General features: G+C 47.9%; 5 protein-coding genes across 11 annotated transcripts in view; 1 reads left to right on the top strand and 4 right to left on the bottom strand.

The window, feature by feature from the left end:
- FAM222B (family with sequence similarity 222 member B) overlaps positions 1 to 33288 on the bottom strand; it is a 73256-nt gene extending 39968 nt beyond the window's left edge. Inside the window, exon 1 of one of the 2 annotated variants that reach the window (XM_081220327.1) lies at positions 33189 to 33288. The gene's annotated coding sequence lies outside the window, so the exon portion shown is untranslated. The remainder of the gene's footprint in view (positions 1 to 33188) is intronic. The other variant, XM_081220329.1, reaches the window with a different exon arrangement.
- A 5233-nt stretch (positions 33289 to 38521) lies between these two features.
- On the top strand, positions 38522 to 42823 carry ERAL1 (Era like 12S mitochondrial rRNA chaperone 1). 2 transcript variants are annotated; one of them, XM_081219347.1, is made up of 10 exons: positions 38522 to 38838; positions 39986 to 40113; positions 40227 to 40304; positions 40717 to 40763; positions 40927 to 40988; positions 41155 to 41267; positions 41353 to 41601; positions 41743 to 41892; positions 42015 to 42095; positions 42212 to 42823. In XM_081219347.1, exons 1-10 carry the CDS (start codon positions 38556 to 38558, stop codon positions 42332 to 42334), a joined length of 1314 nt encoding a protein of 437 aa, XP_081075473.1. In that variant the 5' UTR covers positions 38522 to 38555; the 3' UTR covers positions 42335 to 42823. The 2 variants fall into 2 exon arrangements, with proteins under 2 accessions (XP_081075473.1, XP_081075474.1); XM_081219348.1 differs by lacking the exon at positions 42015 to 42095.
- A 14350-nt stretch (positions 42824 to 57173) lies between these two features.
- On the bottom strand, positions 57174 to 72200 carry FLOT2 (flotillin 2). Of its 4 annotated transcripts, none has more exons than XM_081220239.1 (11): positions 72039 to 72200; positions 66575 to 66656; positions 63413 to 63503; positions 60226 to 60349; positions 59661 to 59779; positions 59428 to 59541; positions 59207 to 59326; positions 58903 to 59117; positions 58306 to 58489; positions 57847 to 57996; positions 57174 to 57731 (listed from the first exon to the last, which is right to left on the bottom strand). In XM_081220239.1, the coding sequence occupies exons 1-11, from the start codon at positions 72085 to 72087 to the stop codon at positions 57693 to 57695; spliced, it is 1287 nt and encodes a 428-aa protein (XP_081076365.1). In that variant the 5' UTR covers positions 72088 to 72200; the 3' UTR covers positions 57174 to 57692. The 4 variants fall into 4 exon arrangements, with proteins under 4 accessions (XP_081076365.1, XP_081076362.1, XP_081076364.1 ...); XM_081220236.1 differs by lacking the exon at positions 63413 to 63503 and adding an exon at positions 61281 to 61371 and having other exon boundaries at positions 72039 to 72198; XM_081220238.1 differs by lacking the exons at positions 63413 to 63503; positions 66575 to 66656 and adding an exon at positions 61281 to 61371 and having other exon boundaries at positions 72039 to 72198.
- Positions 72201 to 72772: 572 nt separating this feature from the next.
- On the bottom strand, positions 72773 to 77044 carry DHRS13 (dehydrogenase/reductase 13). The gene is made up of 5 exons (XM_081220235.1): positions 76677 to 77044; positions 76465 to 76583; positions 75339 to 75462; positions 74847 to 75158; positions 72773 to 73404 (listed from the first exon to the last, which is right to left on the bottom strand). Exons 1-5 carry the CDS (start codon positions 76801 to 76803, stop codon positions 72962 to 72964), a joined length of 1125 nt encoding a protein of 374 aa, XP_081076361.1. The 5' UTR covers positions 76804 to 77044; the 3' UTR covers positions 72773 to 72961.
- A 2073-nt stretch (positions 77045 to 79117) lies between these two features.
- On the bottom strand, positions 79118 to 119275 carry PHF12 (PHD finger protein 12; the record flags this gene model as incomplete). 2 transcript variants are annotated; one of them, XM_081218464.1, is made up of 15 exons in its annotated part: positions 79118 to 80341; positions 80707 to 80845; positions 81435 to 81517; positions 82241 to 82339; positions 83232 to 83375; positions 84094 to 84219; positions 85412 to 86207; positions 86826 to 86984; positions 89621 to 89785; positions 91832 to 91964; positions 93180 to 93300; positions 94468 to 94861; positions 97501 to 97573; positions 117746 to 117927; positions 118577 to 119275. In XM_081218464.1, 15 exons carry the CDS (start codon positions 118640 to 118642, stop codon positions 80007 to 80009), a joined length of 3015 nt encoding a protein of 1004 aa, XP_081074590.1. In that variant the 3' UTR covers positions 79118 to 80006. The 2 variants fall into 2 exon arrangements, with proteins under 2 accessions (XP_081074590.1, XP_081074589.1); XM_081218463.1 differs by lacking the exon at positions 118577 to 119275 and having other exon boundaries at positions 117746 to 118047.
- Between the last annotated feature and the right edge of the window lie 2621 nt (positions 119276 to 121896).

Consider the following 121896-nt stretch of genomic DNA (forward strand, 5'->3'; position numbering starts at 1 on the left):
CTCCTGCTTCCCGTGACGCAGAAATTAAGGGGGGAGGGGGGCGCATACTGGGAAGAGATTTATCTGGAAGTTGGTGCGCTGGGAGAAGGAATACATCAAATCATCTGCAACAAACAAAACACCAAAGACACACACACAGTTGGATCCAACCCAGCTCAGATACAAGCTATCTACATCCAATTAAACCCAAGCTAACCACTCCCTTAGCAGGTTTCAGTACAATTAGGAAACAAACATCTAAGTCTTGTTCAAGCCATACACCTAATATTAGAAAACACTCTCAGGAACTGCCAGGCCTCCGCGTAACTGGCAGGTTGCATCAACACTTCAATCACTAACGTCAATGTTAAGGGCCTAACACTGCTGGGATGCAATATGCTAAAGACTGTCGAATATTTTCTTAGGTATAGTGGTGAAGCAGTAGTAGGGGTTCATTTAAGAAAAACAAAGTGGGGATGGGGAAGGCAAGTTATTACCTACACTGTCATTTTTGTCCACAAAGTTCTTGCAACTAATGTTAAGTGTCTACCTCATACTACAATCCCGCTTAGTTCCCAAGTGCTACTACAATTTTTAAAAAACAACAACAAAACACTTTAAAATTAAGTAGCCTTTTCTTATGTGGAGCCCAAAGCATTTCATATATATATATATAACCTCAGTGTTCTGGGAAGATGGAAAAGGAACTGTGTGACATGCCCATTTAAAAGCCAGCTCTTTTTTCTAACCCAAATTAAAAGGCTTGGGCTTAAATAGATTTATGGAGGAACTTCATTGCTGTCTCACAGACTAGGTTCCAGATAAAAAGAACCAAACGTGAAAATTTTATTTTAAATACTGCCCACAAAAAGTCTCTCAAATTAGCTAACGAGTCCATTCCCTTTCCAAATACATCTGACCTAAACAAAAATCCTCAAAAGCACAAAAGCAGTTACAACTCTCCATATCATTTAGCAATTCTCTGGCATTTTCCATAGTAAAATAACTAAACAGTACTTCAAGAAACTATTTTAAATAGCTGACCTAAAAGCTACTCTTTTTTTTTTTTTTTTTTTTTTGCGGTACGTGAGCCTCTCACCGTTGTGGCCTCTCCCATTGCGGAGCACAGGCTCCCGACGCGCAGGCTCAGCGGCCATGGCTCACGGGCCTAGGCGCTCCGCGGCATGTGGGATCTTCCCGGACCGGGGCACAGACCCGCGTCCCCTGCATCGGCAGGCGGACTCTCAACCACTGCGCCACCAGGGAAGCCCTAAAAGCTACTCTTGATGACTAAGGTAAACAGCTACGTCAGTACTTTCCTTCAAATTCTAGCCTTCTTGAAAAAGGCAATTTTTCTCTCTTTAAGGATTAAATAGAAACTAAGATTTAGGGAATTCCCTGGCGGTCCAGTGGTTAGGACTCCACGCTCTCTCATTGCCAAGGGCCTGGGTTCAATCCCTGGTCAGAGAACTAAAATCCCACAAGCCGCACTGCGTGGCCAAAAAAAAAATCCTTCCAATATCACTCATAAGCCCATTAATTTGCCAAGACATCAAAAACAAACAAACAAACATGCCAGGCTCACCATTATCACAAATGTTCTTGACAATTAGATAATTCAGACAAAACTTCTAATATCCTCTTCTAAAATATAAATGAGGAGCTGAGGGTATTTTGAATACCTAAAATAAAATTAAAAAATCAAATTTATCTTCATCTACACAGTCCAAGAAAACAGAGAGGAATTACAACTGTTGAACACAAGATCACAGGGGAAGCCCAAAGCACTTCCTCCTAAAGAGGAACTCAAGTCCAATTTCTTTTCATGCCCCCAAATGTACTCTATCTTATTACCACTACCCTAACAGAGACCCTTACTACGCCTGTGGGGGAAACTATACCTTCTTTCTACCTCCCTAATTCCACGTAGCACTGCTTTCACATCCGTTTGCTCTTCTCCTTAAGAACTACAGAAACAGTTCAATTTACTGCACATTTACTAGGTGCAAGCCCCTGTGTCAAGGGGGAAAAAAATATATATATATATATATATATGTATACACACACACACACACGTAAAATAAATAACAAGGACTTACTGTACATCACAGAGAACTATATTCAATATATTGTATTAAGTTATAATGGAAAAGAATCTGAAAAAATATACATATAAATGAATCACTTTTCTGTACACCTGAAAAATACTGCAAGTCAACTATACTTCAGTTTTAAAAAATATACATAATAACTAATTATGATTTTATCATCATGGTAAACCTATGAAATAGATATTTCCCCCATTTTTACAGACAAAGAAACTGAGGTCCAGAGAGGCTGAACAATCTGCTCTAGGTTACAAAGGTGATAAATGGAAAAGCCAATTTTAGAAGTTGAGTATTCCTGGCTCCAAGTCTAATACTCCTATCCACTAAGCTCTACTGTGGCCCTCTGGTGCCTATGCCATCCAGCCAAGCTTCCACTCTATGGCTATTGTATGTTCCACAATCTGGTACTATCCTATGTTATCAAACTTACGCTCCACCTTTCCTCAGCAGTTTACCCCCATAGCAGACAGACCGATCTGCTTGCTCACTGTCTGTGTATCTTCCATTTCTACTTTCTTGCCATGACTTGTACTGTTATAACCATTCCATTTAAATCCTACCCATGCTTCAAGGCTCAGCTCAAATTCCACCTCCCTTGTGGAGCCTTCCTTAATGTCGTCAGCAATGATTCCTTTTCTGAATCACTACTACACAATTTAGTACCTAACTGTTCTGTTGTCTAATACGTGATTTGTCTTCCTAATTTAGACTGTAAGTCAAAGCTTATATTACACTTGTCTTTGTATCTTCTCCTTTCCCAATTTTACACAGTAAGTCATACACAGTAAAGTTCTCTATAAATATTTAGACCAGTAAACACTACAGCAAAAGAATGGTCCAAATCACGAAATGACCCAAGTTCTCATAACAGCCACCAAAGTTGAAATCATTAATAACTTCATTCATTTTCAAGACAGAACATATAACCAAATTTTAAGTCTTCCAGTACTGACCAAGGACTTATCCACTCTGTGCTTCAACAATATCATGGACAAATTGCCAGGAGGGGATTCAAGAGGGCCGGTAATGTTTCTTGATCTGAGAACTAGTTACGTAAGTATGTTCAATTTGTGAAAATTCACTGAGCTGTATGTACACTTAACGTGCACTTTCCTATACATATATTTTATCTCAATAAAAAGTTTTAAAACATCAAGTTTCAGATTGTATTATAAGATAAACACACCTATTTTTAAAGCACATATGAATATTATATATATGTCTGTAGGTCCAAGAAAATATCTGGAAGTATATACACCAATCTGTCAACAGTAGTAACCACTGAGAGGAGGAAAAGAGGGGTACGGAGGAATGAAGGAGAAAAAATTTTTATATTTGTTTTACTCAATCTTTTAAAAGATAAAAAACATGCATTAATTTTGTAATTTTAATAGATTAGCTGAGTAGCAGAATTACAAATGATTATTCTTGTAATTTTTAAACTTTGTGTTGAACATGCCTTACATTCATAATCAGCAAAAGATATTAAAACACAAAACAAACATACCATCTCTCAGAAACAGAAGGAAAAGATCAATGGGTTGGATTGAAAACTAGTTTAGGTAACATCCATCTATCTAGTCTGATCACTGTTTGCACTTCAATATTTCTTGAGTACTCTATTCTGCAAATTTCCCAAATGACATTTTTAACAAGCAAAAAAACCCAAAAAAGGTGCCTTTGATGCTTAATTTACTCAAATCAAAATAAATATACAGTTTTCAGCAGAACCAGATAACAAAAATAAAACAATAACAATGATCTATTCTGAACCTAAGCTAAACACTATTAAAAAGGCATTTTCCAAATCAAAACTACGAGGTACCACCTCACACCAGTCAGAATGGTCATCATTAAAAAGTCTACAAATAGGGCTTCCCTGGTGGCGCAGTGGTTGAGAGTCTGCCTGCCGATGCAGGGGACACAGGTTCGTGCCCCGGTCCGGGAAGATCCCACATGCCGCAGAGCGGCTGGGCCCGTGAGCCATGGCCGCTGAGCCTGCGCGTCTGGAGCCTGTGCTCCGCGACGGGAGAGGCCACAACAGTGAGAGGCCCGCGTACCGCAAAAAAAAAAAAAAAAAAAAAAAAAAAAGTCTACAAATAACAAATGCTGGAGAGGGTGTGGAGAAAAGGGAACCCTCCTACACTGTTGGTGGTAATGTAAATTGGTGCAGCCACTATTGAAAACAGTATGGAGGTTCCTCAGAAAACTAAAAATAGAGTTGCCATATGATCCAAAAATCCCACTCCTGCACACATATCCAGACAATAATTTGAAAAGATACCTGCACCCCACCCCCCATGTTCATAGCAGCACTATTTGCAATAGCGAAGACATGGAAGCAACCTAAATGTCCATCAACAGATAAATGGGAGGACTTCCGGGTAAGATGGCGGAAGAGTAAGACGCGGAGATCACCTTCCTCCCCACGGATACACCAGAAATACAGCTACACGTGGAACAACTCCTACAGAACACCTACTGAACGCTGGCAGAAGACCCCAGACCTCCCAAAAGGCAAGAAACTCCCCACATACCTGGGTAGGGCAAAGCGGAGAGATTCCCGCACAGAGGATCGGTGCCGAGCGGCACTCACCAGCCCGAGAGGCTTGTCTGCTCGCCCGCCGGGGCAGGCGGCGCTGGAAGCTGAGGCTCGGGCTTCGGGCAGAGCGCAGGGAGAGGACTGGGGCTGGCGGCGAGAACTCAGCCTGAAGGGGGCTAATGTGCCACAGCTAGCCGGCAGGGAGTCCGGGAAAACTTTGGAGCTGCCGAAGAGGCAAGAGACTTTTTCTTCCCTCTTGGTTTCCTGGTGCGCGAGGAGAGGGGATTAAGAGCGCTGCTTAAAGGGGCTCCACAGACGGGCGCGAGTCACGACTGAAAGCGCGGAGCCCAGTGACGGGCGTGGGACGCTGGGGCTGCTGCTGCCGCCGCCAAGAAGCCTGTGTGCGAGCGCAGGTCACTGTCCACACCGCCCTTCCGGGAGCCCGTGCAGCCCGCCACTGCCGGGGTCCCGGGATCCAGGGGCGGCTTCCCTGGGAGAACGCACGGTGCGCCTCGGGCTGGTGCAACGTCACGCCGACCTCTGCCGCTGCAGGCTCGCCCCGCACTCCGTGCCCCTCCCTCCCGCCCGGCCTGAGTGAGCCAGAGTCCCCGAAGAGGCTGATCCTTTAACCCTGTCCTGTCTGAGCGAAGAACAGACGCCCTCCGGCGACCTACACGCAGAGGCGGGGCCAAATCCAAAGCTGAGACCCAGGAGCTGTGAGAACAAAGAAGAGAAAGGGAAACCTTTCCCAGCAGCCTCAGAAGCAGCGGATTAAAGCTCCACAATCAACTTGATGTACCCTGCATCTGTGGAATACATGAATAGACAACAAATCATCCCAAATTGAGGAGCCAGGAGTCAGTGCTGGGCCTCTGAGGTGGGAGAGCCAACTTCAGGACACTGGTCCACAAGAGACCTCCCAGCTCCACATAATATCAAACGGCGAAAATCTTCCAGAGATCTCCATCTCAACACCAGCACCCAGCTTCACTCAACGACCAGCAAGCTACAGTGCTGGACACCCTATGCCAAACAACTAGCAGGACAGGAACACAACGCCACCCATTAGCAGAGAGGTGGCCTAAAATCATAAAAAGTCCGCAGACACCCCAAAACACACCACCAGACGTGGACCTGCCCACCAGAAAGACAAGATCCAGCCTCATCCACCAGAACACAGGCACTAGTCCCCTCCACCAGGAAGCCTACACAACCCACTAAACCAACCTTAGCCACTGGGGACAGACACCAAAAACAACGGGAACTACGAACATGCAGCCTGCAAAAAGGAGACCCCAAACACAGTAAGATAAGCAAAATGAGAAGACAGAAAAACACACAGCAGGAGAAGGAGCAAGATAAAAACCCACCAGACCTAACAAATGAAGAGGTAATAGGCAGTCTACCTGAAAAAGAATTCAGAATAATGATGGTAAAGATGATCCAAGATTCTATTTCCCAGATCCAAAATCCTGGAAATAGAATAGACAAAATGCAAGAAACAGTTAACAAGGACCTAGAAGAACTAAAGATGAATCAAGCATCAATTAAAAACACAATAAATGAAATAAAAAATACTCTAGATGGGATCAATAGCAGAATAACTGAGGCAGAAGAACGGATAAGTGAGGTGGAAGATAAAATAGTGGAAATAACTGCTGCAGAGCAAAATAAAGAAAAAAGAATGAAAAGAACAGAGGACAGTCTCAGAGACCTCTGGGACAACATTAAACGCACCAACATTCAAATTATAGGGGTTCCAGAAGAAGAAGAGAAAAAGAAAGGGACTGAGAAAATATTTGAAGAGATTATAGTTGAAAACTTCCCTAATATGGGAAAGGAAATAGTTAATCAAGTCCAAGAGGCACAGAGAGTCCCATACAGAATAAATCCAAGGAGAAATACGCCAAGACACATATTAATCAAACTGTCAAAAATTAAACACAAAGAAATCATATTAAAAGCAGCAAGGCAAAAACAAATAACACACAAGGGAATCCCCATCAGGATAACAGCTGATCTCTCAGCAGAAACTCTACAAGCCAGAAGGGAGTGGCAGGACATAATTAAAGTGATGAAGGAGAAAAACCTGCAACCAAGATTACTCTACCCAGCAAGGATCTCATTCAGATTTGATGGAGAAATTAAAACGTTTACAGACAAGCAAAAGCTGAGAGAGTTCAGCACCACCAAACCAGCTTTACAACAAATGCTAAAGGAACTTCTCTAGGCAAGAAACACAACAGAAGGAAAAGACCTACAATAACGAACCCAAAACAATTAAGAAAATGGGAATAGGAACATACATATCGATAATTACCTTAAATGTAAATGGACTAAATGCTCCCACCAAAAGACAAAGATTGGCTGAATGGATACAAAAACAAGACCCATATATATGCTGTCTACAAGAGACCCACTTCAGACCTAGAGACACATACAGACTGAAAGTAAGGGGATGGAAAAAGATATTCCATGCAAATGGAAATCAAAAGAAAGCTGGAGTAGCAATTCTCATATCAGACAAAATAGACTTTAAAATAAAGACTACTAGAAGAGACAAAGAAGGACACTACATAATGATCAAGGGATCGATCCAAGAAGAAGATATAACAATTGTAAATATTTATGCACCAAACATAGGAGCACCTCAATACATAAGGCAAATACTAACAGCCATAAAAGGAGAAATCGACAGTAACACAATCATAGTAGGGGACTTTAACACCCCACTTTCACCAATGGACAAATCATCCAAAATGAAAATAAATAAGGAAACACAAGCTTTAAATGATACATTAAACAAGATGGACTTAATTGATATTTATAGGACATTCCATCCAAAAACAACAGAATACACATTTTTCTCAAGTGCTCATGGAACATTCTCCAGGATAGAGCATATCTTGGGCCACAAATCAAGCCTTGGTAAATTTAAGAAAATTGAAATTGTATCAAGTATCTTTTCCGACCACAATGCTATGAGACTAGATATCAATTACAGGAAAAGAGCTGTAAAAAATACAAACACATGGAGGCTAAACAATACACTACTTAATAACAAAGTGATCACTGAAGAAATCAAAGAGGAAATTTAAAAATACCTAGAAACAAATGACAATGGAGACACGACAACCCAAAACCTATGGGATGCAGCAAAAGCAGTTCTAAGAGGGAAATTTATAGCAATACAATCCCACCTTAAGAAACAGGAAACATCTCGAATAAACAACCTAACCTTGCACCTAAAGCAATTAGAGAAAGAAGAACAAAAACATCCCAAAGTTAGCAGAAGGAAAGAAATCATAAAGATCAGATCAGAAATAAATGAAAAAGAAAAGAAGGAAACGATAGCAAAGATCAATAAAAATAAAAGCTGGTTCTTTGAGAAGATAAACAAAATGGATAAACCATTAGCCAGACTCATCAAGAAAAAAAGGGAGAAGACTCAAATCAATAGAATTAGAAATGAAAAAGGAGAAGTAACAACTGACACTGCAGAAATACAAAAGATCATGAGAGATTACTACAAGCAACTCTATGCCAATAAAATGGACAACCTGGAAGAAATGGACAAATTCTTAGAAATGCACAACCTGCCAAGACTGAATCAGGAAGAAACAGAAAATATGAACAGACCAATCACAAGCACTGAAATTGAAACTGTGATAAAAAATCTTCCAACAAACAAAAGCCCAGGACCAGATGGCTTCACAGGCGAATTCTATCAAGCATTTAGAGAAGAGCTAACACCTATCCTTCTCAAACTCTTCCAAAATATAGCAGAGGGAGGAACACTCCCAAACTCATTCTACGAGGCCACCATCACCTTGATACCAAAACCAGACAAGGATGTCACAAAGAAAGAAAACTACAGGCCAATATCACTGATGAACATAGATGCAAAAATCCTCAACAAAATACTAGCAAACAGAATCCAACAGCACATTAAAAGGATCATACACCATGATCAAGTGGGGTTTATTCCAGGAATGCAAGGATTCTTCAATATATGCAAATCAATCAACGTGATACACCATATTAACAAATTGAAGGAGAAAAACCATATGATCATCTCAATAGATGCAGAGAAAGCTTTCGACAAAATTCAACACCCATTTATGATAAAAACCCTGCAGAAAGTAGGCATAGAGGGAACTTTCCTCAACATAATAAAGGCCATATATGACAAACCCACAGCCAGCATCGTCCTCAATGGTGAAAAACTGAAACCATTTCCACTAAGATCAGGAACAAGACAAGGTTGCCCACTCTCACCACTCTTATTCAACATAGTTTTGGAAGTTTTAGCCACAGCAATCAGAGAAGAAAAGGAAATAAAAGGAATCCAAATTGGAAAAGAAGAAGTAAAGCTGTCACTGTTTGCAGATGACATGATACTATACATAGAGAATCCTAAAGATGCTACCAGAAAACTACTAGAGCTAATCAATGAATTTGGTAAAGTTGCAGGATACAAAATTAATGCACAGAAATCTCTGGCATTCCTATATACTAATGATGAAAAATCTGAAAGTGAAATCAAGGAAACACTCCCATTTACCATTGCAACAAAAAGAATAAAATATCTAGGAATAAACCTACCTAAGGAGACAAAAGACCTGTATGCAGAAAATTATAAGACACTGATGAAAGAAATTAAAGATGATACAAATAGATGGAGAGATGTACCATGTTCTTGGATTGGAAGAATCAACATTGTGAAAATGACTCTACTACCCAAAGCAATCTACAGATTCAATGCAATCCCTATCAAACTACCACTGGCATTTTTCACAGAACTAGAGCAAAAAATTTCACAATTTGTATGGAAACACAAAAGACCCCGAATAGCCAAAGCAATCTTGAGAACGAAAAATGGAGCTGGAGGAATCAGGCTCCCTGACTTTAGACTATACTACAAAGCTACAGTAATCAAGACAGTATGGTACTGGCACAAAAACAGAAAGATAGATCAATGGAACAGGATAGAAAGCCCAGAGATAAACCCACGGACATATGGTCACCTTATCTTTGATAAAGGAGGCAGGAATGTACAGTGGAGAAAGGACAGTCTCTTCAATAAGTGGTGCTGGGAAAACTGGATAGGGACATGTAAAAGTATGAGATTAGATCACTCCCTAACACCATACACAAAAATAAGCTCAAAATGGATTAAAGACCTAAATGTAAGGCCAGACACTATCTAACTCTTAGAGGAAAACATAGGCAGAACACTCTATGACATAAATCACAGCAAGATCCTTTTTGACCCACCTCCTAGAGAAATGGAAATAAAGACAAAAATAAACACATGGGACCTAATGAAACTTAAAAGCTTTTGCACAGCAAAGGAAACCATAAACAAGACCAAAAGACAACCCTCAGAATGGGAGAAAATATTTGCCAATGAAGCAACTGACAAAGGATTAATCTCCAAAATTTATAAGCAGCTCATGCAGCTCAATAACAAAAAAACAAACAACCCAATCCAAAAATGGGCAGAAGACCTAAATAGACATTTCTCCACAGAAGATATACAGACTGCCAACAAACACATGAAAGGATGCTCAACATCTTTACTCATTAGAGAAATGCAAATCAAAACTACAATGAGAGGGCCTCCCTGGTGGCGCAGTGGTTGAGAGTCCGCCTGCCGATGCAGGGGATACGGGTTCGTGCCCCGGTCTGGGAGGATCCCATATGCCGCGGAGCGGCTGGGCCCGTGAGCCATGGCCTCTGGGCCTGCGCGTCCGGAGCCTGTGCTCCGCAACGGGAGAGGCCACAACAGTGAGAGGCCCGCATACCGCAAAAAGAAAAAAAAAAAAAAAAAAAAAAACTACAATGAGATATCATCTCACACCAGTCAGAATGGCCATCATCAAAAAATCTAGAAACAATAAATGCTGGAGAGGGTGTGGAAAAAAGGGAACACTCTTGCACTGCTGGTGGGAATGTGAATTGGTACAGCCACTATGGAGAACGGTATGGAGGTTCCTTAAAAAACTACAAATAGAACTACCATATGACCCAGCAATCCCACTACTGGGCATATACCCTGAGAAAACCATAATTCAAAAAGAGACATGTACCAAAATGTTCATAGCAGCCCTATTTACAATAGCCCGGAGATGGAAACAACCTAAGTGTCCATCATCGGATGAATGGGTAAAGAAGATGTGGCACATGGAATATTACTCAGCCATAAAAAGAAATGAAATTGAGCTATTTGTAATGAGGTGGATGGACCTAGAGTCTGTCATACAGAGTGAAGTAAGTCAGAAAGAGAAAGACTAAATACTGTATGCTGACACATATATATGGAATTTAAGAAAAAAAAATGTCATGAAGAACATAGGGGTAAGACAGGAATAAAGACACAGACCTACTAGAGAATGGACTTGAGGATATGGGGAGGGGGAAGGGTAAGCTATGACAAAGTGAAAGAGCGGCATGGACATATATACACTACCAAACGTAAGGTAGATAGCTAGTGGGAAGCAGCCGCATAGCACAGGGAGATCAGCTTGGTGCTTTGTGACCGCCTGGAGGGGTGGGATAGGGAGGGTGGGAGGGAGACGCAAAAGGGAGGGGATATGGGAACATATGTATATGTATAAGTGATTAAATTTGTTATAAAGCAAAAAATAAAAAAAATAAAAAAATAAAAAAAAATAAAAATTAAAAAAAAACAGATAAATGAATAAAGAAGATGCGGTATATATAAACAATGGAATGCTACTCAGCCAGAAAAAAATGAAATAATGCCATTTGCAGCAATGAAGATGGACCTAGAGATTATCATACTAAGTGAAATAAATCAGAAGCAGGGGGAGGATGAATTCAGAGACTGGGATTGACATATACTGATACTATGTATAAAATAGATAACTAATGAGAACCTACTTTATAGCACAGGGAACTCTACTCAATGCTCTGTGGTGACCTAAACGGGAAGGAAATCCAAAAAAGAGGGGATATACATATAACTGATTCACTTTGCTCTACAGCAGAAACTAACAAAACATTGTAAAGCAACTGTACTCCAATAAAAATTAAAAAAACAAAAGCGACAAATACCACATGATGTGACTTATATGTGGAATCTAAAATATGCACAAATGAACTTATTTACAAAACAGAAACAGACTCACAGACATAGAGAACAAACTTGTGGTTACGAAGGGGAAGGGGGGTGGGGGAGGGGTGGGGAAGGGAGGGATTGGGAGTTTGGTATTAGCAGATAAAAACTATTATATAGAGACTGGATAAACCACAAGGTCCTACTGTATAGCACAGGGAACTATATCCAATATCCTGTAATAAAGCATAATGGCAAAGAAAAAAAATAAAACTTTAGTGTTAAAAAATAAGTAAATAAATAAATAAATAAATAAAACAAAAAGGCATTTTCCCCAAAAAGACCCACTAGTGACATTTTACAAAATTCAAACACCCAAGAGACAGAACACAGACTTTGATGAGGAAATGTATTATTCACTAGACTTAAAGAGAACAACAGGTCTGAAAAAACAAGTGTGAAAACTTGGGGGGAAAAAAGAAAAAAGGCAATGCCTTGACTATTATTTCAATGTAGCAAGGTATTCTTTTAACCTTTTTTTAACTGGCTGCACTTTCTCTTTCAGACACCAGAGGGAAGTATAAAATCCATTCACTGTATCTTTGGGAATTCAATTCATTCATTCATTCACTCACATCACCACGTATTTACTGCATTCCTACATACCAGGAACTTCATTAGACCCCAGAGACAAAAAGATGAATAAGCTACAAACTCTGTCTTTAAGGTGCTTAGTCTAGTGAAGGGAGACACCAGTTTGGAAAAAAAAGGCAAACTAGGGCTTCCCTGGTGGCGCAGTGGTTGAGAGTCCGCCTGCTGATGCAGGGGACATGGGTTCGTGCCCCAGTCGGGGAAGATCCCACATGCCGCGGAGCGGCTGGGCCCGTGAGCCATGGCCGCTGAGCCTGCGCGTCCGGAGCCTGTGCTCCGCAACGGGAGAGGCCACAACAGTGAGAGGCCCGCGTACCGCAAAAAAAAAAGGCAAACTACAACAAAGAATGCACATGAGAACCAAACCCCAACTTTTGCAAGACTGTGGGTTTGGGGCAGGACGGTTTGGCAGAGGGAGAAAAAAACATGTGTCCATATAAAAATTCATACTAGACAAACCAGCTTATCAAAACTGGCTTATTCTCCTATTTACAACTTTCCCACCTTAATCTAAATGGAAATAGCTTCACTTAGAAGGTATCTTTAGGCTTCCCTGGTGGCGCAGTGGTTGAGAATCCACCTGCCAATGCAGGGGACACGGGTCGAGCCCTGATCTGGGAAGATCCCACATGCCGCGGAGCAACTGGGCCCGTGAGCCACAATTACTGGGCCCGTGAGCCACAATTACTGAGCCTGCGCGTCTGGAGCCTGTGCTCCGCAACAACAGAGGCCGCGATAGTGAGAGGCCCACGCACCGCAATGAAGAGTGGCCCCCGCTTGCCACAACTAGAGAAAGCCCACCCCAGAAACGAAGACCCAACACAGCCATAAATAAATAAATAAATAAAAGATTCTTTAAAAAAAAAAAAAAGAAGGTATCTTTAAACTGTTATCTATAGAAAGTAGAGGAGTGAGGCATTAACGTGTGTGGAAGATTTGCTAAAATACCTAGTTGGCTAGGTTTCAAAATCAATTGTACACAGTTTAAAAAGCATGAAGGTAACAGATACAACTGGAGTTAAGACTGCTTACATGATAATAAAAATTCTCATTTGAGGGCTTCCCTAGTGGCGCAGTGGTTGAGAGTCCGCCTGCTGATGCGGGGGACGCGGGTTCGTGCCCTCGCCCAGGAAGATCCCACATGCCGCGGAGCGGCTGGGCCCGTGGGCCATGGCCGCTGAGCCTGTGCGTCCGGAGTCTGTGCTCCACAACGGGAGAGGCCATAGCAGTGAGAGGCCCGCGTACCGAAAAAAAAAAAAAATTCTCATTTGAGATCAGGATAAATTACACTACACCCCCCTGCAAAGAGCATGTCAAGGATAAATAAATAAGTAGAAGTTTCCTAAATGTGCTCTCTCTTATGCAAGTTAAGTTTCCCAAGTTAGGAAATAGAGTTCTCTGACAGTTCACTTCCACCGATGCCTTTGAAAAGCCTCTGTAAAGGGACATCTTGGTTGGCAAATCATTTCCCCACCTAAATAATTCAAGCTTACATAGGAAAGATGAAGACTTTAACTGATAAAGCAGAATTAAAACTCAGTCACCAAAAGGGCAATGGAAACATTCGTGTGGTGTATTTTGCCCTAATCCTCAAAATGACTGTTGCATCTTTTGCTATGGTTTGGGATGTTTGGATTGTGTGTGTTGGGGGTGGAGAGTTGGAGAGAAGGAACAAGTTGTTAATTTCTCATACTGATGGAGTAGCACATGGTAGAAAAAGTAAAAGCCAACATCCTGAAAAAGTTTCACACACACACACAAAATGAGACAGCAAACTTGTGAATCAAGCATGATTTGGCATCTTTAAATGAAGAGCCAATTCCCTTCTAGTGCCAAAGCCAATGGCTTCTCCTGTAGATAAAATGGCACAGTTCCTGAAAAAGCCCTGGACGCTGTTTCCCCACAATCCTATAATCTGTCAGAAGACAGAAAACAAAAAGAAGGCTCTGCCAGCCAGAAAAAGCAAATTATAACCAACACAGAGCCAACACTCTACTTCAGACAGAAGGAGCTTTTCTATGCATTTTTGGAAGGAAAGAGACAAAAGAAGCTTACCATTGCTCAAATAACCAAGGCAAACATTTTAACCAAATATCATCTTGGATAAGCATTTGATGCAATAGCCTGCTTTCTCATTTATACATAGCCTTAAAGAATATTTGCAACAATTGGCCACAAAATACGAAGAATTTTTACAAGTCAATAAGAAAAAGAAACAACCGAAGGGGAAATTTTCAAAGGGCATGAACTAGTTAGTAGTCACAGAAGAAATACATAAGATCAAGTATTACATATATTCCATATTGTTAGGAAGTAGTGGAAAGTGCCTTCTCCATACAGTCCCAAAGGTATTTTGGCTTGATAGTACTGCCAACTGCAAGCCTCCAGAATAAAAAGAAGAACAATAACAAAAGCTAAGGGTGCCTCAAATCATCCTGTTGTACACTTTAATATCTTACAATTTTATCAATTATACCTTAATAAAGCTGGAAAAAATATACATTCCTAAAAATATATGATAGAAGCTTTGTGAAATACCTACTCTGGAAAAGAAACAAGAAACAAGTAGAATGGATACAGGTCAACTGCAAATCAAACCCAAAGGAACTAAAATAAGAATTTAAGATGAACCTTTACCTATGAACTTGAAGCCAATCCCTGAGTCTACAATGAGCAAGGCAGATGATGGCAGCAAATAACAGAAAGCCTAAATACAACCACAAATGTAAAGCATCTCCAAGAAAGAAAGCTTACTCCACTGTCTTTGCTGTAGAAGCAGACCATTCAGGGACCCCCTTTCCAGTCACCAAATGCAAAAATAAAGCGAATAATGCCTGGGTGAGGCAAAAACAAGTACAGTCTTCCCATCAAAGAGGAAAAGAAACCAAAACCTTTCACTTGTCCTTGATACAAAGAGGTAATGGATTGTGGAACTGAAATTCCAGAAAAAAGATTCAATTCCAACCTATGTAAAGCTAAGAACTTCATGTCACTCTGTTCTAAAATTAGCAATACACAGGTCTCCACTGAAAAAAATAATACACAAGATCCCAACTGAGCTGTCAGCAGGGTAAAGTTCTGAGCACGTCAGCAGACTATTGCTTAACCATTTCCCTTATCGGTTTTAAACATCAAAAGAACCACATCCCAGTTTTACTCTATTGTTAATGCTACTTTAGAGGCTGAGAAAAATTTAGTTCATCAGATTCAAATTTCAGGCATTTTCTAAGTACATTATAGGTAATGATGCCACCAATTCTATATTTAGACTCATATAGGTGTGAAACAAGGAGTGCTAGTTTTGCCTGAAATGGCACTGTCTCTCTCTTTAAAGCCTAACTGCAACCATCACCTAAGCCTGCATTAAAATGTCTATATGGTGTTGCCTAAAATAAATTAAAATGCCTTTTCAATGCTTTTTCTGAGTGGTTCTATTGATTGGCTGTGACACTTTAAATATAGATAATAAATCACCACCACCAGTCCTTTAAACAGTCAGAATTTTAACTGCCATAGGATGGCACTCACACCCTCACTTGAACCAAAAAGCCAAGATGGTAAAACCCTTGTGATAAGAAACCTCTAAAGTGATATTATAATAAACCTTTAGGAAATACTCTCTTTAATAAAAAGTTGTCTCATTATGGTTCCATAATTGTTACACTCCAGAAATTAGGATAGCAGTCTTTTCCCAAATCTTGAGCTATTTTTTTCTGCAAATAGTATTTATAAAAATATATCACCGGGACTTCCCTAGTGGTGCAGTGGTTAAGAATCCACCTGCCAATGTAGAGGACACAGGTTCGAGCCCTGGTCCGGGAAGATCCCACATGCCGCGGAGCAACTAAGCCCGTGTGCCACAACTACTGAGCCTGAACTCTAGAGCCCGCGAGCCACAACTACTGAAGCCAGCTCTCCACAACTACTGAAGCCCGCACACCTAGAGCCGGTGCTCCGCAACAAGAGAAGCCCCTGCAATGAGAAGCCCACGCACCGCAACGAAGAGTAGCCCCCACTCGCCACAACTTGAGAAAGCCTGCGCGCAGCAATGAAGACTCAACGCAGCCAAAAATAAAATAAATAAATTTATTTAAAAAAAAAAAAATATATATATATATCACCTTTCTCAAAAGGAACTTAAGGGCTCTAAGAGACAGCATATTGCTAATTTTCACAACATCCCAATAAAGAACTATTATTTAGCATTTATATCACACTTTAACTTGCAAAAGTGTTTTACAATTATTTTCATTAGTAGTCATGCCTCACAACCACCCACTGAGCTAAACTGGTCCTGTTATCCTCATTTGACAGCTGAGAAAACTGATGTATCATAAAGCCAAGGTCAAGCCAGTCTGCTTTTCCAAGACCAGGGACCTGATCCTTAAATACAGTCTCATTCACTCACCAGTGTATATGTATTGTTCATAACCCTAGTTAAACTAGGGGGTTTTTTGGTTGTTGTTTTTTTAAACAAATTTATTTTATTTATTTTTGGCTGCATTAGTTGTGGCATGTGGGCTCAGGAGTTGTAGCTCGCGGGCTCCAGAGAGCAGGCTCAGTAGTTGTGGTGCACGGGCCCAGTTGCTCCGCGGCATGTGGGATCCTCCCAGACCGGGGCACGAACCCGTATCCCCTGCATCGGCAGGCGGACTCTCAACCACTGCGCCACCAGGGAGGCCCTAAGCTAGGTTTTGAGAGAACAGGAATCTACCTAAAATGATGGTACAAAAACATTAAGATTATAATGCTTTGACAAAAATATATAACCACATTGGAATACAAATAGGTAGGAATTTAGTGACAATGACACAGGAAGTTTTTAGAAATAGGCTTCCAAAACCTCGCTGTCATCATACAAAAATGAAATGCTTTTCATCTCACTTGCTCCCTCCAACCACTACAATCAGACATCTATCTCCACCAGTCCAATGAGTAGTTCTACTCAAGATCACCAATAATCTCTAGGTTGCCAAACCCCACAGGTACTTCCCTGCTCTTATCTGAGACAGCAATGCAATACAGTGGTCCACTCCCTTCTTTACATGTTCTCTACTTGCCTTCCATACCATCATTTTTCCTGGTTTTCCTCCTACCTCACTGGCTACTCCTGCTCTGTCAGACCTCTCTTCTCTAGACACAAACCATTCTAGGTGACCTCCTGACAGAATTCCATGATTTCAACTTCTGTCTACATGTTGATGATCTCCAAGTCTACAATTCCAGCCCAGACTTCCCCCTGGAATGCCAGGCTTTTCTACCCAACTATCTTACAGCTCCAGTTGGCTGTCGAACAAGCAGCTCGAACTCGACATGACCAAAACAGAATTCTTGATAAATATGTTCTGCCACAGTCTTACCCATCTCAATAAATATAATCACCATTTATACACAGTAACCAGAGTATCTTTCTAAAATTACAAATCAAGTCACATCATATCCCTGCTTAAAAGCCTCCAAAGGAAGCACACTACCCTAGCTTTCAAATCTCAACGTCATATGGCCTCTGTCCTCTTCTTGCATCACTCTCCCTCTCACCCACCATATTCAAGCCACATTGGTCTTATTCCTGTTCCTCCAACATACGGAGTTCATTCCTCCTTAGTTTTGCACTGGAATGTTTGATCTGCTAATCCTTGTATCCTCCTGGATCTTAAATGCCATACCCTCAGAGAGATATTCCCTATTCTCCCAATCTAAAGTAGCTATCCATTCATCCTCTAATACATCATTCTATTTTAATGCTCTGCAACTGATTTTTTTTTTTTTTGGGGGGGTACGCGGGCCTCTCACCGCTGTGGCCTCTCCCGTTGAGGAGCACAGGCTCCGGACGTGCAGGCTCAGCGGCCATGGCTCATGGGCCCAGCCGCTCCGAGGCATGTGGGATCTTCCCGGACCGGGGCACGAACCTGTGTCCCCTGCATCGGCAGGCGGACTCTCAACCACTGCGCCACCAGGGAAGCCCTCGCAACTGATTTTTTTAAAGTTGTTTGTTGTCTGTTTACCCTCACTAGAACATCAGCTCCATAAGAACAGGGACTTTGTTTACCAGAGAATTGTTAGTTCCCAACACATACTAGAAACTCAATAAATTTGGCAGGCTTAGTTGTTAGGTGCTGCTGAACTTAAAAGGGTAAAAAAGACATAACCCCTACCCACAAAGAGCTCACAATCCAGTTGAGGAAACAAAACATTAGAATAATAAGTGTAATGCTAACAGGATACTAAAATATCAGAGCAGCCCAGAGCAGGAGTGATTAATTCTGACTTGGAAACTAGGAAGACTTCACAGAAGAAATGAGCTATGAGCTAAATCCTAAAGATTAATCAGGAGATTCACTAGATTATTGGTTATGTCTGTCTGCCTGTTTTGGAAGTGTCCTTGGAGGGAAAGAAAACAGCCTGAGCAAAAACATAATGAGGAAAGGAGGAAGGAAGATGGAATCACGCATGTGCTATGTATCAGGCACTGTGGATAATGAAGGGTTTGAAAGGGAAAGTGCACAAGTAGTCTTAGAACTTGGGAAGATCACTCTTGTGGCAGTGTGGTGGATCAAGTGAAGGATGATAAGACCTGAGGCATACAGACCAGTTAGGAGGTTACTGCAACGGCCCAAGTGAGAAATGAAAACGGTCTAATCCAAGACTTCAGCAATATGGCTGGAAAGGAAATGGCAGGTTTAGGAGACCTTGAAGGTTAAAATCAGACCTAGGTATCAACCAGATATGAGTGATGAAGGAGAAGGAAGAAACAAGGTCAAGTCCAAAGTTTTTGATTTAGGTAACTGTGTGGCTGTTAATACCATTCAACTAGGCAGGAAATCTAGAATGTTTAGATTTTGTGGGGAAGACAATGAATTCTGTGATGCCTATGCAATGCCTAGGTGGGTTTTGGAAATATAGGCCTGGATTCTAGGAGGGAAGGAGGGATGGCGCAGGCGAGAGGGAAAGAGAGAGAAACAGAGAGATTTGAGTGAAACCTAGACATCTGGAGAATTTGTTTGTGTGTGCAGTGAATTACACCACCTGTGAAAAGAAAAAATAACGACAGAAGGACTAAAGATTCGGCTGAAAGAGAAACAGTGATACAAGGTCCCAGAGCATTAACAGTATAGTGAAGAAAGGAAAGGCCAACATGAATATAGTAAACTCTATAGGTGTGGAAGAAAGAAGTAAAGATAATTTCCACTTGATAGCCTCTGAGAGAAAGGTGGGGGAGAGAGTAACAAAGGACTAGAAATTAATGATTTACCAAGAACAGGCAAATATCTAGGTGAGATATAGAAGCCTAATTGGATACCCAACAATCCCCTACTAAGAGGAAAGATCTTACTTTATCTAAATAAAAGTCCTTACTTAGAAATTTGAGATCTGATGGAAAACCAGAATGTTTGTGGAAAAAAAGGGCAGAGTAGAGACATGATCCAGAAACACTAGCAAATAGTTCAAATTATCTCTCACCAAAAAAGCAGTAGCAAAGGGAAGAGGATGGATGCCCAGCAGAGGGGTGCACCAGGTCTTCATTTTGGCTGCTCCAGGTCTTTGTTGTGGCATACGGGATCTTCGTTGCGGCATGCGGGATATAGTTCCCTGACCAGCTGTCGAACCCAGGCCCCCCGCACTGGGAGCACCGGGTCTTACCCACTGGACCATGAGGGAAGTCCCCTCATTATGTATCTTTTAAATTATTTAAAATATATTCAAAAAAGAAATTAAGTTAAAAAATTCAAATATTTAAGAAGTTATACTTCTGGAATTCTTTAATGTCTTTAAAGACTTCTTTAAAATCTTCTTTAGAGTCTTCTACCCTCAGAATTTCTTTCTGAAAAATTTTACACAGGGACTTCCCTGGTGGCACAGTGGTTAAGAATCCGCCTGCCAATGCAGGGGACACGGGTTCGAGCCCTGGTCCGGGAAGATCCCACATGCTATGGAGCAACTAAGCCCGTGCGCCACAACTACTGAGCCTGCGCTCTAGAGCCCGCGAGCCACAACTACTGAGCCCACGTGCCACAACTACTGAAGCCTGTGTGCCTAGAGCCCGCGCTGGGCAACAAGAGAAGCCACCGCAATGAGAAGCCCGCGCACCACAACGAAGAGGAGATCCTGAGAAAGCCCGGGCACAGCAATGAAGACCCAATGCAGCCATAAACAAACAAACAAACAAATAAAAAATTTACACAGTAAAATTCATTTTGTAGTGTTCAGTTCTGAGTTCTCATAAATTCATAAATTCATAAATTCATAAATTCATAAATAACAACCATAACCACAAACAAGGTACAGAACAGTTCTATCACCTCAGCGAAATATCCTCATGCTACCCCTTTGTAGTCTAACACTTCACCTACCCTTAACCCAAGGCAATCACTGATCTGTTCTCCATTGTCCCTATAGTTTTGAGTTTTCCAGAATGTCATATAAATTCAATCATGTAGTGAGTATGTTGTTTAATTGAAGTCTAGTTGATTTACAAAGCTGTGCTGGTTTCAGGTGTACAACAAAGTGATTCAGTTCTATATATATGATATATACATATCACATATATATATACACACACACACACATATATACATTCTCTTTCAGATTATTTTCCATTATAGTTTATTATAAGATATTGAATATAGTTCCCTGTACTATACAGTAGGTCCTGGTTGTAGAGAGTAGCCTTTTGAGTATGGCGGCTTCTTTCACTGACCATGATGCACATGAGATTCATTCATGTTATTGCATATATGAATAGTTCCTTTTTGTTGCTGAGTAGTATTCCATTGTATGGATATATCACAGTTGGTTTTTCCATTCCAAAGTTGAGGGACATTCAGGTTGTTTCCAGTTTGGGATGATTACCAATAAAGCTGCTATAAATATTCACATACAGGTTTTTGTGTCAGAGGTTATCATTTCATTTGGGTAAACACCTGGGTCATATGGTTAAGTGTATGTTTTACTTTATAAGAAACCACCACAGTGTTTTCCAAAGTTCCAATTGTTCCACATCCTCATCAGTCCATAATCTAGACAGTTTCCTTTTGTTGTTTTTTAGTCATTCTAATGGCACATCTCATTATGATTTTAATTTGCGTTTTTCTAATGACTAAGATGTTGAGGACATTTTCATGAGCTTCTTTGCCATCCATATATCTTCTCTGCTGAAGTCATTCAAATCTCTCACCCATTTTTTTTTTTTTTTTTTTTTTTTTTTTTGTGGTACGCGGGCCTCTCACTGTTGTGGCCTCTCCCGTTGCAGAGCACAGGCTCCGGACGCACAGGCTCAGCGGCCATGGCTCACGGGCCCAGCTGCTCTGCGGCATGTGGGATCTTCCCGGACCGGGGCACGAACCCGTGTTCCCTGCATCGGCAGGCGGACTCTCAACCACTGTGCCACCAGGGAAGCCCTCACCCATTTTTTTAATGGTGTCATTTGCTTTTCTTCTTGATGAGTTTTGAGCTCTTTATACATTCTATATACAGTTCCTATCTTGATATGTGACTTGCAAATACTTTCTCCCAGTCTGTGTCTTGGCTTTTGCAGAGTAAAAGTTTTAAATTTTGATGAAGCCCAATTTACCAATTTTTTCTTTTATGGATCTTGCTTTTGGTACTGTATCTAAGAACTCTTTGCCTAACTCAAGGTAACAAGGATTTTCTCCAGTTTCATTCTAAATATTTTATAGTTTTCCATTTTACATTTAGGTCTGTGATTGATCTTGAGTTAATTTTTACATAAGGTGTGAAGTGTGGGTTGAGGTTCTTTTTTTCCTTTTTTGCATATAGATATCTAGTTGTTCCAATGACTAGCGGTTGAGAAAACTATCCTTTCTCTGTTGACTTGCCTTTGCACCTCCGTCAAAAATCAAACAGCCCTATTTAATAGTGTGGGTCTATTCCTCTATTCTGTTCATTGATCTATATATCTATCCTTTTGCCAATACCACACTGTCTTGGTTACCGTAGTTCTTCAGTAAGTCTTGAAATCAGGTAGTAAGAGTCTTCCAAATTTGTTAACCTTTTTCAAAATTGTTTTGGCTATTTTGGTCCCATATAAATTTTAGAATCAACTTGTCAAGGATTTTTTAAGCTTCCCCCAAAGTGTCTACTTAGAGATGGAAATTGGCTGCCTAGGTTAACCTTAAGAAAGACGATGGGGGTACGGGCTTCCCTGGTGGCCCAGTGGTTGAGAATCCACCTGCCAATGCAGGGTACATGGGTTCGAGCCCTGGTCTGGTAGGATCCCATATGCTGCAGAGCAACTAAGCCCGTGTGCCACAACTACTGAGCCTGCAAGCCACAATTACAGAGCCCGCAAGCCACAACTACTGAAGCCCACGCACCTAGAGCCTGTGCTCCGCAACAAGAGAAGCCACCGCAATGAGAAGCCCTCGCATCACAATGAAGAGTAGCCCCCACTCACCACAACTAGAGAAAGCCCACGTGCAGCAACGAAGACTCAACACAGCCATAAATAAATAAATAAACAAACAAACGATGGGGGCATTGTAAGGGTTGGAAATTCTAGGCTTATTTTTCAAGGTTCTGATTTTTCACTTGCACAGCTGTTTTGAGATTTCCTTGCAGTTGTGCAAAAGGGAAGAAAAATGCTTTGTATAAAGATATTTATTAATATTATTTGGTACAATAAAGTTGAAAACACAATTTTCCTAAGAAACATGCTATTTATTTCAAATAGTGAAAATTAAAATGTTAAACTTATTATTATACTTTACAAACAACAGTCCCTCTGCTGCCAGTAATCCTAACTCCAAGTCATCCTTCAGGTGTTACATTGAACATTCTTTCATCCATCCACATGCCTTTCTTGATCCCCCAAATATGCGTTAAGAGTTAACATGTTTCCATTGCACCCTGGGGTTCTCTACATCCCTCTTAACACGTTATATTCTATAACTGATAGCTAACTTTGTTTCTCCCATCAGGACATAAACTGGGTGGGCAGAACTAGCTACACTAGCTAATTCATTCTTAGCTCCTAGCACAGAGTAGGCAATGCATTAATCTTTGTTGTGAATGACCAACTGCTTTGAATGACAGGAAGAAACTGAAAAGAGAATGTCCTACCTTGTAGACATATTGTAAAAGGAAACCTCCAAAAGAGTAAAAGGGGATAACAGCTGTTAAAAAGGAGAGATCTTGGGGCTTCCCTGGTGGCGCAGTGGTTAAGAACCTGCCTGCCAACGCAGCAGACACAGGTTCGAGCGCTGGTCCAGGAAGATCTCACGTGCCGCGGAGCAACTAAGCCAGCGTGCCACAACTACTGAAGCTCCTAGAGCCTGTGCTCCGCAACAAGATAAGCCACTTCAATGAGAAGCCCACACACCGCAACGAAGAGTAGCCCTGCTCCCCCCAACTAGAGAAAGCCCACGTGCAGCAACGAAGACCCAACACAGCCAAAAATAAATAAATAAATTTTAAAAAAAAAGGAGAGATCTTCAATGAATACATGAAGAAATGGAGGGCAAACCTATAGGTTAAACGAAAAACAGTAGACATATGAAATCATTCTGTATGGACCTATTTGGATACTGTTCCAAACAAACAGTTGAAAAATTATTGAGATAATTGGGGAAATGTGAAAACTAACTGGATAACTGATGCTATTAAGAAATAAAATGGGCTACCCTGGTGGCGCAGCGGTTGAGGGTCCGCCTGCCGATGCAGGGGACACGGGTTTGTGTCCCGTTCCGGGAAGATCCCACATGCCGCGGAGCGGCTAGGCCCGTGAGCCATGGCCACTGAGCCTGCGCATCTGGAGCCTGTGCTCCACAACGGGAGAGGCCACAACAGTGAGAGGCCTGCATACCACAAAAAGAAAAAAAAAAAAGAAAAAAAAAGAAATAAAATGCTTGTTAATTTTTTGTGGGATTTCTTTTAGTCCTTATCTTTTAGAGATATATACTGAAATATTTATTCATGAAATTATGATATCCTGGATTTTTAAAAAATAATGTAGGTGGGTTAGTGGGTAGGGGGTACATAGATGAAACAAGACAGGCATGAGTTGACAATTATTATAACAGAATGATAGGGGTTCGTTATACTGTTCTGTCTACTCTTGCATATATTTGAAATTTTCCATAATAAAGGGGTAAAAAGATAACATATCTACAGATTAATTTTCTTTTTAACATTAAATCCCCAAGGAAAGGGAGAAAAAGAAAAGTATGGGAAGCTAAGCCTTGAACCAAGTCAAGACCTTAGGGATGTCTGTGATTCCCAGCATTTGATTCTCCAGTCAAAGCCAGATATCCTGTTCAATGTCAATATTAAAAATGCTTAGCTAAAATATACCAACAACTTTAAACACTCTTCAAATTCCTTCCTTTCATAAAACATGCCTTTGCTTATATTTCAAAATCATGAACTAAAAAAAAAGCACCTAAATTATACCAAATTGTCCTTCCAGAAAGCAACAACAGCATGTATATCTTTCACTTACCATCGGGCATATTTATTTCAGTGTTTTCAGTTATTATATAAATGGTGGAAAGCTGTGTGGTAGAGGAAGACTGCACAGAGTTAGTTGACTTGAGTTCCCAATCCCAACTCTGAACTAACCTGGTATCACTGATTCAAAATTATCCTGTGGTCTTCAAATGAAATCTTCTGAGGTTTTGGTTCATAAAAATCACCTAGCTTGGGACTTCCTTGGTGGCACAGTGGTTAAGAATCCACCTGCCAATGCAGGGGACACGGGTTCGAGCCCTGGGCCGGGAAGATCCCACATGCTGTGGAGCAACTAAGCCCGTGCGCCACAACTACTGAGTCTGTGTTCTAGAGCCTGCGAGCCACAACTACTGAAGCCCGCACGCCCAGAGCCTGTGCTCCGCAACAAGAGAAGCCACTGCAGTGAGAAGCCCGTGCACCGCAACGAAGAGTAGCCCCGCTGGTCAAAACTAGAGAAAGCCCGCGCACAGCAACGAAAACCCAACGCAGCCAAAAAAAAATCACCTAGCTTCTAATCTGAGGTACTCAGTGGAACAGATTCCTTTTTTCCCCCCCATATCTATAATGGAACTGATGTTAGAAAACGCAGTTTTGAGGATTTCCCTGGTGGTCCAGTGGTTAAGAATCCGCCTTCCAATGCAGGGGACGCGGGTTGGATCCCTGGTCGGGGAACCAAGATCCCACATGCTGCAGGGCAACTGAACCTGCGCGACACAACTAGAGAGCCCGTGTGCCTCAACTACAGAGCCCACACGCCACAACTAGAGAGGAGCCCGTGTGCCACAACAAAGACCCAACACAGCCAAAAATAAAAGAAGGAAGGAAGGAAGGAGAGAAAGAAAGAAAAAAGAAAGAAAGAAAAGGCAGTTTTCTAAGTCTGGTAAACCACTGAGAATAGGAAAAGAAAATGTACAGCTGATGTGCACACTAATTTCCTTTCACTGAAAAATTTACAAACATATATGCTTTTAAGCAGGAATGGTATCCTTATTTAATTAAGAGTAATACCATTCTTTCCACTAAGATGAGAAGTTTTGTGTTTTATTCTTGCTTGCAACCTAAAAGCTGCTAATTTAAGCCCAGTATGTAACACATTAAAAAATGTAAAAATAAGTATGAACTACTGTTGAGAAAGTACTGAGTGCCACATCTCCATTAAGCCAATCCCTCCAGATGATGTGAATGAACAACATATTAAGCAACTGGAACTTAGACTCACAGGGTCATCATGCTGGCTTTAACTATTACTTACACCCTAATGATTTCTAGATCTGCATCTCCATTCTAAACCTCTCTGCCGAACTCTAGACCCAAATATCCAGAAGCCTATTGGACATTTGCTTCTGGATTTCCCAGACACCTCAAACCTAACATACCAAAATCAAACTCATTTCCCCTCAAATGTAACACCCTCTTATTCCTGTATTCCCTATCTTGTTTAATGACATCACCATCTATTTAGTCACCCAAGCAAGGAATTTCAAATCCATCTTCAACAACTCCTTCTCCCTTACACACTCCGCAACATAAAGTCAATAAGATCCTTCTAGTCAGTCTCCTAAAAAGCTCTTTAATCTGTCTACAATTCCATCACTACCACTGTAATTGAGATCTTCAATATCTCTCAAGCAACCATCACACCAGTCTCATAACGAACTGTCTCCCTGCAGCCAATTTCTCCTTTTAAAATCTAACTTCCACACTGTCAACAGTGTTAGATTACTTTTCTTTTTTTCAAATTTATTATATTGAAGTATAGTAGATTTACAATGTTGTGTTAATTTCTGCTATACAGCAAAGTGATTCAGTTGTACATACACATTCTTTTTCATATTCTTTACCATTATGGTTTATCACAGGATATAGGACCTTGCTGTTGATCCATCAGTGTTACTTTTCTTAAATAGTGATCTGAACTCTTCCATAGCACCTACAAAATAAAATTCAGACCCCTCACCAAGGCCATCCACAATTGGGCTCCAACCCATCTTTCACCTCACGTCCTTCCACTTCTACCTCATACCCCATGATCTACGCACATTAAACCACTAGCCTGAGGGTCTATACTCTTATACCCTTGTGCAAGTTGTTCTTTGCACTTGAAACAGACCCCTCCAATCCTTCTCCAATCCTTTTCTGTTGAAGCAGCCAAATTGTATTCATTCCTCAAGACTCAATTGATTCTTCCTCCAGGAAGCCTTCTCCAACCTTCCTTTCCCACCACCAGGCAGAACCAGTGCTCCCATAGCTCTTAGTGCAGACCTCTATGACAGCACATACTGTATTGGTTCATAATTACATATTTGTCAGCCTCCAATTAAAATGTGAGCACCCTAGGGGACTTCCCTGGTGGCGCAGTGGTTAAGAATCCGCCTGCCAAGGCAGGGGATCCAGGTTCGAGCCCTGATCTGGGAAGATCCCACATGCTGCGGCGCAACTAAGCCCGTGAGCCACAACTACTGAGCCTGCTCTCTAGAGGCTGGGAGCCACAACTACTGAAGCCCGCACGCCTAGAGCCCATGCTCTGCAACAAGAGAAGTCACTGCAATGAGAAGCCCGCGCACCGCAGTGAAGAGTAGCCCCTTGGGCCTCCCTGGTGGCGCAGTGGTTGAGAGTCCGCCTGCCGATGCAGGGGATACGGGTTCGTGCCCCGGTCTGGGAGGATCCCATATGCCGCGGAGCGGCTGGGCCCGTGAGCCATGGCCGCTGGGCCTGCGCGTCCGGAGCCTGTGCTCTGCAACGGGAGAGGTCACAACAGTGAGAGGCCCGCGTACCGCAAAAAAAAAAAAAAAAAAAAAAGAGTAGCCCCCACTCGCCGCAACTAGAGAAAGCCAGCACAGCAACGAAGACCCGACACAGTCAAAAATAAATAAATAAATAAATATTTTTTTTTAAAAAGTGAGCACCCTAATGGACTTCCCTGGTGGTCCAGTGGTTAGTTAAGACTCCACGCTTCCAACGCAGGGGGCATGGGTTCAATCCCTGGTGGGAGAACCAAGATCCCACATGACGAGCAGCGTGGCCAAAAAATCAAAAAAAAAAAAAAATGTGAGCACCTTAAAAATGAGGATCATGTCATTCACATTTTAATTCTCAGTGCCTAGCATAATGCCTAACACACAGTAGGCACTTCAGTGTTTGCTGAATTTGACTGCTGAGGATCAACCCCAAAATTTTTCTATGAGACCAGAGTCCAAAAAGCTTAAGAGAGTCCAGTTTTGGGGATTTCCCTGGTGGCACAGAAGTTAAGACTCCACGCTCCCAATGCAGGGGGCCCGGGTTCGATCCCTGGTCAGGGAACTAGATCCCACATGCATGTCACAAATAAGGAGCCCATGTGCCATAACTAAGGAGCTGGTGAGCTGTAACTAAGGAGCCTGCCTGCTGCAACTAAGACCCGGCACAACCAAATAAATAAATAAATACTTTAAAAAAAAAAGAGAGAGAGAGTCAAGTTTTGGCTTACCGGTGAAAAGAAAAGACACTACAGAAATTCATGCTTATGCTATTTTTCGTTTTTCATAGTTTTCCCTACTAGCTTCAGGGTTAGTTACCAGAAAATTAATACCTGAGTCTTTTTCTTTTCTTTTCTTCTGAGTCTTTTAAGTCACTCCTTAAATGACCTATATTTTCCCATGAAAATGTACAATCCAGCACTGTACCAAACCACCATTTTATAACTGAGCTATGAAATCTGATAACTTATTACCCTCCTTGTATTAAATGCATCTTTAATAAAGAAAATTTAGCATTTTTCCTCTCAAGTTGTATTCCTTTTCACTCTGAGTTACAAAGCTCTAAAAGGGACACAATCAAGACCTTGATAGGCAGTGAAAAGACAGAAATAGATATTAAACACTTCTCTGCTGAGAAAGCATTCACCTCACACCAAGAGTACAGAGACTTCACACTTATCCCCTCTCTGGTCAGCTGTAAAGCTTCAGCCCTTCCCTTGGCCACTTCACTTCTCTCCCATACTCTCACTTCCCAATTTATTGTATTAGAATCATCTTTTTAGAGTTGTGATATTTTAGGAGTTTAAATCCAAGAATTAGGCTCATGTCTCTTCTGAAAATGTTCCAAGCTTCCTGTCCTGCTCTGCTGCATTATACAATGTTACTCTGCCAAAGCCTTAGCTCATTTCCTCCTCCTGCTTGTCCTGATATGGTGGTACACATCAATAATGCCCTCTCCCTTCCCATTTTCAGACTTTACTGTCTGTCTGGAATGCCCTATCTTCCATGTCCATCTGTGAGGGCCTATCATGCAGGTTCAATGCAGCAGAAGCCTTTACTGACGATATCTGAACCCACCCCTTCCATCAACTCTCATAACAAGCTGTACCTTTCTCTAGTAGAGAACCACTTACTATACTCCATCAATTCTTTTTTTTTTTTCTTTTGGCCATGTGGCATGCAGGATCTTAGTTCCCCGACCAGGGACCGTACCATCATCCCCTGCAGTGGAAGCATGGAGTCTTCACCACTGGACCCCAGGGAAGTCTCTCCATCAATTCTAAGACACCCTTTTTTCCGTCACATTTCTCTGAAAACAGGATACACCTTACAACTGATGGCATGCCAGTCTCATTAGCAGCATTTCTTCTTTCTTAGTGGTGTGCAAAATAACTGTGAGCCTTACAATCATTAGCACCACAGATTTGATGAAATAGATATTGCATTCTATACAATTACTTTGTATACTTCTGTTTCCTTCACTAGACTGTGAACTCCCAGAGGGCAAGGGCTATGTCATAATCATCTTTGACCAGTGATTTGGGCACAAAGAGAGTGTGTATCCAACAAACACTAGTAATAATTAGCATTCATTTAGCATTTACTAAGTATCAGGTACCATTCTAAACAGTTTACATGTATTACCACATTTAACCCTCACAACAACCCTATGAAATAAGTACAACTATTATCTTTGCTTTATATATGAGGAAACAGGTAAAGACACAAGGGTAAGCTTATTCAAAGATACACAGAGTTGCAGAAGATTTGAACCCATGTTTGCTGATTATGATTCATATTGCTATTATTTTTCCCTTCAGCAAGTATTTAATCAGCAATTACTCTATGCCAACAACTGTGCTAAACAAATAAACACTGGTAAGCAAACCCTGGTCCTCAGAAGGCTACTCTGAACCACAAGTCCATTCTTGAATCCTTTACCCTCCAAACATCAGAACCAACTTACAAATTCACTAAGTTAAATCCACTCTCCTCACAACATTGTAAATCAACTATACTTCAAATAAATAAATAAATAAATAAATAAATAAATCCACTCTACTTTTCCTTTTTAACATTTTCTCATATAGTATTCCTTTAAAGTTGTTAGCACTCTATCAAGAACCAAAACAAATGACAACCAAACCAAAAAAAAAAAAAAAAACCCCTTTGTGCTCTATTGTTAAGTGGCTATAAAAATATCACAAAAGTGACTTCAGCTAAGGAATGGGTGGCAAGATCACAAAGGCTCTGAAGAAACAAAGATTCTGTTTGCAAGCAAATATTCTCAGTGAAAAAAGAGAGGGAGGTAAAAACACCAACATTTTGTTTTTATACAGACTGCTTTAAAAAGGTTCCGCTGAGGGGCCTCCCTGGTGGCGCAGTGGTTGAGAATCCGCCTGCCAATGCAGGGGACACAGTTTCGAGCCCTGGTCTGGGAAGATCCACATGCCACAGAGCAACTAAGCCCATGCGCCACAATTACTGAGCCTGCGGCTGTAGAGCCTGCGAGCCACAACTACTGAGCCCGCGTGCCACAACTACTGAAGCCCGCGCGCCTAGAGCCCGTGCTCCGCAACAAGAGAAGCCACCGCAATGAGAAGCCCGCGCACCGCAACGAAGAGTAGCCCCCGCTTGCCCCAACTGGAGAAAGACCACGACGAGCAGCAACGAAGACCCAACGCAGCCAAAATACATTAAGTAGTTAATTAATTTTTTTAAAAATAAAAACATAAAAAGGTTCCCCCGAGGCATGAGATGCTTTTTGCTTTTTTTTTTTTTTGAAAAATGATTCATTTTATTAGAATAAAAATGAACTGGTAAACCTTATTCCTTTTATTTTAGCTCTTGCTATGTCAGGGATTCAGGGGAAGTCCTTACATCCCCACTTTAGACGGACTGCTCACACAACAAGGCAATCAAGGCACTGGCCATCCCCTTTCTTTCCCTCAGGGGAAGACTTTTCATTCTGTAACAGTAATCTACTACATAAAAGGAACCACAAATAGGAAAGAGAACAGAAGGAGAGGACAGGAAATTCTCATCACAGCTGAACAAACCTCTACCATTTTAACGTAATAAGGATAGCATTTATGGACTTGTTTGAACTGATGGAAATTTCCAATAGAGGGGAAAGTGCATTAGCAAAATTAAAAATAAATGTCCAACTATTAAAAATAAGATGGTTAGGTTAGTTCTAACATTTTATACCTCTACTTCATCTTCCATGTGGTGGTGAAAGGCAGAATAAATTTGTAGCCTGTAAATGACCTATGACAACAGTAACAAATGCTTTCTTTTTTAAACTATCCTCTAAATAAGAATAAAAACCTTACCTCTGTGTTATGGACAGAGATTTTATTGGGACAGCCAAGGAACTAAAGCAAAAAGTTAAAAATAATATATCACTGTGTATTTCCAGGAAAGAAGTAAAACACGTTTTACCAGATGGAGAAGTTAAAGACAACTAAGGTGCATTTCCCTATTCCTATAAAATAATTCATTCTCCTTATCTGTGAACCTTCAAGGACCTAATACAGCTACTCTCTACCTTTGGTCAGATGAAAGACAAATCACTCACTAATTTCCAAAAGACCTCACCATTTCAAGCTCTGCATCCTCAGAGCCAGCAAAGCTGAAGCATCGTCTCTTTCTGTCCTTTTGAAAGGAGTTTCATCTCTTTCAAAAGCTGTGACTAGAAAGCCATTTTCTCTCTCTCTCTAAGTACACAGTTTAACTCTGTCCTCTGCTTTGTCCACCCTAAACAGCAAGAACAACAACAAAGCCTCAGGAGCGCTCCTTCAGCCCCTCAGAAACAAACCAGCCACCTCTTGGGCTCCTGCACAGCTGCTTCTGTCTTTCTTTGAGAGGCACTCCAGCCTGGAGGTTCCACAGGCAGGGTAACAAAAAGTGGAGATGAAAAGTTGCTGTATGCTATCTAACCTCCAAAACAGAGACAGGGCCTTGGGGCAACCAGAGACTCTTGCAACGAAAAACTTTTTTACAATTAAAAGATAACAAATTGTATTTGCACATCCCTCATTGTGCACCCCTCCCAGTTTGTCTCAAACTAGTTTCTTCAATTCATCATAAAGCACGTTAGTACCAACTGTGGTTACAAGGGAACAAACCTAAACGGGCTGTGTTCAGAAAGCATTTAACAGATTGGCCTTCCATTCTCTATTGCCTCCCTCTTGAGTAAGGAGCTACATGCCATTTGTAAAAATGCCTGAGAGTATGGTATTTTTCCTACACAAGTCTGACGGTTAATCTGCCACATCACAGAAGAAACTGGTATTTCTGCACATGATCTGCTGTGCTGATGAAGAAAACACATCTGTGCCTATTGAGGTTTTACAAACAATATGTTTCGCCTTGACAAAGAAACCAGTCGTTCCATTAATAACGGTAAGATCTAAAATCCAGTGATACTGTTGGTGATATAGCAACCTCGGCACAGTACTCACAATTTACAATTTTTATAAACGATCTCAATCACATACGTGATGCTTGCAATAGTCCGTTGAAACCCATTACATCTTCCAGAGGTTCAGAAAGGTTAAGTGGGACCTGCCCAAGGTTACCTTTCAGCTTTAAACAGCGGTGGGCGTGGGTTCGAAACTGCCGGACTCTAAGCCCCTAGCTCTTTTCCTTAGACCCCTCCCAGCTTTAAACGACCCCCACCCTCTACCCAGAGCAGCCTATTACTCCGGGCGACCGGCTCTTCCCTGCCTGGACTAGAGTCGTCTTCTTCAGCCCCAGCAGGGCTTTCATCCTCCACGCACCCCCATCCCCCGAGACGATTCTCTGAAAGAAGCAGAAAGGGAGAGGCGACCGAAAGCTCCCGGGGGAAGGGACGATGACAAACGGAGGAGCGCGGGACACTGCCCCTGCGGCGGGCTCCTTCACTCTGCAGCGCGCACCCCGTTCCCTCCCCAAGCTGTCCAGCACTGACGCCGGGCCATCTGACCACCCCTGCCCCAAATTCCCGCATCATCATCTCAAACTGTCCCTCCCCCACGCCCCTTCGCCTCCGACAGGCAGAGCCCCCCCACCAAGTCGGAGTATCCCTCCAGCAGGTTACCCACTTCCCTCCCGTCGCCCACCCCGCTTCCACCACCACTCACTGTCGGTGACTGGGCCCGGCCCTCATGGCTGCTCCGTTGCCGCCCGCCGCCGCCACTGCTGCTCCACGCCCCGGCTCCTCAATCGCCGCCGCCGCCGTCGCCGCCGTGAAGACTCGCCGGCAGCCGCTCCTGCGCCTGCGCAGCCTGGAGCGCCGGGGCCCCCTCGGGCCTCCCGCGCCTGCGCAGCCCGCACCGGGGGTGTCTGCCTCAGTGCCTGATGCCCTGGACCCCCGGGTCTCGGATGGATATGGCTGCTGGCTTCGAGGACTTAAGCTTAGAGGCTTTGGCGGCTGCCCCGGGGTCTGAGGCTTCTGGAAGGTAGCGTAGGTTTCTAAACGCGGTGCCCATAGGGGCCGCAGACTTCATAGCACTTCCAGGATTCTGGATCCCACTTGCACTTAAAGGCCTGAATGCTCTGACGTGACTACTGATAAATTTAGGTTTCTTTCAAGAATACGATCACATCTAGAATGCACTGAGGGGTAATTGTGCAAGAGTCAACTTTGACAACCCTGAATACACTACTGGCCAGTAGGTGCTCAGAAGCCCTGGGGACCTTGTCAAGAAGGTGACTGCACCTAGAATGCACTGTTCAGTCTGTTTATCAAGCACTTACTGTTTATGGGACGAAAATGCTCTAGGCATCTCATATGTGCCATCGAGGGACTTGCAGGTTAATAGTCCCCTACTTTACAACTCTCGCTGTGGAGCCTGGCTCTTTTGCAAATTGGTAAACAAAAACCAGGCCTTTAGCCCAAGGAGGCCCAGCTATCACCCCTAGACCCCTACCTAGACTGCTGCCTTAGCATAACCCAACAAGAAACTAGGCTCAATTCAGTCCCAGGAATTCAACAATACAAACTTTTTTGTGTCGGGGGTGGGGGGGGGCAGCGTCTGTTGTCTTGTGGGATCTTAGTTCCGCAACCAGGGATGGAACCCTGGCCCTAGGTAGTGAAAGCATGGAGTCCTAACCACTGGACCACCAGGGAATTCACCTCAACAATGCAAACTTGAAAGCTGCAGGCGATGCACTGCAGTCAAAGGGAAGAGGAGGTACAGGACAAAACTCTCCTTATCACCGTGACTCTTCCATCCTACCTCCAGCCCAATCTCCTGTCTACAATTCAGAGTCTGGAGGGATAGAGACCAAGATATAATGTAAGTCCAGAGAGACAGAGAGAGAGAGAGAGAGAAAGAGAAGAAGTTCCATTCTTTTGTGAAGGGTCTTAAGTTCGCTTTACTTCTAGGGAAAGCAAAAGCTACTGTTGGATGCCTGGATCTGCTATGAATATTTGAACTCCTCATCTAATATTAAGGGTCTTCCTCATTTTGGAAAAAAGCAAAAATAGGTCCTAGAGTAAAGGTTGAAAAGGCTGTAAATGGAGTGTCACAGACATGCTGGAGGTAATAGAGCCTGCTCACATTCTTCTGGAAAAGGAGGCAGGAAGATATATACAGATGCATATAATGGAATTCTCAGGTCCCTAAGAAACTAAGGGTTACTCCCTGCAGCACCTAGGAAACTAAGAATTCTTTTTTCTCCTCAGATGCTTGTGACTTTTACATACATAGGCTTTTACATATATATATATGTTGCTGTAGAGAAAGTGTATAAATTGGCATAATCCTGTCCCTAGAAAAGCAAATCTACTCAAAGGTTCAGGCTTCATGTATGAATAGCCTCCCAGCTAGGGAGTTCCATCTGGACATACATAGAGAAAACTACAACAGCTGACAGAACAGGGTGGTGGGCAGTAAACAGGACATCCTGTAGGTGGGGCCCTACAGAGGCTAGCTCCAGGCTTAGAAGGGTTGTCATTACTTGCAAAAGTATTATCCTTTGGAACGAGAGCACATTTGGCACCACAGGGGAATTGCAGAACCAGAAAGGAGAAAGAATTAATATCGACACTACGTTCTGATGAATGGATGACTAAAAAGAAGGCCATAGCTGCCCCTGAAGCTTCTGGGACCTGTGACTTCCTAACCCCACCACCACACGCAGCCCCTGAGAAGGCCTGCTGGAATCTATGTGATGACAGCATATTTTCTTATATTTGAACCATAATAGTCTCCTGAGCCATTTCCCTATTTGAATATCTTACCAAGGGCAAAATTGTGATTTTTTTTTCCTGCCAAGCATTCACTCACTATATCCAATGATACTCATTTAGAGAGTCACCCCTACTCCAATTTCAGACCATGTGGATGAGCAAATAGCCTAGACCCCAAGTCAATCAACACATAACATTCCCTAAGTTACAATGACTGTTTCATGGATGGGCATGTAACCCAGTCAGAGCCAAAAATGCACAAGGAGTTCCTTCTGGGAAGATCTGTTGCTCTTTCCCACAAAAACTGTATGTAAGAAGATATAATATCTGGAACTGCTTCACATGTTGACACCACCAAGGGACCGCCAATCCAAAGAAAGATGTAATTTATTCAGTCACTGAACAACGTGCCAGACACTATGTGCCCACTATGTGCCAGACACTGCTCTAGATGCAGGAGACACCGTAGTGACATACATATAAAATATATATATATATATATTATTTGTCCTCTCACAACTTACAGTCTAGTAGAGGACATATAATAATAATAGCAGGGACTTCTATGGTGGCGCAGTGGTTAAGAATCCGCCTGCCAATGCAGGGGACACGGGTTCGAGCCCTGGTCCAGGAAGATCCCACATGCCGTGGAGTAACTAAACTCATGTGCCACAACTACTGAGCCCGCGTGCCACAACTACTGAAGCCCGTGCACCTAGAGCCCGTGCTCTGCAACGAGAATCCCGCAATGAGAAGCCCACGCACTGCAAGGAAGAATAGACCCTGCTCACCGCAACTAGAGAAAGCCCGCGTGCAACAGCGAAGACCCAACACAGCCAAAAATAAATAAAATAAATAAATTTTAAAAAAGAAAAGAATCTGCCTGCCAATGCAGGGGACATGGGTTCGAGCCCTGGTCCAGGAAGATCCCACATGCCGTGGAGTAACTAAGCCTGTGCGCCACAACTACTGAGCCTATGCTCTATAGTCCGTGAGCCACAACTACTGAGCCTGCGTGCCACAACTACTGAAGCCCGCGCGCCTAGAGCCCGTGCTCCGCAACAGGAGAAACCACTGCAATGAGAAGCCCACGCACCGCAACAAAGAGCGGCCCCCATTCGCCGCAACTAGAGAAAGCCCGCGCACAGCAACGAAGACCCAAGGCAGCCAAAAAATAAATAAATTAAATAAATAAATTTATTTTTTAAAAAAGAAAAAGGATAATTCATGGAACAAGGTTTCTGAGGGGGTAAAACAGCCTTAAGATAGGAACATTTATTAAGAGCCTACATTGTTCTAAACCCTAGATTCAAATGAACATATATTAGATAATGTTTATTATCATCTGCATTTTACAGATGAGGAAACTGACACGTGGAGAGTTTAAATAACTTGTCCAAACTCACACAGCTAATAAGTGGCAAGCTGAGATATGAACCCAGGCAGTCTGATTCATTTGATTAGTCTCTCCTAACCTCACAAAATACAAAATTCCCCCCACAATATGCTTTGAGAGAAAATCTCTGGGAAAGAAGAGAATTAACAAGACACTTTGACTCATTTCCCCTAAGTTTTTGTGTCATCCCTGGGATTCTTTCACTGCTATCTGTTACCACCACTGTAGTACTTAATATGTGTTCCTTGGGCGATGCATTTATGCAATTAAGCTCTTCAACTACTGTTTAACCTGAACTTTCCCTTCACCTAAATTGCAGTTGAAATGGTATTTCACCTAACTGTCCATGAAGGAAGATTTGTATTTTTCTGATTGTTGGCTGTCTCATATTTAGTAGCATCTTTTTCTTTGGACACCCATATGCCCAAAGAACATCCAGAATATCATGTTCCAAAAAGGTTGTTTCTTCTACTAACAGAGCAGGCAGCCTGAAAGCTGGAACCTGACACCATTTGCAAACCATCAGTGCATCTGGCTGCCCAAGGCTCTGTCAATCCATGTCACGAAGAGCTTCTCTGCACACTCAGCATCCACTCCGACAACAGCAGCCTGGCCAGTTGGTTCTTACCATCCTCCAACAATTCTCCCCTCTCTGTCCTATATCATCCATTTCTTCCTCTCTACTAGGTCACTACCATGAGCAAACAAAAACCTCCCATCGTAAAAAAAAGAAAAAGGAAACCCTCTCTTAACTCCACCCCTCTCTCCTCATCTTGTGTTACCATTCTCTTTTGCTCTGGTCCTCTGGGAAGAGTTGTATATATATTCTGGCCGCCCTCAGTTTCTTTCCCCTCATTCTCTCTTAAGCCCACTCCATTTAGGCTTTCACCCAGACCATCCTACCGAAACTATTCCTGTCAGGTCACAGGTCACTTAGGTATCTCTCTCTCTCTCTCTCTCTCTCTCTCTCTCTCTCTCTCTCATACACACATACACACACACGCACGCACACACACACGCACGGCCCCCAGGATACAAGTCCCGTGCTGGAGATTTCTGTCCGCTTTGTTCACTGCTGTATCCTCAGCACCTCCAAACCCGCGACATTTATCCCTCAATTCCAAAAGTCTGACTGAGGCTTCAAAGGATGAAGAGAGGGCTTAAGGCCACAGATCGGCCAAGGTATATCAGGTTCCTCAGGCCGCTAAGGCAGTCCGGGAGATCCTAGGTGACTAAGCCGCTTCTTCTCCCTTTGCAGACCCTCTGGTTTTTCTCCAGAAAGGAATGGCCTCAGAGAGGAGATAGTAGGCGAGTCTTACAGGAGGGAAATCCGGGTCTGCTGCTCATCGGGAACACCGACCCCTCCTTACAGGAGGCTCCCATAAAGTAAAGGTACAGACTGCCGGAGGCCGCTGCCGACGCTAGGCCAAGCCAGAGGGGCACTGGGAGGGGATCCTGCAAGCCTGAGGCTGGAAAGGACTAAAAAGACCCTCAGGGGGAGCAGTACACGGCCCCACGCGCCGGACCATCCCTCCTTCGTTGCGCGAGTTTCTCCCGCTTAGTGAGGTCAGGCGCTAAGAGAACGATTTTGCCGCTTGGCCTCGTGGGAGATGTAGTCTTTCATGAGGCAGGGCTAGAAGGGCCTTCTACAAAACTTTGTTAGGAGAAGAAGAAAACACGATACGTATGGGAATCCAAAACGATCTTCAAGCTCACACAAACTCTAAATACACTTTTTCCCCGTTCCTTAGCCTCGGGCAGTCTCCAGAGCCGGTCCAACCCCAGCCAACCTCCAATGTCCCATGTTCCTCCGCTCTGTTTGGGCCGATCTAGCTCTCTCCTGCTCGCTCGCCTCTCCGCAGCACTGTCCAATCATAGGTGCGTTCCTGGGAGTTCCCGGAGTGCCTTGCGGTTGCGATGGCTACCCATGGCAGGCGAGGGACTGTGCTCCTTCGAACCGTGTTAGGGGTTTGGCAGCCGGGTCCCGACGCCGCGAGGGAATGCGTGACCCGGATCCCCTCGCTCTTGGGCAGTCAGCAGAGGTGCGTCTCCTGTGTCTCGGGCCCGGCCTTCTCTGGTCCCCGCCTGGCCTCGGCTTCTCGCCCTAATGGCCAGAACTCAGCCCTGGACTGCTTCCTCGGACTCTCTCAGCCAGACAGCTCGTTGAATGTTCGCGTCCCCGCCGTGTCCATGCACAGAGGTAAAGAGCCCAGATAGATTTGTCTGGGACTGTCACGGTCTTAGCACTGAAAGCCCCGTGTCGGGGAAATCCCTCAGTCTCTGGGGATATCGTCTTTGGCTCTGTATTACAGAAAACGATCTTGAGGCCCCGAGAGATAGAAGCGAGCAGTGAAGGATCTCATCGGAAAGAGATACTAGGTGCTAAGAGTTTTCGAGCCAGAGGGAACCGATCTGGTCACAACCATAGAGCAGGAGATTGAAGGGCCACAGGCATGGAAGAGTTGTGGCTCTCTGTCCTAACATGGGGAGCACACTTGACCCATCTACTTATCAAGACACTGAGTTACAGTTGGCCCTTGAACAACTCGGGGTAAAGGTGTTAGGGGTGCAGAACCCAAGCCATCGAAAATCCTCATATAATTTATTGTGGGCCCTCCGTATATGCAGCTCCACCGTATCCACGATTCCCATCTGAGGATTCAACCAACTGCACCTCGCATAGTACACATTTAGTGAAGAATAAAAAAAACAAAAAAACCTGCGTATAAATGGACCAGTGCAGTTCAAACCCATGTTGCTCAAGGGTCAACTGTACACCTGGAAATAGCACCCTCTATTCTTCAAGTAGCATAGACTAAAGGCTGAACACAGAAACTGGTAATTACGATGCAGTGTCATAAGGAGCAATTACAGAAAGACTGAGAAAGCTTGCAGAGCCTTCATTGTACCCTTAGTAGGGTGAGATAGAGCTGGAGGGATTTCTGGCTTTATCTGGTATAGAGATACTTTCACACATGTACATACATTTACTGGGCACAACTACACAATACGATTCCACAAGGTTATTGAGTATTAAGTGCCAGGCATTGTGCTGAGTGGTTTTACACAATTGCCAACTGTCAAAAGGAGGTTATACAGTAAGTAGTTACCATCAATATCATTTCTGTTTTACATATGAGAAAACTAAGGGGATTAGAGAGGTTAGAGAACTTGATAAAGGCATATAAACAAAGTAATGGACAAACTGAATCTCAGAGCTAGGTCTCGGCTTCAACCTGATGCACTAATCTTGTATCCATATTCCCTTTGTGGATGGGTAGGACCAAGTACCTGACAGGGGATCCAGGTTGCACTACCTCTCACTCCCCTCCCATTCCCACACACAGATGAGCAGGATCTCCTCTTGGTCCATCGCCCGGACATGCCTGAGAACCCCCGAGTCCTACGAGTGGTCCTCCTGGGTGCCCCGAATGCAGGAAAGTCAACCCTCTCCAACCAGCTGCTGGGCCGAAAAGTATGCTGCATCCTTGACACCCCCCCACCCTTTCATTTCTCACTTCTTACTGTGCCTTCGTGGATTGTTCTGGAGGGATCTGGGACCTCACTTGGGACTTTTGTTCCTGGCAGGTGTTCCCTGTCTCCCAGAAGGTGCATACCACTCGCAGCCAAGCTCTGGGGGTCATCACAGAGAAAGAGACCCAGGTGGTGGGTACTTGCGATGGATGTCCAGCAAACAGGACAGAGGTTGAAGCTAAGAGGGTCTCCCTTACTGTTAGACCTGAAGAAAATGATGCTTAGGCTCACTTCTCTGAGGGAAGGGGGCTCCTCTTCCTTTAGGCCTATGCGGTTCTCTCTCTACCTTCCCCCTTTGGCATCTAGTCAGAAAGGTCTCACTGCCTCTTTACTGCTTCCTAATCTTCCAAATATTCACAGTTGTTCTCTTTCTCCTGGATTCTATCTAGAATTAAAGCAAGGCTGGAGGGTAAAAATTTGCAGTCAGCTTGGCCAAGAAGTGGGGGCAGGCTCCTGACATCAAGGGTGGGTGACCTTTCACTACCCGGCCATAATCTTTCCTCCTGGGGTCGGGGGTCTGGGCATCTCTCTTTCCTGATTTTAGATTCTACTCGACACACCTGGCCTCATCAGCCCTGCTAAACAGAAAAGGTAATAGCTGGGGAAACAGGGAGTTGTAGGGGGGAAAGGTGTTGAAGAGGGAGTGGGGAGATTCCATCATAGGGGCTGGAAAACCCCCTTATCACACCCCATCCCTCCTCAGGAGGGCATCACTCCCAAGACCCTTCCTGATCTATGTCTGTCTGTCCCTTAGGCACCATCTGGAGCTCTCTTTGTTAGAAGATCCATGGAAGAGCATGGAATCTGCTGATCTGGGTTAGGCTCAGGATGGGAATCTGAAGCCCAGTTGACATGGTCATGGCCTCTCATTGCTGGCAGTTTGGGGGGATGGGGGTTGGCCAGATCCCATACCCTGGAAATTTGGGGGGTTGGAGGGAAAGAGTGGTTGTAACCTTGTCCTCTCTACACTGCCAACTCCCAGTTGTGGTTCTTGTGGATGTCTCGGACAAGTGGACTCGGAACCAGCTCAGTCCCCAGGTGCTCCAGTGCTTGACCCAGTTCTCCCAAGTCCCCAGCGTCCTTGTCATGAACAAGGTGAGCACCCCCTACCTGAGGAAGGGGTCTACTTCAAGGGCCCCGTCTCACTGACCACAGTCCTCTGCCCGTCCGCCACCCCCAGGTTGATTGCCTGAAGCAGAAGTCAGTTCTCCTGGAGCTTACAGCAGCCCTCACTGAAGGTGTGGTCGATGGCAAGAAGCTCAAAACGAGGCAGGCCGTCCGCTCACAGCCGGGCAACCATTGCTCCAGCCCAGCAGCTAAGGGCCCAAACACACTGTCCGTGGGAGACCCTCAGCCGGTTGGCTGGCCCCACTTCCAGGAGATCTTCATGTTGTCAGCCCTCAGCCAGGAGGACGTGAAAACACTCAAGGTCAGTTAGCCTTGACCATGGCCTGGCCCTTGGTTTCCACCATGTGAAGACAAGCCTCAGAGTTCCTCCTCCTGGAAGTGAGAGCGAGGGGAAAGTCCTGCTTGGGACTGAGATGCCTACCTACTCCCTCTGTGCCCATAGCAATACCTCCTGGCACAGGCCCGGCCAGGGCCCTGGGAGTTCCACAGTGGAGTCCTCACCAGCCAGACGCCTGAGGAGATCTGCGCCAACATGATCCGAGAGAAACTCCTGGAGTACCTGCCCCAGGAGGTGCCCTACAACGTGCAGCAGGTGCAGGCACAGTTCGGGGTCATGGGGCTCTCCATCAGGCACACACCCGGAGCAGACAGCTGGGTCCCAAAGAGGGCGTGGGTCGGGGCCTGCCTGACCAGTCATGATGTCTCCCTGTGCAGAAGACGGTAATGTGGGAGGAAGGGCCAAACGGGAAGCTGATGATTGAGCAGAAGCTTCTGGTGCCCAAAGAATCTCACATGGTAAGCAGGGCCAGGCTTGGAGGAGGAACCGATACTCTGTTAGGCAGGGGTTCTCCCCTGACTGCTTGGGAGCTCTGAGAGCAGGCTCACGTCCCTGTCTTTTACCCCACCCTCAGAGGATCCTGATCGGTCCGAAGGGGCACCTGATCTCCCAGGTGGCACAGGAGGTGGGCCGCGACCTCATGAACATCTTCCTCTGTGAAGTTCAGCTCCGCCTGTCTGTGAAACTCCTGAAGTGACCACCCTCATATCTTTCCCAAGGCATCCCCGCCCAAGCTGCTGGCGGGAGCCACTGACCAGAACTGCCCCTACCTGGGGCCTGCAGGGCCTGGAGCCGGGCCTGGACAGTGACTGGCTGGCTGACCGCTGGGTGGCTGTCCAAGTCTGCACAGCCCCTGCCCGGCCGTGCCTCCTGCTGGAGGAAGGAATCTACCTTAGCCTGGTTCCCATGTAGTTCCTCTGCCTGGGCCTGTAGCTACTTAGGTCTTAGAAGCTGGCCCTTTGGTGTGGGAGCACTGTTGCCCCCTGGCATTGGGCCCAGAGTTTCTTCCTGAGTTGTTAGCGGGGAGATCTTTCCCCTCTCCCCTCAGTTCGTACACCTTGCATCTGTGTAAGGACCCACGTGTCCTGAGTGAGATAGTGCCTCCCACTGCTCCTCAAGTCCTTGATCCCTCCCACCACCCCCCTCTCCAATCTTGGATGCTAATAAAGTTAAAAGACAAGCAGCATTCTGGGTCTCATCTTTATTTCTTTACAACAGGAAAGAGAAAACATACCCATTCCCTCCACCCCTACCCCGTTGTCTGAGCTGGAGTCTCCCTCCCTTCAGTAGGCTGCTCCAGGGTCCCGAGCAATCTTCTTGGCACGTTTTCTGGGTGCAGCAAGAGAACCGTTACCATTACTAAACTCAGTAATGGTAACGGTTTCCTCGCCACCCCCAAGTGCCCTGGCGGTCGGCAGGCTGTGATAGGCTGAGCAGTGAGCACGGTGGGCTTGCAGCCACCCCTGGCCTCCTCATCAGCCTCCAGAGCTGGGAGTACCCGGACTAGTACATCATCTATACTGTAGTGTCTCATCACAAACTTACAGTATATGATGATATCCCAGCCAGGGCCCTGCAGGAGGCACAGGGAGCATGGCTTGGAGACCACTGTGGCAGAGAGAGCCAGGCACTGGGGGCACAGCAGGACAGGTCAGGGGTGGACACAGCTCCCCACTCCCTAGCTGGCATCTCCTTGGTTCTGTGGTCAAGGGCAGCCTGAAGGGGACTGATGCAAAGAGCCCGTCAGAGCTAGGGTCTGTTGAGATGTCCTTAGGGACCCAGTGCCGGAGTTTAACAAGCCAGAGATCACATAATTAAGCAGAAGATCTCCTCTGGTCATACCAACAAGCAGACCCAGAGGAGGACCACTTACCTGGGGCTGGAACTGCAGACTAAGGCCTTTGGAAGTAGAGAAACCCTGTCCCTCCTGCCTCTCCACTCAAGCTGCTCCCTTTTAATCCACCAGCTGGCCCCTCCCCCTGGGTGGGGCACTTTCCCGGGTTCTGGAAGGCCCTGCCTCTTAACCCTTTCCCTGCTAGACTCCTTGGACTGAAGGTCACTGGCCCTTCTCCATTAGGCCCTTTGTCACATACTCTTTCATGGACCTTGCTAAGCCTGCTGGGCCTGGGCCTGGCTGAAGAAAAAACAGCCTCACCCCAGCCATCCTGCAGGGCTTAATTGCTGGTCAGAGCCCTGGGGAGGTGGTGGTGGTTGTTTTTGGTGATGGGAATGTTTGAATCTCTATAAGGCAGGGAGGGTCCTGACAGCTGGATCTTGGGGCAAGCTCTGACCTAAATTTCAGTCCCCCGGCCCCTGTCTATGTTTATGCTGAACCCAAGGAGGCCGGACCCTTTGCCCACCTCTGCCAGGGCAAGGTCCTCTAGGGGGAGGGGTCCTCTGCCGGAACATTTGAGGGTGGCTGGCTGAGTCCCAAGCTCACGTGGGAGCCAGCTTAGGAAAGGGTAGGGGCTGTTCGTCAGAGCTCAAGGCCCCCAGAGTGAGAGCCCGGCTGTATTAGGTTCTCTGCCTCTGGGAAAGGTGAGACTTGGAGTAGAGACTCCTCAAAGCAGGGCCACTGCTCCTTGGACCCCCATTCTGGGGAACACGTCTGCTTCTCCGCTCCCTCCCCTTCCCCTCTCCTAGACCATCTGGTGTGTATGCTGGGAAGCAGTTACACCCGCCTCTGCAGGGGCAGATGAGGCCAGGATGGGGAGTGAGGGGAGAGACCCAAACTTCTTTCGGTTCCTTGGAGGTGTTTTACCTCCTGCTGTCGCAGAGGCTTGGCACATGCTCTGACTCTGTTTGGCATGATCTTCCCTCCTCTCTTGTCTAGTTAACTCTTATTCCCTCTTCAGATCTCTAAATGTCTCTTCTGCAGAGAAGTGTGTCCTGGCTAGTTAAATCCCCCTGTTATGGGCTCGTTTATTTGTGTGATTATTCATATTAAGCAAATAATCACGAGGGCCTGGTTTATTCACCAATGTATCTCTACCACAGAGTAGTGACTAAACAAGCATTCACGTCGGATGACTGATGTCATGTGGGGGAGGGGAGAGACTTTGACCTGGGGAGGCAGACTGACAAAGCTGTGGCTCTCTCAGGCAAGTCATTTTCTTGGACCATCCCTGTTCGCCTTTGTAAACAGGAGTAATAACAGTCCCCAGTTCGCAGAGCTGTGAGAGCTAGGTGATGAGCTGCTGGTAAAGCACTTAGCACAGTGCTAGTGCTGGTCCACAGAAGGGGTTAAACACATTAATGCCTACCTCACCCGCCTCCCACAGGGGCTCGCTGTTGAAGGCCACAGGTGAGGCCTGTTGCTTCTTTTTAATTAGTTTATTTATTTTTGGCTGCATTGGGTCTTCGTTGCTGCGCGTGGGCTTTCTCTAGTTGGGGCGAGCGGGGGCTACTCTTCGTTGCAGTGCGCGGGCTTCTCATCGCAGTGGCTTCTCTTGTTGCGGAGCCCGGGCTCTAGGCACACAGGTCCTAGAGCACAGGCTAAGCAGTTGTGACACACAGGCTTAGTTGCTCTGCGGCACGTGGGATCTTCCCGGACCAGGGTTTGAACCCGTGTCCCCTGCATTGGCAGGCGGATTCTTTTTTTTTTTTTTTTTTGCGGTACGCGGGCCTCTCACTGTTGTGGCCTCTCCCGTTGCGGAGCACCGGCTCCAGACGCGCAGGCTCAGTGGCCATGGCTCACCGGCCTAGCCCCTCCGCGGCATGTGGGATCTTCCCGGACCGGGGCACGAACCTGTATCTCAACCACTGCGCCACCAGGTAAGCCCAGCAGGCGGATTCTTAACCACTGCGCCACCAGGGTAGTCCCGAGACCTGTTGATGAACATCTGAAAATTCATAAAATACTCTTGAAAGCAGCTGGAGGCCATAGAGAAAGCCCAGGTTTAGAGGTAACAGGCCTGGAGTGACAGTCCCGACTCCATTGCATCCAGCTCCGTGCCTCTGGGCCAAGTGCTCTCTGCTTCAGTCTCCTCAAATGCAAAATGGGCGCCGTCCAACCTACCTCAAGCAGTGGTTACAAGGATTATGGGAGCACTCATGTCAAACACCCAGATCAGAGCCCAGCGTGCATGAACCAATGTCAGTTTCCTTCTCTCCTTTCCTGTTTCACTCTCTTGCTGTGTGACTGGGGGCAAATGCCACTGTTCTGAGCTTTGGTGATAATACGTATCTTACCAAGTTGTAAGAATTAAGTGAGAAATGTGGGTGAGAAGCCTTTATAGACCCAGGTGCTCCAACCCAGTGAGGAATTATCCTTGTCTACTCCTGCCTCCCTGCGACCCCCTTTCCTGTCCTGTGACCCCACAGATAGTCCAGGCTCCCTTCCCAGAGTAAAGCCTTCAGGCACTAGGGCCAAATTCATGCCACTCGCTGGCTAGGTTTCCACTTAGACCCTGGGGGCCAAGTCCAGGGGTGAGCATGGACAGCACTCAGGGGTCCTGGAGGTAGAGGAGAGATATCTCCACCAGCCAGAGATCTTGTGACTGTGGCCTCAAGTTGGGTGGAGGGGCCTGCGATCAGGGTGTGGGCTGAAGGAGAGTCTGAGCCTGGGCGGGGTAGTCTGCAGACCCTGATTAGCAGACTTGGGGCTATCAGGGCAGGGGCCCTTTTGCTTATCAGGAGCTTGCAGGGGCCACAGTAGAACCGGAGGACACTTCATGCTGAGGGCGGTCTCCTGGATGGTGGCTTTTCCATCCTTCTCCCTCCTTAGAACCCTGAGGGGAGTTAAGTTGGGAGTACTTCTCCCTTTCTGCAGGTCACATGGTCACAAGGTCACAAGGGGCAAGACTCTGCCCCTTGCCTGGCAGCCAGCCTGGGGTTGGGGGACACAATCCCAGTCCTTGGGAGAAGCCTTATATGCTCACAGCTTTTGCTTCAGACTAGGAGCTTCATGGCTCTCCTGAGACTGGGGTGGGCCTGTCTGGGACCTTATCCTTCCAAAGTCTGATTCCAGTCCCTGCCACTGCAGCTTTAAACATTTGACTCTTATTTTGTCCTTCTTTGGATGAAGTCCTTAAACCATATGCTGAGTGATGAAATTAAGGACAGAAAGATCTGCAAGATTCCTTCAAAATCATGAAGTTCAAGTCCCTCCTTTATATAAGAGAGGAAACTGAGGCCCAGAGGAGGGGAGGGTATCATCCAAAGCCTCAGGGTTCCCTCCACCTCTCAGAATCAGGGAACCCATGACCCTATGAGGAATAGGAAGGCAGCAGCAGGTACCCACAGGTACATAGACACACACAGAGTCACGCACAGATACACATACACAACACACATGTATGATGCCTGCATAGATCTACAACACACGGAGATACACATCAAAAAAATTGGACTCAGCTAGCAAAATTACTCTTAATTTTCTCTTGGTTGTTTTACTAAGTTTCACGAAGTTGGTAGTTTTGTACAAAGATAAAAGCAGGCCGAAAAATATGGTCTTTCAATGTCTCACTCACAGCACAGTTAGCAGCAAAACTCATCTTGGAACCAAGGACTTTAAGAAGTTCTGGGAAGTTCTTGCTCTCCTGTTTTGCTTTAGATTCAGGGGACTCAAAGGAAGAGCCTGGTGTGGTTCTAGGAGCTTAACAGGTGTGAGAAAGAAAGGCTGGAAAACTGATCTAATCCTTACTCTCCATGTGGTAGATTGGGGCTTGTGACCTGGGGCTTTGTCGGAGATTACTGCTGGCGATCGCCTTTTCTCCCAGCTTGGTTTCATCATGACTGGCCTGTGAAGCCTCTCCTAACCCTCCCTGACACTTGCCCTTGTGTCTAGGCTTGGACCTGCTCTGTTCTCCTTATCACACTGTGAGAATTCATCTGTTCCGTCATTTGTCCCCACTGGCTCCATGAGCAGGCACATTGTCTGATTCTTCTCTATGGCCCCAGCACCCTTCATGGGTCTTATCCTGGGAGATGTTCAGAGAAAGCCTTACGCTGAACAGATGCCTTGCAGACAGTGACCAGCGTGTACTCACGTTCTCAACACATCCCCTTCCACGCTCTATTCCTGTTGGCCCCATGAGCAAGTGCACGATTCGAGCAATGAACTCAGGTGCTGTGGGTCATAGCAATGGCTTCTCTGGGGGCTTTGCCAACGTCTATCAGTTTCCAGAAGATGACTGCATGCCAATTTTATAACAGAAACTGAAGCTCTGGGAGGAAACTCATGACCCTGGGTCACACAGTAATCAGGAGAAGAGGCAAGGCTACAACTCTACTCTCTAAACTCCAGATCCCAAGCTCTGTGCACAAAGCTGCTATGATTGAGGTTGATTTTGTGTGTGTCTCTGTGGGGCCTTATAAAGTTTCAGAGGCAACGGAATCAGACCTGAGCTTTGCCACCTACCAGTAATGTGATTCTGACCACATTGCTTGCTTCATCTCTCTGAGCCTTGGTCTCCTCGTCTCTAAAATGGGGCTGACCTTGGGAAGACTCAGTGAAAGTATGTGGGAAGCTCCCGAGTGGAGTCGGGATTCCCTCCTCGCTTCTGCTTCCTCAGAGACTCCCACCCGTCTCACCCCTTTTTAAGCCTCTTCCACACCTGCTCTTGGCCAACTCCAACCCAGCAACAATCCTCTCCATTCTCTGACCTCCTGCGGCTCACGAGCCAGGCCCTCGTATGGAGCTCACATGCCCTGGAGTCACAGGCCAGGCCATCTGAGGCTTGAACCAGAGCCTCAGCCTGTACAGTTCAGGAGTCATGCCTTAGAGTTCTTGCTTTTTTTCCAGACCACCGGCCCAGGATGAACTCAGAGCCAGAAGGGAAAGGCATGGCTTTGGATCTGTCAGAGCCTGGGCTCTATCACAGCTTGCCGAGTGAGCCTGGGCCCTGCCCTGCTCTTGGAGCCTCGGCTTCCTTATCAGTAAAATGGGCTTAAAATGCCATCTTTTTCATGATTGCGGTACAGATGAAATGAGACAGTAGAAGTGACAGTTTCTAACCTAGGGACTGGCTCATATGTAACAGGAGCTCAGCAAATGCCAGGCTCCTTCCCTTCTGGCTTTGCCATGGGCTTTTCCTACTCATCCTCCCGGGGCGGGGGGCATGCTCACTCAAATACCTGCCAGGTGTGCGTGGGAGCGCACACCTGCCCAGGCTCATATTGAGGCAGAAATAGAAACTTTCCAACCCACACCTCCCTAGATCTGTTTATCAGCTCCCAGTTCCTGTTCTCTTGGTCAGTGGGAGCCCCCATGTCCAGACTCGGGCCATGCCCACTCCCATCTCCTGGCACAGTCCTGAAGGTAGCTAGCTGTTAGGTGGGAAAGGATCTCCAGGGAGGCTGGGTGTCCCTCCCTCCTCAAATCCTTCCCGCCATCAGCTGGGCTTTACCTCCCTCCCTCCCTGCCAGGACAACCTGTCTGCTTCACAGCTGCTGTGAAAGAGATAGGCAGCCTGGATTATCAGGCCAGAAGAGGCTCCTCCAGACAGTCCTCTGCCTCCACCCCGACCCCAGGCAAAGGTTCCAGGGTGCTTAACCCGCTCTGTGCTGGGCCCTCAGCCCTTCCTGAGGCTGGTTCCAGGCTCAGGGAACGAGACCTTGTTCTCCCCACTCTCGGAGTCCATTGGCTTTAACACAGGTGCTGATGCCTCAGCCTCCCTCCAGATCATTGCCCCTTCCCCGCCTCCAGCATCCTTCAAGCCTCTTTAAGCAAGACGCTTGCCTTTTCCCAGGCCCCTCTGGTCGTCTCCTCTGGCTAGCCACTGTCCCTGACGCTAAGGCGAACCAGGACCATATCCTACTTAGGTCCTAGTGCGGCCACCCAGGCCTCCATTTCCTGAAAGTCAACAGGAAGTAGTGAAAAGAGCAGGAGCCTCAGAGTCTGGGCATCTGGCTTGCAGTCCTGGTTCTGGCTCAGACCCTGTGTGACCTCGGGCAAGTTTCTCCACTTCCGGTGAGCCTCAGTTATTTCATAAATGGAGGGCAGTAGCTCTTTTCACAGGGTTGGCTCAAGGATTAAATGAGTACAACATATACATCATTTTAGTAATCAGTTGGAAAATAAAATTAAAATCTGAAAAAAAGAAAAGAAATGCCTATATGTATATGTATAGCTGATTCACTTTGTTATAAAGCAGAAACTAACACACCATTGTAAAGCAATTATACTCCAATAAAGATGTTAAAAAAAAAAAAAAGAAATGCCTGCAAGAGGGCTTTATTAGCCAGCTACCAAGCAAATCATACCAGCTCCTACATGCTAAGTGCTCATGAAGTGCCACGTTTGATGCAAACATGAGCTATGTCATTTAGTCCTTATGATAACCCTCACTATAGACGGCCCCAGGCTCAATCCTTGAACCTCTTCTCTTTACACCTGCACTCATTCCTTCATTGATCTCATCTTGTCCCATGGCTTTAAATACTGTCTACACACTGGTGACTCCCTAATCCATGTGTCCAGGCCAGACTTCTCCCCAAAACTAACTTGTAAAGTGAGCCTCCTAGTTGGCAAATTTCTCTAATAGGCACCTTAGACTTAACATGTCCAAAACCGAGGTCCCTGATCCCACCTCAAATCTGCTCCTTCAACTGTTTTTCCCATTTCAGCAAATAGCAGCTCCATTCTTCCAGATCAGCCAAAAAGCCTTGGAAACAATTTATTCTTTTTTTTTTCAACTTTTAAAAATACTTTATTGAGGTATGATTGACCATAAACTGCACGTATTAAAAATGCACAATTTGATAAGTTTGGAATATATATACACCCACTAAGACAATTTATTATTTTTTTCGCTTTTTAAAATTTATTTATTTGTTTTTATTTTTGGCTGTGTTGGGTCTTCGTTGCTGTTCGTGGGCTTTAGTTGCGGCGAGTGGGGTCTACTCTTTGTTGTGGTGCGTGGGCTTCTCACTGTCATGGCTTCTCTTGTTGCAGAGCAAGGGCTCTAGGCGCACGGGCTTCAGTAGTCGTGGCTAGTGGGCTCTAGAGCGCGGACTCAGTAGTTATGGCGCACGGGCTTAATTGCTCTGTGGCATGTGGGATGTTCCCGGGCCAGGGCTCGAACCTGTGTCCCCTGCATTGGCAGGAGGATTCTTAACCACTGCGCCACCAGGGAAGCCCGACAATTTATTCTTGAATTAACTTTTTACCGAAGTACAATATATGTGTGTGTGTATATATATATATATATATATATATATATATATATATATATATATATATATATATTCCAAAAATGGGGAATTCCCTGGTGGTCCCGTAGTTAGGACTCTGAGCTTCCACTGCAAGGGGCCTGGGTTTGATCCCTGGTCGGGGAACTAAGATCCCGCAAGCTGCATGGTGCCAAAAAAAAAAGAAAAGAAAGAAAAAAGAAAAAACCCCCGCCAAATTCATAAGTGAATTATCACAAAGTGAACACACCCCAGTAACAACCACCCAGGTCAAGAAACACCACCTTCCCAGGTGCGTCCTCTCTCTGTTACCCACCTCTTTCTCTCCAAAGGTGACTTCTATCCTGCCTTCTAATGCCATAGATTAGCTTTGCCTGCTTTTTTGGATGTTCTTTAATGGAATGATGTACTATGTATCATTTTAGCTCAACATTATGTTTGCAAGACTCATTCAAGTTGTTGTATGGATCAGTAATTGGTTTATTTCCATTACTGCACAGTATTCAATTTCGTGAAAACACTACACTTTATTCATTCTACCATTAGTAAACATTTGGATTGTTTGAGTTTGGGGGCCGTTATTCATAACGCTGCCATGAATATTCCTTTTTTTACCACGTTGCCACGAGCCATGGCGGTGAAAGCCCGGAATCCCAACCACTAGGCCACCAGGGAACTCCCATTATTCTTGTACATACATGTGTGTGTATTTCTGCTGGGCGTGGAATGGTTGGGTCAAGGGGCATGCTTACGTTCAGGTGTAGGTACTATATTCCGTCAAACAGGTTTTCAAAGTGGTTGTACTGACATTTCTTCCAGCCATGTGTGAAATTTCCAGTTGCTCCACATCCTCCCCTACACTTGGTATTGTTACTCTTTTCCATTTTAGTCATTCTGGTGGATGTGCAGTGATATCTGTTCTGGTCAGAATTTGGACTTCCCTGATGATTAATGAAGTTATGCATGCTATTCCCATTATCCATTGCTGTGTAGCAAATCATCCCCAAACTTAGAAGCTTAAACAACAGTCCTTTTCCTACTTTGCACAGTTTTGGAAGTCAGGATTTCAGGAAGTCTGCTGGGCAGAACTGGCTTGGGGTTTCTCATGCAGATGAAGTCAGATGGGGGCTGGGAGAGCTGGGAGCTAGCCGGGCATCCCTCTCTCTTCATGTAGCTCAGGGCCTATCCATGTGGTCTGCCTGCTTGGGCTTCCTCACAGCACAGTCAGACTGCTTACACAGTGGCTGAAGACTTAAAGACAGAATATTCCAGCAAATAAAGTGGAAGATGCATTGTCTTTTATGAGCTAGCCTTGGAAGTCATATAATATCACTTCTGCCGTATTCTATTGACCTAAATAGTCACAAAAGTCCACTCAGTTTCAAGGGAAAGGGGGCATAGTCTCCACCTCTAATTGGAAGGACTGTCAAAGTCACACTGTTGTAAGAGGGAACATGTAGAATGGAAAATATTGTTGCCACTGTCTTTGCCACTATCTTTGCCATACATGTTTTCGTGCATCTATTGGCCATTCTGTGTAGTGCTTGAGCCATCATTTCTCTTTTTCTGTTGGGTTATCTGTCTTTTTCCTTCTTGATTTGCAAAGTATATTCTGAGTGCTACTTTTTTCGCCCAGATATATGTATTATAAATATCTTTTCCCATTATTCTGAGGCTTGCCTTCTCATATTCTCAATGGGTCCTTGTGTGTGAGTGTGTGTGTGTGCTTATTAATTGAAAATTTTATTGAGATGATTGTAGATTCACATGCAGTTGTCAGTAATAATATGGAGAGGTCCCTTCCACACTTTGCCCAGTTTCTCCACTGGTGACGTTTTGCAAAACTGCAGAGTAATATCATAACCACAGCCAAATATCACAGGATGTTGACATTGACATAATTTACCAATTTTATTCAGATTTCCTGTTTTGCTTGTGCTCACTTACGTAAGTGTATTAAGTTCTACACAGTTTCATGACTTGTGTATGTACATGTATCCACCACGATAAAGTTACTGAACAGTTCTAGTACAAGGATCCCTAATGTTTATAACCACACCCACACCTGTTCCTACCACTGCAGCCGCTAATCTGTTCTCCATTTCTAAATTATTGTCATTTCAAAAATGTTATATATACCTCACACCCATTAGGATGGCTACTACCAAAAAAAAAAAAAAAAAGAGAGAGAGAGAGAGAAAGAAAGAAAAGAACAAGTGTTGGTGAGAATGTGGAGAAATTGGAACACTTGTACACTGTTGGTAGGTGGCGGGTATATAAAATCGTGCAGCTGCTGTGGAAAAAAATATAGTTCCTCAAAAAATTAGAAATAGGGATTCCCTGGTAGTCCAGTGGTTAGGACTCGGAGCTTTCACTGCTGAGGGCCCAGGTTCAGTCCCTGGTCGGGGGGAAAAAAACAAAACAAAACAAAACAAAAGCAATAGCTAAAACATGGAAGCAATCCAAGTGTCCATTAACAGATGAATGGATAAGCAAAATGTGGTGTATATATACAATGGGATGTTATTCAGGGTTGAGGATGTTATACTAAGTGAAAGGAGCCAGTCACAAAAAGGCAAATATTTTATGGTTTCACTTATGTAAGGTATGTATAGTAGTGAAATTCATAGAAACAGAAAGTAGGTCGATGGTTGCCAGGGGCCAGGGACAAGGAGGAATGGGGAGTTATTACTGAATGGGTATAGAATTTCAGTTTTACAAAATACAAAGAGTTCTGGGAGATGGATGGTGGTGATGGTTACATAATAATATAAATGTACTTAATACCACTGAAATGTAGGCTTCAAATTGGTTAAGATGGTAAATTTTATGTTATGTGTACTTTACCACAATTAAATATAAAAGTTATATAATTGGAATCATATATGTAGTATGTAACATTTTGGTACTGATCTTTTTTGCTCAGTATAATTCCCTGGAGATTAGTATATCTTTTGATAAACAGATATTCTTGATTATTTTTATTATTTTTGGCCACACCTCGAGACTTGCGGGATCTTAGTTCCCTGACCAGGGATTGAACCCAGGCCACTGCAGTGAAAATGCCAAGTCCTAACCACTGGACAGCCAGGGACTTTATTCTTACAGTTATTGAGTTTTGACTTGTTTAAAAAACTTTTTTGATTATCCTAAGGTCATGAAGATACTCTGTTATTTTCTATATGTTTTACAGTTTTACTTTTCACATTTAGATCTACAACCCATCTGGAACTGATTTCATGTACAGTGTGAGGTTCAAGGTCAAGAACCATTCCCCACCCCCCCAGATATCCAGTATCGTTTATTGAAAAGACTGTCTTTTCCCCACAGTTCTGCATTGCCACTTTTGTCATAAAACAAGTGTGGGTCTTTTTCTGGACTTTCTGTTCTATTCCATTGGTCTACTAAGTGCCAGTATCACACTGTCTTGATTACTAAAACTTTAAAAGTCTTGACATCTGATAGTTCGAATCTTCTGACTTTACTCTTTTTCAAGCTTGTCTTGCTTATTCTTGGTCCTTTGGCATTTCCCCATAACCAGAATTAGTCTGTCAATTAAAAATCTCTTGGGGTTTTGATTGGTATTATATTGAACCTATAGACCAATTTGGGAGAAATGATATCTTTGCAATACTGAATCTGTTTTTTTTTTTTTTTGGCCGCACTGTGCAGTATGCAGGATCTTAGTTCCCCGACCAGAGATCAAACCCGTGCCCCCTGCAGTGGAAGTGCTGGACCACCAGGTAAGTCCCTGTGATACTGTCTTTACATTCATGAACATGGCTTACTGAGAGGGCATTTTCTTTCCCCTCTTTTTCTCTTATACTCAATGTCAGCAACTCTGGTTAATTCAAAATAGATCCAGAATCTGAGTGCTTCTCACCAGCCCCCATTGGTCCATCATATTTCACCTGTATTATTGCAACACAGGTAAGAAGCAACTGTCCCTCTCCATTCTATTTTCAGCAGAGCATTCAGAGTGACGTTCGTATTGTGCTGTCTTTCTATTATTGATTTGTGGGAGCTCTTTTTATTTAGTTAGTTATTTATTGCCACACCAGCAGCTTGTGGGATCTTAGTTCCCTGACTAGGGACCGAACCTGGGCCCACGACACTGGAATCACAGAGTCCTAACCACTGGACTGCCAGGGAAGTCCCTGGGAGTTCTTTTTAAATGAGATGCAAGCCCTTTGTTAGAAACGCATACTGTAAATGTTTTTTTCTGACTATGCTTGCCTTTTCATTTTGTTTCTTTTGATGAACAGAGCCTTATTTTGATGGTCCAATTTATTTTTTTATGGTTAGTGCTTTGTTTTTTTCGTTTTTGTCCTAAGAAATCTTGCCTGTGCGAAGGTCACAGAAACATTTCCCTCTTGTTTTATAAGCTTTATGGTTCGATTTTTTACATTAGATCTATGATCCATCTCAAACTAGTTTTTCTATCAATATATGGAATGAGGTAGGAATTGTGACTCAATATTTTTCTCATTTATTTATGTATCTTTGCTGCACAGCAGGTGGGATCTTAGTTCCCCAACCAGGGATCGAATCCTTGCCCCCTGCTTTGGAAGCTCGGAGACTTAATCACTGGACCACCAGGGAAGTCCCAGTCTTTTTCTCATTTAGACTCAGTTGTTCCACCATTTCTGGAAAAGATTTTCCTGTCTCCCTTGGATTGTCTCAGTGCCTAGAATGATCTTCTTACATGTGTCAGATCACATCACTTCTCTTTCGAAGCCCTTCAGTGGTTTCCCATCTCGGAGCAAAGGCAAAAATAGGCCCCATTAAGATTCTACGTGAACCAGGAACAGGTTTCCATGCTGACCTCCTCTCCCACCACTCGCCCCACTGCTCATTCATTCGCTCACTTCCAAATACACTGACCTCCTTGCTGGTTTTTCAGTCATGCCAGACACACTTCCATGTCAGGGGCTCTGGACAGAAAGCTCTTCTCTGGTACCTGCATGACTCACTCCTTTGCTTTCCTCACTGCTACCTTCTCAGTGAGGCCTTCCTCACACTGAAGTTCCAACACCCTCCCGAACGTCCTATTCCTTTCCCTGTTTATTTTCCTCCTTAGCACATACCATTATCTAACATACTATATATTTAATTTTTCTTACTTTGTTCCCCCCACCTGAATGTAAGCTCTAAAAGCTAGGGATTGGTTGTATTCACTGCAGTCTCCCCTGCATCTAGGACAATTCCTGTCACGTAGGAAGCATTAAATTTGTAAAATGAATACAAATACTGAAGCCCAGAAAGATGAAGCTACCTGCCCAAGATTACACAGGTGATGAACAACAGAACTAAAATTTAAACCCAAGCAGTCTGACTCCAGCGTTCACGCTCTTGAGACACAGTCTCCATTACCGAGTGGGGCTCAGGATGGGCAGGGTGCAGTGAACCTGGCAGCCCCTTCCGTCTTCTGTCTGCAGTGGACTCAGGTCGGGACTCAGGTCTGGCTTCAGCACCTGGGCGATGGCGGCCCTGCTCTAGGATGCTAAGGGGGCATGGCCTGGGTGCTGGTGCCCCCCAGTGGCTAGGGTGGGGAAGAACAGGCAAAGTGCCGCTTTCAGGCTGAAGGGGTGTAGGGCTGGAGGACCTGGTTGGTTCTTGCTTCCCAGTCTCTCCCCTCACAAAAGACCCAATACAGGGTGTGGGCATAACCAGATCTTTATTTTACCAGAAGGGACAGGCAGCGGGGCAGTGCAGCATCCAAGCCCCAGACCACACATGCAGCATCCACATGCAGGAACAGCTACACAGGCTGGGGCAGGGCAAGGGGTGGGGGACTGGGACCACAGGACACCCACAGCACCCCTGCCAGAATGCTTGGGTCCTGGGCTCCTCTGCTTCCACTGGAGCAAGGACACAGAGGACTGGGCTGCTTCCCCATGGCTGAAACCTAATCACTCTGGCCAGGAAGAAAGCTGGCACAAGGAGTGTGGAGTCTGGCCAGTCTACAGCACTGGGTTCTGTATAGGGTGGCATAGCTTTGCCCACTGGAAGGGCCCAGCCCGACACCCAGGACAGTACAGCCCTAGTAGGAAGAGGGTCTCTACACTTTCTAGTCTCCAGAAGGGCTAGATCCTGATCCCAGAAGGGCTTAGCAGAGTTGGGACCAAGCCCCACTCCACCTAGTAGGGACATGTCCATGAAGGGGACTTCCCTGAGCACAAGCAGGGGCCTCCTAAGGCAGTAGTAAACTGAGGGAGCTGCTCTACACAGGAGGCCTTCCCTCCGTGCCCCTGGGCGGGGGAGAAAGAGGTAAGGTAGGAGAGCAGGCCTGGGGCTGGGCGCAGGGTTAGTGAATGGCGCTGGCCCTGGGCCTGCAGCCACAGATAATCTGGGCCGAGAAGGGCCAGAGTGCGTGAGGCTGGGGGCTGCCTGGGGGCTGCCTGGGGGCTGCCTGGGGGCAGGGACCAGGCCAGGAGAGGAGAGGGCAGGGTGGCCGTCCTACCCAGAATCCCTGCACCCATGCTGAAGCTCTGGCTGGGGCCACAGGGGAAATGGACAGCTGCGCAGAAAACTTCAAGGCACCAGGATTCTGAGGAGCAGCAGGGCCGCCCCCCAGCAGACAGACAGTGACTATACTCAACATCTTCAGCTTAAACTACATGACGTGTGTAGAGGATGGCAGGAGAGGGGAGAGAAAAAGACAGACAGACAAAGGAAGAAACGTACAGGGAGATAAGGGCGGAAGAGACAAACCAGACAAATGTGGCAGTGAAAATGAGGGTGTGGGGTAGAGGACAGGAGGACAGGGGAGAAGGGAAGACAGCCAGAGGCCTGAACACGCAGCACTCCTGGTCCCTACAAAATAAGGCACCAGAGTCAGTAACGTTCCCGTTGTCCCTGTGGTACTAAAACGGGTGCTGAAGAGGGGGCGGTGGCTGCTGAACGTGTGAGCCTTCGGGACCTCACACCTGTGCACCAGTGGCCTTCTTGATCAGTGGTATCTGCAAGGATGGGAGATGCCATGAGGCCTTGGTTCCAGGGCCCCCAACCGACCGCTCCGCCTGGGCCAGTCCACTGGGCTGCCCAGCAACCCACCGCAGATGGCTAGACACCCACCTTAGACAGGTCCACGCCCGTGAGGGCATGCACAGAGGCAGGCAGCTCGGCCAGCAGTCGGTTCACCTCTGAGGTCACCTTGCTGTTGTCCCCACTGAGGACCACAATCTCATCGACTTTGGTCAGGGGGGCGGAGATTTTGGCAGCAATCTAGGAGGGGGGGCGGGGGGAGGAGAGCTGGTTGGTACTCAGACTCCATGCACTTGCCCTGTCCAGCATCTCTCCCTCCTGTCTCTACCTCACCCAATCCCAGTGTAGCCTGGCTGGGCTTCATTTGCAATTCATGGTCGGATGGTCCAGTGGGTTAGGGATGAGCTTATGCCTGTTGTGGGGTTCTCTCCCCACTGCTGAGTACTCCCCAATTTAACCCTCCCAGCCAGCCTGTCGCTGTGTTACTGACAAGGCCCAGAGAAGCCCAGCACTTGCCCAGCCAGTCCCAGCCTGGGGTGGGAGCCTCACCCGGGGCAGGGCCTCCAGCACCAAGGCCATCTTGGCTGCGTCCCCATATTTCTGGTAGGCCTCAGCCTTGAGTTTCATCCGCTCAGCCTCTGCCTTGCCCATCGCCTCGATGACGGCTGCCTCCGCCTCCCCGATTCTGCGGATCTTCTCAGCCTCTGCCTGTGCCAAGAGGACCTGCTTCACCCTGGGGGAGCCCAGGTGGGAAGGATCAGTGGGAAGTGCCAGCGGCGCCTCCAGCCTTGCCTGGGGGCCAACAAACCTCGAGCCTCTGCTTTGGCAGGTGTCAGGGGTGGGGGACCCATGAGAGGGGGGGGTGCCCTGGCCTTCTGGCTCTGGCCAAGGAGAGGGCACTGGCTCCCAGATGCAAATGAGAGAGGGGACCAAGCAGAGGTGCCCTCTGTGCCAAGCACCACACCAGGCCCTTAAACCTCCTACATCTAATTCAGTCTTCCTAACAACAATCCCACGGAGGAGGCGGGTCGCCCCTACTTCACAGTGGGGGAGAAGGGGCCCCCAAGCTCGGTCAGGAGTGGAGGGAGTGCATGGGTGGCAGAGGAGCTGGACTAATCCCCCAGCCCGGGCACCAGTGGCACCTACTTCTCGCCCTCGGCGATCTGCTGTATGCGGTGGGCCTCGGCCTCGGCGGGGCAGCGCACTGTGGCTATGAGCTCCTTGTCTGTGCGCAGGATCTCCTGCGCCTCCACTGCAATCTGCTTCTTGCGCTGCACGACCTCTATCTCAATCTCTTCCTGCCGGATCTTCTGCTGCTCACGGGCCCCTTGTAGCTCGTAAGCCAGCTGGGCCTCAGCCGTCTGTGGCGGGAGTGTGGTCAGCATGTCAGAGGCTGGCTGCCAAGTCCTGGGCCCTGAGCCCCAACCCGGGATGCCCTACGGCTTCTCACCTTGATGTTGACCTCCTCACTGAAGGCTGACTTTTGCAGCTCGAAGGCTCGCTTGGAGTCGGCGATCTTGGTGTCTGCCATGAACTTCACGTCCAGCATCTCCTTCTTGCACTCGGCTTCCTGGGAGCAGGAGGGGCAGGTGCTTAGGGTCCCCTGAGCAACCGTGGTCCCACCACCCCTGAGCTCCCTGTCCCTGGGGCTGGGAAGGAAAGCCCACATACCCGGATGCCTGCATCCCTCTCAGCCTCGGCCACTCCGATGTCGGCATCTCTCTGCACCACAGCAGTCTGCGTCTTGCCCAGGGAGCTCAGATAGTCCACTTTGTCATACACGTCCTGGGGAGGGAAGGGGGAGTCATCCCTGGGAACAGTCAAGAGGCAGAAAGGTTCCCCTCTGGCCAAGCTCCCCACTCCCGGATGGACGCAGAGGCCACAGCCTTCCCATCACACTGCACCTTGATGGTGAAGCTGAGGATCTCGATGCCCATGCGGCCGACGTCGGGGGCTGCCACCTCCCGCACCAGCTTGGCAAACTGGTCCCGGTCCTGATAAATCTGCTCCACTGTCAGGGTCCCTGAGGGCAGAAGGATCATGGGCTGGCTCCCCAGGGGCCCAGCCAGCTGGGAAAGGGAGGAGGCATGCGGGTGGAGGTCTGAGTGTATGCAGAGGTCACGCGGTCAGAGCTGGGTCTTCCTCGGTTTCTTCTTAACAGCGTCTAACACTGAGCCTCCTCCTGCAGGGTCCAGGCAGGATGAGGAAAAGTGTCCCAAGCAGCACCAGGTGCCTGACCAGACTGGCAGCCGCTCACCCCCTACTTCAATGTCCTCCTCTTCACTCAACTCACCTCATGTTTTGAAAGGAAATACTTGACGGAAAACATACCAGCTTTTCAGCTAGAAGCCTCTCAGTAGGACTGACAGAACCCCCTGCCCGCCCTGTCCCCTCCCTGGCCATGGCCCGGGGACACTGTGAGGCGCCTTGAGGGCAGCAGAGGGGCCCCCGGGCTGGGCAGGGCCTCACCGAGGATGGAGCGCAGGTGCCCCTCCAGGGTCTGCAGGACTACGTTCTTGATGTCCTGCACGCTCTTGCCCAGGAACTGCTCGCAGGCCACGGCCAGGAGCTCCTTCTCGGTCATGATCTTCACCTGCCGGTGGTCACAGAGGCGCCTGAGCCAGGCTGGAGGGAGGCGGACGGAGGCCCCAGACCCAGGAGGATGGTGATGGTACCCCTCCCCTCCTTTTCAGGACCTGGAGGCCTAGGGGCTGGGAGGGGGTGGAGTCTGTCTGAGGCCTCCAGTGGGGAGAAGACGCGAGGAGCTCCTACTGAGAAACTTCATCTTCACTGGCAGCCCCAGGCCCTGCCATGGCCTCTCTCCTGGGCGTATGGGGCTCCCCACTACCCCTCCAGGCCACTCTCTGCCCCTCAGCCTGCAGGTCTCTGCGAAAAGGAGAATGAGCAATAGGGGCACAGACAGACAGACAGACTAGGAAAGAGAGCCGGGACAGGGCAGGAGACAGGTCCGGGGTCCGCCACCGAGGGTGGGCATCCTCCTGCCTTTCTTTCCCAAGGCACTAAGCCGACAAGCCCCTCACCAGAGGCCTAGAACATGGTTGAACCTGCCTTGTGTGGACTTCTGGAGAGCAGGAAGCCCCTTGGCCAGGCACTGAGCTGGGAAGATAACGTGGCCTCCGACTCCAGAGCTCCCCTGCCTCACGTGGCCTCCGGTCCCCACCCTGCAGCCCCCTCCCCAGGGAACAGGGAAGGCTTGGATTCTGGGGCTTGGCACTTCTGACACCTGCAAAGAACGGGGCGGGGTTAGTGAGACAGGAGTTCTCAGCACAGCTTCTGTCCTCCGCGGGCCCGCTGGGGAGAGAAGGGGTGTCTGTTAGTGCTGCTGGGCGGCCAAGAGGCCGAGCGTGTTCCAGTGGCGATGACACTCTTGGCAGGGGGGCGCAGGGGCAGGGGCGCTGGAGGGAGACTGCCCCTGGCTGCCGTCCTCTCCTCCTCCCCCCCAAACCCCAGCACGGGGACGAGGCAGCTCAACGGACATGCGCGGGGCTGCTGAGTTACTATACCTGGGCGACACCCGTCACAGTTAAAGCTACCCCCTCGGCCGTCTCTACGTCCTCGCAGCGGGGCTGCAACGTCATAATCTCTAGGGAAATCCTGCCAAGAAACGCAAAACAGGGGCATGGGTCTGGGGGCCCAGGGCCTGGGGTGCGGGGAAACAGTGCGACACCTCACTGCTCCGGCTGGGATGGGCCAGGGGTCCTGCTGCGGGGGAGGACTCTCCGAGGGGTCAGAGCTGGGAGCATGTGAGGAGGAGATGGGTGGGAAAGCAGGTGGGGTGGGGTGCAGATGGTTCACAGGAAGGAGTGGAGTGTGCCACCCACGTGCCCACGTGTCCTCTGCTCAGGTCAGCCTGGCTGGAAGAGTGGGAAAGGGAAGCAGAGAAGAATTGGCTGTGGGTGGTCTGGGCTGGGGGAGGGCGGGGTGGGCAGAGTCTAGGTGTAGTTGTGTGTGTGTCCTGGGACAGCACGTAAGTGCTGGTCCTCTAGGCCGTGCTGTGCGGGCCGTCCAGGGATGCCATCTGAACATCCCCCAGGGAGGGGCCCTCACTTTTCCCTGGGTCTGCTCACACCCTGGGATGCCCCAGGAGGCTGCTGAGAAAGCTCTGCCTTGTAGCCTGGCACGCTGGGAGTCTGCCCCCCTGCGAGGGAAGCCCTGCCTGGACCCTCTACCTGGCAACAGGCTAGGACTTGAAGCCCACCCTCTGGGGTTGGGGCCAGGTGGGCCAGTGGGGGAAAGGGCTGGGGTCCCACTAGAGCTTCCTGGCCAAGGAGCACTAATCCTACAAAGAGCTGTTCTGCCCAGACAACCTGAGTCCTCAAGGGTCCACAGCACCCAGCTGAAAAGGGACCTGGGCATTTGCAGCTGTTTCAAGTAGAACGTGGGTTTGGAGGGAGATGAGGCTGCTCTAGAAGCGGGTCGAGAGAGGCCTGGCCCCTACTCATTCCACACAAGGTGCTCTGAGCTTCTTCTCAGGCCTCTGCCCTGAAGCCTGCCCTCCGGTGGCTACAAGGGGTGGGTGCGATGGGGACAGTCCCCTTCCCCATTCGGGGTAACACGATGGGTGAGGAAGGGTGTGGTGGTGCAGGGGTTTTGCCTGAGAAGCTGGAAGACAATTTCATGAGAGGGAAGGGGATGGGTAAGGTGACATGTAGGTCTCTTCCAGCCTGGGGACCTGCCAGCGTGCAGGCTCTGAGAAGCCAGGGGTTTTCTGATGTTCATCGCTGCCTCCTCAGCGCCTGGAGCTGACAAGGTGCTCAGCAGGGAGCTGGTGCATGAAGCAATGAAGATGGGAGCTTGCACGTCATGAAGAAAGCACTTGGAGTTGCTCAACGCCCTTGCTCAAGGAAGGGTTTCGTAGCTACGGCTGCGTGGCAGTGAGGAGTGAGACAGGAGGTCCCTTGCTTTTCCAAGTGAGATCGCGTTCACGGTGCAGACGGGGTCCCTCTAGCGCTTCTTCCCTGAAAACCCCAAAGCGCCCTCATGCTGTTCTACTCGCCTTTCCAATATCCCTACAAGGCACAGGGAGGGCATAATTCTCCCCATTTCACAGATGGGGAAGCTGAAGTCCGGTGACAAGAGATCTGCTCAAAGGTCCCTCGACACAAATTAGGGGCAGGACATTGGAGGGCGCCAAGTGGCGGGGTGAACAGAACTCCCCATGGGACCCATCTTCTGGCCCTGCAGGGAGGAGGACTAGGGCTTGACACTGAGGTGTCAGCCCGGAGAAGGGGCTGGCAAGGGGCTCCGTGGTGCCTGGAGGACTAGGACTCCTGTAGGAGTCGTTAGGAAGGAACCCTCCCCGCCCAGACAGCCCAGCTCTGTCACGAAAGGGCCTGTGTCTCCTGCCTCCACTTACTCCCAATTTAGGCTTGTCATCCAAGGACCCCCACTGGCGGATTCGGGCAGAGCTTCCAGAAGCCCTCGCCCTTTCCCCCCCAGCAGCCCCAGTGAGCGAGGGCAAGGGAGTTGGGGATCTATAGGGGTCCATCCTGCCACCCAGAGCAGCAGAGGTGAGAGCAGAGGGGAGAGAGGCACACTCTCAGAAGTGGAGTCCGTCCGGCGCCTGCCTGCCAGGCCCCGCAGGGCAGGAAGAGAGAAGGTTAGACACAGAGGAGGGAAGCAGGTGGGTTATTACCTGTGCAACCCCTGTTACGAATAGCGGGACCCCCTCCGACGTCTCAATATTCTCACAGCGACACAGGATGGTCATAACCTCCAGAGACAGTCTGAGGAGCAGCCAGGGGGTGGGGAGAGGTAGGGACAGGAAGGGGTAGGAGGGGACACAGCAAACACACACAGTGGTTACCAGACAAGCACCCAAAGCCTGACGCCTGGGGGGTGGGGCGGGGTTGCTCTTAGCACTTCAGCTCCCGCCCCGCTGCCAGCTCAGCCTAGGGCCGTAGGGGGACAGAGACACCCCCTTGCTGGCCTGAGGCCTCTGGGTCTCTTCTCTAGCCCCCATACCCTTCCAAGTGAGGAGCTGCTGGGCTGGAGGGAAAGTCTGCCGATGCGCTGGGCCCGTGACCTGAGGTTGGGAGGCCTGTGCATAGGGCACCTGGGTTACCCACCACCTCAACTTTCCCAGGAGATTCCTGGCACAGTCTGGGGGGCAGCCTCAGCTCCACCCTCCGGACACAGGCTAACCTGTGTTTCCAGAATCGGCGGGGGAGGCCACTCTGGGGATTAATGAGCCACAGAAAATACTGAATCCTGCTCGGGGCGCAAACCCTCAAGGCCTGTGCTTCATATCACTAAGAAGGCAGTTTAGGGCCAGAAAAGCGCCCCCCCACCTAGATTTTTGGATTTTCTGATCTGGGGGGAAGGGTGTGTCAAGGAAGGCTGGGGGAGAAAGTGCGCCCCTGCCAGGATATTCACAGGAAGAACAACTGGGAGACAACGGAGTCGTTCACTGGAATTTCCAGAGCTGGGCACAGCACAGAGTCGTGGCAAAGGAAACCAAGCGCTTCAAAGCTACCCGGCCCACCCTAGCTGGGCCTTCCTAGGGCAGCGTGTGTGAGAGTGTGTGCAGGGTGCTGGTCCAGGCGGAGGCCAGGCTGTGGACAGCACGGAAGGTTCCTTACACCAGAGGAAGGGAGGAGGGAGGCTGAGGTGACGGAGCAGAAGCAGGTGGACTGCGGGGACGGGGAGCAGTAGGCAATGTGGATCCCCCAACTCTACTCTCGCAGTGCCAGCCCTGGGGGCTCCAGCCATGCAGATGTGCAAAGGTTGCCTTCACTCGAGCCCCTAAAAATAGCACCCTTGGGTCTGAGAGGACTCCAGACCCAGCTCAGACAGGAACCCACCAAGCTCTCTTTTGGGGAAGGAGGAGAGAGGGAGACAGGAAAGAGGGAGGAGGGAGGGAGGAAGGGAGTGAAAGAGGGAGGCTGCAGCTCAGATGCCAGAGGTGGAGGAATCACTCGGGCAAGGGAGAGAGAGCTGCCCACATCAGGGCCTCAGCATAGGACAGGACGTGGCAGCAAAGTGCAGCAGGAGGAACTTCCCTGAGTCTGGAGAAGAATGGCTGACACCAAGGGGGGTGGCATGTAGGACGGCTGTGGAAAGTACCCCAAAAGGGAGGCTGGGCTAGAAACCTCCACTCTGACCTGAGAGGCTCCTGCCAGCCTAGGGGAATAAAGGCCCCAGCTTGTGGAGATGTCCCCCAAGAAGGCTAGGGGCTGGGGAAGGGGCCGCCCCAAACAGGGCCCAGGAAGGGGAGGGGCTGCAGGCTCAGACTACCCAGCAAGTGGGACCAGAGGGAGGACGCTGAGCCTGGATGCGGGAGATCAGTTTCCTAGGATGAGGACAAGGGCCCCCACCCCTCACTTCCAAGCCTGCTGTCGGAGGAGCCTGGCCCCCGTCTTGGGGCTGTGCTCCCTGGAGCAAGAAGACGGAGGGGGGACCACGGATGTGGAGAAAGGGCTGCTGGGTGTTGCCCCAGCAGTGGATGCCCGGGCAGGACAGGTCTCTCTGGGCAAATGGCAAACTCTCTAGGCATGGCTGTACGTTGAGGTGTCTCGGTAAGATACTCTGTCGTCCCAGGACTGCATGGCGGGTGGGGTGGGGTGACAGTGTCTCTGGAGAGGGCACCTCACGGCTTCTGACAGGCCAACTGGCCCCCTCAGGAGTGCTTAGGATCCGCCTGAGAGGAAGCTGTGACCAGTACTGATTACTCTCTGACACTTTTGGCCTTGGGCCAGAAGAGTCCCCCAGGATCCCTCAGCTCAGGCAGGGCCAAGTGCGGGGAGAGATGGGATGGAACAGTGGAGGGGGTTAGTGAGAAGTCAGTGAAGTGTACAAGTGGTGACATGCTTCCCACGCCCCTGACACTAGCCAACACCCCCAGACTCCCTGGAGCCCCAAGCACTAGCAGCTCAGAGTAGCCATGGGGCGTCTCTCCGCTGACTGGTGGGGCTGGGATCCAGGACAGGGATTTCACTGGAATCTCTGCTACTTCCCCTTCAGATGAGCCCCACCGCCGCCAACACGCCCGCACTTTGGCAGCTCTGCTGCCTGTGTTGCCTGGCTCCCGGCCTGGAAGAATCTGGGCCCCTCCCCTGATCTCCCATAGTCAGGAAGGGGTGCTGGTGGGGAGGTGGCCGGGCCTCATCTCCTCCTGGGTGGGCAGCGAGGGGGCAGGAGAGGCCCAGGCCAAGTCCAGCCCTGCGGCAGGCTCTGGGAAAGCCAGCAGGTAGAGCCTGACGGTGGGCCCTCTGGGGAGCTGAAACCTCCCTTCCCCGAGTAAGTCTCTCCAGACTGATTTAGGAGGTCCAGAGCCGTCTTGCCCCGCCCCAGAGCCAATTCCTTAGATCCCTACCCCTTGTCTTTAACACGCTGCTGTCAGAGGCCCTTCAGACTGTATATCCATTCTCTGCCATTTAGCCCCTGCCTGCATTGTCCCAGGGCCTGCACAGGTGAGGGTTTGTGTAAGGGGTCCCTTCAGCCTTTCTTCCCTTCTTAGACCCACTCCAAACAGGTGTGTAATTAAGGCTTCGTGAATAACTCTGAGCATTAGCATTAACTAATCAGGGCATTAGCATTCTGCTTGAATTCTCTGGGACAGAAGTGATGCCCTCAATGGAAAAAAGCACACCCACCAAGGAGGAGGTGCCCACAGACAGACCTCCTGCACCCCTGTGTAACCCATTTCATCTGCTTCTTAGGAGGTCCCGCCCCCCAGAGTGGAAGGCGGCAAGTGGTAGACGCTCTAGCTGACCTGTGGGGTGAAGGGGGTAAGGATGGAAACCCTTTTCTCCCTTGCCCACCAGGATGCCCGGTTTGCTGGCCCCCAGGCCCTTACCTCTGAGTGTCGGAGATACACCACCAGGCCCAGGCCCAGCCGCCAAACACATACTGTTTATAGTCAGAACCGCAACAGCCCCCTGGAGAGCAAAGCAAACCACTGCTGGTCAGTCAGTTCTTGGGTCTGTCTACCCTCCATGCCGCCAACAGCAGCTCTGGGCCTTCACCTGCTCTGACACTTGACAACTCCCACTGCTGGGTGCCAGGTGCTGAGGTTACAAATAAATGGAAGGTATGCCCTTAAGGGCCTTGGGCTCTAGTTTGGTAAACAGGCAATTTGCATAGGAAGGAGGGTAGCCAATGAGTAGTTAAGAATGTAAGTGCTTTCAGAGAACAGATGAGAGGTCAGTGGGCAGGAGTGAATGGAAAAGCTTCCATCTTTGATTCAACCATCCATTCAGCAAACAAATATTGTTTCATGCTAGGGAAACAGAGATGAAGATAAAATTCCTATCTTAAAAGAGGTGAGACTAGGAGGAGGGACCTTTTCCTGGGATGATGGTCATACTATGCGATTTGCCTGTTATCAGAGTGAGTGCAGTCACAGAGGGAATGCAGGTGGGAAGCTAATGGAAGAGAGTCTCTGAGCCAAGGTTGGGTGGGGCCTTGCTCATGTCCAACAGTGAGGCTGGTTCTCTACTCCCAGGGGTTCAGAGTGAATTCGTTCTTCTTGTGGGAGAGGATGGGGAAGGCAAGGCCTCATAACAGAACCCAACTCATGGTACCAATTGGAAAAGACAAAGGGAAAAGGCCTAAAAAGGAAGTGATTCCTGGAAAAACTGTGTATCAACTAAATAGCATGTTGAACCTGGCCACGACCTGATTCATGCCGTGGACGCGTACGGCAGCTCTCCATACGGACACGAGAAAAATCAATTCTTGAAATTCTTGTCCCGAACCCTCCTGCTGATGCCAAAATTACTCAACAAGTTCAAGAAAACTCAGTAAAAGCAAGAGGGGCTGTTCACTTGCAGTGCAGACATGTTCAGAAACAGACGATTCAAAGGAAACGTGATGGGGAAAATGCCAGTGGGTGTCATCATTTCCTTGTTCACAAACTTGGGTTTTCAGGAAAGCCTTAGGGGTGTTTGCCTCCCATGGTCAAAGGTCAGGGCGTAGTTTTGTATAGCTGGGTTACAGTGTCTCTCAGGCCCCTTGGGAGGGGACAAGGCAGGGTGGAGGGGCAGAGGGCGGATCATGGGGTGTCTTAGGTATCCGGCCAAGGAGGGGTGTGTGTGTGTGTGTGTGTGTGTGTGTGTGTGTGTGTGTGTGTGTGTGTGTGTGTGTGTGTGTGTGTGTGTGTGTGTGTGTGTGTGTGTGTGTGTGTGTGTGTGTGTGTGTGTGTGTGTGTGTGTGTGTGTGTGTGTGTGTGTGTGTGTGTGTGTGTGTGTGTGTGTGTGTGTGTGTGTGTGTGTGTGTGTGTGTGTGTGTGTGTGTGTCTCTCTCTCTCTCTCTCTCTCTGAGGGGGGGAGTCATTTAAGCTAAGGAGCAACAGTTACATTTGCATTTTAGAAACACCACTTTGCACTGGGAGGAAGACAGTGGGTCAGGGGGGCTGGGTAGAAGCAGCCTCTTGCAGTGACCCAGGCCAGACCTAGGGGTTCACGTGGGGGGATAACTTCTAGAGTAGTCTTGTCCAAGAGAACTTCCTTCGAGAATAGAAATGCTCCCCAGCTGTGCTGGGCAACAAAGCACCTACTAGGGACATTTGTTACTGAGCACTTGAAATGTGGCTGGTATAACCAAGGAACTGAATTTTAATTTAATTAACTTATTTAAGTGGCCACCTGTGGCTTGTGGCTACCATATCGGACACTGCAGGTGTAGAGCCTGGGTTTGGGTGGGTGGTCAGGCCGACAACCGAGCAGAGACAATAGAGAGAACCACGAACCAGAGACAAGTTTTAAAGAGGCGGAGGCAAAGGAACGACCCCACAAGAGCGTCGGGCCTGCCAAGTCAGAGAGCCGGTGTCTGGCACTGCCCACTGAGCGGCCAGCCCTGTTTCCTGGTCTGCTCTATGCACAGGGTGCAAGCAGCCGAGCCAGAGGCCCAGGGACCAAGAGCAGCCCCTCAGTGTGCACAGGGGCAGGAAGAAGTCTTAGGTCTCTGGAGATACGTGCTCTCAGGGCTGCTGCTCAAGGTAAGCCGCTGCAGGCTTCTCTGCCCTGGGGATGGGGTAAGGGAAGCCGTTAAGGACAAGCAGTCAATTTGAAACCCAAACCATCTCGGGATCCAGTGAAATTGGAAGAGGGTCCAAAACCACAGCTTGTTCCACTTCTTCTGGCCTGGTCGGGGCTGGGGCACAGCTTCCTTGCTGTGGTAGCCTCCTGCAGTGCCCCAGGCCAGACCTAGGGGTTCATGTGGGGGGATAACTTCTAGAGTAGCCATCACTTCCTCGTTCCTTGTCCCCCCCCCCCGGGGACTTCTCAGTATGCTGGGGGAGGGGTGGTAGTAGTGGTGCGGGGCGGGATGGGGGTGGGGGAGCCCAGGGTGGCTGTCCGCCCTTTACCTTTAACACATTCTCTGACCTTGGGAGCAGGCTGCCACAGCTCAAGCTGGGCCTCGGCCAAGGGCAACATGGCCAGGTTCCCAGGGGTAGCAACAACAGGAAGCTGGGACTGCCAGGCTGTCCCGCCCCCAGCAGCCTCCTCCCCTGGAAGTCATCTTCCTCCCCCCAGCTTCCTGGTTACACTGAGCACCACTCCCAAAAGAGGACGCTTAGGCGGCCCCTCCTTGACCTCCCCAGTTCTCACTGTCTCCAGACCTGGAAGTTTCTCCTAATGTTAGCTCACTTTTTCTAACTCAATCTGCTTTCCTTTGCTCTGTCCTCAACCAAGCTGAAAAATCACAAAATATCCCATGATGACCTCCGTCCTACTCTTAGCCCTCCCCAGACACAGGCGCCAGTCCGCCCTCTCAGGAGCACTCCTTTCCCTTCCTGCCCCTCTTCCACTCTTTTCTTCCTACTAGTCAAGAAGACCATCTACAACTCTACAAGCAGGATTTTTCTTTTTTTGGCGGTGCTGTGCGACTTGTGGGATTTCAGTTCCCTGACCAGGGATTGAACCCGGGCCATAGCAGTGAAAGCGCCGAATCCTAACCAGTAGAGCACCATGGAGCTCCCATACAAGGGGGGTTTCTTCAGTCGAAATCCCCCTTAGTAGTCTGGTAATGGCCAAATGTTCATAAATGCACAAAATAAGATACAGAAGAAACAAATTAAAATTATCAAAATGTTAAAACAACCAAATGTGTGATATAGTAATATGTGCTCTGTGTAATACATTAAATAATAAGATCTCGTGGTAGATATTTTAATAACTGGCTTAATTTCAAAGTAGTGATGAGCATGAATGGTTTTTACGGTACCTGCAACAAAGGCAGTATGGTAGGAAAATATCTGCTAATACTATCATGGATTGTTGCTGACATTAATAATCATAAGAAACGCTAAATGTCAGTTTAGGTTAGTGTGAATTAAAATGCACTATTCTCCCCTCATCCAAATGCGAAGACCTCTAAATTCTATCCACAAACTCCAGGTTAAGAACTTCTGACCTACTGTAGAGGAGAGAAAGGTGTATGGTATTTGGATTCCCCTTTTAAACTCCCAAAAGCGGAAACAGAGGAAAAAATTTACATTACAGAATGGAGGGGGGTTACACAAGAAGAAGAGCCTCCAGACTTTTCAAGTGAAAAAGATGATCATGAAATGTATCAACATCCTCCTTCTGAAAGTAGGCTGTGTGAGATGCCCCTGGACTTAGATGCAGGCCCAAGTAATGGGGCGGGGGGGGGGGCGGAGCACAGGGCTGGGAGTCCACGTGCTAGAGAGAGCCACAGCTCAGCTGGATCATCTCAAATCCCAAGGTAATATTATGCCAGGCATTCTCTCTCTCTCTCTCTTCTCTTCCACCTTCCCTTGACTCCAGTTCTCTTAATTCTCAGCATGGCCTCCTCTCCGCACCCCTAAAACAGCTTCGAAGCTAGCACTGCCTTGGCCTCTGGCCAGAGGACCAGGTTCCTGGCAACTGGAAGGCACACAGCAGCCCATCTCAGGGGTTCCTCTTGCCCCTCAGTCTCAAGGATCTCTCCACAAAGACGGGACTGGACCTTTTGTCTCCTCAGCCCAGAGTCTAGGATTCTAGAGAGAAATCCCACAAGAAAAACCAAGTGCGATGCAGATTTGGGTTTCTAAAAACCTTCTTTAGGAGTGGTGGCTGGGAGACTGGCCCAGTTCTTATCGAGGAGCAGGTTTGGCCTCAGTGCTCTCTGGGGGTCTCCCTGGTGACCCCAAGGCTATCTTTTCTGGTTTTCAGGGAAGTGAAAGATCTTAGTTCCCCAACCAGGGATTGAACTCGGGCCCCCTGCAGTGGAAGGATGGAGTCATAACCACTGGACCGCCAGGGAATTCCTAGGGAAGTGAAGGACCTTAATTCCCCCACTGGAGTAAGGTGCTAGTTAGGGAGACTGGGGATTTCCCGTCCCAGGGGAGAGATGGATTTTGAGATCCAAAGTGAGCCAGAGGCCATGTTCTGGGGTGAAAGTTCCCAATGGATTCATCACACCTCTCAAAGGTGGGCAGCTACAAGCCCTGGCCCAGCCCACCCTCTCCTGTTCATTCTGCAGCCGGCCCTAACAACTCTGCACAGGCGGAGAAGTCACACCGACAGTGGGAAGATATGAGGGATTCCTGCAGCTACAGGCCTCCAAGCTGTCAGGAAACACAGCCTCCCCCCAGCACCCGCGCCAGGGGCTGCACGAATTGGTGGCTTGAAAGGCTTCTGCCACTTCCCAAGATACCCAAATATACAATTTAAATAGCAGCCTTAAGGCAAGATATCTCTCCCCTCCCCAATACTGCAGTCCCCCAGCCCCACCTAAGCTCACAGAAATTCTGGAGTCTGCAGCATTTTGCAACCAGAGCAACACAGAGACAGGTTTCTGTAGAGGCCGCACCCGCCACCCTGGGGCGGGCAGTGCCAGTTAACCCCAGCAAACCCAGCCTGCTGGGAATTAACGGGTCTGTGCCCAGAGCCCAAGGATTCATGTCTAGGGTCCCTCCCCAGACGTGCACCTGCGACCCAACCCCCATCCCGGGCGCTGGCATCGGCCAGACTGTTCCCGGAACCCCAAGGTTTCAGTTCGGGATCCCCTAGGCCACAGGGGAGACCCTGCCAGGGGAGGAAGCAGAGAAAGGAGGGAAATAAACACGGTTAAACATTCAGGGCGGGGGAGACCCTGGCCCGTGCCCTAGGGCGCAGAGCACGGCAAATGGGAGTACTGGGGGTCCCTCCTGGAAGGGGTCTCAGGTGCGGCCCGGAGCGCCGTAGGCTCAGGCCCCACCCCCGGAGCCCTTCCCCGGCCTGGCCCCTCCCCGTTCGCTCCCCAGCCCGGCTCCCGCCCCAAACGCCCTCCAGGCCCTGGGCGTCCCAGACCCACCTCCCTCGCTGCCCGCTCACCTGAAACCACCAGCGCCTCGTTGGGTCCCACCGTGTGGCAATTGCCCATGGCGCCGGCGGGACTGAGGGCCTTCGGGGGCCGCAGAGACCTGGACAGCAGCAGCCAGCCCGCACCCCGCGCCCGCCCGCACCGCCGGCCGCGCCCAGCCTATCCCGCCACCCCCAGCGGCCGCCCGCCCGCGCCCCTCCGCGGCCGCGGCCCCGCCGGAAGTGTGGCGGCGGAAGGCGGGGCCGGCGTGTCGAGGGAAGCAACCAGAGCTCAAGCCGCGGCGGTCAACACGCTTTATGGCACGGGGTCGCCATCGCGGGGCCCAGCCCTCAAAGGCGTCCCTCCACTCCCGCCGGGTGCCTCGATAACAACCGCCCTGCCCTTTCTCACCTCCCAGCACCCACCTTACAGCGGCCGGCCCTGGAGTCAGCCCGCCGGGGCTCCAATTTCAGCCCCTGCTCTTACGAGCTGGGAGACCTTGGGCGAGTCCCTTACCTGGCTGCCTAATCCCGCCTCTGGAAAAAGGGGGTAATGTAACTACCTAGCTACACGGTCGAAAAGGGCCCAGCTGAGTAATTCTCAATGTTGGCAGTGCATCAGATTACAAATTCCCAGGCCCTCATCCAGGGCTGATCAGCATTCCTGAGGGTAGGGCCTGGAAAATACGAAATTCAAATTCCTGAGAAGCCGCATCTGGCATCTGGCACACTACGCCCCACCTCTCAATCTGGGGTTACGGTCACTCTCAGGAAGAAATCATCACCCTTTATTTCCTTCCATCCGGAAACGAGCTGTCTAGGATGTAGCTTGAAGCCCCAGAAGGTAACCATGGAGGTAAAAATTGCAACCCTCTCAATGCCCAGTGCGTGGCCTGGCACACAGCTAAGGTTTTCAAGGCCCACCAAGTGCCCTGGAAAGCTTCCCGGCCTGGGGGTTAGGAGGTTTGGAGCTCAGGTTCAGCTTTAACCAGAATTCGGCGCATGACCTTAGACAAGTCTGGTGAACTCTGAGGGCTGGGGTAGAGTTCAGAAGCCGTGGGCTCCTCAGGGTGGGGGCTGCTCGGAGAAGATGGGTCCTCAGGCTGGGGATCTTCATCAGATTCGGCACCCTCGCCAGGCCCAAGCCCGGCTAGCCTTTTGCTGGCCTCCCATAGCCGGTGAGCTGCCCGGTCGTCTCTTGCAGCTGGGGGCACCTCCTCCACATGGCAGTTGGCAAAGTATCTCCCACTGAGGGGCTCAATGCCCTCCTGCAGAGCGCAGTACAGGGGTGTCTGGGCACCCCCTCGTGGTGCCCGGAGCACTAGCCAAGCCACTGGGCGCAAAAGTGGGCGGAGCCATCCAGGAACGTGGCGCAGGAACAGCTCCGAGTTCACGGGCCCTGTGGACAGGAGGAAAGGAAGGCAGGAGCAGGGAGGACAATGGGTGAGGGCCCAGGGTAAGAGCAGCAAGAACAGGGCTACAAGGGAGTGGGGAACAGAGTCCAGTTCCAGGGAAACCAAGGTAGTATTTACCAGGTAGTCTTTAGGGCCCCGACAAGGTGACCTCACTCGTTTCTAACAGCAAGCTCCTTTTCTCCATCCAAACTCCTTATATATCCTCATCTTCCAGATTTTGCTCATGCTGTGTCCCCAGCCTGGAACAATTCTGTCTCTCTCCACCTTTTCTACTAGCTCATCTTTTTTCCTATTCCTTTGTTTAATCAGCAAACATTTATTAACACCTGTAGTAGACCGGACACTGTTTCGGACGTTAGAGACATGGAGTGTAGTACCGGTTATCTATAATTATTATTGTCACTATTATAGTTACTAATGAGCCTTAGGCAATGATTATCTCATATGCAGTATGGTAATATGGGTGGGGCAAATCTCGTTATCCTGGAACCTGTTCCCTAAAGGCAGGGATGGGTCTTAGTCATCTGTAAAATCACTCAGACTGTAAGACAAAATGCTTACAGTGGACCCGCAGACCCTGGATGACCCAGCCCATCTCTATTCCTCATCTCTTGCCACTCTCTCCCCTCTCACTCTGTTCCAACCATACCAGGCTTCCTGTTCTTTCTCAAGCACACCAGGCACTTCTGCCTCAGGGCCCTTGCACTTGCTGTTTACTCTGTTCTTTAACTCTTCTCCTCAGAAAGCCTCATGCCTCATTCTCTCATCTCCTTCAGGCCTCTACTCAAATGTCACCTTTTCAGATACATCTTCCTTGACTGCCATAGATAAAAATAGCACTCCCTGACATTTCTTTTTTTCTTTTTCTTGTGCCAACCCTGTCATTTCTTAGTCCCCTTACCCTGTTTTATCTTTCCCCGTAGCACTTTATCACCACCTGTCACTGTATTTATTTATTTATTAGCTGTCTCCCCCTTCTCTAAAGCAGAATGTAAACTCTACAAGGATAAGGTCTTTGTTTTGTTCACTGCTACATCCCCGGCATTGAGATTAATGCCTGGAACATAGTAGGTACTCAGTAAATGCTCCCTGAATGAATGAGTAATTATTAGCTAACATCATCATCATCATCATGTTATAGTCAGTTCAGTCATGTGGATGGCTCCTTGGGGTGAGAACCTAGGCCTTATTCATTGCCATACCCTACCTAGCAGTCAGCATCCAAGTTTGTGGTGTGAGAGGAAAAACCCAGACAAGGAGAGCCTAGCTTCAAGATCAGCAAGGAACAGTTCTCTCCTTGGACCAGACTTCCTTCCTACCCTGAGATTCTGTGGCTCAATGAGAGGTTGGGGGAGCATGGGATGGGGGCGAGGATGGGAGAGGGGGAATCAAAACAAAGCAGAGCAGCCAGAGAGCCAAGTCTCACCTGGGTGGGCTGCATAGCAGGTGATGCCAGTGCCCTCAAGCTGAGTGGCAAGCTCCCTGGCAAACAATACGTTGGCCAGCTTACTGTCGGCATATGCCCGCAGCTCCTGCCGCCAGCCCACCACTGGGCAGTCCAGGCGTGTGAAGTCGAGGCGGCCTCGACGGTGGGCGGCTGAGGATACCACCACCACGCGGCTGGGGGCGCATGTCTTCAGCCGGGGCAGCAGCAGGTGTGTCAGCAGGAAGGGGCCGATGTGGTTCACTCGCAACAGCAGGTTAAAGGGCTCCCGGGTTCGGCCACAGGAACTGATCCCTGGGGCAGGGGCTAGGTGTGAGCAACTGCTCCAGAGGGATTCCTGGAGGCCTCGGTGTCCCCCGTGTGAGATGGTGGTGGGGGGCATCCTTCCCACACGTCCCCTGGCAAAGCCTGGCTGGAGGGGTCGGCTGCCCCCTGGCCACCCGCCGCCCCCCTGCAGGGTCTGCTGCCCCTCACCGGCATTGTGGATGAGGATGTCCAGCCGTGGCTCAGAGCTCAGGAAGGCAGTGGCAAAGGCCCTCACGGAGGCCAGACTGGCCAAGTCCAAGGCCATGAAGATGACCTCATTGTTCCCACTCTCCTGTGGAGTGGCAAGGGCTGGGCTGTCATATGCACCCTTCTCTTCTTCCCTCTCCCCAGGCACCGAATTCTGAGAGTTCAACTCCTACTACTACTAAGATCTGCCCCTAGGCGTTAGAATGTAGTGGATAAGTGTGTGAACACTGGATGCAAATCTTGACTTTGCCGATTACTAGAGTGAGACCTTGGGCAAGATGCTTAATCTTTCTGAGCCTTAGTTCTCTGTAAAGTGGGAATAATAATAATAGTACCTGTCTCAGAGTTATTGTGAGGATGAAATGAGTTAATATATATGTAAAATCTTTAGAACAGTGCCTGGCACGCACTCGTGCATAGGCACTTGCTATTATTATTAATATTATCATACCCTCTGCCCATTATTGTTTACCCTAAAATCTACAACAGACTTCTCACTGGTGTCCTCCAACCCACTCTTACCCCCTCCAAACTAGACGCCACATAGCCACCAAGGGGTTCATTCCAAAAGGCTATTCGGACAGTCCAGACCCTGTGGAAGACCCTTCACTGGATCTCCACTGCCCGTTCTATAAAATCTGACCTCAGTAGGGTCTGTAAGGGCCCTCAGAACCTGGCCCTGGCCCAGAGTGTTCAGCGCCGTCATTTTGCCTCTTTTCCTCATACTCTGTGCTCCAGCCTCATTAAACCTTTTAATCGGTTTCTTAAAGCAGACCAATTAATTTGCCTCAGGGCCTTTGCATATGCTGTTCCCTCTGCTGTTCCCTTTCCGACTCTTTCATTAATGTAACTTCTACCGGTCCTTAAATGTCTTAGAATAGCAATTAATTCCTTCAGGTCTGGTGCCCTTTTGCTGTGTGACCAGGAGACCTGTGCACCCCCTCTTCTGCACTTGGCGAACCGAGCCGCACTCTCCTTTCAGGGGCTGCGTTTCCTCCAAACCCGCCCCGAGCTGCTCTGCTCACCCCTGTGTCCCAGGTGTGACTGTCCTCTGTTCACGGTCCCGCCTGGCCCCGCCCGCCCTCACCTGGCGGAGGTCGTAGGCGGCCGCCTCCCCGCGCTCCCGGCTCCGGCAGGCTAGAACCACGCGCGCTCCCCGGCGCGCCAGCTCCAGCGCCGTCATCTTCCCGATGCCGCTGTTGGCGCCTGTGGAGGGAGGGCGGGAGCCGAGCTGAGCCCGCGGGCCCCCGCCCCCGCCGTCCCGGCCTCCCCGCCCCCTGCCCGCCAGCCGGCACTCACCCGTGACCACGGCCGTGCGGCCCCGCAGGCTGGCGATGCCGCGGCACGGCGGCCCCTTCACCAGGTTGTAATAGACTAGCACGTAGGCGCCCAGCAGCAACCCCACGCTCAGCAGCAGCGCTTCCATGCCGGCCGCGCCTCCGGGCTCCCGCTCAGGCCTCGAGCCGCCCTGGATCGCCTCCTGGAGGCTGCGGGATCGCCCCGCACGGGCCTGGAAGGGCGACAGGCGCTCTTCGGCCTCCGGAAGGCGGAGGCGGAGGCGGAGGCGGAGGTAGACGCGGGCGGGAGGCAGGGCAGGGGGTGTGTGTGCGTGCGTGTGCGCGTGGGCCCTGGGAGCGCCCCCTAGGCGTGCGTCTGCGTCCTCTGGGTGTGTGCTGGTGCGAAAACCCAGGTGCCTGTGTGCGCTTGGGCCCTGGGAGCGCCCTCTACGTATGTACATGAATCCCTAGCGAGGGCGTGAATGACTCTTTGGTGTGTAATGTGCCCATGGATCCTGGGATCGCCCTTCAGGTTGTGTGCGTGCCTCTGGATCCTGTGTGTGTGTGCCCATGTGAGCACCTTGTAGATGCTCAGGTGTGTGCATGCATCTGTAGTCTGTCAGTGGGTGCTTGAGTGACCGTCTTCGTATGTACCTGTACTTTGTGCTGGGCTCTGGAGCAGGAGGGGCTAAGCAGAGTCCTCTGGGTGTCAGTAAATGGCAATCCTTCCCTTCTGGAGAGGAGTGAGTACGTGAATGCTCTGCTCTCGGTGAACAAGTCCGTCAATTCCTCATCCTCATATTCAGCCCTCAGCTTCTGGGATTCTTCCCAAAGAGGCCAGAGAGGTGGCACAGTGTGTTCAGGGCGGCACCATCAGTTAAGGGCTGTCAGGAGTCACTCATTCATTAGCTGTCTATCTCTCTGCCTCCCCCACCCCTCCATTTCGGAAGGGAAGCAGGAAGAGAGTGTAAAATCTGTTATCTGATCTTCAGGAGGCAATTTGGCGCTGAAATTCTCACAGGTGGTAGAAATAGGTAAAGAAGCTCCATCACTGAATGGAAGTGATTATGATGACAAAGTGGGTGGGGACAGCTAGGGAGGCATGGGTAAGGGTATTCCTGGCCGGGTGACTTGCCAGGAGAAAGAAGAAAAAAATCTAGTACAATTTAGCACCCATTGTTTGGCACTTATGGCATGCCCGGCAGGCAGTGCAGTTAGCCTTGGAAATACCGAGCGGAACAATGTTTCTGTCCTTAAGGAGTTCAAGAGGCCCATTAGGGTAGGGGTAGGAGAGTGGCGGAGACAAAGCTAGACAAGTAGGTGGAAGCCAGGGTCAGACCTCACATTCCAGGGGGAAGTTTCCTATTTAGCTGCACTGTGGATTCAGTGTTCAAGTGTCGATACTGTGGGATGAGGCTAGGGATGGAATACTAATGAAATAAATGTATGCACTCTCCACCCCTGCCAAGGCAAAATCCTGATATGCGAACAGGTACCACCCACTCTAACAGTGCTGACATACACACAGACGTGTCCTTTAAGGAGTAGGAGATGGTCTTCAGGAAAAACTTCTCCGATAAAGTTTCTTAGGTAAGTGTACGAGGAGGAAGAAATAGTTTGGTTTAAAAAGAGGGTGCTTGGGGGCCTTAGAATTAAGGTAATGGGTAGAATCATCTTCTGATGAGGAACTGCAGTTGTACAGTTGTGATCGCAAGTCACGTTACTTGTGGCACGCCTGAGTCTAGAGATTGGATTTCTCCTTTTTCGTGTTCTTCAGACATTTGAATCAACAAACTCCGCACTAGATTCTAAGCTCCAAGAGGCAGGGGCCACATCTGCCCTGGTGATTGCTCACAGCAAGTGACCTAGACCAAGACCCAAGGCCTGGCAAAGGCCGGAACTGGAGGAACTCGAGTGATACTTGAATATATTAATGAATTCCTCCATGCCCAGCTAAGGGCTCCGGGCGGAAAAAAACAAAACCAGGTGTTATGACTTCCCCCAGAATAGGTGGATAAAATATGATAGCAAACAACTGGAACCAAAGGCAGCCCCAACTCGTTGGGTTAAAGCTTCTAGACCAGAATGCAGAGGTCTCATGCCATCTTCTATTTTAATGTCTTGCTTTTGGAGCCAGGAGCAGGGATCTGCACACTCTTGGATTCTTGCAGAATCTGATTGTGTCAAATGATCAAGCCCTCTGAACTCCCTCAAGTCACCCACAAAGCCACAGAACAGCCCCCCTTCACAGCTGCACCCGTCCCCTCCCATTTCTCCCTCCCACCTTAGGTGCACTTTTCTCCAGCGCCTCCCCTCTCCTGACTTCCCTTGGGGACTAAGCATCTGGGAGTGAGGCTTGTTCAATGAGGCTGTGGGACCAGGGCGTCAGGGAGGGTCCCCTCTAAGGGTGATGACAGGTAGGACAGACAGGCAGAAAACATAATTTGAAGTATTTTTGTTTTTTTATATACAGAATACAGGAAAGTTTCTGTAAAGTCTAAAACATTACAATTACTATGTACATCGGTACTAGTTGTCGGGGTGGAAGGAAGAGGAGAGAAGTGGCAGGAGAACAAAAAAAGGAGACAGAACAGGTTTACGACAAAAACGCTTTTGCTACAATAGACAATTTGAAGAAAACGCTCTACCACATGTAGTACTGTACAGTTTTAAAAAACATTGAAAAAATGTCATCACTAGATGTATTTACACAAAATCCAAATACACTTTTCCTTATTTGAAATAAAATAGATGGACAGCCAGAAAAAGAATTCATTTCTCATTTGTCCATAATACACAGTAGCTACCTGTAGTGCAACCGCTGCAGAAAGGGAAAATAACCTGGGGGGTGGGAACCATGGAAGGAGGGTGGGTAGCGATCTTTATATTAAATAAAACAATGATATTGTATAGATTTTGCTGTATGAAAACTGTATTTTTTTCTTTTAATATAAAACTATTGTCACTGCCACAAAATAGAACAAGTTTCTGATTATTTTACAACGGCGGGCGAGGGGGAGGGAGCAGGAGGTGGGTGGGGAACGGTTTTGTGTCGGAGGAGGTGTCCAGACCACTGGCCTTCCCCTCCCTGCCCACGCTGTTCCTCAGCTCGGTCTGCCGCTTTCCCATGAAATGTTGAGTACAAATATATGTGCAAATGCCCCCTAGAACTTGAGAAAAGAAAAAGGATTTTTAAAAAACAGTCAAAAGGTTTTCTTCATTTCATGCAAAGATTGTAGTTGAAGGGTTTCTGGTGGAGTATAGAAAAAACCCCGGGCTTGGTTTGTGTACATTTTTGCATTGCAGGAGTCTTGGGTTGGGTGGAAGGGCGGGTGACGGGTGGCCGCCAGTCCTAGGGAACGGAGTTGGAGCGCAGCACAGGGCCCTGGTGGGGCTTGAGAGAGAGCTTCTCGGCCAAGACCCCATCCTGCAGCAGGCCGGCATCGCCTTTGGGCTGTTTGGTCGCAAACTCAGTGATGCTGAAGACAAACTGCAGGCACCCCAGCTTGATGTAGCTGCCGTGGTGCAGTAAGGCCGTGCCCTCCCAGCCGGCCCCACTGCCCCCAATCAAGCTTGAGCTGCTGGCTTTGCAGTTGCAGGGTCTCCGCTGCGGCCCCTGGGCCTGGGAGCTCATCATGGCTGCCTCCTCACTTGGCTCTTCATCCTGTTTCTGGTGCCGGCGGCGCCCTGGGAAAACGGGGGAAGGTCACAGGAGAGGAACAGTGAGCAGCCAACCCACCGGGGCTGTCTGCCAGGGTTGGGCCCCTGTACCTCCCCCCTCTAAATGCTGCGTGACTCGGGGTGCGGGGCACTCAGAAAGGACTGGTGGAGTCTGAAGTCCCCAGGTAGGTGTGTACACACGTGGGGCTGCACAGCACATGCTTCTCTGTGGCCTTTCCTGGGCCCATGAGCAAGGAGAACCTGGCCAACGGGACCAGGAAGGCAAGGGACAGCAGGTCATGGCAGCAAGCCACAGCCGCCCTGACTGAGGCGTTAGAGAACGTGTCCCCAAGTGGCAGGTTCTGTGGCCACAGGCCTCGGCTCCAACTTACTGATGACACTCTGCACTTTGGCAACAATACTGCTTGGGGGGGTTGGCGGGGTCTTCTCAGAGAAGTCACATGAGTACAGCACATTGTCCACCGTTGTCCCGTGCTCACTGTAGTTTAACAGCTCATAATGTTTGGTATTCTGAGGAGGAGGAGGGAAGATAAGATGTGTGGTCTGCTGCGTGGGGCCTGGGGCTAAGGGGAGAGAGGACACATGGAGAAGGCTGTGCTGCTCTACCTGGGGAGCTCCCTCTTTCTTCCCCAATCATGCCCCCCTTCCCTGTCCCTTTCGAATGGGGCGCAAGACTCACCTCTTCAAGGAAGTTTCCTTCCTAACCCGCCCCCCGCCCCCGCAATAGTTGGCCTCCTTAGCACGGGCTCCTGGTGAAATGATATTCACTGGCACGTGATGATGATGATGAAACTCACAGGGACACGCCCAGAGGGCTTGGTTCCTTCTATCATGGCCCCCTCCCCTGCTTTAGGGCGCTCCGGCCCGCGCTGGGCCTATGGACCAACCTCAGGAGAGATGGGAGCCCTGCTCCTGGGGAGCGGTTAGCCATGTAGGATGCCCCTTCACACCAAGACTCTTCTCCAGGAATGACGGGGAGGGAAGAAAAGGAGAGGACCCCCAACCCCCTTCCCCTCACCCCAGGGCACTGAACAAACCCCAGTGCCTGGGACAGGGCTCAGGTTGGAAGACCTCTCTCCCACCGCGTCCCCACCCTCACCTCATCGTAGAAGATGCAGGCGTGTTTCCCAGACACGTAGTTACAGTGACCATAGTTTGTAAGGCACACGTCCATGTCAGCTCCTGCGAGGTGGCAGGAGGCGGGGAAAAGGAAGGCAGAGAACAGACGGTCAGGGGTATGTGTGGGGGAGGTGAGGGGCCAGGGAACTTCCGGGCGGGAGCTCAAGGGGTAGGTAGCTCAGGGCCCTCTCCTTGTAGTTTTGCACAAAAACTGATGTCTCTTCTAATCCCGTTAAAGAACAGCTGTCCCCGCCAGCTCATCTGCTTTAGAACACGTGCTGTTGCCCAGAGGGGAGCAGTGAGCTACTGAGGAGGATGGGGTATTTCTAGGAGAGCACAAGATGGGGTGCAGGGCCCATAAACCGTATCATCTGAAAGAAATGGAAAGTTCCAGGCTAAGGGCTCATCTGTCCCTCTGCACAAGATGTAGGGCTAACCAAGTAAGTGTTAGATATGTGTGAGCCCCATCACTTTTTCAAAGATCTCCAGGGACAAAGCATCTGCCCTCTCCTCAGGTATTTCCTGCAGGGTTTAAAATGCCTCACTGGGTGGCAGTCAGAGCTGACGTTCAGCCCTCCGGATGCCACACTGGGCACAAGGCAAAAAAGGCCTGAAGCAGGGAAGACAAGCAGTTGATGGTCTCCTTTCTTAGTCCCTCTTGTCCAGACGTCTGCTGGGTTAAACCCGTCAGTCCTGGAGAGGGCTTCCCTCCCTTTCTAGCCTCTGTGGGTAAGAGTATCAATCTTTAGGGCCGAACAGATTCAGCACCTCTCCCAGCTGGCTTACCTGTCCCGATGTAGAGGGTTCGATAGCACATGTTCACAGCTCCTCCCAACCCTAAGAGAGGGTAGAACACAGCTCGGGCCTGTACTTCCCTTCTCGGCACTACAAGGCAAACACAGGGATGTGACCATTCAGAAACAGAACCTGGGGCCCAAACATAAATCAACAGAACCTGGACCTTTGGCGATGGCCTGAAGAAAATAATCCCACTGGATGAGTCATCTTTCCAAACTCACATCTGACACTAGGCTGCTTCAGGGTGAGGCTTTCTCTCCCCACTTACAGCATTTCCCACATGGGTAATAAGAAGGACCATCTTTGAAGATGACCATATAATTCAAGGATGACAGTACTTGAAGCACCTGGGCTGCTTGTTGGTTTATCAAGGATATACCAACTGATACTATAGGGAGGCTGTTAAAAAAAAAAAACACAACAGAAGGCACAGACCAATGCTTCTCTAATTTTGAATATGAATCACTAGGGTTCTTGTTAAAATGCAGATTCTGATTCCATAGGTCTGAGGTGGGGCCTGAGCTCTGCATTTCTAACAAGCTCTTAGGTGATGCTGATGCTACTGGTTTGGGGACCACCTTCTAAGCAGCAAGGCTTTTAATGGCTAATGCTCAAAGGGCTATCCTAAGCAGAGTTAACCTTTTGGGAAACTCTTCTAACTCAAATATTTGAGAGCAATTGAGCAGAAAGCACACCACAAATACCCAAAGGCACTCATAGCTGCTTTCTGTGTCTCAAAGGGGACGCGTATGAAAGAGTTACGGCAGACTTTCCCGAGTCTGACCTGAAAGCTGTGGTTGCCATCCTGTTTCTGCTTTCTGAGAAAAGAAACCACGGTGTTTTATTAAGCCCAGTAAAGGCATACATGGAGGACTGAGATACTGAAAGCTGAGATTCTCCATGGGGAGGAGATGGCTGTTCACACACACTGAGGGTAGATCTAACAGTGTGGTGTGGTGGCAGATATGGACATGCGCACCTTCTGTGTGGTGCCCTCCAGAAGCCAGCGGATGTGCCCCGACACTGCCCGGTGAAGCTTGGACCCGGGAGGGGAAAAGCTGATGTATTCTCTGCAAGGCCAGAAACTTGACCAGCTTCTCGTCCAGCATATTTATCTCGATTTCTATTAACCAAAGAGAAAGATTAAAAAGCTGCTGAGGAGGAAATGGAATGCGGAAGTAGGTGAGCATCACAGAGCAACTATGTCAGCATTCCTCAAATCCAGCCAAGTGATCCTCTTCAACAACACAGAGTACAAAGTGGTACAAGGATCTGGAGCTGAGCACCTCACTAGCCATTTGCAGCGAGAGACAGACGCCAACGCAGCCTGTGCAGACGCCTCCTGCGGTGGGGTAGCTTAATGTTAGGTACAGCGGTCCTAGAAAGTGGAGCAAGACAAACCACTTGCCTGCCTGTGGGGGAGGGCCCAGATGTCTGACACTGAGGCTTGGATTTTCCACCCACCCTGTTCACAGAGATCAAGACCTGCCCCAGTTCTCCCTGACTCTGGGGATTTTTCACAGATGAGATCCCTCCTTTGGGAGCAAGGCTCCTCCTGGTTTTATTCTTCAAGTCCAGATGATCTGCCTAAAGTGATTTTCTTCTCTTCTCACTGGTTCAGCTTGGCTTTGCTCTCCCTTCGTCTCTGACTATGTGTATATGCACGTATATAAGGCAGAAACAGGAGAAGGGGCTTTCTTTCCTACCCCACTCCCCCACCCACCTCCCAGCCCTCTGAGATCAGGCATCCCTTCTGTGCCCTTTTCAACGAGCTGAATGCTGCACAGGGGCAGCACCTTCACCACAGCCGCTGGTGGCAGAGCAGCAGTTCGCTCACTCACCTCCATTGACATCCACAAATGCTCGAAGTGAGTTGGTGAGGTCCACCATGGCAGTAGAGTTGGCTGGGAAAGAGGGTACGGTTAAAGCGCTTCCTATGGATAACGTGCCGGGGCTGACCTTGCCATCTGGGGACGGAGCAGGAAGACTGTTACTTACGTCGCCTGAGGGAAACCCACCGGTCCAATCCCCCACTGCTGAGACAGGTCTGGATTTCGGACCCAAGGTGATGTTCCCTTCTTGATTCTCACCCCATAGGCTCTGGAACTCCTAGAGCTAAAAACGTGTGGTGAGGAAGGGCAGATGGAACGACAATGCACCCGGGCACGCAGGAGTCTCCAGAGCACCGAGAACAAGTGAAATCTACTGCTCTGGGGAACGTGGAGGGATAGCTGCATTCGCTGGGCCACGACTACCTCCCTGCCGCCTCTGCTCATTCAAGTAAGTGGTGCCCGCCTCTGCAATTCCTGCGTACTCAAGTTGGACTCACGGGGTGCAAAATCTATCCAGGTTGGTATTAAGAGGTAAACAGAACAGGAAAAGAGCCTGAGAGTAGGGGCCATCCTGGGACCAGGGGCCCCCATGCAGAGAAGTCACAGTCACCTGGTTACCGAGACTCCCAGCTGACTAGGAGGCCAGCTTCAGTTCAGACGGGAGAGACCACAGGGGGTTCCAGCAGCATCTGAAACCTGGTTCAGATGCTGGGGTCAGCAACCTTGAGGTCCTGAATGCTGACTGGGGACAGCTGAAAGAGCAGGTCTACACCAGGCCAAGTATGGATTAAGGGACTGCCTTTTGGAATGTGGCCCGAGGGCAAGCTTTTGGGCCAGACCAACATCTGCGGGCATCTGCACTCCCTGACATGGAAATTCCTTCAAATGAGCTCTCTCTGAGAATCTGGATCAGGTGTGGATCTAGTTTCCGGTGTGGATCATGAAACACTGAAGCTATCACCCAGAACCTCAGGATGACCACAGTGGCTCCAGAGAGCATGCTGCTTTCCTCTAAGGTGAAGGAACAAAGCAGGCAGAAGACTAAGCCTGGAAGGTGTGGGACGGTGGAGTGAGAAGACCCAGGCCACAGTTCGAATCCTGCACTGACTTGGTAGGTTACCTTAAGGAAATCACTTTCAGAGCCTAAGCAGTCCCGCCTACAAAATAGGGACAAGTTAACATGTACTTTCTCTTCTATCATAGAAACAGGGGGAGGACAAATAGTACGGACATCAGAGTCCTCTGACATATTTACAGGGATACAAGTGTTTTTTGAATCTTAAGTCTTATTTGTCAGGAAGAGCATGAAAGGCTGAGCAGCACTCACCTGACGATGGCGCTGGTGAGCAGAATCGTTGGTTGGCGCCTGTGGCCAAGATACCATCTCCTGCTGCTTGGGGGGGAGTGAGCACCCGGGTGGCATTTGGGGGTGAGCCCAGTGGCCTTGAATCTGTCAACGGAGGTCCTATCTGTGATTGGACAGTCTTTCTTTGCAAAGTGCTGGTGTTCTCGATGCTGGCACAAGAGCTGGGAACGGAAGGGGGTAGGCTTGGGACAGGAACCAAACTCCTCTGGGGGCAAGAGCTGGGGCCAGTGGCATTCTCTGTCTTCACAATGATGCCGACGGTGTGGTTCTGAAGCCCCCCAGCCGCTGGTGGCGTGAGGGGCCGAGGCCAGCCTTGCCGGTGTGAGAGGCCTGGTAGGGGGGTGTTGGCGCCTGGAAGTCGCCGGGGGTCCGTGGAATCAGTGGGGCTGCTGTAGAGGTGTGGGCCATTGGCTTTCACCTCTGTGTTCACTGGCCCGTTGGCAGTCCCACAGGGGGCTTTCTTGGATTTTTCCGCACAAGAACTGCAGCTGATGTCCTCTAGGGTTGGGGGCTGGTGGGGTGGAGAGCAGCTCAGGGAATTCTGGGTGCTAAGCCCTGAGGGGCAGGACAAGGGGTAGTGGGAAGGTGTAGGTGCCTTGTCAGCTGTTTGCAGGGAGTTGGTGATTGAGCTGTCAGTCACAATAACAGGCTTAATATCAGCCTTCTCTGTCTGCTCAGAGTCCCAATGCGAAGGCATCTGCTTAGCAGATAAATGTTTCAATATGCTGCACTGGAGCGCAACAACACTACAGAGCCACTGCAACGGAAGGAGAGGAGAGGAGAGGAGGGTGAGAGGCCTGGGAGGCGCTGGTCCTTCCTGCCACAGCGGCCAGGGCTACAGCAGAGCTGACAAGCACTGCTTCCGAGGTCCCATCGCGAATGCCCAGAGAGGGTGTGCTTGACTCCTGAGAGGGTTCCATTTCCATTCCCAAGCAAGGCTTGCTGTTATACTCGGCAGGCAACACCCTGGTCAGCAGAGCTTGGGATTCCCGTTCTGACTCTGCCCCTAAGGCTCACCTTGTCACCAATATTGAGCAAGCACCCAAGCACCTGCTGTGTGTCCAGCACTGTCACCTAACTTCTCTATAGGTCTACTGATCTGTTTCTACAAGACAGATTTGCCCGTCTCACAGCACACTGGGGGACTGATGGAGAGAAGCAGACCAGGTGACTGTGTAGTTCTCTTACTTGCCTCAGGATCTGAGCCAGAGGTTCTCTCTGGAACATTCAACTCAGGGGGCGGGGTGGTGGTGGGGGGCTCAGGGATGGGGAGGGTGGGGCTGCAGAAGATGGAGATGAGAATGACTTCCAATTAACAGCTGCGGCGAGGTGGAAGGAAGATTGGACTTGGAATCCCGGCCCTGCCTTCACTCACCTCTTGCTGCTCTGCCTGGGTGGCTAAGTGCTCAGAGTTCAAAAGGTGCGTCTGTGATTCCTCAGGGATCCCGTTGCAGATCAGCTCCCCGTCCCGAATGGCCGCGGGTGCAATGAGAGGGGGTGGACACTGGTACTGAGATTTGATAGCATCGGGAACCTGTTCAGGATAGAAGGAAGGAGAGGGTGACGGTGCCAACAGGCCCAGTGGATTCTGCCCTGGCCATGCTCTTCCGTCTGTGGTGCTGATGCCCAAGGGGAAGTCACCCATTACGGTGTCCAGCAAGGACGAGGGGGCCCAGTGCGCTGCTACTGCTCTGTACCTCCATTTCTTTGACTCTGACACACACACACACACACACACACACGCACGCACGCGCGCGCGCGCGCGCGCCTGAGAAGGCACAGAACTGGAAACAGCAGCCATATCTCCCACTTTTCTTCATCAAGGTCCAAGGGCTGCAGAAACTAGGCCTTCCGGCATGCTGCCTTCTGCTCGGGCCTAAAAAGTACAGGACGGCCACTGGGCAGGGCTTCCAATTGGTGCTCTAGGCTCTTATTGATCAGTATCAAATTTGAGAGATGAGTGAGCAGTATCTGAGAGATAAAAAGTTAAATAAGGTCACATTCACAGTGGAAATGCTCAGCGTGAGGCCCATCTCGTGCTAAGCATTCAATCAATGTCAGTTTTCTTCATCCATTCATTCATGACTCACAAAACAATTGAAGACCTGTTTGTTGCAAAAAGACAGAAGACACACTCTGAATCACACCACGTATGAATGAAAGAGCCATACAAGCAAAGAGTCATTCATACATTCAATCAACATTTATTGAGTGCCTCCTGAGTCTGGGCACTATGCCAAGTCCTAGAGATCCAGGGATGAACAAAACTTAAGGCTTGCCCCCAAGGAGCTCACAGTCTAGTGGGGAGATAAGCACAGAAACATTACAATACAATGTAAATGGGTCCTAGAAGACAGGCATGTCTAAGGAGCTATAAAAAACAGAGAGCGCTTATTTCTGTCTGGGGGGCAGGAGCTTGGATTAGGGAAGATGTCAAAGCAAGGCGGTATTTGAGCTGAGACTTGGAAGTTGAGGACAAACTTCCAGGCAGACAAAGGGGAACTAAAGGTAGGGGAGGTGGACTTGGAAAACATGTGAGAACCAACAGATTTGGTGACCAAGTCCTTACAGAGGATAAGGGAAGAAGAGCTGAACTTTGGTTTGAGGGACTGTGTAGAGATCACTGTCATTGACTGAAACAGGAGATGCAAGAGGAAGAGCAGATTTGGAGGCAGAAGACTTTTGGTCTTGAGCAGGCTGAGACTGAGGTGTCTGTGGGATGGGCAGGCAGATACGAATCTAGGTATGACGAGAAAGGCACGGAACATGGAATTGAGAGTCATCACCACTAACAGTGGTGGCTGGTGCTACGGGCTTGTCTGAGGTCATCCGGGAATCGGGAGTGGAGGAATGGGGCAGTGGGCTAGCCGAAGGTTGGCCCTCGGGAAGAGAAGGGGCAGGGGGAAGAGGAACCCACAGCAAAGAGGAGATGTGAGGCTCTCAGGTGATTTTGCCTGCACTGCTATACGTCAAGGATGAAGGCCAGCGTTCCAGAACAGAGCTGGAGCGGTTCCCTGCCACTGTCCTCTGGTACTACAGTCTTCATTTCACTCTCAAACTGTCTAAGAACAAAATGCTTTTCAGGTAACTCATACCCTTGGATTTTCCTCGAGAATAAGGAAACATTTAAAAAGGGGGAGGGGGCATCATAAAACAACAGGATTTTATCAAGGCCTCCTGGCCTGTTCACTTCAGCAGCCAGGCTTTCTTCCCAATTCACATGGTGAACCACACAGCTGAGATTACTCTTAGATGTTTAACTAAGGTATGAGGCACGTCACCTCCAATATACCCTACCCTCAACTGCAAATACCTTAATTTAACTTTGGAAAACTGGTGTTTCTACTGACGCATAAATACTTACACAGTTAAGAGTTTGTTATACAATTTTCAACAGTTAACATCTTGCTAGCGCTGACACCCAATGGAAGTGTGATGAGTGATTTTAAAGTGTGGCTGCCACCAAGTGGCCATATTTGAGAATTGCTGTTTTCCATTGGTGCATGGGGCTGTCTGCAGGATTATTTCAAAAGAGAAAAATCAAGTTCAGATTCAGGTATATAGTGCTGCGCTCTCTAGGTTAAATGAATGAGACCGAACGGTTTATGAGAGCCTCAATACTACCAAATGCTTTTCAATGAAGGAAATACTCCTGTCCATCTCTGTGGACACACTTTTAGCAGCTGTCAAATGCACACAAATGTGAGGCTGTACCAGTGTCACAATTTTTTGAGTATTGGTGATACATTAACAGCAGCCCAGAAAAATGGATAGCTCCTCACCTTCCATAAGGCCTTCTGCTTAATCACCCCCACCTTCCCCTCACCCAACAGCTGTAGGAAAGGGGCCATCTAACAGAAACAGATGGAATGAGTGCCAGGCAAGGGGCAGTAAAAGCAGAGCACACCTAAGTTTGTTGGGAGGAGCTAAAAGGGCACTTATCCTCAGGAGAACTAGAAACCTGGCCGAGTTTGAAGGCCCACTTGGGGGTTTCCTGACCACCATCCCCAAGTATTAAAATGATGGTCACATTCATTACTTGCTAAGACACCACAGACAGATCTCAGGGGCTTCAGTCTCCCCATCTGTAAAACTGGGACCATGATCCTCTGTCTACCCCAGGAAGGCAATCGGAGACCACCATCCTGCCTGCACCAGGTTGTGACTCACCTTCAAGCTTCTCCTTTTGACCGACTGGAGCACGCGGCGGTTAGGAGGGTGCTTCTTGTGGATTCGGTTCAGGAAGTCCACTTTGACAACGTGCTGTGAAATGGTGTCCTGGAAACGGTCAAACACCTGGCACCGATTGCTCAGCGTCATGTTCTTCTGGTTCAGCTAGGGACAGAGCAGACACACTCCTGCAGTGAAGTTCAGAATGCATCCCCCTCCCAATTAACTCTATTCTCTACTTTTAAAAAAGAGGAAGCCCTGGGCCAAATGGGCTCCTTCTGTCAGGTGCTGGTATGTCAACACTCCCGTCAGAGGGCCAGGGAACATGGCTGAGACGTTCTGCCTTAACCCTGCCCAGTCCAGCCTAGTTCCTACTCCCTGGGGAGGCTTGAGGGGTACAAGAATAGGGAATTAGCCAAGAAGTGCCCTTCCAAATTCAGCCTCTGACAGTCGTCTATCCAGCATATAGGGTTCAGAGGAGATGCAGGCCTTGGCCCTAGAGCGCTCCAGACTCCCCTCCTAGCAAGGGATTTCCTCCCACCAGAAGCAAGACTGTTTCCTGTATGGGAGCTTGGCTGACAGGTGAGATCAGCACCAGAATACTGTGTCTCCTGCCCTACTCCTCCTCCACGGTACTAGGGAACATGAGTGAACCCATCTGGATACCAGAGCCTTGCTCTACAGCAGGCAGAAAACCTAGGACTGCTCTCAGAGGCCATAAGGAGGGAAGAAAAGTTTGTGCAGCTGCATAGAGAAGGCATAAAGAAACGATGCCTCTTTTCCTCTTCTACATCTGGTCCCCTACACATTAACTAAAAGAAAAGGGGACTTCCTTGGTGGTCCAGTGGTTAAGAACCCGCCTTCCAATGTAGGGGACGCGGGTTCCATCCCTGGTGGGGGAACTAAGATCCCACATGCCGCGGGGCAACTAAGCCTGTGCACTCTAGAGCCAGCCTGCCACAACTAAGACCCGATGCAGCCAAATAAATAAATGTTAAAAAAAAAAAAAAAGATCTATGTGGCAGCTTCCTACCTAGTACATTAGGAAAAACCCCTAAGCGGCTAATAAAAAGTCACCCAATTAATAATTTCTCATCTGCTGGAAAGCTGCTCTTACAGATTCATATTTGGGTTGACTGCTCATGGTTGGTTTTTTCTGGTTCAGCAAGAGGCAAAACAAGACCACTGAGCCTCGCAGAGAGCCTTCCTCCTACGTAAACTTTTCTGAGTGGCATTAGTCAAACGAAGAGGGCCAAACAAACCTTTTCTCCCTACGTTCAAGTCTATAACTGAAGTTCCTCTCGGTGCAAAGTGGACAGCACACCCTCACGCTGAAGGCAAGCAGTCATCCCATGGTTATCCTCATCTGATGGACAATGCCTTAAGCAATTACCCTTTAATTTGGAAAGGCTGCTCTTATAAGGGAGCTGCTCTGCCTGAGGCCCTCTCCCATTCAACCTTCTGAGTGACCGTGCCTATCAGGAAATGTCCTAAACCTCTTTTGGAGATAGCAAATTACAGTTCTATTCTAGCCTCGGGAAGCAGTCTGGAAAATGTAACCAAACCTCCCGGGAGATAAGATAATAGCACCCTCATACCATTCATTCATTCATTCAACAACTTACTTACTGAACACCTATTATGGGCCATGACAAGGTCTTTGTAAAGAAAGAAGAGAAGGGCAAGAGCCTCATTTGGTGCGTAGGACACATAAGGTGTTCAATAAGTGGTTGACTGTCTGGAATACCGTTATCTGTGTCAATTCTTCAGTTCTCCAAAGTTACTGGGTAGTTAACTGCCAGTGCTACGAGAATAAATATTTTAGAATTTTCTTAGTTTGTTCCCTCTAAAAACAAGAAGCAAGAAGAATGGAAGAGCATTTATTTGCATAAGGTTGGGTCTAATGCACTCCCCCTTTTAGGGCTGTAAAACCAACTGCTTAATTCATTACAGAGGAAATAATTCACGAATAGCCAAGCGCTAGTGGGTTAAGTCTGTCAGTGCGACTGAAACAAGGCATTGTGGGAAAAGGCTAAATGCACAGCTGAGGCATGTCAGAGTAATCAGAACTGAGCAGGATGGTTTGCAGAAACCCGTGTCTGAGAGACTAAAGTGAACTCTCGTACAAAGCTGACTACACTAGGCTTCCCACTGAATCAGTCCATGCCCCAGCTGTGCCCACAGAGGACTGAAGGACACTGCTGTGCTTACCACCACATGTTCGATGTGATTCGGACACATCCATCTGCCCAGGGGCATGGCAGTGAGCGGTGGCTCGAGGCAGTCCATGTGGAACAGGAGGGGGCAATAGTCACACTGGATAAGAGGGGCCACGCGACAACTCCTGCAAAAAAGAGATACAGGCCATTTCTATGGCAAGGTGGGAGAATTCAAACCAACTCTGCACCGTGGAACCGCTGGCCTTCCTTAATCCTAACAATGTGCTCCCACACCCTCCTCCCCAATAATCCCGTTACATTCAGGAAGATGGATGAAGTTGGGGGCTACCACCAGGCTCCTCATTCTCTCTTCTAAGAGGGACGTGGAGAAGTGAATTTTTTTGGAGTAGAAAGCTAAAGTGGTTGTCACAGCAGGAGTGATCAGTGCTTGGTACCCACTGCGGGAAGACAGCCAACCCCGCTCTGATCTTTCTACTCCTTAAAGGAAAGCAACTACCTCAGTTTAAAAACAAACAAACAAACAAAAAAACACTAGCAACCTTTCCAGAGCCTTATACTACAAGAGGAAAAGATTTCTCTTCCACATGAAGTACTCAGCAAAACTGACAACCAGAGAGTTGTGCTGGAAAAATGATTTTGTAATGTATTCGTGTAAGCATAGATCAAGGGAGGGCACGTAAGCTAATGCCAATTATGATTTGTAACTACGATACTCAGTGAGTCCTTAAGCTATTCTGGAGACACAGTTTGGGCGTGGCTCAGAGTTCTGCTGCTTTACTATCTGGTTCCCTATAGCTTTTGCTGTGGAACATTTCTTTTTGATAGCTATTTTCTCCTGCTATCCTGCCCTTCTAACACATCCAAGTCCAGCTTCAGTAACTGAAGCAGCTGGTTCCTGTCACTGAGGAGATCCTATTTGAAGGGAACCAGCGTCCCAGGGAAGCTACAATGGGGGCAGCCCAGAGGCTTTTGGAAGTCATCCAGTCTGATGCATACCAGCTAGTATGGATATTTGTACTACTTTAAAATTCATCTTTAGTGCTTTAAAAATCATTTGCCTTTTCCAGGGATGTGCGCCTCTGCTGGCCACAGTTCTTCCTGCTAGCCAGTCTAAATATCTCATGCTTCATTTTAAGTCCAACTCCTCTCGTTCTAGCCTCTATAAACACGGTTTACAGTACTTCTGCACCGTGATTCTTCAAGAATTCTTTGTTACAACATTCAAGGCTCTGGTCAATTAGTCACTCAGTCTCTCTGTACTCATACCATCAGAATATGGGTTATCTATACTTAACACACATGGTTTGGAAGAGACAATAGAAGAGAGAAAAACATTTGCTAAATATGAGGAAGAGCCTCTTGCTATGGAAGAAAAATACCTGTTACACGTGAAACAGACTTTGACTGGTAAGGGAACAAGACCATTGTGATCTAACTCATGCTGTGTCTTCTTAACGTTTTTCCCTGTGGTTTCCTCCTTTCTTCTCCTCTTGCTAGAACCTAGAAGAGAAATTGGTGGTGTTGAATTTTCCCTGATGGAGAGTTCCTAGTTTGGGATATGGAAACAACAGTAAGTCCGAGGAACAGGTCTTAGTAAAAGCATGTGTCATGGCCTGGACATGCATCTCCTTCTGAAGCCCCCTGGGCTGGTTTCAAGTGAGAAAAAGAATGAGAAAGGAGGAAAAGGGAGATATAAGTCAGAACTAAGATCACAAGTCACTTGCTCTATGGCAGAAACACATCTAAATGTTTTGCAGACAAGAAGTGGTCAGAAACCTAGGTTAGATACTGGTGACTTAAGAAATAGAAATGCCCAGGTCAAATGGTCAATAAAGACTGTTCTGTGAAGGCGGCTGAGGAAAAGAGTATAATTTTACTGTATTTTTATAGAAAGTAGAAAAGCTTTGAGTCTGTATGCATCCTACTGACCAGCAAGTTTCTTAAGCCTGCCAATTTCACTTTCTCTGGGAAGAAAATAAGATCTAGATGCTTTGTGGTATCAAGTAGAAGCCATGAGTTGATTTTAAAAAAAAAGGGAATGGAGGGCAATTTATAATATCCATCAAACTACAAGTGCATAGTTTAAAAACAATATAAATGCATAGTTTTTGACCCAGCAATTCTAGTATTAGTAATCTATCCTACTTATCCTACCGATACACTCACATGTATACACTCACATGTATACAATGACGTATTTACAAAATTATTTGTTGAAACAGTATCTGTGGTAACACCAGAAGCACAACCAGAATTTCCATTTATAGGAAATTGGCTAAATAAATTATGGTACATCTATATAAAGAAATTCTAGGAGTTACATAAGAACCAAACAGTGGTTATCTGTAAGGGGTAGGAATGTAGAAACTAGGCAAATGGCAGACAGGGATGGGTGTGAAATTTTTCATTGTAACCCTTTTTTTTTTTTTTTTGATTTTTGAACTATGTGTATGTATTACCTTTTTTGTTTTTTAAAGTGATACTGGGAAGGGTGGAAAATAGAAAACTGAGTAAGCACTGTAAACCTGCAAAGATCTCGAACCAAGAACAGGAACCTGAGACAGTGGCTACAGGGACAGTGACCTCACAGGCTGCACAGCCCTTTAGTTGGACAAGTGTCCTTTGGGGAAGCCAGGGTAGGGGAGAGGATATGACACTCTGGCTAACCTGGTAGTGCAGTGGTACAAGTCAGTTCATTGGGCAACTGAAATTGGGTGGGGTTCCGCTCCATGGCGGCAGCAATCAGCAGCTCAAAGGGGCGCCTTAGCTGGGGCTGCACGTAGTCCGGCTCTGCTGCCACTGGCTCCTCATCCACGTCGATGATGTCCTCGTCGACATCATTCTGCTCAGAGGTGGGGGTCTCTGTGCTGGCATTGGATGTGGGCGTGCCAGGCCGGCTGGCTCTCCTTTCTAGGATCCGGGCATGGGCAATGGCCTTGAGTTCAGTTTTGCTAGCTGATCTGTCCAACAAGTCAGTGTCGCTGCTGGGGGATGTAGTCCGTTTCCCAGATTTGTCCACCAGTCCATTGACGTGGCCCAGCTCCTTTTTCTGCTCTCGTTTCTGTGCAAATAAACAGGTGGGCCCATCATACAAAGTGACACAAAATAGAAAGAGATGGATGCTACAAAGTCCTGCTAGACCACTAACCAAAATCACGGAAGTCTCTAATATCAGAGACTCATCCACCTGGGTGGGGACTTGGAACACTGGTCTGTTAAAGTTGACAAAACTATAGCTGTACTAAACTAAAGCTGGCAAAACCACTGCAGCAGGGAATCACCAAAAAGTACAAAAGTTAGAAACAATTTTACAAACCACACATCATATGATACACAGTATCTGTACACGAGGTGGGGGGGGGGTAAAGGGATAAAACGTTAATTCAGTGAGAATAAACTTAGACTAAGTGAGGACAGTGAGAATAACGTAGAGAATCAAGGAGAGCACTGTTGTTTGCCTTGGAGTGCCCTGAATGGTTTTAAGAACTTTGCTCAAAATACGGAAAAACCTGCAGAAGCAAAGGTAAAAAGTAAAACAGGCAAGCAGAGCTCCCTGTCTAGGGAGGTTGGGTGCTGACTTGCAAGGCAGCCACACCACAAGGTGGAAGGGTGGTGTGTGGAGGGCAGTGATCCAGCAATCATGGCGTCCGAGAATGGTGGCTTTCAATGTCTCAAGTTTAACTAGAACTCTGACAGTGACACTTTTTGAATGGAAAGGTGGGGACATGGAAAAAGATTAAGTGTACAGAGTAGGACTGAATGACTGATAATACATTTTCCTCCAGGGCTCCAAATAGAGTGGTCAAATGAAGGTTTAGCACTGGTCTCCAGTCAGGAGACCTGGGATCTTGTCTCAGTTCTGCCACTGATTCCCTATGACCTTAGGTGACTCAGGCCAGAGGGCAGGAATTTCTCTATGTGTAAAGTGAGACTAGTAAGACTTTTCTTCTCCTCCTCTCAGGGATACGGTAGAGATAAAGAGCATCACATATATGAAAGGGATGGCTCTGAGTTGGGGGAAGATCTAGCCTCCACTAGGAATAAGACCTGAACATCAGAGGTTGATGAGGCCCACAGGATGTATCATTTCAATCCACTTCACTGTAACTGCAGGAGGCCAGAGGGCTGTAGAGGTGATGGTGCAAAAGGCAGTTTTGGCACTGGTAGGCACAGAGGTCCATCTGAGAGCAGGTCAGAGTGGCATTTCAGGAAAAGCACACTCTGTAGAAAAAGGCATACTATAATATAATCCCCAGAAAGTAGCTCTGTTTCCAGAAAATTGATGAAGAAGTAATAGGGCTTTGGAGCGAAACAGAATTTGGTTCAAATCTTGGCTGTATCCATTCCTTTGAGTACTTGGGTAAGTTCTACAATTGTGAACCTCGGTTTCTTCCTTTTAAAAAGGGAGAGGAAAAAAAAAAAGGAGAATATACCACCAGTACCCATAGTTGGCTGTATGGGCTAAATGAGATAACACATGTAAAAACCCAGCTATGATGAGCACTAAAACAATGTTAGTTCTTCTTCTTCACCCTCTCTTCCTGGCTTCATCTCTTCCGCCACAGCTGTTCCCAACCCTTTCAAGTCCAGCTTCTTTGAGTGGCAAGTTTCTGAAAGGCCTCCTGGCTGGCAGGTGCCTCTAACTGGCCCCACTCTAATCTAGCTGGGGACACACAGGTAGAGATCTTGGGAGGAGGACAAGCTGGAGGACACCCTGGTTTGTGGACTTCAAGAGATATTAAACTACAGCTGTGGTTAGGTGGTTGACTTGGCCTTGGCTTGCTTTAATAAGAACCCTATGCACACATTGAAGAATAAGGTCTGCCTAATTGTTTACCTTCTTCTTAAAGGCTGAAGACTGTTACGCACATAAACCACAATCTCTGAATCATCTCATCCTGTTTCTGTAACCAAGGAAGTAATCATTCCTTGTGACATCATGTTGAGGGGCCAGGAAAAGAGGTGACGTCATAACAAAGGAAAGTTGCTTGGTGTATAATTAGTGTGGGGTGGAGGGTAGGGAGTGGTTTACAATTCACAGTCAGATTCGAATCCACAGCCTATAATTTGAGGATTGGGTCTCTCATAATCTGGGTGAAAGCACACCTACTTCCTTTTTTGATAAGGGAGCATTTAGCTTTCGTACCCCACAGAAGTTCTCAAAGTAGAAAATTATGTTCTCGAAGCCAGTACTGAATTATCAAAGCTGAGGGAAGGGGAGCTAAAGAAAGGTTAGGCAACCTGGGGTACAAGTGGGTCCAAGTCCTCTCCACCCCACACACCTGGCCAAGCTTCTGGATACCAGCAACTTATTTGCCTTGGGGTGAGGGGAATCCTTTTTCTATCAAGCTGGAGAAGCGCCTTCCTCTTCAGCCTCTTTCAGCCACTGGATATGGCTGACACATTCAGGCCACTTATCAGGAGGTCTACAAGGAGATCAGACTACTCCTGTCACTAGTGAATGAACATGGCTCAGTAAATTAACACACCTTTTCTGCCCATTTCAGCAGCCCATGTTTGGATTTTAGGCCCTACTGGATTCTAAACAGTCACCATGGGGAGTGTGAGGGTGATTCCAGGGCTGGAAGAGACAAGAAGAAGGGACAAAAATGCCTTCAGGGCCAAGCCGTCTTAGCTCTAGAATATCAGTGCTCTAGATCTGGCATCCTGAGCAAAGCCTTCAGAAAGCAGTATTATTACCTTTCGGCGAACAGTGCACCGGTGACACATCCACTCCCCAGGAGGCAACATCTCTTCACTCAGTGGAGGGTTACTGTGGGGAAAAGACAAGGGCAAGACTAAGTAACTAACCCTTTAATGCAGCAGGGAAAAGCCTAACTAGGTCTGACACAAAGCTGCATGTCCCTCAACTCCTATTCTGGCCAGTCCTGCAGCACTACTTGGGTTCTCTTACCCTTCAAAATGCTTACTTGGCATCATTTACAATAACCTAAGGAGTAAGCATCCCTTCCCATATCTTAGAAGGAGAAGCCAAATCCAAAGCTGTTCACACTGGGCTTACAGGGAAAGATATAATGAACTAGTTTGGAGCCTTGAAGAGTCATTTCCAAACTCTGCACCATGCTAATAAAATCACTGAGAGAGAGGTCCTCCACCATCTTTTTAAAGCCTGCCAGTTTAAGTCCAAGATCTTCCATCTGCTGTTCAAAGCCCTCTGTAAAATGGTCTCCTTCCATCTTCCCAGGCCCCTTTCGGGTTCTTTTTCTCCTAGTTAAAGTGAAGACTTGCTATTTCTTCCTCTAGAACTCTTCCCCTTGAAAGCTATGCCTACCAAAACCCTAGTCATCCTGTAAGGCCTGCTTTAATCAGCCTATGGTAGACTAAAGATGCCTACAATTTTTTTGCTACTCCTTCCACCCAGAAGTAGTCCATTTCCTTCCTCTTGAATTGAGCTTGTCTTGTGACTTTTTTTTTTTTTTTTTTTTTTTTGGCCACAGCTAGTGGCCAATGGGATCGTAGTTCCCTGACCAGGGATTGAACCTGTGCCCTCAGCAGTGAAACTGTGGAGTCCTAACCACTGGACCGCCAGGGAATTCCCTCTTGTGAGTTGTTTTGACCAACAGAATGCAGCAGAGGTGACAATGCTGTAACTTCCATGGCTGGGTCTGAAGAGACCTGCAGATTCCATTTTTACATGCTTGCAATGTTTCATCTCAGAGCCCTGCTCTCATGCTGAGAGGTCACATGGAGGAGACTTAAGGCACTCCAGTTAACTCCAAGCCAACAGCTAGCACAAACTACTGCTATGTGACTGAGTCATCCTGGTTCATGCCAGCTCAGTTGAGCCTCCAAATAACTGCAGTCCAGATAACAATGTGTACAGAAAAACCACCCAGCTGAGCCTAGTCAACATGCAGATTTGTGAGAGATAATAACTAGCGTCTATTTTAAGCCACTGAGTTTTGGGGTAGTTTGTTATTCAGCAATAGATAACTGAGCACACAGCTCCTCCATGTGCTCTTCCCAGATTACTCAGACATCCGTCTTCAGCTCTCCCTTGTGTGACAATTCTCTTACTTCTTTTATTAGAGGAACCAAGACAAGGACTGGATCTCTTCCCTCTTTGTATTTTTGTAATATAGAGGTTGTACACACAGTAGTCACTCAGTAACTCAACACTGAATCAACATTACAGCTGTGTAGGGCTGGCCTTACTGCTCCTCCAGATCATTGATTTCCATTAAGGTTACACCAAGAACCATATGAAATTTTATTAAATTCTTAGGAGGGTCACATTTATAATGTCTATAAAGCAGTAGTTCTCAAAGTGTGGTCCCCAGACCAGCAGCATCAGCATCATCTGAGAACTTATTAGAAACGCAAATTCTGTTCGATAAGATACATGCTCCCCAATGTTCACAGCAGCACCATCTACAATAGCCAAGACATGGAAGCAACCTAAATGTTCATCGACAGGTGAATGGATAAAGAAAATGTGATATATATATACAATGGAATATTACTCAGCCATAAAAAAAGAATGAAATAATGCCATTTGCAGCTAAGTGAAGTAAGTCAGACAGAGAAAGACAAATATCCTATATCACTTACATGTGGAATCTAAAAAAAATGATACAAATGAACTCACTTAGAAGATAGAAAAAGACTTAACAGACATAGAAGACCAATTTATGGTTACTAAATGGCATAGCATAGGGGGATGAGGGGTAGGGGAAGATAAATTAGGAGTCTGGGATTAAAATATACACAGTACTATATATAAAACAGGTAAACAACAAGGACCTACTGTATAGCCCAGGGAACTATACTCAACATCTTGTAATAACCTATAATGGAAAAGAATCTGAAAAAGAATATGTGTGTGTGTGTGTATCCACATGTATAACTGAATCACTTTGCTGTACACTTGAAACTAACACATTGTAAATTAACTATATTTCAATTAAAAAAAAAAAAGAAGAAATGCAAATTCTGAGACCCCACTCCAGGCCTACTGAATTAGAAATTCTGGGAGTGGGGCTCAGCAATTCATGTTTAACAAGTTCTCCTGGTGATTCTGCTCAATACCAAAGTTTGAAAACCACTGCTATACAGAATAAGGCTACATTTATGCTTAAGAAATGCCTACATTTGGTTCCTGGGAGTCACCTACTTGGAATGGTATGGAGGAAATTTTTTTTTTCAAAATACTTGAGAAATGCTAAAAAAAAAATTATTTATATATATATATATATATATATATATATGGACTATGAATATATAAGGACTCTCCCTTAAGTCCCAGGCCTTAATGCTAGGCTGCTTTACCGTTTCTACCTAAAACAGCACTTGGCTTGACAAATTTTCCTAGCTCCTACTTTGCCAATGCATCCCTGGAGCCCTGAGCATACATGTCAGGATGTCCACCAAGCCCTCACAGCTCATTGCTTCCTATCCTCTGTTTCCTTGGTGGAATCTCAGGAGGATCCTTACCAGGAAGCATAGAACTGGAGGCACATTGGCCTACTGGGACAGGTCTTCAAGCCCTGGAGGACCACAAGTGAATGTCACCTGTAAAGTCTTCCCTAGTTCTCTCCAATATATTTCTGCATAGGCCATATCCAAACAAATGAAATGCATGCATGTAATTTGCAAAGGCCTGCAGACTCTGCTATGCTTCAGCAGCTGTCATATTAAAACTAATCCTGAAAAGGCTGCCATTTCTCATTCTGTTTTTCATCATTTCATCTGCCTACTGACTTTGTGTTTTGTACCAAGATACCCTACACCAAACATGTAAAGCACAGAAGGGTGAGGCAAGGTGGCAGTGGCTTAGATCTTTTACCAAGATGTGAATGGCCCCCTGGCCACCCTTCCTGCCCTCCTCAATCTATTTCCAACCCTGCTGGCAGAATAATTCTGCCACAATTCTTTTTTTGTTTGTTTGTTTTGTTTTGTTTTTGCGGTATGCGGGCCTCCCACTGTTGTGGCCTCTCCTGTTGCGGAGCACAGGCTCCGGACACGCAGGCTCAGCGGCAATGGCTCACGGGCCTAGCCGCTCCGCGGCATGTGGGCTCCCCCCAGACCGGGGCACGAACCCGTGTCCCCTGCATCGGCAGGCGGACTCTCAACGACTGCGCCACCAGGGAAGCCCTCTGCCACAATTCTGATCACATCAGTCTCCTTATTAAAAAGCCCTTCAATATTGCCCTTACCCCATCAGGACAAAGTTCAAGCTCCTCAGTACTGCAGGCCAGAACCCTGTCCCTTCCCCAGCTCCATCAGTCTGGTGGCTCCCTACACAGTCCACACTGTTTCTCAGCCCTTTCTCTGCTCATTCTCATTCTCTGCTACCCACTCCTTCACCTGGTGAACGCCTTATCTTTTGGAGCTCAAGTCAGGCACTATCTCCGGGAAGACTCCTCTGACAGGCCCTGATTCCCTATAGCACTTCTGTGCCGTACTACAGTGAAATATTTATGTACCCGAATCTCCTTCTCTGCCTCATTTACCTCTGTATCTCTACACTCTGCATTATGCCTGGCACACAGTAGGTACTCAATAAAGCTTTAAAGAACTGGGGAACACTAAAAGAATGGGCTTCTAAGAAGTGAATGTAACCCCCTCTGCCCAAGTCATGAGGCAAGGCAATGTGGATGTGCAGACACTTGTTTTGGTGGTTAAATCACACATGAAATTACTTATGTTTTCAATAAGAAGACATCAAAGTCCATACTTGCAAGCTTGAACTTCATACCGTAACCTACTTAAACCCTCTTTAAACAATTTGATTTCTCATTTCTCTCTTTTTTTTTTAACACTTTATTGGAGTATAATTGCTTTACAATGGTGTGTTAGTTTCTGCTTTATAACAAAGTGAATCAGCTATACATATACATATATCCCCGTATCTCTTCCCTCTTGCATCTCCCTCCCTCCCACCCTCCCTATCCCACCCCTCTAGGTGGTCACAAAGCACTGAGCTGATCTCCCTGTGCCATGAGGCTGCTTCCCACTAGCTATCTATTTTACGTTTGGTAGTGTATATATGTCCATGCCACTCTCTCACTTTGTCCCAGCTTACCCTTCCCCCTCCCCGTGTCCTCAGCATTTCTCTTTCTTAACACAGGGGTAAAATGCTCAAAATCTGTATTAAGAGGCTCTCAAAAGTAGCTCCTGATTGGTTTCTAAAGGATCACTTTCAGAGATACCACGTTGAAGAACAAACATTTCTCAGAACTGTAGATTATGGCCACAGGTTCCTCTTGTTTGCCCTAAAGTTCAGGCTGTGAGTTTAGGGAGCTGTGCAGGAAAGTCAAGAGTGTTGTCTCCAGGATGAACACAGGACACAGAACATTTAAAAGAGTGAGGCCTTGTTGGGATTTTGCTGCTTTCTTAGAGACAGAACATGCATCTTGAAATAAATGTGAAAATATGGGGAGACTTCCCTGGTGGCACAGTGGCTAAGAATCCACCTGCCAATGCCGGGGATGTGGGTTCGAGCCCTGGTCCGGGAAGATCCCACAGGCCACGGAGCAACTAAGCCCGTGCGCCACAACTACTGAGCCCGCGTGTCACAACTACTGAAGCCCGCACACCTAGAGCCCACGCTCTGCAACAAGAAGCCTGCAGTGAGAAGCCTGCACACCGCAAGGAAGAGGAGCCCCCCGCCTGCCACAACTAGAGAAAACCCACACAGCAATGAAGGCCCAACGCAGCCAAAAATTAGAAGGCAGTTTTTCAACTCAAACATCTAGAGGAAAAGGATTCATGAAATGACTCAAGGAAAGACAGGCTGCCACTGGGGTAATAAGCTCAGGAACTAGTTCTGGAAGATGTTGTCCTGCAAGCAGACTAATTTTGTTCCATATGAGAAATACTGTCAACAGAGAAAGGATTCCAGGGAGAAAGGAGATTGTGCAGCCTCGGGGTACTCACATACACATCCTGAGGACTTCCCCACCTCACCCACCCATCTTAAAGCTCCTTCCCCACCATGTTCTCATAAGTTAAGTATGAACTTCAAAACAATTATATGCATGCCAGAATCTTTAAATCATGATATGCCTGTCAAGAAAAACATGGCTCTGTTCCAGCTCCCTCTCATCCCCATATATCAATGAAGACAGGGTACTGAGAGCCATCCTCTACAAAAGGAAATCATTAAAAGTTAAAAGTCAGGTAGTGCTGAAATGATCAGTTTCTGCTGCTCAGCAGTAAAAACCATGAAAACACTGTAATGAGCCAGTGCTGCTTGTAAAGGCATCAATATGCTTCCTAATCGCTAAAGCTTAGAAATAGCAGAGTGATAACTCATTTTACAACTAGTTTATTACAGTTCACAAAGTGTATTCACAGATGCTCTTACTTGATCTTCACCATCATACTGTGAAAATTAATTCTTGCTCCCATCATACAGGTATCTCTAAACGGACTTATCGAAAGCCATGGAGTCAGAAAGCAGAATTAGAACCAAAATCAGCTTCCTGGTTCTTCCAAATCTTGAGCCCAATCTGATTTCTAGGTAGTTCTCTTATTTCTAGGGAACACGGTGGAATATCCGTAACAGTATCTTCCTCAACCACAGGGTTGAGCATTCCCCTCTCCTTTAGTCAATATTTATTGAGTTCCCACTGCTTACTAACCAATGCCACACTGGAGGTACCATGCTAGAGGAAGGACACAAAGCAAACAAGTTATGATCTAACCCATCAAGAAACATGGCCTTTAGGGAGAGAGGACCAGAGTCATTCATCCACTCAAGCATTTACTGGACACTACGTTATGCTAGGCAATGTGCTAAGTGGTGATATTTCAGAAATGGTCCTTGCTCTCAGGGATCATAATGTGAAAAGGACAGTTGGTAATGAGACTACATATAATCCACTACAAACTGATTCTGATTCTTGCCATACAGACCTATATGAAACTCAACAGCTCATGGATGCCAGACTCAACACAGAGCCTCAGAACTTTGGTCTTTTGGTACCTGAAGGTGATGGTGGCCTTTCCCCTACTCTTTCCACATCTCAACTGCTATTCAGCAAATGGTAATTAAGCCAGTGATCCTTTAAAGATGGTGAAGTTAAGGATCTTGAGGTGTTCATGAGGAGACTATAGTTTTAGAAGAAGGTATATTTCTGTATTTTGAAAACCTACCTGATGAAAGGAGGGTTCTGGGAGTGGAGACATTTCCCTGGGAACAGAGACTAAAGTCCACCTAGCACACAATATTATTTGAAACTTTAGATTCCTTCTGAGAACTGTCTACGTCCTGGGAAGGAAGGTGAGCCCTGGAAGAGTCATTTTCTGTATGTGAGCTGGCTTGTCTTGGAAAACTGGTAGCTCTTTAGCCAACAGGCCAAGGGCCTTTATTTTATTTTCTGATTTCAAAAGAATATGGCCTGCGGTGCTGCGAGACAGGCACCCTTCTCCACGGCAGAGAAGAGAGTGCCCTGTGAGCACGGCGCTCATGCAGAATATCTTCCCATCTTCACGGCTATGGATGTTTCCTTCCAGATCGTTTGTTACAAAGCCCTGGCCTGCAATTCCTGGCCAGAAAGTGACTGTTCACTGCTCTCCAACTTGTTATTTATTTTAACCACTACCTGATCTTGAAGACACTGTTAGCTATAAAATAATTCATAACAACAGAGCTCTAAATCTTCAGAGATTGTACAACTGAAGAGTATGCGTCTCAGAGTTTGGTGTGGCTCCCTGTGAGGGCTGAGAGGGCCTATAAACTGTTAACAGTAATATCTGCACACAAACCAATTAAAAAGCTGGACAAAGACATGAATTTTTTCAAACTAAAACTACTAAAGCCAACCTCTGCAGCGGGACTCTAGCATCTGAACTTCCATAAACAAATCCAAATGATGCATTTCTGTTGCTGAAGAGGGTGTCTAGATTGGTCTATTTCTGGAGTCATCGAAGAGAAAACCACAAACATACACCCCTCAGCTAACTGTAATGCCTGCACTGACAGACCTCTCCGTGTCAAAGATTCAAAGCCCAGAGCCAGATGATCCCAACTTACAGCCCAAGGACAGAGCCTAGTCTTCATTTAGAATGCCTCTTTCATTCACTAATGAGGCTGCAGGTGGAAGATATTGGTAGTTGTCACAGTTCTTGGCTCTCTAATTAAGAGGATCTATTTCAAGTCATATACCAGTGTGGTTGATCGGAGTCTAACCTCACTCATCTCCCTCGCCTATTAATATATGTGAACCTGCACGACATTTACTTCAGATTTAGTCGCCACCAGTGGGACCTGTTGCTCCATAGCTCTGTGTTAATTATCCACCCAGCACAAGCAGTTTTTCAATATGGAACTGGAAGAGAGAAGGGGGAGGGGAACAAAAGAACAAAGGGAGGAGGGGAGAGGTGAAGGGAGACAGAAGCAGAAAAGACTGCCTTTTATTTCAGAGACCTATTTTTTACATTACAACATGCAGATAAAAATGGTGTTGGGCTCTGGACTTTTTTTTTTTAATATGTTGTTACTGATGTAACATGTAACATGTAACATGAGAGACATGAAAATATCACTTAACCAAATCATAAGCTTTGGTGTACGTCTTAGGACAAGAGGAAGCAAGTGGATGAAAAATACTTAAGAAAGAACACACTCCATTTTCTCTTCCTGGACTGACAAAAATATTCTATTTAACACAAACACTTAACAGGAGCACTGTGCAAACAGCATGTCTGCACACAATATACCAACAACAGCCTTCCACTCAGGTTCTCTTCTAAAAGAGGTCAGTCAAATGACCCTGGTTAGGGTCCCTCCTGTCAGAACCCGTCATTCTCCAGGAATCAGAAGCTCTCTAGCTACATAAACAGTCATTTCAGTTGAAATAAAATATCAGACTAAGAAAGATTCTGCTGCCCGCCGCCCCGCATCATCTGTATGTCCCTCCCCGCCCCCTCTTTTTGGTGGTGGTGGGGTATTCAGCAAGCAAACAACGGCACTGAGCAGTTTTGATTTTTAATTTCACAGTTCATGGGTCTCATCCATCCATGTGAGGTCCACTACCACATAAAAATCCTGCATCTGTATTTCACGGCATCGTGTAAGATCAACTGCAGAAGACAATACATGCTCAGAACAAGCCTCCTCTCTCTCAGACTGGCCCTGCTGCTCTCGGCCCGCTCAGGAAATGTGTTGGTACCAGTCAAAAGGGGAGCGAGGGTGATCGCTGACAGGACCACAACCATGTCCCAGCCTCCTAGCAGCCATCTTGATCTATAAAGGCATCTATCAGCACAGAAAACAAGCCTTTTATAAATTGAAATCAGCTTCTGTCCTGGAAAAGCTAAGAGGTGATGGGTAAAGTTTAATTTAACACTATCTTTTAAAACTTAAATTAAAAGCTATATTAATAATTCCCAAATTTAATGGTCTGTGTTTTGAGGGAACAAAATTTAATGAAATTTAAATGTCAGCAGCAATAGTAAGCTTTCTCTGGACACTTGTGTGGGCATCAGCTTTTCCCTTCACGGATGGCCTACCTTTCAAAGGAAGAGAAGAGGGTCATATTGAAGGATACTGGAGAGATGAAAGCAGAGAGAAAGTTCATGGGGGTCCCTGAACCTTAATTTCTTACTCTCCTTTATCCCAGCTACTGACTCAAATGCAGCTAATGCCACAAAGTACATAAAAAGTACAAGGGCTGCTGGTTCTTTCATGCAGAGCCTTTAGTAGCTGTGTTAACAAGGAGGCCAATGAAGTGCCAGGCCATTACAAATGCCCTATTGAGAAACTTAGCTAGTTGCGTCACTTCCACAGGCATATAATCCTTTCAAACTAGCTGACTGTGCCCCCAAATTTTATTGCCTCCTATGTAGAGCTGGCTTGGGGCATCCTCCCAGTGAAGGACACCTGGAGAAGAGGGTTATAAGAAGTGCAGGGAAAGAAGGAGGGAGGGGAGAACACCAACAGTTATAACAGGTGTTTGCCTCTGCTAACTTCTCTATAGGCCAAGCCCGGTGCCACAGGACCTGATCTACCACTGGTTTGCCTATTCTTGCAATCCTGGCTTCTCTACAATGGAAAATGAGCTGGCTGCAAACATTTAAAAAATGGGCTTCATTCATTCACCTTATGATGGATGCTGGAGACCACCTATTTTAGAAAAGAGTCAATATTCTGGCCTCAACAGTCACTTTCTTTTTTTTTTTTTTTTTTTTGGGCAACAAAGGATTTTATTTATTGATTGATTTTTAATTTTTTTTAACATCTTTATTGGAGTATAATTGCTCTACAACGTTGTGTTAGTTTCTGCTGTATAACAAAGTGAATCAGCTATACGTATACATACGTCCCCAACAGTCACTTTCTAATACTCCACTTTCTAATAATATTCCATTGGAAAGAACCAACAATTTTAATTGTGTATTCCATAAGAGTCTCAAAGGTATGGAAAACTGGGTACTGTTCCGTGGTCAAATTTTAGTGGGACTATCAAGAATAAGGAAATAGGCTACACTCTTCTTGTAGGCACAGCTCAGGGAATCTGGACCAGTTCACATCTTACAGATATTGGACCTAAAATTCTATAAAGGCTGGGAAAACTAAAAACAATAACATCTTAGGGAGAATATCTATTTGAAATCCAACTAAATGCAGAGAGCGGGTTTCTACCCAAGGCTCAGCTGCTTTTCCCTAAGGAGGATTTCTGCTTCATTTACTCTCCTCTGACAGGGTCTTCTAAAATAAAATGAAGGAGGAAGAATAATGTTACTGGGACTTCCCTGGTGGCGCAGTGGTTAAGAATCCTCCTGCCACACAGTGGTTGAGAATCTGCCTGCCAATGCATGGGACACGGGTTCAAGCCCTGGTCCGGGAGGATCCTACATGTCGCAGAGCAACTAAGCCCGTGCGCCACAGCTACTGAGCCCGCGTGCCACAACTACTGAAGCCTGAGCGCCTGGAGCCCATGCTCTGCAACAAGAGAAGCCTCCGCAATGAGAAGCCTGTGCACTGCAACCAAGAGTAGCCCCCCTTGCCGAAACTAGAGAAAGCCTGTGTACAGCAACGAAGACCCAACGCAGCCAAAAATAAATAAATTTAATTTAAAAAAAAGAAAAAAGAAAGAGACTCCGCCTGCCAGTGCAGGGGACACGGGTTCCTGGCCCAGGAAGATCCCACATGCCGCGGAGCAACTAAGCCCGTGTGCCACAACTACTGAAGCCCGCGTGCCTAGAGCCCGTGCTCCGCAACAAGAGAAGCCACCACAATGAGAAGCCCGCACACCGCAAGGAAGAGCAGCCCCCGCTCGCTGCAACGAGAGAAAGCCCATGTGCAGCAATGAAGACCCAAGGCAAACAAAAATTAAAAAAAATAAAGAATAATGTTACTATTTGGGCCAAAACAGCACAGGACTTATTCCCCTCTTCTTTTACCCTTACCCTTGCCCCTCCCCCAATTTTACTCAGAAACCTCAAAGCTCCCCACCCCGCATGACTGAAGTAATCTCCTGGGCACACTGTCAAACTGTGCTGTCGTGGTTTGATGCCACAGCTAAGTGCAGACTTGGTCTTCTGAAGCCTTCCAGTTATACCCCTGGTGACCTATTTAGGAGTTGAACATACTTGTCAGAGACAGAGTGCCATGATTTTTCCCTTCGGCCCACTTTTCTCTCAGATGGTCCCTAACCAAAGAACAATCACCCTAAGGGCCTGAATGTGTGCACACAAATGGTAAGATTTGTGGAAAGCTTGTGTACAGCAAGCATACAAGCCTTGCACATGAGCTCTTTCCTGTAACTTAAATAACCTGCAGACACTTTTCTTACTATACAGCTTCCTACAACACCACAAACTGCAGCCTGAAGTCAAAGATGTCTGATATCATGGAATCAGGCGTCGGAATTGCTTTGAGTTAGAATGGCTAAGTGTCATCTACACCAGGCAAAACCAAGAGGACTACCAAGGAGGGATAAAGCAAAACAATGTTTCTCAATAAAGGTCAAAATTAGTGACACAGTTCTCCCTACATTTAAGATGCTCTTTCAAAAAAAAGGCAAGCAAGATCAAGGAAAGTTAAATATAGCCAACCCGTGTATAGAACTATGAAAAGTTACAGGTTTAGACACATTTAATGAGATTTATGTAGTATAATTTTCAATGTATTTTGACCAATAATTGATGATTGTTAATGGAAAAAGTTCACCACAGAGTTTCCCTCTAATGTTTCCAGAGCTTTGTTAAAACCGAGAAGCAGTAGAGGGGCTTCCCTGGTGGCGCAGCGGTTAAGAATCCGCCTGCCAATGCAGGGGACACGGGTTCGAGCCCTGGTCCGGGAAGATCCCACATGCCGCAGAGCAACTAAGCCCGTGTGCCCATGAGCCACAACTACTGAGCCCACGTGTTGCAACTACTGAAGCCCGTGCACCTAGATCCCGTGGTCTGCAGCAAGAGAAGCCACTGCAATGAGAAGCCTGCGCACCACAACGAAGAGTAGCCCCTGCTCGTCGCAACTAGAAAAAGCCCGTGCACAGCAAGGAAGACCCAAAGCAGCCAAAAAAAAAAAAAAGAATCAGTAGAACTCTACCTGAGGGTTCAGTGAACATGGGAATTAAAAAGCTCACAGCTCATCACAGGAGCCCATGGCTGGTGGAAAGAACAGGAGTAGCTCCACATTGCCCAGTTTTGTAATGCAGAGACTTTTCTAAACTCACTCGAAGTTTCGTGCACTTCATTAGCTTCTCTGCTCTGTTCTTTGTACAAATGCAGACAGGAAGAAACAATATCCAACAACCCTCTGAGGATCACAGCTGGATAAAAGACTATAAATGTGCTTGTGCTGCCACAAACAGGTTTCCACCCTAGAATTCAACCTTGCTAGTAATTCTGAGAGGTACCCCCACCCCTGCCTGGCCTGGAGGTAAAGTGATGTCTTTGGGCTACAGTTAAACTCAAACCCCACAGAGAGTCCTCTCCTGCTCACTTGAGCTTATTTCAAAAAGAGCCTCATGCAGAGCCCAAATCAGTGGCAAAGACTAACGCTAGGTTCAGGCACTGAGTCCCCGCCACCTGCCTCCCCCGCCCTGCTATTACTAAGTCTTTTGTCCTTTCAAGACCGGGAAACATTTCCTGGGAGATACCCTGTACAATTTGTCAGAAAACAGGAGAAGGGCAAAGATTAAACACCAAAGCTACTAACATACAGAAAAGCAAATGTAATTAGGGAGAAAGGAATAGTCACCGTGTGTTTGTGTTAACAAAGGTACCATCCACTTCGAAGAACCCAGACATCATTTCTGTTCCCCAACCAGTGTTTATCTTTGCACGTCTCTCATTTGTAATACCACTAAGAATTACGCAGCAATGAGCAGAGGAAATGGGTCAGTCTCTGGCTTTCAAGTAGTTTAATGAGCATTTAGTACAGGATTGCAAAAGAGAAAGGAGTAGTTCTTTGAATGAGCGAGTCAAGTTTTTCTTTACTTAGAAAATTTCATCAATCTGCAAGGTGTACTTGGAATTTGCTTATTGTGAATTCAGCAACAGCTGTATGTAACAGCCAAGTTCCTTTTTACTGATGGGTCCAATCAATGGTTTCTTCTTTTGTCAGTGCCCATTATACCCCTCAGTGTCTTTTGCCTCCCACACAAAACTTCTTCTTTATTCTTATTTGCTGAGACTAGATTTAGAAATAATTAAAGGCTTAAAGGATGAGGATTTTGATATCTGTAAGTGGCAGGCAGAAAAAAGAGTCACCTTCTTATTCTTCTTAACTGTTGTTGAGTCATGGGAAAAGCAGTCAGCTAGCGACCTGTGCATGCGTCCTGGGCATGGTGACAAATCTGCAACACCAAAGTGCCTTTCTGAAATTTGGTCTAGGACTTGCACTGAATACAATGTCCTCCTCTTTCAGGAAACTGGCAGGGGGACAGCTGTACTCCTGTCCTGTCTCTTGGGAGGCTAGCATTATGCAGAGGTGCTCTTATAAGTGTCACTCATTGAATGGCAATGCAGCTGGCCATGTTGTACTCCCTGGGGACTTTAAGTCAAAGGAAGAGCACAGTGGAGGTGGGAAAACAAACTTTTTTTTTCCTGCTCTGGTGACTTAAAACTCTGGCACCTTAAAACAAAAATCCAGGGACTTCCTTGGTGGTTCAGTGGTTAAGAATCCGTCTTCCAGTGCAGGGGACATGGGTTCAATCCCTGGTCAGGGAACTGGGATCCCACATGCCACGTGCAACTAAGCCCTCAGGCTGCAACTACTGAGCCCACAACGAAGAGCCTGCGCGCCGCAATGAACACCCAGCGCAGCCAAAGATAAAAAACAAAAACAAACAAACAAAAAAAACCCAGAAAACAAGAATGCATTTCCAGGAGCCTGTGCTGCATTATCATAGTAAATGCCATCATAACCTCAACCAGAATTTTCCACCAGATTGGTCTGCTTAACTACACACCCAAGGAACTGTTGTGTATGCGCTGGGGGTGGGACAAGAAAGTTCAGAGATGGATTTCAGTACTCTACTCATAACTCAAAGCAAACAACATTCAGCTTCATCTATTTTCTATCGTCATATCACTTGTAGAAGAAAAAATATACCCATTTCTGTTAAGAAGCAGGACACCTGCATTTCTAGGGAGCATCAAAGCAGACGGTTTCTTATTATAAGCTATATAAAACCTTCAAGCAAATATTCTCTGCATGCCACCTCCCTATTTACTGCTATCTGGGCTTACATAAAGACACGTATAAATAGGTGAGTTCACTGCACTGTTCGAACAACTTTTTGTTCTTGTTCACCCGGATCAAAAGCTCATTAACTGATCCGTAGTTATTTCCACCCCAAGCAGTTACCAATCAAACTGAGGTGATTAAAATCTTCCTCCTTAAACCAGGAACCAGGGGCCTCTAAGTATGAGAAGTGCATACACACAGAAATTTTCTGTTGTGGCTGGTGGGAGCCAGGTGGGCATCCTGCCTTAGGGCAGGTGGTGGATTTTTTATACTTCCTCTAGGGTAACTTCTTTGCTAAGAGGGGTCACCCAGAAAAGCTGAAATAGCAACATACCAAATCATCATAAGGTTCCCTCCACTGAGACACATCATCTTGACTGAGTTCACAGAAGAAATCCTTTACTTACTGTCATTACATAGACAATATAGGCATAGACATTCGAGTGTGCTTAAATCAACCATCTTTTTCTAGGTAAGACTAAAAATTAAAAAATAAAAAGATAGGGGAAGTGAAAAGACAACCCACAGAATGGGAGAAAAGACTTGCAAATCATCTATCTGACAAGGGACTTGCATCTAGAATATATAAAGAACTTTTACAACTCAATAATAAAAAACCAGGGCTTCCCTGGTGGTGCAGTGGTTGAGAGTCCGCCTGCCGATGCAGGGGACACGGGTTCGTGCCCCGGTCCGGGGGGATCCCACGTGCTGCGGAGCGGCTGGGTCCGTGAGCCATGGCCGCTGAGCCTGCGCGTCCGGAGCCTGTGCTCCGCAACGGGAGAGGCCACAACAGTGAGAGGCCCGCGTACCGAAAAATAAAAAATAAAAAACCAAATAAGCTGATAAAAATTGGACAAAGGATCTGAATAGACATTTCTCCAAGAAAATACACAAATGGCCAAGAAGCACATGAAAAGATGTTCAGTATCGTTAGCCACCAGGCAAGTGCAAATCAAAACTACAATGAGATAGCACTTCATAGCCATAGGATGGCTTTAATCAAGAGGACAGGTAATAGCAAGTATTGGAAAGGATGTGGAGAAACTGGAATGCTCATACACTGCTGGTGGGAATGTAAAATGATGCAGCCACTTTGGAAAATAGTCTGGCGGTTCTTCATAGGTTAAATGTAAGAGTTACCATATGACCCAGTGATTTCACTCCTGGGTATATACCTAAGAGAAATGAAAACAGATATCCACACAAAAACTTGCACACAAGTATTCACAGCATGATTATTCACAACAGCAAAAAGAAGAAACAACCCAAATACCCATCAACTGATGATGGACTACAAAAATATGGTATAGCCATACACAGAATAGTATTCAGCCATAAAAAGGAATGAAGCACCAACAAATCCTAGAAGGATGAACCTGGAAAACTCACTGAGCCCTCTTGAGTAACACTTGTACTTTCACTCAGAGCGTAATAAAGAACAGTGTTTCATTCAACACACAGTAGAGACAATTTGAATTCCTTTTCAGTTCAAATCAGGTAATTTATTTGTCTTTATGATTTGGCTTTAAAAAAATTCTCTTGGAAACACACTTGATTAAGAATTTTAAAAAGACCAACATGAATCTCATCTACAGATTAAAGTGAAGGCTGTACCTAAATATGGCTTTTGCACATTTAAACACGTAAAAAAACACACAACTCATTTACCAAGGCCCCAAACAGCCCTAATGTACTAGTGGAGCCCATTTGTAAAGTACTTTGAGAGCCTTAAGGAACAGCAGGAGATTGATGAGATTATAACTGCATCCTACCTTTCACTGAGTATGGTAATTAATTTTGGGACAAGCCCGAAATGAAAAATTTCCTACAACAGTACCACTAAGTACTTGCCTTAAATTACACAAAAACTGTTACCTCTGCGAAGTATTACCTCTCTTTCCGGTTTTAATATTTCTGACGCTTCCTTTCTCAACCAAAGCCATCTGGGTCACAAACATTTTGTGAGTAAACGACTCATACCAAGTATTAGTCTTATATTTTTAAACAGCGATTATCCCTTATCTTTGAACTAAAGCACTCATTTCATAAAAATTGGCCCCGGAACCCCACATTAATTTGATGAAGCATGCATGTGAAATTGAGTTAAAGTTAAATGTTACTAGACCCTCCCTGTTTGAGTGGACCATTTAAAAACAATACTACACACCCAGATTCCAACACAACACAGCAAATGCAAAAATAAATAAAATACACACAAAACCAAATTCGGTTTGTTTATTGTTGAGTTATTTTACTATTGAGGCGCAGAGAGAAGGGAGGGAGTCCAGATGCCGTCACCTCCAGTTCTTCAGTGCCAGGCTTCCAAGCACTTGGAATGTCAGAAACAAAAGATGTATGAGATAATGTTAAAACAAATATATTTTAATTCACCACTTGCCTGATACTATTCTAATGACGAGCTAATAAACACAGCAAAATCAGAAAAATCACCTCCTTAAAAGTTCAAACAGTATAGATTTTCTGCAAGGCAGTTTTCTACTGTGTGTGTGAAACCTTTCTTGTTATGACTCACTGAAAATTAAATATGCAAAACTCCAAGCTGAGCTTAGTTTTGCCTGTGCACAGAGACCTTTTTACTCTCATTCTTCGAAAACCTCATTTTGGATCATGCTGCCAACACCAGAGAGAGGAAAGCCGGCCAACAATTCCAAATATAACATGCGGAGGCAAATGCTACAGAGATCTGTCTGACGGGAAGCGACCATGCTGAGGTCTGCTGAGGTAGATGCACTTCTCAACCAGACCGTTCTGGTCCCTCAGACTGTTTGGAGCAAAATGCAATCAGAGGAAACCATCCAGGTTCCAGTCATCCTCATTACCGATGCCTACGGTATTCACTTTATCAGTGAGAACAATCCTATCCATCTCAAACGGAAAGATGGGTCGCTGGCAACCAGAGCTCCACCAGTTAGTCTAATTTTTTTTTTTTTAAGGCCAATTTTTAGAGACCAGTCCATGGAGATCAGTTATTTTCGGAAAGCTCAACTTATGGCACGACAATTATGATAAAGGTCAGGTTCCCCAGGGAACACTTAAAAACATCTCTTCCTAATTCTCTAGGAGCAGGTTTAGTAACCCCTAACCCCACTCTGAATAATTGATAAACCAGTTAAACTTGGATAAAATGATTATACTATCACTTAAACAAATATGAAGACATCAGCTCCTCAAGTTTAATTCTTCAGTTAGTTCATGGTACTGAGCACAGGACAATTCATTCCCTCATCCAGAAGGTCATCAGAGAAAAACCAGAAATAGGGCTCCCAGTCTAACTGGGAAGAAAGGACTGTTCCTCATATTAATACAGCTTATGTGACCAGTCATTTCCTCCAGTAGATTATCTTAGGAAAAATCCCCTGTGGTTCTGGCCATGTCACTAAGCCCAGGAGGTAAAGCTTGCCTAGAATCACTTCGGGAGCATTTTATTTTACTAGATGCTCTTCACTGGGAGGCAAGCTGGCAAGGTCACCAGAGGCTGAAAGAGGACTTGTCTCACAGAATTTTGAATGGAGACCCACAGCAGCACTGCAATTATGACCTACAGGTTTGCAAAACGCCATCTTCACTTTTGAACATTCTGTACATAAGGAAGATTATCATTACTATGCTTACCTAAATAATCCAGTCTTAGTCAGTTAAAAAGGGAAGCAAGAGAAAATACAGTCACACCTCCTAACCTCACTCCCACATGACACAAATAAACAATAACGGGACAAATTACCATGAGTACACCCAGGAATCAAAATTTTCTGACACCAGTAAGTGCTTGACCTAACTACTTGGGTTGAGATGGTTAATGAAATACTTCACTTGGGCTAGAAAGAGTGTGGGGTAGGAGGCAGGAAAGTGGGGTAAGCCTCACTTGAAAGAAGGGTTCCTGCCTTTGTACCAATATCTGCAACGTTTTGTGATTTATAGAACTAACCAGCTAAGTCAATGGTACATTCAGCACTGGCATCTTCAAAGAGGGAACTGGAGATGCGAAACAAGTTCTGCCTCATTTACTAGGATCCGCAAAGCTCTGATGACCAGTTCCCATTCATGGTCTTAAAAAAAAAGTAGTCAATGAAATGCAGTCTGAATCTCACTAACAGCTAGAAACCCCTCCCTCTCTCCTACCAGCTAAAGTAGAACTGTTAATTGTTACAATTTGACAAGACTTGAACTCATCAAATTCAAAGATTCAGGGGTTAGGTTTTATAGTTTGAAAGCCCAATCTCAGGCAAAACAGCACACTTTTTCTATGCCTGAAGTTTCTAATAAACAATTTCAGCTTTATTAAACAAACAATAATAAAGAGCTTACAAAATTCTCACTCAGTATGGGAATCACCATTCTTGGTTAACGGTAACTTCATTCTACAGGTAAAACATTAACCCACATTTTAAATCAAGAAGTCTACAATTCAGTCAGTATGTATCAAACAAGCACAATAAAAAAAGCATAAGCAAGACGGAATAACTGGTAAGCAACACAACACATCCAGGTACAAATCTCTTCTGTGCTCAAGAACAGCACAGGAAACTTGACAGGAGATTTTTTTTTCCAGGTGGATTACACCTTATACCAACAGGAAGCAAAGGTTAAAAACCACAGAACCTTACTGCTGGTATTAGTCACTTCACAATAAAAATGTTAAAGCCATTGGCAAAGCTTCCTCCAGGATAATCATTTTTGTCCCTGCAACATTACAAGCCAAGATGGGGTGCTCTCCTGGGCAAAGGAATCTTGGGAATGATAATGGGAGCTTCCTACAAAACTTCTGACCACAGACTTAATTTGCCCAGTATCAGTCATCTGTCTAATAAGTGTTCTAAAACCTGCAATTAGTACAAATATACAGTGGGCACTATTCCACCAACCGAGAAACGGAATGTGAATGGAACTGTGTAGAGAGCTTAAGGAAAACCTCACTTTTTTTTTTTTTTTTTTTTTTTTAGACAGAGGGCTGAAAAAGGCCACATCAAAAACGGGTGGGAACAAACAGAACAGCCCCTCTCCTTCCCGCTCTCTCCAGCCATCTCCTCTCATAAACGTCTGCCTCAGTCAACTGTTGCTGAACAGAACAAGACCCATCAGAACAAGATGCAATCGGGGTCCCGGCGCAGATGTGGTATTTTTGTGGAGGGCAGAGGTGATTTCTCCAGGCAGAACCTGGAGTTTAAACTCTTCTTGGCCGGATTGTTCTGGGCTGAGCTGCAGAGGAGGATCAAGCAGCGGGCGACCAACCCTGGTCCCTCCCTCCCTCTTCGGTCTCTCCCCTCCCCTCCCCTCGCGTTCAGTAAGCGTCGCGGGGTTGGGGCGGGGTGGGGGGAAAGCGCACAGCTTTTTTGCTCAGGTCCTTAAAAATGCCCTCGCGGAGCCACCACACACAATCCTAACCCCGGCAGCAAAGAATTCTGCAGCGAAGGGTTCGCCGATCCCGAGCGGAGAAGTGAAATCGGCGCCCAATGGCAATTTTAATTGTCTAACCCGGCCCGATTTCCCAAGAGGCGGCAGCGCGGGGAGGGGAGGGAAGAGGGAGGCAGCTCCGACAGGCAACAGGGGGCAAGCGGCGGCAGAGAAAGGGGACTAAAGCGGCAAGATCCCAGCCCCGGCCCCCGAGGAGCTTCCGCAGAAAGGACCCCGAGGCAACCCCCACCGTTCCCCGGGAGACGTTTGCAAATCATATATGCAGCCAAAATGGCGCTGAGAATAAAAATATAATTTAAAGGCAGGTCGCCATATTGTAAACAGAGAGGCAGAGAGAAGAGGCGGACTCGAGAGACACCCTCCATGATTTCTTCCACAGCCGGGAGCGCCCGGGCGCCGGGTCCCGCGGGTCTGGACCAGGGCAGCTCCGGCCGCCGAGGGCTCCGCGCACCCACTGCGAGGACAGCCCAGCCAGGCAGCAGCCCGAGGGCGGCAGACGCGCGGGGAGGCGAGCGGCGCAGGGCCCGGAGCTCCTCCCCTTCCTCCCCGCCACCGTCGGCCGTGCCCCACCGGCTCCGTCCCGGCTCCTCAGCGACTTCCAATCCCAGATGGGGCTCTCCTCACCCCTCCCAACCCCCACCTCGGGGTCCGGACCCACAGCTGCTCCTCCACCCCAAAACGGCCGGATCCGGGCAGCACCTGGGGGCGGGGAGGCGCTGGCCCCAGCGGCTGCAGAAAGCTAGCGGCTGCAAGCGCCCGTTATTTCGGCAGCCACGGGTAGGCCGGGTGAAGGAATGTTCCGAGAAGGGTCCGCCAAGGGGCTCCGGAGGGGTCCCCAGACCTTACCAGCACTGGAGATGGAAGGCGGCCGGGCAGTGGTCACAGCACAGGAGATCCCCACCTTCTTTGCAGCTATCGCAGCTGTCGTGGTTGGTGGCCCTGCCGCTTCGCCGGGGCTCCTTCTCAGGCTTCCGACTCCGCTTTTCTGCCTCGTCCGTCTTGGGGGGAGCCAGCAGAGCTTGGATTTGCTGCACACACATACAAATGGCGTGTGTGCACACTCGGAGGTCCCGGGCGGTCCGTCGCCCCCCCGGCGCGGCTTCTCCGTCACCCACCCCTCTCCCCCCTTTTGTCCTTCTTCCTCCCATCCAGCCTGCTCCCAGAACCTCTCAGCCCCCGGAACCAGGGGGAGCCCAACCTAACCGCGTTCCTGCAGCACAACAACGAGAACGGCTTCTTCCAAATGGGGAGGATCAGAGTAGGGGGATGGGGAGAGGGTGCGCGGTTCCCTTCTCGCCACTTCCTTGTATGGACAGTGGGGGACTCCAAAGCCAGGCTCGGGAGAGGCCTGAAGCCCAGTACCCGGACGTGCTGGGGGAAGCACAAAGGGGCCGACAAGAAGGGGGTGGGGAGGCCCGCCGGTGCAACGAGATGGAGTGGGTTGGCGCCTCGGGAGAGCGAATCGAGGGCGGCGGGTAGGTGAAACTGCTGCAAACGTCCTCGGCGGTTGAGCGTAGCCCCCCGAGTTGCAAAGATGGGAGGGAGAGTCTGGGTGAGGAAGAGCCCCCCCCCTCCCCCGGCCCTCTTGCGCTGCGAGCTCAGGGCCGGCTTTGTGGGGCGGAGGGCGGAGGTTCCATCCCGGCGCTGGGGGAAGGGGATGAGGAGGGCCACTCTTACCTCCATCAGCCCCCCCGACGTGTCCAAGTCGTACACGATCGTCTTGGTCTCCATTTTCTCCCACATTCATCCACCTCCCGGGCTGGGCGCTCTCGGCTCTGGCCCCCCCAACCCCGGGGGGAGGGGGGAAACGGGGGGAGGGGGTGCTCCTGACCCCGGCCCCCCTTCTTTTTTCCAAACACGGGTCCCGACTTCCTCGCCCTGGCACCCCCCCACCCCCCGGCCCCCAGTCCCCGGGACGGCAGCGTCCTCCCCACGGGCCGTGAGGGGGGAGCGGCCCCTCAGCCCCGGCCCGGCGTCTGGCTGCACGGTGGGTCCCGGCTCCGGGAGTCAGGCCTCGGCGGGGCCTAGTCCCACAGGCTAAAGCCGGTGCTGGCGACCGCTGGTCCGGCCGGGAAAGCTGGCGGGCGCTGCCATCCCGGGGTTGGGGGGATCGGAGTGGGGGTGAGAGGTTAGGTGAGGTTGTGGTACGTGAGGTGACTGCGGGGAGGGTGATGGGGGGGTGGTCCCCGGGCTCCGCCTCTCGCCGCCGCCGCCGTCTGCGTCCCGGCTGCCGCGCACTTGGCGCAAACTTACCGCGAGCGCCCGCAAAGCCACCCGCGCAGGCGCCCCGGGATCGCCGCTCGCCGCGCGCAACCGCAGTGACAGCCGGCGGCCGGGCTCCCGCGCAGCCGCAGTGAGGGGGTACCCCCCAGCGCGCAGCCGCGCTGGCATTCATCTGGAGAGCCGAAGCCCCGCCTGTCTGCCCTGCGCCAGCGTACTGAGAGAAAAGGGCGGGACTTGAGGTCTCGCGCAGGCGCCTGGGAGAGCTCCTAAGGGTCATAGCGCAGCCGCAGGAACATGGAGATTCTTCATCCATTGGTGTTTGAGTATAGACCAAGACTACTCTGTTCCCGCGCAGGCGTGTTGAGGATGCTCCCCTCCCGCCCCACAGCAACACAGCCGGCTCCGCGCAGGCGTATTGTCCCCTGCAGGCCCTAACAAGAATGCTTCTCCTTTCGCCATTTTGGTAGTGGGATATAAACCACCATGTCCTTGGAGCCCTCAGGCATGAACAGAAAGGAGCAAAGTGTGGTGTTGGCTAAAGCTGGTAGGCTGTCGGTGACAGCAAATACTCCTAGGGGTGTTGTACTGGACTCTTTGGTTCCAGCGTCAGGTGTGGCTGGACCAGGCGCCATATTGGTAAAGAGAAAAGAAAAGCCATCGCGACGGAAAACGATGCTTTTGGTGTCGGGTTGGATGGCTACTGTTCCCTCTTCCCTCCCGCTCCCAGCAGTAAATTTGAGCCTGAGCATTCCTGCCTTTCATGGTGATGAAAGGAGAGGTCAACCTGCCCGTTACTACCCTCTCTTGATCACTGTCCCTGAGAATTGCTTTCCAAGAGGAAGCCAAAAGCGAAGAGTTTGTAATGCTGACAACGCCCAGCTACCTGCCTACAGTGGACTTCAACTCCCAGTTTGCAATGCGCAAAGGGTCCAAAGGGCGAACGGGAGCGCATTGCATCCTGGGAGCAAGAATCGCGATGGCGCTGGTGGGTTATGGGGGCCGTAGTTCCGTGTGCATGCGATGCAGTGGACGGTAGCACGGACTCGGGGAAGAGTGATTTGCCTGCCGGAAAGAGATACTTTTCAGAGCTGCCGTGCTGCATGCTGGGATTTGTAGTCCGAAAGGCCTCACCTCGAATTCTGGGCGGGGCTTCACCGTGTCCACGGCGCCCGCCCCTGCCCTTGGTACCATCTTCAGAGACTGCCAGTTATCTCTGCCTGACTGTAGATGAAGCGGTGGAGAAGGGAGTGGCATCATTGTGCCTGACACCAGGGGTTTAGTTGGCGTTGTTACCAGGTAGCTGTGTCCTGGCTCACTTTTGATGTTAAGGTGTACTTAGCATTCTCAGAAGCCTAAAACTGGAAAGGGCTTAAAAACCATCTCTATTAATCTCCTCACTTCCAGATGCACAAAGAAGAGCAGTGATTTGCCTCGTTCACATAGTGAATTTATGGCAGACCTAGGAATGAAACAGCTTTCTTGATTCCCAGGCTAGGATACTGTTTCACTGCCTGTGAGGAGTTGCTGCTTTTTTGGGGATAGTAAGGAGGATGATTGGATAGGGTGGGGATGTCGGTGTGTGGTCTTAGGTTTCCGTTTTTCTGACTTTCCTAATGATCCTGTTGTTGCCTGGGAAGAACAATAAAGTCCTGGGCCTTATTGATCAAGCAGGGGAGTATATCATGTAGATCGGCCCTCTCTGCCCGCTACCAGCCTCAGCAAACAAGAAATCTTAGTGGCTACGGGCCAGAGATGTGGCCCTCAGAGAGAGGAGGGCTGAGCTAGAAGTATGGAAGTGGCCGGACCTCATCTCTTCTTAGGCTGTATTTCATGCCACAGACCCTCAGAAATGGATACATCATGTGCCCTCTCCCACTGGCGTCCTTCCTACTGCTCAGGGCCCAGCTGTGTTGCTGTGTCAGCCTGAAGGTATTATGGGGCAGAAAAGCAAGCCATTGGCACATGTCCAAAGAGCCAGGCTTTGCTTTGATCAACACCATCATTGCTGTTGAGAACAGACATAGGCATTAATGGGCTAAAGAGGGAAATAATACTTGGCTCTGTTGACAAGTGCCAGGGGAACTAATCACTCCACAAACCTTCCTCTCAGGACTTGGAGGATGAGGTCAGCGCAGTGGGGCTAGTAGTTGGTGCCACCTTGGAGAGCTCCAGCCCTGGCTGTTCCAGGGGGATTGAGGGAGAGCAGGTGGGTTACAGATGCCTTCGGAAGTGACCTCTTGTGGCTAATTTAGGCACTGCATTCTGCATAGACTGGAGCCTCTCCATCCTTCAAGGTGGCTTGTGGTAGAACCAGGACGTGGGCAGCCATGAGTGGTCAAGACCTCCCCGCTGGATGACTGTAGAAGTTCTGGTTGCTGCTACTATTTCCATCAGAGATTTTGTGTCATCTGGCTTCTGAGTGCCCTTAACTCCCTGTTGCCTCCCTCTTGCTCTTACTCTGGAGAGCAGCCATGCAGAGCATACCTCTAAGCATGGATGTATGATGGGGACCAAGGCTGGCTAAACACATCTCAGGAGGTGCTGGGGGCCATAGGGAAGGGGCATAGAGGCTGGGAGGGACCAAACATGGCACACTTAAGCACATCTGCTTCAGTCACCTCTTTGTGGAGTCCATGGATACAGCTTTTGTTAAAATAGGAGCCAGGCCCCTACGCTGCATTGCCTCTGCGCCTGACAGTCTGGATGTTCTCTGAGGACAAGGCAGACTAGAGCCTCATGTTCAGGGGTTCAGCCTCTGATTCCTATTCCAATTT

The sequence above is a fragment of the Mesoplodon bidens genome (genome assembly GCF_964165515.1).
Source record: "Mesoplodon bidens genome assembly, chromosome: 19".
NCBI lineage: Eukaryota > Metazoa > Chordata > Mammalia > Artiodactyla > Ziphiidae > Mesoplodon > Mesoplodon bidens.

Excerpts from the sequence above, each read along its gene's own strand:
- DHRS13 (XM_081220235.1), bottom strand. The coding sequence starts at position 76,803 with ATGGAAGCGCTGCTGCTGAGCGTGGGGTTGCTGCTGGGCGCCTACGTG. Across the intron at positions 76,584-76,676 it reads CCGCACGGCCGTGGTCACGG|GCGCCAACAGCGGCATCGGG; the intron begins GTGAGTGCCGGC and ends CTCCCTCCACAG. Across the intron at positions 73,405-74,846 it reads CTGCTATGCAGCCCACCCAG|GGCCCGTGAACTCGGAGCTG; the intron begins GTGAGACTTGGC and ends TCCTGTCCACAG.
- FLOT2 (XM_081220239.1), bottom strand. The coding sequence starts at position 72,087 with ATGGGCAATTGCCACACGGTGGGACCCAACGAGGCGCTGGTGGTTTCA. Across the intron at positions 59,542-59,660 it reads TCCTCAGCTTCACCATCAAG|GACGTGTATGACAAAGTGGA; the intron begins GTGCAGTGTGAT and ends TTCCCTCCCCAG. Across the intron at positions 58,490-58,902 it reads CAGATCGCCGAGGGCGAGAA|GGTGAAGCAGGTCCTCTTGG; the intron begins GTAGGTGCCACT and ends GGGCTCCCCCAG.
- ERAL1 (XM_081219347.1), top strand. The coding sequence starts at position 38,556 with ATGGCTACCCATGGCAGGCGAGGGACTGTGCTCCTTCGAACCGTGTTA. Across the intron at positions 40,305-40,716 it reads CAGAGAAAGAGACCCAGGTG|ATTCTACTCGACACACCTGG; the intron begins GTGGGTACTTGC and ends TCCTGATTTTAG. Across the intron at positions 42,096-42,211 it reads TGCCCAAAGAATCTCACATG|AGGATCCTGATCGGTCCGAA; the intron begins GTAAGCAGGGCC and ends CCCCACCCTCAG.